Source organism: Haemorhous mexicanus, chromosome 3, assembly GCF_027477595.1.
Source record: "Haemorhous mexicanus isolate bHaeMex1 chromosome 3, bHaeMex1.pri, whole genome shotgun sequence".
Classification (NCBI taxonomy): Eukaryota; Metazoa; Chordata; class Aves; order Passeriformes; family Fringillidae; genus Haemorhous; species Haemorhous mexicanus.
In genome coordinates this window covers 115,438,850-115,575,355 of record NC_082343.1, presented here as the reverse complement: position 1 = coordinate 115,575,355, position 136,506 = coordinate 115,438,850, and the positions used below count along the sequence as shown (strand labels likewise).

Here is a 136,506-nt window from a genome sequence, read left to right as displayed (position 1 = left end):
GCTGGCTGAGGCAGGGTGGGGTGTCCTGGCTGGATGGGACACGGGGGAATTCCTGGAGCTCGGGGAAGGGCGGTGGGAGGCACTGGAGGAGGGCATGGGTCAGGGCTCCAGTGCCAGGCTTCTTGTCCCAAAATTCTCCCTGAATGCAGCAGTGTTCCCTGGATGCCCTTCAGCTGGTGGGAGCACTCATGGGCTCCTCAAGCTCGGAGGAGGAAGAACAGGGCTTTTCCCTGGGCTCCTCAAGCTCAGAGGATGAAGAACGGGGCCTTTCCCTATCTCCTTTCTTCTCACTCTGTCCTCCAGTCATCTCTCAGACCCACTGGGTGGGGAATGGGACCTCCAGCAGTCCCTCTTGGATTGAAATGGGAGTAGGAGGCAGCTCAGCTCTTGTTAATCACCCTGGACAGGAGATTGCCAGATTTTGTCTAATTTCAGATTTCTCTGTACTGGTGACAAAGACAAAACTCTCCATGAAAAGCTGTTCAATGTCAGGACCCATCCAAATATTGATCACGTCCAAACCCTCACCAGGAATGTCCTCACTTCCCCTGTCCTGGGCCTGGGGCAGGATTTGTGGCCTGGGCATGGCTGTGTTGGGATCTGGTGTAATTTCACTGGGAATGCTAATGCTTGAAAGTTGGGGGTCTTCCCTGTCCTAATTTCTTGATCAGTCTAAGTCTAGTGCAGGTCTTTCCATGTTCTTTCCATCATCCAGAGGTGGCCCTGGACATGTACCAGCCCTCAGGCAGTGCACAGGCTCTGGCCTGAGCCTTGGGGACGTTCCCAGAAGGGTGTTAGGATAGCACAAGCTGAAGAGGATGCTCTGGCCAGCACTGGATTCTACTTATTCATTGCAAAAAATATGGAGAAAATCCATGTTTTCCTCATTCCCTCCATACCCACTGCACAACTTCCCCCTCCTCACCAGCCAGACCCAACTCTGCCACTGTCCTCCCTCTGCCAGCATCTCTGATTCCCTGGATGTCAGAGATGGGCAGGATAACCCTGATCTCCAGCTGTGGGGGCTGCCTTGGCTCTGACCTTGAAGGGGCTCACCTGAAGGATGAGGAGAAATCCTGATTGGGCCTGGATCTGCTCCAGATGGACACTGGGGTGACAGGCTGGGTTCAGCCACAGTGACCCTGGATTGATGGTGAGCCTGATCCCACAAAACTGAGCATGCTCTATCCATCCTCTGCCTCTTCTTCCCAGATCCATCCTATCTTTGGCACATTCCCAAGCAGGGAGAGACCCACAGCCTGCCCACAGCCCTCCTTGTTCCCCATCACCCTCCTCGCCCGTTTTCCTATTCCCAGCATTTACCCTGCCGCACGTAGCCCTGGGGGAGCCAGAGGATTGTACACAGAGGGAGAAGTTATTTTTCCTTGACATAAACATCCAAGCCTTTCCTCGGCCCCTTCTCTTGAAACGTGGAGGTAGGACCTGGACTCATAACATCCGGCAGGAGGGGTTGGCCTTATCTGCCAGGAAACACTCAGCTCCGGATACATCCTCCCCTGCTCCCATTGGCAGTGCTGGGCAGGAAACCACTCAGCAGCTTGTCTCATTCCCTCCTCTGGAGAGACAGGAGGGAGGGTCTGATCCTGCCCTCCCCACCGTGGGGTGCAGCAGGGTTTGGAGTCAGGGTGGGGTGGGGTGGGGGAAAAAAAAAGGATGGAGGGGGAAGGTGAGAAAAAAAGGGTGCAAAGGGGGATTTAGAATTTGGGGGAGTTGGCTGTGTTGAGGGTCTCTCTAGGCTCTGTTGCTGGTGAAGGGTGAGCTCAGTCCAGTCACCTCACCCCTTCTCTGCCTCTACTTCCCTCACCTGGTTCTGCTTTGAAAAATCAGGGAAAATTGTTGTCTCCCACCTGATTTCGTAGCAGGATCCACATCCCTCAAATGGGGCAGAGACCCCGTATGCTAAAGGCAGCACAAGCACTTGGTCCTGTTCAAATTCTGGGGAAGAAACAGGTCGTGTCCCAGCACTGGTTGGAAGAAGGGTGGAAGGGAAGGAAGAATTATCTCTGTTTTACAGACAGGGAAACTGAGGCATGGAACATCCACGTGGCTGTTTGCCAGCACAGCCCACCCCTGTCCAGTGGCACTGGGACAAGCAGAGAGGACAGAGGAGTCACCACCTGCTCAAGGGATGCAAGGGAAATTGCCCAGGGCATGACACACAGGGCAGGCAGCTCCTGGCCAGCCCAAATTCCAGCTATCCAGGAAGGTGACCTCATCCCTGCTCCCCGTGCCCAGCACCATGACCTGCACGGCCACAAGGGCCAAGGACTGGCCAAGGCCACTGGACACCAGGGGCAGAGGGCTCACACCCTGCTCTCCTCGTGGCAAGGAGATACCCCTGTCCTGGCCCTAGCTGACACCCAAGGGGAGCCCAGATGTGGTGGAAGGCTGTCTTTATCCCTTCCTGCAGCCCTAGTTTGATTTTCCTGCTGGTTCCCAGGCTGGGGACAGCAGGACACAAACCACGTGACTCCTCAGCATGCACAGAGACAGCCATGGGCTCCTGGATTTGGGAGGGAGAGGGAGGAGAAACATGCTCAGGACTGATGCAGAACAAGTCCTGCTTGGGGTCTAGACCCCCTCCAACATCCATACACGGCTGTGGCCAGCAGTCTTTCATATGGATGCCCACTCTCACTCCTTCCCACCTCTGCCAGCCACTTATTTTCCATCTGCTCCCTGCAGCCATGCCCTGCATCCCAAAAAATTGCCGTGGCTAGAGGAGATTGACCCATGGCACCTCATTTTCCATCCCCCCAGAGGAGGGGTGGTGCTCCTGAATCTCATCTCAGCTGCAGTGTCCTGGAGGTGGGAGCTGGCTGCTCCGGGCGCTGGGCGTGTGCCCGGATCCGGCCGTGGCTCCCAGGGAGCCGCACCTCGCCTTGGCTGCAGCTCCCAACACCCTCGGGGGGCCCCAGCTCCCGGTTGGGGCCTGTAGCTGTTCCTGGCGTGCAGAGAGCACAGGGACAAGCTCCCACCTCTCCTCACGTGGCTCTGGGTTGAGCAAGTGGGGACAGGCTTGGCTGGCGGGGCTCTCCGTTCATCCGGGCATGATGGGCTCCCTGGGGATGGGGTGTGTGGAGAAGCCCCTTTTCCTGGGGAAATCAGACCCTGGGTTTGTTTCCAGCAGCCCTGCATGGGATGAAAGCAAGGAGGGAAAAGGCCCATAGGGTGGTGCAGTTGATCCCATCATTGCTCAGGGCATGGGAATAAGTAGGAGGACCAGTAGGAGCAGCCAATGTCCTGGAGAAAGGGTCCCATAGGATAAGAATGTGACATCCCAAATCAGGCTGGTGGCAATACCCAGAGCTGAATTTCTGGGGGGAGCTGGGACAGCTTGGCCTCCTCCCCAGGGCAGTTTCACTGTTCTCTGCAGTCTCTCAGGCCTGGGGCACCACAGGGATTGCAAGGAGAGATGAAGAAGGGAAAAGCAGCCCCACTCCTGCCCCTGGCATGGCACGGTCCCACGTGAGTCAATGCTGTTGGGCAGAGAGGCCAAACAGGATCCTGGCAATTCCTTCCCTCCAGCTCCAAAATCCTCCTGGAAGAGTCACATTTGGGCTGAGCCACCCCAGTCAGGGAGCCACCCTGAGGCTGGCAGGACACCCAAAGGCATCCATTTCCATCCTAAAAGGGAAGATCAAGGGTGAGTTTGGATGCCTGAGAGATGGAAGAAGGAAGAGGCAGGATGGGAGAGCTGAATGCAGGAGATACAAGTGGGGGATAAAGGAGAACAGGACAGGGTCATGTTGGTGCCTCCCCAAATACTCACACAGCCTCCACCTTCTGGGACCATGGGATTTGTGGATCAGTGATGTCATTTTTGGGAGATAAGGGACAGGATTGGGTTGGGTGACCTCTGAAGACACCTCCCAGCCACCACACAGAGGTGGCATCACAAAGGGCGCTAAGAAATGTGCTCCTCCACTTTTTGGGGCCAAGCAGGAGGACCCAGCCTGGGAGGACATTGCTTTGGGAGATGTTTATCCTGCCTTGGATCTCCAGAGTTCCCTTCCAGCCCTAACAGCTCTGGGATTCTCTGTGCCTGGCTTAACCTCAAGGACAGCAGGGACACAGCCTGATTTAATGTCTGGCAAGAACAAGCTCTGATGCTTTTCCACTACAACATGGATTAAGCTTTTCTCTTTGCTGGCCTGGCCTGAAGACCATCACTCAACATCACCTTCACGTGCCTCCCCAAATTTGACCCCCACATATTCCTGAGGCCTCATTGCCTCGATCTGCACAAGAAAAGAGGACCCTTTTCAAGGTCCCCACACTGTGGAGCACCTTAAAAGGTGAATTACCCAAACTGTGAAAGAAAAGAGAACCTTAAATGCAACTAAAACCCATGCTCCAGGCAGAAAAATTGGCAACATCATCTGTGCTCACCAAGACACCACAGGCAAAGCTTTTGACTTCACTGTAATATGGGAACAGGATTACAAAGATCATGTCTGAGAGATGGCAAAAGTAGGATCAAGGCCAGCACAGTGACCTGAGCCCCGAGACACTCCATGAAAAGTGAGGGTAAGCACTCATCATCCCCTGAGTCTGTTTGTTAGAAAGCAATCCACAATTTGTAAAGATAACCACAGATCTTTGTTTTATTTATAAAAAAATGGAAGTAGAAAAATTTGGCTGAAAATACCAACAACAACGATGACAACAAAAATATAAAAAAATAGCACTTGCACGGGAAATGTTTCTGTTTTGAAAACTGTTGTCAATAGCGACAGCAATTTAAATCATCCAACAATCATCATATAAAAACATATTTATTTAAATTAAATATTTTATGCAAACTCGTATCTACACTCATTCAAAATGCATAGAGTCACACAAAAGAGATGGAATGTATTAGCTTAAAAACCGGCAAACTTTTGGAGTTTTTTTTAAAGTTTTCTTTGCAATTATTATTAATACATTTTGGGGACTGAAACCAGGAAATCATAACCACGTTACTAACTAATCATTACCAAGTGCCATACAGTAAACACTAAGATTAATCATGTCATATAACTGATTTAAAATAAAGCTTCATTTTTATGGAAAGGAAGAGAACTCGAGCAGTACAAACTCCAAGGTGGGGGGGGCAGGAGGAATAATGGAAGGAATAAATCAATGTACAGCTTTATTACAAGCAATAAAACCCCAGAGTTAGGAGAGGCATTGGGCACTGTGGCTCCAAACATGGAGCCTTCCCCTTCAAAGGATGTTTTATAAAAAAAGTGTCTGCTATATCATCACCTCTTGGCCAAAATGTTCATCCCAGGACCTGCTCCCAGGGGTGGATGCCGGCCGGATCCTGCCTTTCCAAGCCCTGGTCTTACCCCACTCCAGAACAGGCTCAGCGCTCTCAGGGCTGGCTACCCCTCTCCTGGCTGGTGTCCCATCCCCTCTGGGGTTTCCCGAGGGATGAAGCCCCCAGTCCATGCTCTGGGGCAGGGGATGGGGCCTTTAATCCCCATTGGAGCAGTCAGGCAGGTCAGGGTGGTGGGGCAGCAATGCCGCCACCAGAGCCCAAACACAGCTCATGGACCTTCACCAAAATCTTCCCTTCTCCCATCCCTGCCTTTCCCCCTTCCAGGGGGAATTCAGACCTGACATTTGCAGGGTTGCTGCTGCACTCCTGACTCCAAAGCAGAGCTGGGAATGCCCCAAAATGAGGGACAGCCTTCCTGCGCTCCCAGGAGCATCCCTGCTTTGGAAGAGGGACTTGGCCAAAGGGCTTTGGTGTCGGGAAGTGCCCCCTGGCCACGGTTGGAGCAGAGCACTCCAGGCTTTGCACGGTGGTGACCCAACAACCCAAATCCTTTACCTACAGCACCAAGGAGACTCCAGGGCCCTGTGGTTCGGGCTCGGTCACCCTGAGGGAGCAACGCCTCGGAACAGTGTCGGGTCCTTCCTGGGCCAGTCCAGGCGGCCCCGGCTGGGCTCCTAAGAGACGCTGTAGTTATTGTAGTAGGTGGCCGTGGCATCAGCCAGGACGGAGATGAGGCTGTTCTCGGAGCTGTGGGAGCTGCCAGACCCCGGGACGTGCCCGCTGGCCAAGGCCCCGCCATGGTGATGGTCACCGTGGCTGGGGTTGTTGAGATACTGGTCAAACTCATTGCGGTCCATCTCCCCCAGCAGCTCTGCTTGGCTCAGCTGGTCCAAGGTGTCGAAGCCGTGGTGGTCGGGCGGTGGGGAGAGCTGGCCCAGATGGGCATGGAGGCTGGGAGGGGGCAGGGAGGGGAAGGCGGGTGTGTAGTAGCTGGGAGGAGGAGGAGGAGGAGGAAGGGAGGGGCAGCTGGAGGCCGGGGGGATCATGCAGGTGGCCGGCTGTGGCATGGGGCTGAGCGGGTGGTGGCTGCACGGCAGGGAGCCGCCCGCGTACTCCGGGGAGAAGGTGGCACCGGCGAGGTGGGGGCGGTGATGCTCCTCGGGGCAGGGCGAGGAGAAGAAACTCTGCTCGGGGTCTATGGCATCCAGAGGGGACATCTCCGGCGGGGTGGGCAGCCCGTAGGGGTAGGTGTCCACGCTGGTGCTGCTGCCGCTGCCTGGAGCTTCCCGGTATGCCCGCACTGCCGGCAGCCCCGGGCGGGGGGCGTACTCACCCGGGCCCTCTTTGTCCCCCCCGGCCCGGCTGCAGGTCCGCTTTTCCGGCACAGAGTTCTGGTCCCCCCGTGTCAGGCTGCCCAGCAGAAAGCCGGGATCCACCCGTTTCCCGATGCGCTTGACCTGCTTCTTCCGACGGGGCCGGTACTTGTAGTTGGGATAATCTTGCATGTGCTTCACCCGCAGCCGCTCGGCTTCCTCCACGTAGGGACGCTTCTGTGACAGGCTCAGTGCCTTCCAGGACTTCCCTGAAACGGAGGATATGCACCCTTAGCAGCCGCAGCCTCCCATGGGTGCCCAGTGTCCCACACATTCCAAAAACCCTGCAGGGGTGGGAGAAGAAGGGGGGAATTGAGGCTGCTGTAGGGTCTCTGACTCCCTTCATCCCAAGTCCCCACAGAAGGTGGGTTTAGGGTTAGTAAATAAATCCAGGCAGATGAACTCTCCCAGCTCCCTGTGGAGCAGGGACAGCCAAGGCCGTGCCTGGCTGAGCAGAGGTCAGGACGTGCTGTCCTTTAAGGTGCCCCAGCCTGTGCTCTGCCAGGGCTTAAAGCAGGGCACAAGGAGACCTGGGCACTGTGACAGCTGCTCTGGATGGTGGAAGGTGTCCCTGCCCACGGCAGGGGGATGGATTAGATGGTCCCTTCCAAACCATTCCATGATTCTGTAATCCTATGACCTCGTGCCTCCTTGTTTGAGATAAAATGTCCCCAAGACACAGCACAGAGAAGCAGCATTGGGCAGGGGGATTTTATCCCACAGTGAGGCTGTCCCAGGCTGCTCCTCAGGGTAAGGGGGAGAAATGAGGATACACATCAAAGCCTTTGATGCCTTCCCATGGCCTGAGACAGCAGAAATAACACTAATAAGCTGAGATGCTGCATGGCAAAGCAGCGAGGAGAAAACCCAAACCACCAAAGAAAACACCACAGAACTGTCCAGGGAAACACAAACTTTGGATAAGAGGTTGGGCAGCAAAGCTGTGTTGCAATTCGGGCAGCTCATTCTCAGGCTGTCTGGGCTGATAATTTTGGTTTGCCCTCTTGGTTTCACATCAAAATGGGGATTGGGAGGAAGGGAGAAATAGTGGATGGGGAGTGGGAAACAAATGTGTGCTCAGAATGGGTTGTGATCCCCCAAAAGTAACAGCAGAAAAACACACACACCCCCCAGCCATGTAATACAAAGTGGGACAGCAAGGACAGGCCAGGAAAATTTGGGGCATCCCTCCTTGCAGAGCAGGGCAGCACCCTCAGGGCTTGCAGCAGAGAGGTGGCAGAGTGCCTGTCCCCTGGTATGCAGGACACCATCAGGCTTTGCACCCTGAGGAGTGGCTGCACACCTGGAGTGTGGGACAGTTCTGGGGTGAGCACCCCGTGGGTGACAGGGTGGGTGCGTGGTGCTGCTCCCGGGGTGCAGAACTCCATCAGGTACTGCAGCCCCAGCGTGCTGCACCCGGGCTGGCTTTGCACCCCAAAACCAGCCAGGTAGGTGTAGGGGTGCCCTCCTGCTCTGTGCCAGACCGGGTCCCCACCTGGGCAGGATTAGCACCCGCAGGGATGGCCAGTGGAGCTGGCATTCCCAGTCCGGGGCGCTGGATCCGGATGGGATTTGCACCCTGGGATAACTGGGTGGGTGCAGGGTTCCCACCCCGGGGCACTGGGTCCCAATGGGATTTGCACCCCAGGAACGGCTGGAGGGTGCCTGGATCCCCACCCCAATGCCCTGAATCCGGACGGCGTTTTCACTCCCGGGACCGCAGGTGGGTGCCTGGGGACCAAGCCCGGCGCGCTGGATCCGAGCAGGGTGTGCATCCCACGCCCGGGTGGGTGCGTGGGTGCCTCCCCCGGCCCACCGGGCAGGATTTGCACCCCCGGGAATGCCCTGCTGGACTCGTGAGTACCGAAACCGGACAAGGTTTGAACCCGCAGGGATCTCCGGCGGGTGCCCCTGGGCACTGAATCCCGACAGGATTTGCACCTGGATTGCCGGGCGGGTGGGTGCCCAGGTTCTCCCCCCGGGGCACCGGATCCAGGCAGGGTTTGCACTCCCGGGGATGCCCGAGTGGGTCCCCGATTTTCTCCCCACGCGTCGCCCCCCAAACCCGCGCCTCCCGCGCTGCTCACCGAGCATCTTGCTGAGCTCCGCGTTGTGCAGGTCGGGGTTCTGCACCGCCAGCCTCTTCCTCTCGTCCTTCGCCCACACCATGAACGCGTTCATGGGCCGGCGGATGCGGCTCTCGGAGCCCTTCTCGCCCTGCGACGCTCGGGGGGGTGGCCCTGGGGACAGCCCCTCGCCCGCGTCCCCCTCCAGCCGCTCCGGCCAGGGGAATGTGCTGAGCAGAGCAGCCATGGCCCCCCGCCCCCCCCGCCCCGCCGCGCTGCCCTCGGGGTCCCCGCGCAGTCCCAGCCTCCTGCCCGGCCTCTCCCGTATTTATGAGCTCCTTGGAAAAAGCCTCCTCCAATGACACCGAAGGGACTCGCTGCTCCTCCTTGTTTGCAAACTCCTCAGCCCCGGCCGGGATGGTGCAGCGAGAAAACTTCTCCCCACCCCTTTGCCCGGCACCCCCCGGGGAAGCAGCACCCCCAACACCCCCCTTTCTCCTTCCCACTCCCCCCTTCCCTCTTTTATTATTATTTTTCCCTTATTTTGCTCTCTGAAAAGGAGTGAGGAGAGAGCCGGAGATGTCCCGCCCCCAAACAGCTCCGCTGCCCTCCTGCACCTCAGAGACCTTCAAACTTTAAAGGCTGAGGGGTAACACAGAGAGAGGAGATAAAGGCACTGAAAACTGGGAAAGAAAAGGAAAATGGCACTGGAAGGAATATCCCACTGGGGTGCAAAAGGCCCCTCCCCAGGCTTTGACAAGCTGCAGGAACCCTCTTTGCCAAGGGAAACCGAGGCACGGATTCCACAGACAGGGACAACTTTTCCCCACTTCTCCTGCTTTAACCACCAGCCCAGGCTGTGCTTTGCCCACCCCATGTGGGTTTTCACCCCAAATTTCCAGGTCCCTTTGAATGGGATGGAAACTGGGACACAATGAACCTGCTGGCGGGCTCTTGTCCAGCCTGGTGGGACTCCTAAGGGAGCTTTTAGGGGAAAACAAGGCAGGGATGGGGCTGGGCACAACTCAAAGAGGTTGAACATCTCCAGTTGGTCCCTGCTGCCCATCCCTGGACACTGGGAGACAAAGGATCTTCTCCTTGCTACTGCTTTTTATGGAGTGCTGGTGCAACCCAAAAAGGCTGGATGGGATGGAAATCCCAAAGCCACACAATGGTGTTCCCCACTAACCCCAGCTGGGTGGGAAAGTCATCCAAGCAGCTTTTCTCTCACTAGGACAAAGGATCTCCAGGAAGGTGATGGCACCGAAAATCCCCAGCTCACTGCCCTTTCCCGGCTCAGCCCTGCAGCCTGCCCTGGGGAATGTATTTGGTGCCTGGATTCCTGGATGATTTTGACCCGCGGACACGGGGCTGCAGGGCTGCAGCAGCTCCGCTTTGACTGACCGTGGGTTTCCTCTCCGTGCTGCCAGAAAAGCAGCGGGACGGGGTGCGGGATGGGCGGGCGTTTGTGGGGCTGGCCGAGGCTGCCCCATCTGACCCCAAGGCAGGGGGGAAAACCCCGGCGCAGATCCCAGGCCGGGGAGTTCGGGCAGGTTTCCCACGTGCCTGGGTGTTCCTATTGACTCTTGTCAGATTAGGAGTGATGGAGAGAGCTCATGTAAATGTGAGCCGGGCAGGATCCGCCTGGGCTTCCTGGTTTCTCCCTTCCCTCTGCACAGGAGCGGGATGGCTCTGGTTTCTTGTGGATTGCAGCGATTTTGGGGTCAGGAAAGCTGGAATCCGCCAGCTTCGCTCGCAGCAGAAGCAGCAACTGCCCTCCCCGAGCTTTTCCCCGGGACTGAACTAAAACCCTGCGGAAGCAACAACATTTTCCAAAGGAACTGATTAAATCTATTAAGCTATTTACAAGTGGGCTCCATCAGAGCTGCGTTATCTGGGAATACAACAGGAAGGCAACTTCTCTTAAATCTAAAAGGCGCAGGAGATTTCCTGGTCTCGGGACAGATTTATAAACCCTTTCCATACACACACACACACACACACACACACACATGGAGGAGCTGCCTTTTATCTGGGGTTTGGAGCTGGGCACGCTCCTGGGGACAGCTTGTTCTGTCCCAGCAGCTCCTGATCTCTCCCAAAGTCCTGTCTCACGCCTTGAAGTGCCGGGATGGGGCAGGGAGGGAGGATGTCAAACTCCCCACCCTGCCCTGCACAGGTCTCCCGGGTGCATTTTGCAGGCTGCAGCTGCTGCAGAGGCTGGCAGCAAGAATTTGGGAAGAAAACCTGGAACACCCTTAATTTTGTTTGGTTCCTTTAGGAAGGGTGGAAGTGCCCTGTAAAAGAGGCTGCCGGGGGTTGCAAGGTTATATTTTGAACAGGATGGTACTTTGGGTATGGTGAATACGTTGCATGGCTCACTGTTACTTTTTAACCCTCAGGATGCTCAGGACCTAGATATCATGAATATAAAAACACCTCTGTGGAGGCCCCAGAGGCCAGGAATTTTTAGTAGTAGCAGCAGAATTTCCCTTCCTGGGAAAAGGAAATTGATGGATGAATTCCAGTTGATGCCTTTTACAGGACTGCTTCCACCTTGCCCTGTGTTTCCACATTTTGCAGGATGGGTGGATAGGTTTGGGAGAGGATAAAACCCTGAGCAAGGACAGGACCTGCACCCACTCCTGTCTCTGCTGCCAAAGCCTGGAAGCTCTCAGAGCACCTCTCTGGGTGTTCCTGATCCTCATTATTCCCTCCACATCTTGGGAGTAACATTTGACCTCCCAAAGGTATCACAGGGGTCAACTCGTGGCTTTTCAGAACCTCCTGAGACCCAATCTAGGGCTCCTGTGTGGTTACAGCACAAAGAAATCCAGCAGAATATTCCTCGTTTGGATTTCCTCCCTTCCCAGGGCCCCCACACAGAATTTTAAGTGCAAACACTGCTACTATTATTAATAACCACTTTTTATTTTTTTCCCCCTTCTCCCCCTCTCCTGCAGCACCTGGCATTCTGATGGCATTAGTAAGGAGGGTTTCATTCTGCACCCTGCCTAAAATGCTGGTCAAACCTGTCCTGTCGGAAGCTCCCACGTTACATAAAGGAGGCTGGGGCCATGTGAAAATGCCAGCTCTTAATTACCACCGGATCGGGGTAATTAGTCTGGAAAAACCTCGGGATTACCTTTTTTTCTGTGTGTGTGTGCTCACCTTCCCCTCTCTGCTGCGAGGCTTCACCTGTATCTGGGGCACAGGAAGCAGCAGAGCTCTCCCAGGGCTTTGGGAACAGGGAAATTACGGCGAAAAGCCGCGAGCTAAAATAGATGGAGCAGACAAAGGGGGGAAGAAAGCTTTGTTCTCCCCCATTTTCATGGATGGGGAACAGTGGCAACAACTCCCATGGGCCAGGCAGAAAATGAGTGGCTGAACTCTATATGGAACGACCACCTCTTTAAAAATATCCCTCTTTTTTGGGGGGAGGGGTGGATCCGACATCTGGAATTTTATCCCTGCAAAGGGAGGGTTTATTTTTACTCCTCCTCTCCATCTCGCACCCCACCAACCTTCAGGGACATTAAAATATGTGAGAAAGTGCAAATCCTAAATTAGCTCAATATTCACATGTTCCTTAATTATTGATGAAACTCTCGGCTCCCAGGGGAAGTTTTTGCAGAGAGAGCTGGGGGTTCCCAGCAGAAGATTCCCTCAGAGCTGTAGTTCCCAACTCTGCCCACCGCCCATCCTCCTTGATTCCAGCAGGTTTTCCCCAGGGATTGCTACCTGGACCATTTATTTTCTAGGTAAAAAATCCCCAGAGCTTTCCCATTATACGAAAAAAAAAAAGCAGAAAAGCTCCCCACCCTACCCCTTGAAATGCTAAATTTTTCATCATTGTGCTGAATAGTTCTGTTCTTACTACTTTAAAAATACAGTTTAAAGGTTACAAAAATATATATTTTAGTGCCTTTAGGTTGAAAGCAACTAGGAAAAGTTTCCCTCTTACACCTTTAAATTTATGAAGATGGATTAAGATAAGAAAAAAATGTATTTACGTGATTCAGAAGCAGATTTTGACTTGCTGAGAAATGAAGCTTCAATTTGTTTTACAATATTCCCACTTCTGCCACCAAAAATTATGTGTTTGTACTGCATTTCCCAGTCCTACATCACTGAAGTTTGCTGATCCAAGACAAAATTGGTTTATCCTTGGGTGGAACAGGTACAGAAACAAAAGCCTTGGTTATTGTCCCAAGTTCTCTGAGCTCAGATCCTCCCTGGGGGCTCCTGCCCAGGAGTGAGAGGGAATTAGGTAAAGGATGGCTTTGGATGCCCACAATCCTCACCCCATATCCAATAGGATACACTATTCCCAGATCTTTTTTTTCCAGCCAGGTGTGATGCCGGGCAGTGTTTCCAACAGATTTTGTGTGGTTTCCCTCTCTTCTTGGAGCTTCCTTCCTTCCCTTGGTGTTGGCAGGTTCGGAGGTTTTTGTGATGTAGCTTCTGTCTCTTGAAGGTGGATGCTGCAACAGCTTCAGTCTCATGTGTTTAAACAGGAGAAAACTGGTTAATTAGGCTGATGAATGCAGCTAATTGTCCTTGCTGAGAGCTGAGGAGCTGGAAGCAGAGCACCAGGGCAGCTGAAAGGAGAACTGCAGCCATGGACACGATGCTGAGCTGTCCCCAGACACTCCACAGAGCCACAGAATGGTTTAGGATGGAAAATCCCTCAGAGATCGAGTCCAACCATTCCCCAGCACTGCCAAGGCCACCTCTGACCCATGAGCCCAAGTGCCACATCCACCATGGCTTTGAAATCCCTGCAGGCATGGGGACTCCTCCATTACCCTGGGAAGCCCCTTCCAATGCCTGACAGCCCTTTCCATGGAGAAATTCCTCCTGATGTCCAACCTGAACCTCTCCAGGCACAACTTGTGGCCATTTCCTCTCATCCTGTCCCTGTTCCCTGGGAGCAGAGCCTGACCCTCCCAGCTGTCCCCTCCTGTCAGGGAGTTGTGCAGAGCCACAAGGGCCCCCCTGAGCCTCCTTTTCTCAGGCTGAGCCCCTTTCCCAGCTCCCTCAGTCCCTCCTGGTGCTCCAGCCCCTTCCCCAGCTCTGCTCCCTTCCCTGGACACACTCCAGCCCCTTCAGTTCACAAAAGTCACAAAGCAGCTGCATCCCAATGGACTCAAATTCACTTAAACACAAGCACAGATGGTTCTGAAATCTTTAATGGTGTCTTGCATTTATGCTTTTAAAAACCCTGGTTGTTACTAAGGGGCACTTGGGGACATGGGTCAGTGGTGGCCTTGGCAGTGCTGAGGGAATGGTTGGACTCGAGGGTCTTAGAGGGCTCTTCCAACCTTAATGATTCCATGATTCTCTAATTCTACCTCTGCTTTACACTGGCTGTGCGTGAAGCATCAGAGCTGGAAGATCTTGGGAGCAAATTCAAGGAATTCTGCCTTTACCACATGTCTGGGCTGTCACTTGAGCTGCTCTGGTGCCATCTCCCATCCTTGTCTGGGAGGGAAAGCTCCATAGTCAGACAAAACTCCAAAAGCCCACAAAGTTCATGCAGATTTGGGTCCAACAGTGGTACCAGGACTATTTTTCCATGGCCTTCCCTTCCCAGGGTAGTTTGGTGCCTGCAGGTGCTTACAAGCACAATTCAACCTCCATTATTGCTGCTCTAACATTGCACTTGCCAATCACATCCTTGGCCATGGATCCTGCAGCAAATTCTGAGCCTCAAAGCCAAGAACAGCCCTATCCCTGCAAAGAATGGAAGAGCTCAGGAGAAACCAGTGTTGGAATGTTCCCAAAGCAAAAAGGAAAATTTCCTTCAGTCACTGCTGACCCGGGGTTACCAAAACTGAAAACATTTTAATATCTGTGCTGCAAGTGCCTCATTCCCCGCTGTAGAGCGACAGCAGAACGGGGATTCTCATTTTCCTTGGTGTCCAGGTAATTTCACTGGGAGCCACCTCATTCTGTGAGGACAATGGATGAATTTGTAACAAAAGGCCTCGGAGTTTGAAAGTCTGATTTTCGTGGAAATGAAACCGAGTCGCTCCTTTGTGCTCACATTCTGCTAATTCCACCATCTGGGCACTGACGTAATTCTTTTTCTTGTGCTTTCTAAAAAAGGCCTTCTTGCCAAACCCAGAGTTGGGTTAGAACAGAACTCAAAACCCACTAGAAGCAAACAAACAAAAAAATATAGATGTAATTTATTACTCTGAGACATGTTTCTCTTGTTGCAATCATCCATTTCACTGGACAGTATCTGGTAAGAAGAGCTTTTCACTGAGTAATGTTGACCACAAACACAGAGCAGAGCAGTTAAATCAATTGTTTCTATCAAATACAAGAAATTTATGATTTATGATTATTTATTTATTATGATTTTCCCCTCCTACAACCACATGCAGAGCTTGGGGCACATTAAAATTCCACATTTCCCAGGATAAAGTACTGTGTATTTATTGCAGAAATTGAGAATCTTCCATTGGTAGCTGATACTTCCATCTGAGCCAGATTTAAGTGTTGGGTATCCAAAATTTAACAGGAGCAACAGCACAAATTTAAAGGTTTATTCCTGGTTTTATTCTTCCTGTAACTGACACTGGAATGTGGCCAAGCACCCACAAGAATCAGCACATGAAAATTCACAGAGGGAACAAACAAACAAGCCCAGCAGTATTTGGAGAAGGAAACCTTACTCCTTGAGTAGCACCTTTTTAAACTGAAATCCCAGAGAGGCTGTAAAGTTGAGTTGGCTTAAGAGTTAAAAAATAATAATTGGGAACAATCAAGCTTTTGGATTCTAATAACAAAAAATCCAACTTGTGGTGAGGAAGAAGTCAGGAGGGATGCTTTGGTTTAACATAAAATATTATGTTGCTGTCTTCTTTCACTGAGAAGATGATTTTTTTCACCTCAAGCATGGAGTTTCCCCCCATTTTGACAATAACTGATGGTATGTGGTGGTATTTAATTTAAGGAAGCCAGGGACAAGCAAATGATGGTGAATAATAATTCTACACCCTGAAAAGGAGATTCAACAAGGGTTAAAACCCCTGGCATGTGAAATCCAGGGAAAGGCATCTTGTTCTCCTACACAAGAAGTGAAACTTCATTTTGCTGCAGTGAATGAGCATGTCCTAAAGGCAGGGGAAAAAAAGGTGCTTTGGAAACAAGAGATCTTAAAAAAAGGAGTTGAGCTGCAACCAAACCATCCATGTGGTCTGGGTGCTGCAGATGGAGCTTCCTCCACTGCACAACAAAGGCAGCTTAAGGAAATTATTTTCCCTATTAACATCTGCATCTTGACAATGTTCCTAAGACCGTGTTAAGCAACTCCACAGAGCTGAGACAATATAAAAATGTACCCATTTTCTTCAGCAGAGCAGCCAATGGGATGTTTTAGATTTACACTGATGAAACCCAGCCAGGCCTGGATGAAATGAGCAGCTCATGGATTTGGATTCTGGATTCTTCCAGGACAACTGGCTGGTGCTCAGGGCTGTGCTGCCAGTTTGCTGTGGCCAAAGAAATATCAGAACAGGACACCAGGAAGGGGAATCCTTCTTCCCATTCCACCACTTCCAAGCTCATCCATCTCTCATGACAGCTCTAAATGACATTAAAATGCCAAAATTCATGCTGAATGTTTCAGATCTCCCACAAAACTGCTCGTGGCAGTGCCCAGTTCCAGCATTCCTTATTTCCAGGCTTACAATGAGAAACAAGCTCAGTTTGGTTATAAATCCAAATTCAAGTTTTCAATATGTGAATGGCAACAGCAAGCTGACTGTGCTTTTAAAATCTATTGGTCTCTCAGTTCCAGGAAAAAACCTTGCTCTATCCAAGGCAGCTTTCTGGATTCCAGAGGTACCAGTGAAGAGATCCTGAGTATTGCCTGGAAATCAAAGATTTAGGTATGGTTAATAAATGATAAGGTAAATACACATTGCCTTTAGCTTTGGTGCAAAGTTACAACTGTTTGACAATGGTTTGGAGGCACAGGGAGGTCTTTTTATTTCACCTTTAAGTGCTGACACTTTTGTGAGCAAACTTTTAATCAGAATAAGCATTTTGGGAAGAAACAACATTCATTTTATATGTAAAAAGAGATAAATGTAAAAATTAGGCACCACTTTGCAAAAACCCTTGAAAAAACACAAACAGCTTTGCAACCCCCCTCCTACTTCCAGAAGCAGAGCTGGGCTCCCCCAAGTGAAAACAATTTTAATAAAAAAGGTAGTACTAGGGTGATTTTTAAATTTTTTCTCCTGGATTGAGAAAAACACAGTCAGGTGAAGCAGCAGAAAGTCATTCCCTGCCTTTCACAGTCTTGATGTGTTGATCCTCTCTTTTGAAAGTGGCCCTGAAGCTCCTGTTGGCCCAGCACCACATTTTCCCTTGGGAGAGCTGGGTTTAGATCCAGCCTGTGTTTAGATCCAGCCTGTCCAAGCTGGAGCTGGAGCAGTGTCCAAGCATAGATTGGTGCTGTGTTTACACAGAGCCTCCTGTAACACAGACTCACCCCTGAGCCTGAAAGGGTTAAATGTTCTTGCAGTGCTTCTTTTTCTTTCTGGGTGCTCCTTCCCCACACTCCCCTGTTTCCTCTTTTTGCTTTTTGTGCTTCTTCTTGTGGCGTTTCTTCTGCCTTTCCTCCTGCTCCTCCAAGCTGAGTTCTTCCCCCTCAGACATTCCCACAAAAATTTCTCCATTGCCTGTATTCTCATCACAACGGATGTTTTCTCCTTCTTTATGTTTCCTCTTTTTTTTCCTTTTGTGACATTCATTTAGTGGATCATCCAGCTCTTTTCCATTCAAGCTCCCTGTCTTAGGCTTTTTCCCTGGTTTCTCACAGCCCTCTGTCCTTTCTGCCTCATCATCTCTCTTCTGCTTCTTCTTTTTCTTTTTGACTTTTGTTTCCAGCTCTTCTGAAAGCTCCACAGCTTCTTCAGCTGCTGGACTGGAATGATCCACCTTTGGATCTGCTTCCTGCTGGGATCCCTTCAGCTTTGCCATGCGCTTGGCAAAATATTCCTGGACAGTGAGAGCACTCTTCACTGTGTTGGAACCATCTCCAGGGCTGGAGAGCCAGTTGTTCCTCTCCTTCTCTTCCTGGGAGTCAGGATCAGCAATATCCTCCTGCAAGGGAACAGAGAGGAGCAGGAGTGAGTCAGGAGTCATGGTTTTAAACATAATGCTGTTTTTTTGCAGACTAATAAGGAAAATACTGAAAGGCAACATGGAGCTTTGAAAATTAACTGTGAAAGCACAGATTTGGGTGGAAGTGAGGCAGCCTTTAATGTGAAAGATGCTGTAGGTTTGTTTAGGGAAAAGAGGTGGAAGGAGGGAAGGCAGCAAGAGAACACAAACCAAGACAATTTTCAGTTGTTTTGAGTTCCTTAGTTTACCTACTCCTACATAACTCCTGTCTACCACTGCCATACTCAGTGCATTACACTGACTTTACAAAGCACATGTCTCTGCAAGACATAAACCAGCATGAAAAATGATCCACTGCAATCCATTAGCCTGTGGCACAAAGGAAATCCCATGCCTGGAATAACTCTTCCGCAAAGAACTTGTAATCCAGGGAGCAATCCAGCATTGAGGCATCTCTCCCATCTTATCTGATCTTTGGAAATGTTTGTTTCAGAGCTGCTCTGCTGTCAGGGTGTCCCAGATGTTGTTATTTAAACAGGCTCCATTTGATCACACACGTTATCAGATGGCACAAACAACATCACAGGTTACATCTTACAAGGTTTCTGCAGATATGAAATAAAGAGCTGCTCATCTCCAGATGCAGATGAAGAGTCTCCTTTCTAGAAAGGAAATATCAAACTAAGAAATACCAAACTAAAAGCAAAGTACAGCTCTGGAGCTGGATGTTATGGATGGCATGAAGAGAATTGACTGAGAAAGCAACAAATGCCACAAGATGGAAATGTATAATTTGTTAAATTATCTGACATTTACAAAAGAAACAAACCAGAAAGGCAGCTGAAATTAAGGCTTGTTCACATACATACCAAAGCACTCAAAACAAAGCCTTTGTGGTATAGCCTTTTGCTTGGCAAAAGTCACAAATGACTCTTGGAAATGTCCCAAATTTTCATAGAATCACAGAATCATCCAGGTTGCAAAAGAGCTCCAAGACCATCGAGTCCAACCTGTGACTTGACCCCACTTTGTCCCCAGCCCAGAGCACAGACTGCCACATCCAGTCACCCCCTAGACACCTCCCAGGGGTGGGGACTCCAAACCTCCCTGGGCAGCCCCTTCCAATGCCTGACCACCCTTTGCATGGAGAAATTCCTCCTGATGTCCAACCTGATCCTCCCCTGGCTCAGCTTGAGGCTGTTCCCTCTCATCCTGTCCCTGTTCCCTGGGAGCAGAGCCTGACCCCTCCAGCTGTCCCCTCCTGTCAAGGAGTTGTGCAGAGCCACAAGGTCCCCCCTGAGCCTCCTTTTCTCCAGGCTGAGACCCTTCCCAGCTCCCTCAGCTCATTAATTGTTTTTTTAAAGCCTTGCACACACCACAGGGAACAGGTACCCCCCTCTGGATAGGAAAAGCTGGGAAGGATGGTGTAGAATCCTCACCAACATCTGCCCTACAACCTCTTCCTGAAGGAAAGGAGATCCACAGGGATTACAGTGAGAGATAACTCCCTGATTTTCCATTCATAAATGCACAGATGGGTAAGAGCATCCACTCTGCCCACACATCCTGAATCCTGGCTGTCCAAATCAGAGCAGCCAGATTTCACAGCCACTTTCACTGCCATGACCTGATACTAGGGGAAGGCCAGCAGAGAGCTGGGAGATAAAACCCCACTTATCTCAACACTTTATAGTTATTGTGTGATGCTGCAGATAAGGGACCTGGCTCTCTTGAGGGCATCATTAAACTTGCTGGCTGAAGCTGGGTTTATTAGGGTTTGTGAGTAAGGTTTTCCAGGTCTGGCTCCTTATGCATCCATAACCTTTACTCCCATGAGCAGGAATGCAAAAATTGGTGTCATTAGTGATGCATTACGAGTGGTGATTTCCTCATCCATCTGCTTTCAAGAGAACTATTCCAGTGGAACGAAAGTAAGGCTGCACTTGAGATTCCAGTGATGTTTGTGTGGGCACTTATCAAAATTAGGGACTTTTCTTGTAGGGATATGTTGTCGTGTTCCTGAAGGGTTATGAAGTAACTGAAACTATTTGACTTCTGGCAAAGAAGCCTGAAAAGGGATGTGGAACACAGGGAAAAACCAGGATGTATCCACACACATCTCCACACAGGTTACATTTGAAAGGGGAGCTGCAGCAGAAGTTTAACAAGGCAGAATTCCCAGGATAAATGGGTTGAGCAATATTTATGTTAAACCTGGTTTTAGTAAGACCTGACCCAACAAGCAGAGAATCCAATGTCATCACAAGATCATTTAGCTTGGAAAAGAGCTCCAACATCATTAAGTCCATCCTGTGTCCATCCTTGTTACCCAGCCCAAGGCATTGAGTGCCACATCCAGTCCTTCCTTGGACACCTCCAAGGACAGGGACTCCAAACCTCCCTGGGCAGTCCCTTCCAATGTTTAACAATTCTTTCCATTAAGAAATTCCTCCTGATGTCCAACCTGAACCTCCCCTGGTGCAACTTGAGGCTCTTTCCTGTCATCAAGTCCCTGTTCCCTGGGAGCAGAGCCCAGCCCCCCCTGGCTGTCCCCTCCTGTCAGGGAGTTGTGCAGAGCCACAAGGGCCCCCCTGAGCCTCCTTTTCTCCAGGCTGAGCCCCTTCCCCAGCTCCCTCAGCCACTCCTGGTGCTCCAGCTCCTTCCCCAGCTCTGCTCCCTTCCTTGGACACACTCCAGCCCCTCCAGGTCTCTCTTGTTGGGAGGGTCCCAGAGCTGTCCCCAGCACTGGAGGTGCCCTGGCAGTGCCAGCACAGAGGGACAATCACTTCCCTGGCCCTGCTGAAGCCCAGGCACACAGGGTCATTTTCCTTCCCCCCACAGCAGGATTTTGACACCCTGGATTGCAAAAGGACAAACAGACTCCCAGGTTTTCAGCCAGAACTGTTTCCCTCCCCACCCCGATGTGTAAAACACACTCAGGCCCAGAACACCCATTACCCCCTGGCCAACCAGGAAAGGATTTTCTCATTGCCTTGGTGACTTCAAGTCTTGACAACTTAATTACAGTAATTGAAGGCAAATATTACATGAACTCTACACATTTCTTTCTTTTCATGAAGTACATTAGGCATAAAAACAAATGTTCCTTTGGTTAAGCAGAGGAGTTCCAAAGGTATGTATGAGTTTAGAAAATAAGAACCTTGCTCAGAAACTCCTTTAATGATAAGAATTTTAATAACCATGGGCCACTGAGCACAGAATTAACAGGGCATGGAGACAGGCAAAGAGGTGCCAACCCTAGAAAACCTCTGAGTTTAGGAAAAGCTTATGTAAAACCATAAATCACCTGGAAGGGCTGTTAAATGCCAAGGTATTCCTGCTTCTGTGGTGTACCTGTCCCAGTAGCCATGGGAACACTGCTGAACTCTAACCAGGGGTTTTCTCTAACCCCTCACAGTTTATGTAATTCCTCCCCTGCTTGACCCAACACAGAGAAAAATTTCAAAGAAAAATAAGGCAGATATCCCTAAAAGTGGATTCTGCTGCTGAAGCTTCTGAAAGACAAAATTTTCACCAGATAAAAGACAGAAAGAAATATTCTTGCTCCAGAGAACTGATGATCAGGTAAAAGGGAAAGAGCAATTGTGCTGGAACTAGAGGGAAACCTGAAGATTGGGCTTTAGAAAAAATGTTTGTCCATGCCATGAGTTCCAAAATTGCCAACAAAATCCTGCTGAGATGAAATTAAAAGGAATTAGGAATAGGGAATTGGTGGGATGGTCCTGAGCAAAACAAAAGCACTGCTTGAAATATGGTGTTAAATGTGGAATGAGTAAGAGGAAACAATAGGAAAATTCAAGGAGAGGCTGGGAAGTGCACAGGAAGAGATGAAGGTCAATTACAGGCAGAAGTTCCCTGTAAATATCATCTGTTTATGTAATTAGTGAAATGTATGGAAAATAATCTAAAGGACATAAAGCACTCCGTGTACCACCGTGTTTTTCTCTGCCTTTTTTGCTTGCTGATTAAATCATTAAAGGAGTACACTAACTTTACAGAGGGAAATCCTGGTTGCCTTGAATCCTGCAGGATCAGGATTGCATCTCCAGGGCATCCCACTCTCAGAGCACCTTTCAGTTATTCAGTGAAGGGACAAAACAGGGGATTATGGTCAATTATCAAAGGAATTCACATCAGTGAAAACAAGAAGAGAAGAAGTCAAAAGTGGGAAGGATTTAGACACATCATGAAATCAAACAGGTTTGAAACCCAACCTGGACTAGTGGAAGGTGTCCATGGCAGAGGCAGAAATGGGATGAGCTTTAAGGTCTATTCCAACCCAAACCATTCTGGGATTATTATAATTAATATTCAAAAATAAGAACTGCACCTGCATGCTAACCTGGGAGGAAAAAGGAGACAGAACCCATGAGCAAAGCAAAGGGTGCTGGCAACATAGAGGAGCAAGAGAAGCAGCCTGGATTAACTCAGAGAAGTTTCCCTCCTCTTCAGAATGCAAGTATTTCCTTTTTCACACTTAAAATCTTAAAACAGGGGAATAAAAGAATCTCTTACACCATCTCTGTCTGCTACATATGAACTACTATTACTCAAGCCCAGTAATTTCACATGACTTTGCCTTGTTGGTACTAATTCACAGATTTTGTGAAATCTGATTCACAAAAACGACACAAAAGGCAAAGTCCAGAAGGGATGAGCAAAAAGGCAGAATAAAGCTAAACTGTTTCAGTAGGCTCTCACTTAAATGACAGAAAGTGGGCTGGATGAAGCACATGGAGCCTGAGTTCCATGGAAAACACAGGATTGCTCTTAGCTTCAAAATGCAGCCACCGCTGTTCTGCCTTTCTTACCAGCTTCCTTGCTGAGAAACTGTAACAATAAGATTAAAATAATCCTGTTCTGTTCCTGATCCTGCTGCTTCAGATCCTCACTGAGAGGTTGGTAGGACCCCCATGCAGTGCACAAAACTTGAGAGGCAAGAGCTGAGGGCATCCCTGTATCTTTCCATCCCAGGAATGGCTGCAGATAATTCCTGAAGAGTCACTCTGGAGCTTTGCAGACATCAACGATGACAGAGTCTTGCTTTAAGGAGCTGACAACTTCAAGTTAAATACAAGCATTAACATTTGGATTGGGATCAAACAGGCGAGAGGGTGAACAAAGACCTGTAGCCTGATGAGTTTAAGCAGGATTAAAATAAATACATGCATAAATAAGGCCACATACCATCAGTTCTGCAGTCAATTCTGGCATCAGAACAGGTACCCAGGAGGCTCTAATGCTTTTAATTTACCTGATTAAAATTGGTTTATTGCAGACAGCATCTTGTGAAGAGGTGATGAGAACAGACTCCCAATACAGAAAGGGCTGATGCAAAGGGAAAACAGGACAATTGCCCTGGTGCTCATGAGGAAAAGGACAAGCAGCAGATGGAAATTATCCACAGGAAAACTTTGCCAGTAGGAGAAATCAGTATCTTTGTGAAGCCTAACAACCACTGGGAGTCTCAACCACTGAAAGAAACTCAGATAACTACCAGGGAAGTGTTAGGGGGAGTTAATTCTTGCTTGGAATGGAAAATGTAAGATCTGGACTCCAGAAGCATCTTTCAGTCCTGTAATGCTTCAAAAACCTGAACAGGGATGCAATTTGACCTCCTGGTGATCACAGAGTTGTTAAGGTTGGAAAAGCCTTCTCAGGCCATTGAGTCCAAAAAATCTCCAGCACTGCCAAGGCCATCACCAACCCATGTCCCCAAGTGCCACATCCACAACGCTTTTAAATCCCTCCTGGGATGATGTTTCCACCACTTCCATGGGCAACCTGTTAAGATAAATGAGGGTCTAGTGAAAGAGATGAGAAGCAGGGATACTCAACCTGGACAAAAGTGGTAAAAATTGAGGTCTTCTGCAACTTCTATTTGTTGTTGGCCATGGTGGTGTAATCACCAGGACATGCCACATATCCATAGGAAGGTTTAATTTTACTACGATTTACCCTGAGTACCAATAGAACAATGAATCAACTAGTGGGAAATGGAATGACAATCCTGGATGTCCAATACCTGCATGACATGACACTTGTTAAAAGGACAAGTTCCAATTACTACAGAGAAGCACTTTCCTGTTTGACTCTGATAAAATAAATTCTATGCCAGAATATATTGAAACATCAGCTATGTCTTGCAGTAGATATTAACTTCTACACTCCACATGAGCCATCAGCTGCCTCTAACCCAGCAAGGACAAGAAGAGAGGTAAGGAAGTGATTAATGGAAAGAGGACAAGGAAAAATGTTTTCCATGGAATTATGAAGATCCATTTTTGCTACGCTTGCAACTACAAAAGAGCAGACTGTTTCTCTAGCAATCAAAAGGCTGAGGAATTTTATTATAGTAAATCTATGCCTAAAATAATCTGGATGACATGTTATTCATAGGATCATTGACCTCTGGAGCAGAACTACTGTGAGTGCTAGACCAGCTCCACTTTTTTTAGTGGAGTCATGAAAACCTCCAAAGACAGAGGTTTTACCATCCTTCAGGATATCCCTATTGTGATTACAGACTCATGGAATGGTTTGGGTGGGGAGGGACCTTAAAGCCCATCCCATTCCATCCCCTTCCATTATCCCAGGCTGCTCCAAGCTCCATCCAGCCTGGCCTTGGATGTGCCACCACATCCTAATGAGGAGGTTTTATCACCACTTAATAGCACCCATTTCACCCCACTGCAGCAATCTACAGGTGCTTGATTTTCATTTACGTTGCACTTGCTGATTCCATTTTTATTTCAGTTTTAAATTCCGTGATGTGTTTCTATTAAAACCACATCCAAATTCTACCAGCCTGTCTCGTCCTTCTATTTTATATTTTTGTCAAAAGCTCATCCTGTACCTTAGCAAGGAGCCAATTTTAGCAATTTTCATTCATTCTTATAATTTACACAACAGACAACCCCCATCTCTCTTGCTGAATACTTCTGGTATGCAAAATGCCATTTGTTTGTGATACAAACAATCCATTTCCATGGGTGTAGGATGAGCTGGAGCCCAGCCTGATCCCATCAGTGAAACAGGAGCTTCACAATAAAGCTGTGACACTCAGCCAGGTTTTGCCTCCAGCCTGCAAACACCGGCAGAACAGGAAACAACAGGGTTGCAAAAGTGCAACGGATTAAATTTTGGCCAGGGACGTGATTGCAAGGATAGTCCTGGGGATTCATTCCAGCTGTCCTGAGCAGATCCTGGTCAGGCCACAGCACCTGTATTTCCAAGGGCAGCTTGGGAATCCTGGCACTGCGTCCCACAGGGCACACACACACTTCCTCCTACTGTTCTTACACTTTTCAGGAAAAAGACACAATTTATTTAAGTTATTGCACAACAAAGGAAGAGAGTAAAATCCAGGAGCTGAGGCTAAGGGGGAATACACACCATGGGATAATTCCCAAGAGGTGCAGAAGGCTGAAAGGACATAAGGAATGAGTTAAAAAAACTCAGCACATGGCAGAGAAAATCCTTTTCATGTCTTGAGAGACACTTAGATATCCCTGTGACATCTCATTCCACTCCAGCTTCTCTGCTGAGGCCAGCACAACCTCTCTTCCTTCACATTTCCCTGCAAATTACATCTGTGCCTAAGACTGGATATAAACAAAACTACTAGGAGAGATTTCCCTTAGGATCTCTCTGTTGGCACGATGCAGAGATCCAAACACAGTGACTTCATCTTCCCAAAAAGCACCTAAATCAATTCTAACTGTTCTGTTCTCACCTTGAATAACAGAGGAAGTACAGTCCAGCAAAACGAGCACAGGACTGGGAAGGTCACGTTTCCCAAGTTCTCTTCCCAGCTGCTGGGAAACCCTGGAGAAGTTATTCCCTCCAGCTCTGGCACAGGTTATCAAAGCACAGAACATGCCTGATCAACTGCATGAAACTCACAGCAGAGTTAAGACTTTCATAAAGTGTTTGTGAGGTGCTTTGAGATCCTTCACAGAGGTATCCCAGATGAACAAGGATGGAAATAAACCTGGAATTCCACTCACGTGCACCTGGGGCTGGGACACTGAACACAGACCTGACCCAGCAGCACTTCTGGGACAGAACTGTGAGGAATCAAACCACCAAGAGTCTCGGATGCTCTGTTTTAAAGGAGTGGGCAGGGGAAAAATCATGGAATGGACCTTGTAGCTCATCCAGTCCCATCCCTTGCCATGGGCAGGGACACCTTCCACTATTCCAGGTTGATCCAAGCCCTGTCCATTCTGGCTGTGAACACTTCCAGGAACCCAGGGGCAGCCACAGCTTCTCTGGACACCCTGTGCCAGGGCCTCCCCACCCTCCCAGGGAACAATTCCTTCTCAATATCCCATCTATCCTGACCCTCTGGCAGTGGGAAGTCATTCCCTGTGTCCTGTCCATCCATCCCTTGTCCCAAGTCCCTCTCCAGTTCTCCTGGAGCCCCTTTAGGCCCTGGAAGGGGCTCTGAGGTCTCTCTGGATCTTTCTCTTCTCCAGGTGAACCCCTCCAGCTCTCCCAGCCTGGCTCCAGAGCAGAGGGGCTCCAGCCCTTGGAGCATCTCTGTGTCCTCCTCTGGACTTGCTCCAGCACCTCCACGTCCTGCTCTTGGCCCCAGGGCTGGAGGCAGCCCTGCAGGTGGGGTCTCACCTGAGCAGGGCAGAGCAGCACAATCCTCCCCTTCCCTGCTGCCCACACTGGGGATCAGCCCAGGATGCAAATCAGTGCAGATTGTTTTGTTAATCCTGAATCCAGACTCTAATAGTCTAAAAAGTCTTCAAGAGTCCAGGACAGTCATCCCTATCCCTGTCCCCAGTACTGTGAGTACTGTGCCATGCTTAGAAGCGATCCAAGCCTTCTCCACATGTCCTGGGCACTTTTTATTATTCCTTTGTAATGTGTGTGGAATGGGCAGCTGCTATTAAGGATTCAGGAGACCAAACCCCTGCTGATTCAGGATTTCTTCCTGTGCTACACAGATACAGAAGAGCCCCAAAAGAAGTAACAAGGGGGCTTGGCCGGCCAGACTGTGAATACAAGCAAAGGTATCAATGAGGGCTCTGAAGATTTGGGATGCTGAGAGAAAGAATGGAATAAAACCATTGGAAGCATCCAAAGGAGAGAAAGGAGTTCTGGTAGTAATTCCAAGAGCAAGCACAGTCACAGCATCACAGCTTTGGCTTCTAGCAGAGGAAACTGCACATGCTTTAAAATCTGAAAACAACACCTGCCTATGTCAAACTCCTCTTCTGGCTCTTTTCTAATAATAAATGTAGAAAAGCAGATCTGTGTACAAATAAACTATTTCCAGGAGCATTCGAAGCAGGTAATTAAAATCAAAGCTTCTCTCCTGTCCCCTTCCCCTCAGAAAATGCTTCTCAAAAGGAAAATCAACATTTGAGCCTCTTCTGTTCCTCTGATGTTAGAGGGTGATTTCTGGGAGAGCTGATCCATGGATCCAAACCAGCTCAGACCTCTGGGCAAGGGGACAGACATTTCCTGGTTTTCAGCACCAGCAGTGGCCCAGGAGCCCAAGAAATACCTTGTGTCACTTTGTTGTCACTTTTTTGTGCCTTCCTCAGGCTTGGTTCCTTTCCTCTAAGCAGGTGCAAAGGGGGACTCAGAGCACAGGGAAGTGAATCAGAACTTCACAATTTGGGGCAGGACAGACCAGAAATACCTTAAATACCAGCAGGGCCCTCCTGTGTAAGCTAAAAGACAGATGCAGAAACACAAACAGCAAGAATGAGAATTAAATTTGAAATACAACAACAGGGCTGTGTATGTACATTTTTTTCCCTTCTCTCCCATCTATAATGGTCTGAAGAAAAGAGTTGGTCTGAGGAATGGGATTTATTTTTTAAGGAAGACCATTCATGCAGTGTGCCTACAGTTCATAAGGATCTTATCCTTGTTTTCAAGGATTCACCACACAGCACAGCCCTGAGACTACAATCCAGTCAGGTACAGCCTCTCTGCAGCATTTTTTTTTTTTTTTGATAAATTCTTGCATTTCTTCTTCATTTCTGCCTTTAGTTTCCGTAAACAACTCTTCTGACAATCAGCTCCTCAGATCAATTCCAACTGGGACTCATCCTCCCCTCCAAAAACCAACACAACTCTTCTTCTCTCAGCTTCAAAATGCTGCTCCAAGTGTTTCCCTACCCATCTTGCCCATGTCCTACCTTACCCTCTCACTATCTGAGATGTGTAACATCCTGCCCTTGTTCTGTCCATCATTTCCTTGCAAGCTCTCTGGGGAAGCAATTAGCCCACTTGTGAGCACTCTACAACATAATTAACAAATAATAACCACTGAGAAATGTAGGCCAAAAAAGCCAAGTTATCACAGCCCCATTTCTGCAGAGACTTGCATTGTTCCGTGCTCGCTTGCAGCTTCCAAGTTCCTGGAGGCACAGATTCTCCTCCAAGGCAGCACAAAAGCAAAGGTGAACCTTGTGTTTTATAGAAGATGTAAAATGTTCTGACTTTATTTGGATTTCCAGGCTTTGCTGCTTTTCCCTGCTCATTAACATGACCAGTTGTGAGTATTTACACAGAGAACACTACAATAAAGCTCAGAATTGGAGGTGAAAGGCTCATAGTTTGGTTCTAAATTAACTCTGGCAACGGGAGCACCGAAGGAAGGAAAGACAGGATGACTGTAACCATGAGCAAGATGCAACATCAACATAATGACATCATTTAGGATGAAAAAACTGCTGGAGGAGACAAGGACAGAACCAATTCTTGGGTTTCCATTCACACACCCCACAACAGCCTGTAGGGAATGGTAACAATTATCAGGGAAAGCCTAAAAACTTGCTTTTATTTCAGCAGCAAATAAAATATTTCCAACTCCTGAGGCTTCCTACTGTAAGACAGCTCTTCCAGGCTCCTGCACACTTCCTAGGAAGTGTTGTGAACCCTGGGTATCCCTTCAATACTGAAAAATAAGGTGCCAAAGCAGTTAGACAAAGGTTTCTAATAAGGCTGAAGCAGAATGGAGCCAAGAAAGCATAAAGGAGGATGAAGAAAGGGAAGAAAAGGATAAATGATCAGTTTGGAGTGGTTATTGGATGGAGAAAGATGGCATTTGAAATGTACAGAGAAGGAATAATGTTGAGGAAAGAGGAGGTGAAAGTATGTGGTTAAATCTCCACATTTTACAGCCTTGAGTAGGTCAACAATGATGACCACACTCTGAAATTCTGATTTTAGATCTACCCACCACTGATCCTATCCTGAAACACCAAACTGAGGTGATTCCCACTGAGAACATGAAAGTGAATAGCACATTTCAGCCACAAAGCAGCTGGAAAACCTGTAATGGAGCAGTTGGCACTAACTAATGGATAATCCCTGGAGCCTGAGAGTGCCAGAATGTCTCACCCAGCCCTGCAGCCTGAGCAAGACAGAGCACGTCTGCCATGACCTGGGACAAAGGATCCTCATGGTCACTTTGTGAAATCTGCCATCCCTGGCACAACTTTGGCTCTGTTAACCTGCAGAACAACTCACCTGGTTTAACCTTAGGTCATTTGAGGAGAGAACAGCTCAGATCAGCACATATAGGATAGAACAGGACTGCTTCAGTGGCAAAGGAAGTCTTAAATGACCAAGAGGAGAGGTCTTGTACTTCAAAACTGATAAAAAGCCACGGCATGGCTGGAACTCAGTGATCTTTAGGGACCCTTCCAACCCAAGCCCTTCTGTGATTCTCTGATCCTATAATGTTGAGCCACTTTGTAGCCTCACAGTGAGGATCTTATCTCAGCTTTTCTGCTCATGGGCAATACAGACCTGATCTCCCAAGCATTAAAGGTAAAAACATTTCATTTATTCTTGTTTTACATCCATATCTGTCCAACCAGCCCTTGGGTTTACAGCGAATTCCTCTCCTGAGAGTAAGGAGCCTCATTTTCCACCTTCAAATCCACCCTTGGACTTCTTTGCCTTTGGGCTGCTTTCCATGGCCGACCTTTGTGTTTCTGCTCTGCTTTTCATGGAATCACAGAATGGTTTGGGTTGTGAGGAAACCTAAAGCTCATCCAGTTCCCCCCCTGCCATGGGCAGGGACACCTTCCACCACCTCAGGCTGCTCCAAGCCCCATCCAATCTGGCCTTGGACACTTCCAGAGATCCAGGGGCAGCCACAGCTTCTCTGGGCACCCTGTGTCAGGGCCCCACCACCCTCACAGGGAAGCATTCCTTCTCAATATCCCATCTATCCCCTCTGGCAGTGGGAAGCCATTCCCTGTGTCCTGCCCCTCCATCCCTTGTCCCAAATCTTTCCCCAGCTCTCCTGGAGCCCCTTTAGGCCCTGGAAGGGGCTCTGAGGTCTCTCTGGATCCTTCTCTTCTCCAGGTGAACACTCCTAGCTCTTCCAGCCTGGCTCCAGAGCAGAGGTGCTTTCCTTTTTTTTTTTTTTATTGTTTTGGTGATGACTGCATCCCTGGTTTTGACCTGGTTGAGTTTTAAAGGCACATTTGTCTTTCATTACACCAAGTATGAGCTTTATGGCACTGCATAAAGATTCTGCAGCAATGCAAAAAAAAAAAAAAAGCCAATGAGAAAATCCCCGTGCCTGCAATTCCAGATAGATTTCCTAGGATTTCATTATTAACACTTTGTGTAATGCCCTGAGGGGAGTGAAGAGCTCTCTGGTTGCCCAGTGAACCACACAAAACACAGAACCTGTGCCCCAAGGGACTTGCAGGTTTAAGCTCTGAGTGGGTACAAAAAAATACAAATAATTGCCAGGTAGGAGACCCCGCAGGCAGCGCTCGCGTTCCAAGGCGGAACGTCTCCTGGCACAGGAGCTCTGGAGAAGGAGTGGGAATGGGATGCTGATCACAGCTCAGCAGCAAACTGCTCCAGGAATAGGCAGCAAAATGAAGACTCAAGAGGAAATGTCAGATTAAAGGCAAGACCAATTTGTTCCCAACGTCTCATTTGCTCCTAATGCTCTGCAGTCTGCAGGTAAGCAAAGGAAAACAGAATTGTGGAATCACAGAGGTTGGAAAAGCTCTCTGAGATCACCGAGTCCAGACATTCCCCAGCACTGCCAAGGCCACCAGTGACCCATGTCCCCAGGTGCCACATCCACACAGCTTTTAAATCCCTGCAGGGATGGGAACTCCAGCACTGCCCTGGGCAGCTGTGTCAGGGCTGGACAACTCTTTCTATTTTTCCTAATATCCAATCTAAACCTCCCCTGGGGCAGCTTGAGGCCATTTCCTCTGGTCCTGTCACTTGTCACCTGGGAGAAGAACCTGACCCCCACCTGGCTGCACCCTCCTGTCAGGGATGTATCAGCCCAACAGGGAGCTGGCTGTCCCCAGCCCCCTCCTGTTCCTCAGCTGTAGGAAGCTGCTCTGCTGAGAGGGAAGTGCTGTTGGTTGGGGTCTCAAATCCATCTTGGAAGGCTCAGGGGAGCTCAGCAAGAAGTCCTAAGTGTCCTGAAGCAGAGAAAAAAACCAGATGCCAGCAAAGAAAGAGAAGAGCAAAGAGCAAATTTATTTGCAAAGAGCAAAGAAATTCTTGCTTGATGCTGAGCATTAAAAGGGTGTAGAGAAAAGGGACATAAAGAATCACAGAATGGTTTGGGTTGGAAGAGACCTTAAAGATCATGGGCAGGGACACCTTTTGCTATCTCAGGTTGCTCCAAGCCCCCTCCAACCTGAGCTAGGACACTTCCAGGGATGGGGAGTGTCCCCTCATCCAGCAGACCTGAGTGGCCCTGTGTTTAGCAGGAACACAGAAGCTTCAAGAGATGTTGTTTACCCCCATTTACACTCTAAAATCCACCTTAAATCTTCTTGCTAATTTTGCTTTGCCTCCTTCCAGGCAATGTTCCACAGCCCTGTTCTTTCCTTGGCTTTGCTCTCTGCTGACCCCTCCTGCTGCCTTCCAGAGCTGGGTGGTCCCTCCACCACCAAGTCATCCCATCTCAAATCCCTGCAGTGACTGAGCAATGTCAGCTCAGGTTCATCCCCTTCACAACCCCACACTTCATGCCCTGAGAAAAGCAGGAGGGTGGAGCCACAGAGTTCTCCAAGAACTCATTCCAAGCACTGGTGAAGGTCATGGCTGCTCTGAGGTGGGAGCTCTGTTTTTCATTTAGAAAAGAATGGTTGAGGTAACTCTAAGCAAAGCAGCTCCACTTCCTGTGGCTTTGGCTATTGTCCTGGACCTGACAAAGCTTCAAACAGGTTCTGATAGAAGCCGTAACTGTGGTTATGGAGTTTTTAACACCTTTTCTCCATGTGGATTCTCTGATATTGAATGACACAGTTGAACCCAGCTGGGAAAACAATTTGTCTTTCCTTTTCATGCAACCATTTATCTTCACAAAGAGTAGGAACTTCATATTTGTGAGGCTGCTGTCTGCCTGTGGATTGTGCCTCAAATCAGTGATAGAGGATGGAATAGAACAAAAAAATCACAGAATCATGGAATCATTAAGGCTGGAAAAGTCAATCCAGCACTGCCACCATGTTCACCCATAAACCACATACTCAAGGGTCACATCCACGTCTTCCAAACGCTTCCAAGGATGGTGAGTGTTCAGAAAAAAAAAAAAAATCATCTATTCTTTAACTGACCTGGAAGCCAGGCTAAAAATGAAGCAGTCTTTTAAGCAGTTGAAATAAAACCAAAATAATTCAGTGTTGATAAATAAAAAGAAATGCACCCAGGTAAAGTAGAACCTAATATGAAATAGTATAAAATTAAGAAGTCAGGATGCATTTCAGCAGTTCATCCAGCCTGTTACTGGATGTTACTGATGTTTCTGCATGTCTAAAATACCATATCTAAAAGAAGCTGGACAATTTAGAAAGCAGTATATCACACAGATAGAGGTTAAAAAGAAATCCCTATAATGCTGATTGGTCCAAAACTCCCCAAAATCAAGTGTGCCAGAACTATTTACCATTGATTCCAACTACCCTTAATCTGATTTCTCAGACATTTTTCACCTCCTTCATGCAAACAGGACTTGTGCTAAAAGGAGGTGTTGATTTAAGGTGGAAGCGAGGCTCAACGAGAAACAGGAAAACAGTAACAACAGTATAAAATGACCACTAAAGATCACTTTAGTGACCACTAGAATAATATTTTGTGCTGAAGCAGAAAAGAAGCAGCCACAGACCCTCTTCCAAAGAGGAAATCGCCTCTGGAAAAGTGGCAACGACATCCAAATGGAAGCAGTGAGAGTAAGGTGTCGATGGCAACCATTAACATGACTATTTTTGCAGCAATCAACACCTCCTGAAGAAAAAAAGCAAGAATCCATGCTAAGTCATAGGTGGTAAGAAGCCAACACAGCACTGAAGAGGAGGAATTGTTCAATTATTATCCTGGGTATGAGCACTGCAAACGCAGGCACTGACATCCGTGTTACAACCTGTTGGGGACTGCGGCATGTTGAAGGGATTAAAAGCTAATGACAGGCCACCATCCCTCTTCAAATCCAGTGCCAGGCCAGGGGCTTCCACTTTCTCAGCTGAAATCTCCGCAGTTGCAACATCAGCCCGTGTTGTTTGTTCCTAATGAAAGAGGTGATTCACTTTCTTTCCAGGAGCTGCGCTGTAAAATGTTGATTAGAGTGTGAACCGCCCCCAAAATTAAATCAGAGTGGGAAAAGAATACAAAGTGAGGTGTAAAAGGAGATGGGAGTCGAGGGGGAAATCAAAGTAGGGAATTCACCAGGAGGTAGAGATTTTATCAAAGCGATTGGTTCATTAGGCAGAAAATTTCACTGTCATTAAGACGGTGCTGCAGTGCTTTTTGTTAGTGAGTTCTTCAGGGCAGACACCTTTGTATTTCTACTTGTAAAACACCAATTAGTACCTCGGGCAGACTACAAACAAATCAACATTAAAACAAAGCAGTGAAACAGAACCATTTGTATCTCCTGCTAAGCCTGCAGTCACCAGGGCAGATTAAACTCCCTGGAGAGAGACCACATTCTTCATTCCCTAATAGTCTTCCCCTTGTTCGCTGCACTTCTGTAGGAGTTAAAAAGCACAAATTTGGATTTATCTCTCTGCTTGGCCTCAGAGGGAGTTCACCATGGGATGTTGCCCTGGGAATTCTTGTTACAAGTTTTGTGTGTGTGTATTCAAGCTGGTTTTCAATTAGCAACGGTGTAATTGTTGCAAAGCCCACCCAGCACAGCCAGGCATCAGTGCTTTCCCAACGTGCAAGTGAAGGTACCAGCTCAACATCCTCTGAAAGGCCACATTTGGGAATTAAAGAACAGCTGGAAGGGTGGAAGGAGCCAGACTTGGTTCAGTCTAGTCCATATGGCTGGAATGGGAAGGGTTCCTGACACTGTCTCTAGAAATTCAGAGGGGGTTTCCTCATTCACTTCCAAGCAGAATTTGAGAGGGAATTTACGTCTGTGGAGGATCCATTTCCTCTGATCCTGGTTCTTGTTCCCTGGGAGACCCCACCGGGCTACAATCTGTTTTCAGGGAGTTGAGCAGAGCCAGAAAGTCCCCCCTGAGCCTCCTTTTCTTCAGGCTGAGCACCTTTCCCAGCTCCCTCAGCTGCTCCTGGTGCTCCAGCCCCTTCATCTTTCAACCTGCCCTACCCACCTTCTCCCCCCTTCCCACACACACTTTCTAAACAATATTAAATGTCTTTTCCAGTTTAACTCCCTAAAATATGTTCAGAGGAAAGGTCAGGCACAGCAACAATCTGCTGGTTCAGGGTCACAGTAATGGTTAAGATGCCAGACTACAGATTCAGAGTCTGAGCCTGCCATGATTCACACTGAGGGCTGGTCAGGTTATACTCGCTGTAAGGAGAAAAATGGTAATTTAGCCTTGATGATTGAGAAAACCTGAAAATCTGCCAGCCTCATCTCTGCCTGGAGTGCCAGTAGCTGTTAAAGCCTTAACCAGGGACACAGGCAGGAATGCATGATTTGGGGTTTACGATTCCTGAAGCAACATGAATGTCAAAGGCTGGGAGAGAACGATGCTCTCACCTCCATGTTCTACTCCCTGTGGTAAAGAAATAATGATTGTAAACAGAAGGAACAGAGATGCATTTTTTAAAGAGCTGGAGAAGCCTTTCCATGTTTAGTCAGGCACACAACAGCCTGTGCAAAGCCTGTGGGGTTGATGTAAAAGAGTACCAGTTACAGTGGGATTTTTGAATACATCTGTCAAGACTCACATGAGCAGAGCTGATCCCTCTCAGAGAAAGGGTGATGGATATCATGAGCTCTTAGATCCTTTCCTAAATTACCTCCTATGTAAAAAAAGCTGGACAGCAGCTTGGAAATGGATTGAGAGATCTCCTGAAGGAGTTAACCATTCAAACAGGTAATCTCTGAATTTTGAAAGAATTTGGCCACCAGAGCTACTTCCCTGCAACAGTTCCGAGGAGCTGCTGCCAACGTTAACATCGGGAGGCAGCTACTGACAGGTTTCATTTTGCCCAGTCTGATGCTGCTATTGACACTCATGCAGACAAGCCAGCACAAACAGGAATAAAAGGCCACCTTCCATAGCAACACTTCTCCAGGAACTAAGGAATTCACTGACAGCCCTGAAATCCCTGGCAGGTGGTGGGATTTGCTTCCCAAATGTCCTGGGGCACGGAAAAGCTGATGGGACTCATGTAACAACGGCTCCTACCATGCTGCTGGGCAGCTCCAGAGATGAGTGACAGCCTCTGCAATATCCAACAGGAATTACTGGGTAATGTGGCCTTTCAGGCAGTGGCCAAGTGATGTGGAAGGTTGGGGATAAATTCCAGGGTCCTTCTGAGAGGACAGAAATTTTTGCAAAACCAACAGCTACTTGAATTTTTCTTCAGGCTCGACAGCAAATGGCAAATTTCTTACACAAGAGTTACTGGATGGGGCTTGGAGCAAGCTGGGATGGTGGAAGATGTCTCTGCCCATGGCAGGGGTTTGGAATTAGATCATCCTTAAGATCCCTTCCAATCTAAACCATCCATAACTCTAATTTCTGCCTCTCCATCTTCTACCCCAGTTCATCACCTAACCAGGCAACTCTGTGCTAGTGCAGAAGGTAAAAGTGATTCAGAGGGAGGAAGCTGAGCTCATTTTGCCAAGTCCAGGGGAAGGGTGAGCTGTGTACAAGAATGCTCCCTCCCAGACTGGGATCTTCACACCCTGTGCTCAGACCAGTTCCCAGTTTTCCTGCCTTGGAGAGAAGGGGATGTGGGTGTAAACTGGGAGCTGAACTCCCAGCTCCAGCTCCTCTGTTTCTCAGAAAACTCAGCATACCTATTTTTGGGTATTGAATCTAAAATTTAGGCCTCTAGTCCACCACTAGTTTGAAGACTGCAGAAAAGCCTTAATCTCAGCAAATTTAACCTGGTTCACAGCACTTTAGGAAAAGCTTTTACAACATTCCCCAGAAGTTGTGCCTTTAAAGCAGAGCCGACAATAATGTGAATCCTGGAGAGCGGAAAGTTGTGGAAGAACAACAATTTAAAGGTTTGAGGATAATTTTGAAAATTCCAAAAGACCTGCAGAGGCAGCTGAGAGCCTGCTATTGATGATAGATCAGCCAACCCCACAGGGTACAATTTGCATCTGATTCACAGGGACTGGAAGAGAACTAGGAAATTGGGATTATAATGGGATTAACACATAACTCCAGGGATCCCATTCATCCTGATGCTGAAGGGTCCTAGAGCTGCTCTGCACTGCCTGAGCTGCATTTGGGAAGTTATTTGAGGTTTTCTGGGACAGGAATACCAGACTGGAAGGAGGAAAGAGATAAAAGTTTACTGGTTTTCCACTCAAAGCCAGCCTTTATCAAAGTTATGTGACTACAAACTGAGATTAAGGACTGTAGTAAACCTCAAATCCCAGCCTAGAGCTGAAAACCTTTGAGATTTAATGCTACTAATTCCTCCAGCCCTCACATTAACTAGAAGTGACTGTTAAAAAAAAAATAAAACAAATCAATCATTCTGGAGGAACTGTTGTGAATCCTGAAACAAAGGGAAAGGATGAGATCATCGCTGTTTCTTCAGCCTTGGTGAGGTCTCCAAGTGAACATATGAAGCAGATGAGACTTGCCTCAGCAAGGCCTGCCAATGTCAGAGCAATAAATAAATGTTCAGAGAATGAGGCTGCACCTTCAGCTGATGTGAGCTGCTGTCAGAGCTGGGAAACTTGCAGAGTCCCAGGATTTCTGGGAAAATGAAGATCTGGTGCTGAGCTCCCCTGAAGAGAGACTCCAGAGCAAAGCCACTCTGGAAAGGGTCAGGCTGCCAGGCAGGCACTTAATTAAAAGAAAAACACTTCCAAAGATTCTTTCCCATTGTGATCCTGTGTGTTGAACTTGGCATTGCCAAGGAGTTCTTGGGCTGTCCTACACCAGGGACACCAAGGCCTGGGAAGCACTGAAGCAGTTTGTCCCAAACTGTTTAGCATCAATATTTGATGTGGGGACTCCTGGTTTTCTTCCTGCATTTCTCTTCCTGGGCTTTGGCCACTGAGGAAGATTTCCACATGGAGCCAGAAGAGCTGGGACTTTCTGTGCCTCTCTTAATGGTGAAAATTAGGAACGAACCCTAACTGTTATTAAGTGTAACAAATGAGCTGCTCTAACCAATTCCTGACTGTGTTTATAGTTTTCCAAGAATTGGTTCCCAACCTGGAGTCACAGCCCAGGCCTTGGCACAGCTCCAGGCACACCGAGGCTCAGGCATTCCTGGTGGAAGGTTCTCTTTGCTCCAATTCCCACTCCCTCTGCCTTAGACCCTTCACTTTTAGGTCACTTTTAGGTCTTTGTTGTCATAAAGACAATACATAAAAGAATGTTCATCTGTAACAACACTGTCCAAATAACCTCTTCTCTGAGGACAATTTTTGTCTGACCTTTGTTCCAAATCTGACAGGAAAATTCTGATTTTATAAAACTCTCTTGGAATACACTTTTTTCTTTCCCTAGTTTTAAACTTAATTCACCTTCTGGTGAAAGTCTAAACAACAATTAGAAGTCAGGCTGAATTTATGCTCTTTGGGGGAAAAAAAATCACCACAAAACACCACAATATCTACAGAGATATCTATTGACCCAGCAGTTATCAGAAATGTGGTGGGGTTTTTTTTATTCTTTCTGGAACTAACCCAGCTTTCTAAACAGCCAGTGACCCACTTTCACCTAGCTGGCCTCTGAAGTTGAGAGAAGATTCCTACCCTGTGGACGCTGGAGGCTCTGTTTGAAGTCCCTGCTGTCAGGAGATGGTCAGTTTACGTCTCCTGTCCTAGGACAGGAAAAGGATGCACTCTCAGCTCCATGTGTTGCAGGGAGATAAGCACAAAGATTTCTGTCCTATGCCCTTATCAGCTTTTCCTGCTACTCTCCAGAACAGACACCACCAAGGCTGGCAGTAAAAATTAAACTTAAGCAAGAGGAGGACAAAAAAAAAAAAAAAAAAAAAAAAGGGAGAAGTATTTCTCATAACTGTAATTCAAAAGATTGAAGTTTTGGGAAAAAAACTGCTAGGATACTTAGGAGTACTGAAAACTACCTAAAATCTTCTGTATTCTCAGTGTAAACTGACCTACTCTGACACACCCAGGATGACTTAGGGTTTAAAAGATATCTCACGGCTTAAATAATCTTTACTACATGAGAATTCTTCCCCTTGCAAATAAACCCAATCAGCTGGCAAAAGGACATTCCCTGCATATGGAAACAATCATGGAATTACAGAATGGTTTGGGTTGGAAGAGACATTAAAGATCAACCTGTTCCACCCCTTGCCATGTGCAGGGACACCTTCCACTAGACCAGGTTGCTCCAAGCCCCATTCTATAAATTAATATTTTTATTTCATGTTTCCTTTGCTCCAAAGCCCATTCTATAAATTAATAGTTTTATTTCATGGCTTCTTTTGCTTTTCATTCTCTCTCTACTGCTCCCTCCTTCTCTTTATGTTCCTTCAGTCCTGCCACCTCATTTTCTTAGTGTGCACAGGACAGGCTAGACAGAGCCTCCAAGGATTTTGGGTTATCTCCCATCTTTCCATCTCCTGCCCACATAGGATTTAATTTATGGGTGCTTCAGCCTCCACCCTCTATAAAACTGGAGTTACTTCTTGTTGAAACATTGTCAGCCATAAGTGAGATGGGCTCAACATCATTTTAGGTGGCACCTTCAAGACTTGAACAAAAAGGTGATAAGTAAATGTTCCAGATGGAAACCAAGTGTCCAGCTCTCCACAAAGCCCCACCTGGATCTACTAATGTAGAAAAAACCAAAAACCATCTAGCAAATACCCACATATAATTCCCAAATGGATGTTTTAGAAACCTCAGGAATTGCTCCTATGCTCCTCCCCAGCCCTCAACACCATTATTTAAATCATGGCTGCACTGTCAATTTATAAATTGAAACAATTTTAGGAAAAACCTTTCATGTAATTGCAGCAGCTGTTAAATCCACATAATAGATATCATGGGGTGCCAAAAAATGGAGGAGAATGTCATAGATGTGACAGGGCAGAAAAAGTCCTTGAGTACTTCAAGATTCCCAAATTCTGGACTTATTTCTGCTACCAGTTTATTCTAGGACAAGGTATTTGGGGAGACATTTGAAAGAACAGTCCAGTTTCATTTTTAGAAGCACACAAGATCCTAAAATATACTAACTTCCCAGGTGACTGAAAGAGTTTACTCTGTGTCTATACAGAAGAACATGAGGAGACCCAAAATGAACAGAGGTCAATGAAGAAATAATCAATTTATTGGCATTTTAGGTGAAGTAGAACTTCCCTCTTAGAAGTTCCTGTTCTTTCTCCTTAAAAGAAGCTTCTAAAGTTTTGCTTTAAAATAATTGTGTTGCTGATACATTTTTACCCTTAAACATGACTTAGTGCCCCCATTAAATGAAAAACACTTTTCTGTACACATGGAACACCAAAACTTATGTTACTCTTAATGTTACTCAGTAAAGAATTCAAAAGGCAAATCATGAGAGCTCAGCATTTCTCCAACTTCATTCTGCCATTTCTCTTTAAGTTCTACCATAATAAAGAAAAATTTCCTCACTTAAACCTCTTGCAATAATACAAAAATAAGGAAATTATGATGAAATGCTCTTTGGGCAAGACAGCAATTATAGTGATGACATCAAAAATGTCATATATTCCTTCAAACTGGAATGAAAGAAGTATTTTAAGACTCTAATCACATGAAAGCAGCATTGAGTTCAGGATTGAGGATAAAACAGCATGTGTGTGTGTGTGTGTTTGTGTGTCTGGGTGTGTTTATCCCTGGATATCAGACAGGACAGGAAAGGAAGAGTTGAAACACTTGTCCAGAAAATGCTCAAAAAGAAAACACAGCCAGGACAAATTTAGCAGCTTTACTTAGCTGGGATATCAAAGGCAGAGCTGACTGGAAAAGCAACCACCTCTCAAGAATGGCAAAATAAACTCAGCAGAGTCTCGGGAGGAAAACCCGGATCAGAGGCTGGATTTTGTTAACTGCTGCTGTTTTGGGTAAGTCAGGTCCTTTCTGACACTGCTGAGATAATCTTGTCGAAGAACAACAAAAATGAAAAGCCAAAATAAAAAAAAAAAAGGACAAAAAGACAGGCAAGACAGCCACCAGCCATTTCAGGGGGAATCTGTTTGGTAAAATGGCTTTGAGGTGTTGTCTGAAGAAACAAAATTGGGAATGAACTTCCTAAAACATTTTTTTAAAATTTTCTTTTGGTCTCCTTTGGAAAAGTGAATTTCAATAGGTTGATTGAATTTCAATAAGTTGTTTGTTGATCAAAGTAAAAGTCTGAAACACATCTGAAACAGATTTTCTGAATAAAAAAAAAAGCATTTCATGCTCAATTCAGAAGAAAGCTTCCCCAGCAGAAACTAGGCTATTTGAATTTTTTTTTTTAAAAGGAAGCTTCCATCAACTAAAATGAGCCAAAAGTGACATGTTTTAATAAATTCTGTCTTGAAGACATGCAGACCTATTACCTGGATATGATATTGAAATCATGGCTTAGAAATGTGATTTTCTATCCAAAGTTCATTAATTTGCCTGTATTACGCAGAAGAGGATTTACCTCAGACTGGGAAAACCATCTGGATCTTACAGGGATTAGAATCAAAATTTGATGTTCAGAAATATTCTGGGGTTAGATGGGAGGAGTGGCATCTGCCCACCTCTGGCAAAAAAAAAAAAAACACAGAGGAGGAAAAAGAGAAAAAAAAAAAAAAAAGAAAATCCTCAACTTTTTAAGTTGCTGCGACTTCACCTGGGGAAGTGTTCCTGGAAGATTTAGTACAAGCAGCAAAGGAAGTGTGTCAACATGATCTGTACCATCCAATGGATAAAACTGGCTTTGGAATTCACCTTCCCAGTGCCAAAGTGAGATTCAGAAATTGAAGTGATGTCAAGCAATTTCCCTTGGCTCCCAGTCATGCCAGAGACAGACACTCTGACGCCGAGGGAGGATGATGGGGAGATAGCAGGTCCCTCTCGTTTTCACAAGAACTCCAGGGAACTGCTCCCATATCTGGTGCAGAATTAATCAAGATAAGTTAATGTGTGATAACATGTATCTGAAGGGGAGAAAGCCTGGACAGCTCCTGCCTCTCCAGGAGTGAATTTAATGGCTCTCCAAGAAACACAAAGCTGTCCTTTTCTGCCCTGATCCACCCCAAAAGCAGAGCTCAGGCTGGAGAGCTGGATAAAAGGACAAAGTATGGCACAGGAATGTGACACAGTAGAGAATACTGAACCTCGTAATACTGACAAATCATTGATGCTTTTACACCCTGGCACAAGAAACTTTCACCTGACCCACAGATATTCCTCCTCCTGCTGCTCTTAAAATACTCCACACTAATAACAAGTAAATGGTTTGTGTATCCACAAAAATGGGTATTTTGAGGTATTTCAGTGAGGTATAAACTCTGTATGATTGCTACATTGCCACTGCAACATGTTTCATATTAAATGAGAACATCAGAAATGATTGGGACACTTAAATTGTGGAGAAGGTGGGAAATTGGAAGAAGGTTTGGGTTGCAACCATGGAAACCAGAGTAGGAAGAGACCACTGAGCAAACACAGAGAGATGCTTTTCTCTCTGTAACCCAAGAGCATCAAGCAAAGTGCTTTGCTTAAACACAAAATCAGTCCCAGAATCCCAGAATGGACTGGGTTGGAAGGGACCTTGAAAACCATTCAGTTCCCCTCTGCCATAGGCAGGGACACCTTCCAGTATCCCCACGTTGCTTCAAGCCCCGTCCAACCTGGCCTGGAACATTTCCAGGGATCCAGCAGCAGCCACAGCTTCTCTGGGCAACCTGTGTCAGGCCCTCCCTACCCTCACAGGGAAGAACTCCTTCCCAATCTCCCATCTATCCCTGTTCTCTGCTAGTAGGAAGCCATTCCCTGTGTCCTGTCCCTCCAGGCCATTGTCCAAGTCTCTCTCCGTCTTTCCTGTAGCCTCCCCTCAGGCACTGGAAGGGGCAATTAGGTGACCCTGCAGCCTTCTGTTCTCCTGACCGAGCCCAATTCTCTCAGCCTTTCCCACAGCAGATCTGCTCCATCCCTCTGAACATCCTGGTGCCTCCTCTGGACTCTTTCCAGCAGCTCCACATCCTTCCTGTGCTGGGCCCCAGGGCTGGAGGCAGCTCTGCAGGTGAGGTCTCACCTGAATGAGGCAGAATCCCTCTGTACCTGTGCACCTTTATCCATCCCAAATGAGAAACTCTGCAAACTCCAGAAGCCTTCTGGCCACACCACCACATGGAATGCACCAGGAGTCACCCACACATGCAATTCCAGCCTGATGGAAGTATCAGCAATCAAAATCTGTGCATGGAGCACTCTGAAGTGCTCACAGGGAATTCCCAGCAAGTGCCATCAATTGGATCTGATTAATAAACCATGCCAGCAAGGCACAAGCTGTGAATTTGTGCTCACAAGCACTTCCAGGCACACAGACAAGCACCAGGCTTGTGTGTATTATACACAAGGACATCACTTATGCTCAGGTAGCCAAAGGCCTCTGAAAATATCTCCTGGTATTTTTACAGGAAACTCTGTCTGGAAAGCTCTCATGCTCCATTTTCCCAGCTGCATTGTTCACAAGGTGACATCCATCAGCAGCATCCCAGATGGATGGCATGAATTAACAGAGCAACTCCAGAGGCTGAGTTCCCAGTCAGGTATTTATATCCCTTCCCTTGTGAGCCAGCTGACTCTACTGATCTAAGAAACTGTAACCCCTCCCAAGTGTCAATACATAAAAAAATGGAATCCAGTAGTGGAAAAGAAATTCCAAATTTGTCTGCTTTGTTTGAAGACATGTCAGATATGCAATAGCCTTCTAAATTGAAGGTGATATGACCAGAATATTTCTCTGAGGTTTAATTTGCTTCTCTAATAAAACAATAACATCCCACTGTGCTGTCATGAATATTACCTGAAATAATGCTTATTCCTTTAATCCAGGAATATGTGGAAGGATGAGAAAAGCATTCCTGTGTATGACAAATGAACAGCAAAGCAGCAGGGCTGACATCAGAAACTGTCTCTGCTTTAGTACTTCAGTTATCTCACCAGACTGGTACTGAAAACACAAAATTTTTCAGCTCCAAATGTGTGAATTTGGGCACAAACTCAACCATTTGAAGCAATATGAAAACAGAAAGAGCTGAGTTCTCAGCCATCTCAACCTGCAAACCTAAAATCAGTAAATATCTACACTGTGGGGCAGCTGCACCCAAATTCCAGATTTTGATTTGCTCTTCAGCATCTAACAAACTGTCCTTTACAAGTACCTGATACCATCCCCAGACCAGAAAGGATGAAGATAAAACTGCAGTAAACAATATAGAAAGAATATTCCCAAATTCCCTGCAAGAATATTCCAAATCCTGTCTTCTAAACAGCATTTGAATTGCATGTAGTAAATAAAGACCAAGGGCACACCCGAAATGAAAAAAAAACCCAAAAAACTCAATAGCTGTTCATGATGTGAGTGCCATTTCCAGAGAAATGAACAGCACATAATTATGTAATTAACAATTATGATTGTCTAAATAATCTCATTGTAGGGTTGGAGCGAGTCGAGTTACACGATCAAGCTCAGATTCAGCATTTCTAGGGGACTTTTTGTTTGGTGTTTTTCTTTTTTTTTTTACACAAATTGGTACTTGAATGAGGTTCAGTATAATATGTGGAGAAGTGACATTACAGAGAGGAGAAAAAATGATGAAATAAACCTTAAACTCCTGACTGTACAAGAAGAGCATTGTATAAAGGCTTCTAGGAGACCCAGCCTGATCCACTCAACCAACTCCAGCACAGGCAGCCTAAAATCTCTCTGGGAGAACTTGCAATTCCAGCCTGAGGGAAGTACAAGCACTGAAAACCTCAGAGGCTTAAATATTCCTTGGATGAGATCCTTATGAAAGGAAAATCCCCCAGAATTTTGATGGATTTTATTAATTGGTGTCCAAGGTCCAGCTTGATGAGGGCCTGAGCAACCTGGGGTAGCAGAAAGTGTTCCTGCCCATGGCAGAGGGGTAGAACTACAGGAGCTTTAAGGTCCCTGCAATCCAAACCATTCCAGGACTCCAGAACTGTATTTATTCAAGTATTTTCAAGACAGCCCAAAGGCATAAACTTTTTAAAGAGACATGTCTTTCAAAAATTTGCCATAAAAACCCAAGAGCAACATCCTCTCCCTTAAACAAATAATTTTCAAATACAGTGCTTATGACATCAGGCAGAAACTGTGAAACAATCCAGAATTTTGAGTTCAACCAAAACTCAAACATACACTTCACTGAAAATTAGTAATTTTCCAATTAGGAGGAAATTTACATCCTAGGCCAGGTTGGATGGGGCTTGGAGCAACCAAGGATACTGGGATATGCCCCTGTCCATGGCAGGGGATGGAACTGGATTAACTTAAGGTCCCTTCCAACCCAAACCTTCCTCTGATTCCATGATTTTATGTCAAATCAATATTGGCTTTTTACATGCAACCATTTCATTGTTTGCTTTACAAATTGCTTCTTTTCATCAAATGCTCCTTGAAGAAATTTCTGAAGGAAATAACATTTCTACTCTTATGGTTTCAGAGTGGAAAAGCCCCAAGTTTTCCTTCAGACAGAGCCCCAGCTATTCCTCCAGGAGCTGACATTAACTCTGCCCCAGCCAGGCAGTGCTGAAATCAATATTGCAGGGCTTGCAAAACAGAAAGTCCCTTCCCACTCAGACGGTTCAAACCTGTCTGCAGCCTGTTGGACTCCTTGGAGCCACTGGATGCTCCAATAGTTTTGGCAATGCAAGTTCCCATTTTCACTGGGGTCAGCCAGAACAAGATCAGACCACATTCCTGGTGGCCAGCAGGTGATCTGTGCTTGTGTAAGCTCAGGCACAAAGGCACAAGTTTATCTCTGTGTCCAAATGCAGCCAGCTCGCTCTGCAGAACCACCTGCAGTGAAAAAAGTAGCTCAAAAAAAGATTACAAAACCCAGCAGCCCACTGAGACAAGGGCTGTAGGCAGCAAGATCCTGGCAATGGAATTCATCCACCCTGGCTGCAGAGCCAAGAAAACCACTTGTACCTCCAAGGAGCTCAATGGTTTATTCACACACCACCAGGTTAAACAGGAGAGTAAGTTATTCCTTCTCATTTAATGAGAAAGGATTAAAAATGTATTAAAATTAAAAAGTGTCCCAATAATGATTTTAGCAAGAATTAGTGGGAGCACCCCAATTTCTTGGAGTTGATCTGCCCTTCAACCAGAGAACAGCTGCCTGGAAGGTATCAACCCTAATAATGTTGTGACTAGAAAGTTAACCAATAACAGAATCCCAGAATGGTTTGGGTTGGAAGGGACTTTAAAAATTATCCAGTTCCAGCCTCATTCCATGGGCAGGGACATCTTCCACTATGCCAGGTTGTTCCAAACCCTGTCCAACCTTGGACACTTCCAGGGATGGGGTAGCCACAGCTGCTCTGGGCAACCTGTGCCAGGGCCTCACCACCCTCTGAGTGACATGATTAGGTTACCTTGAATAAGAGAATAATATTAGAATAAGGTGTAGCAAACCCTTTGAATGTGCCTTTTTGCTTCTGTACTTGAAAGCTGACTGAACAGCTTGGGTCCCTCCCAGCTGCCTATAGGGCAGAGGTACAATATAGAGCAAGGGTCATCAGAAATTAAAATTTTAAAAAGCAAAAAAAAGGAAAAGATACTTTGGTTCTAGTTAAAGCCAGAATGACCATCTTTGTAACCAATTAATTTGGTGAGGCTCTTCTTGGTATAGAAACCACAGCCTCCTGTTACAAGCTCTGAATTAGTCTCTCTATTCCCTCTAATGCTGTTCAGGACAGCCTTGGGCAGCCCCAGGGGATTAATCCAGCATTCCTCACTTTCCCTGGTGGAGGGAACTAGCAAGTGTATTCCAGGGCTATTAAAGAGTTAATTAGGTAGTGCTTTGTGCAGCTTCACTGTTTCAGCAAGTCTCGGGTGACACCTAATTAACAAATCTCTGATGAGCTGTTTCTTAGAGAGCTCAGCACAGTGCTCCGCAAAAATCTCCTTCATCATTCCAGCCACGAAGCCCCAATGTCCTGCTGCCCCTCCACCCCTCAGTGAGGGGATATCTGTGATTCTCCTGGCTGGCTCTAAGCTGTCAATCCTGCCCCCTCTCAATAAAAGTTTATTTACTAAACTTGGGAGCATTTCATACAAAGCAAAAAACCGGCAGCTACATCAAAGCCTCCCTATTATCACTCCCTAGTGAACTGTGAAAATATAAATTCAAAGCTGACAAGCTAGTTAGACTTTTAACTAAAATCTGAGGGCAATTAACTTTAACCATGCCACTCTGCTACTGTACTCCTGGCACCAACTTTGAGAAGTGGCCCAAATTCCTCTGAGGAACAGAAAGACCATTTATCTCCTCTATTTATTCAGGGCAAACCTCCTCCTTCGTGTCAAGCTGGGAATGCAGCATTGCTGACTGTGACTGGCAGTGATAAAGGAGCTGGTATGATTTTCAAATGAGCAGCATGTCCTGCTTCCCCAAATATTGGAGAAAAGTGAATAATATGCCCTCCTAAACAAGAGCCAGGTACTGATTTAGAGCTGCACACTGGGGAAAAGGTGCCTATAAATTCCTGGACACATAAAGCTCCTGCCTTAAAAAGGATTTCTGCTTGTATCTCCTACAGAAAGGTATTTTTATTTGCAGAACTTGGGAAAGGAAAGCAATCAGAAGTGACAGAAAGATCATTTATCTAAGGATAAGTTAGGAAGTGGCATTAATCTACAGAATAATTTCTGCACATGTGATCCCTTCCAGTGTTCCTTGAGGTCCTAGCCATATTCTGGGATCAAATCCTTTTAGAAGCACCAAAAATGTGAACCCCTGGCTGTGGCAGAGCGTTGGAATGAGATTATTTTTAAGGTCCCTTCTAACCCAAACCATTCTGCTCTACGAAAAATATAAGACAGAAACTGTTAAAAGCATATCACCTTGATAAGTACCTATATGGAAATGAAAATAATATAAAGCTTTTATATATTTGCAATATATGATTATAAACCAAGAGCTTTGTACCTAAAGCTCAAAACAAATACTTAATATTTAGTGGAAGCTTTACATCTGGAGTCTCAAATCTTCATATCCAGTGGAGAGAGGTGACCCTCAAATCCACAGCTCACACCTTAAGCAGGTTAAATGGCCCTTCACTGAAGCTTTTCTCTTCCCCTGCTTCTTAGATGTTACATCACTGTATTTAACCTCTCAGCTGGGATTAATCTCCCTCTTCTTTGGGCATTTAGCTTAACTCTGAAACTATTGGAGAATATTGCCTTGAATCAATCAGGATGAGCAAATCTCCACAGCAACAAGGTATCCTGAAGGACAAAACAAGAAGCCAAGTGGGTGCCTCCTGCATGACACCCTGAAGGTGATTTTTTGTCAGGGCCCTTAAGTGGTGTCAAACCCCACAACTCCTCCTTGGGTGCAATCTCATCTTTTCTTTCAAGGACTTCAGACCCAGGGAGACAGAGAATTCTCCTACCAGCCCGACAACCCAGGCTCCAGAAAAATCAGTTACTAACTCGGACAAAAGAGTTTTTCAGCTTTCAGTCCAAAACATTGAACCATAAAAACTTATTGGAAAATTAGTACCAAAAGTGCTTTACAGATGTCATGGCAAATTTCTAATCTTTTGCTGCCTGACATGAACTTGAGATAACTTTTCCTACTTCCCAAGCTTCCTCTGAGAGTGTGAACACTTCCCATCCCTTCAGACACTCTGTAAAGGTGAAGGGCATTTTGTCCTGCTGATACAGGAAAGAAAGGAGTTCAAGACTCAAAATTCTGTGATTGGAAGAGGATCTGCCACAGCCCTGCAAGGCTTTAGGTCTGTGGAGGCACAGGATTTGGGAGCAGAGGGGTCCTACAAAAACCCACAGTGGGTTAAAGCAGAGGGGCAGCATCTCCTCTACCCTGGAAGATTCCCAGAAAGCAAGAGCAAGCCTGGCCTGGGCAGGGAGCCCTTTATTGTTATCAGTGTTTTTGTACAGCCAGTTGCCAGGAGTGACAAAGCTCTGTTTTCCAGGAGCAAGTGCTCAGATCAGAAGCCCCGGGCCGGCGGTGCTGCGGAGCGAGGGCTCAGCGCTGGGCGTCTCTTGGAGACACCCATTTCCCTACGACAACGCCGGAAAAAGGAACGGGCCACGCTCCCTGCCTTTGGACCACATCCATCACAGTTGCTACACACAGCATTCCTTTGCCATTTGGTAACTGACAAACACCAGGCTTATTAAAAAAAGGGAAAAAAAACCTGACCCTGCAGTTGGGGAAAAAACCCTGAACCCGCAGTGCTCCAGGCAGGAAAGCCTGGGCAGAGGGGGGCTGCTGGAATGAGAGGAGGGCAGGGAATCAGCAGCACAAGGGATACATTAAGTCCTGGCTGTCAAAACAAGGGCTGCTGCTCCACTTGACCACTTACACAAACACTCCTGCAGGTGAGATACTGCTGCACTTCTTGCCTGACCTCAGCTTCCCAAGATCCACAAATCTCAGGGGTTACACACCCCCACCCTCAGCTGTGCCCTCAGGGGATGCTCTGGAGCACAGCACCCCTTTCCCACCCAGATTTTATGTAAACAGCCCTGCTTCTGCAGGGATTTCAGGAAAGCTGGAGACAGTCACGCTTCAGGACTCTCTGAAAGTTTAATTAAGTTGCAATGTCTTAAAACCACAATATGGGCGCCGTGGCTGTAAAGTTCCAAAGGTAAATAGGGAAGCACAGAACACTTCCAACAGCTCTGCCAGAAATAAACACTGAGAGAAACCTGGGTGATACACTTTGCACTTCAAAATTCTCAATTATCATCTCAGTATTTCAATGCACTTCATGAAGAACCACACACAACACAAATTAGGCTGATACCACGTGAATAATCCCTGGGTTTAATGGTTGGGAAACTGGGATGCAAACTTGACCCAAGGCTGCACAGCAGGTGGTGAAAGGGAACCAAAGCCTGGCTGTGCTTCATCTGAGCCAGATTCCTGGGATCCACTACAGACAAATCCCATCCTCCAAATCCAGAGGGGCTGGCAGAGAGGAGCTCAAAAGCAGTGATTAATAGGAGGCTCAGCAAGGCAGAAGTTAAAACAGGGACATTGTGCCTTCTCAGTGTGCAAGTTCCAACAAAAAACTTCCTCTTCCAGCCACTTGCTGACGTGTAGGATTACCCAATTTTCTCTCATCACCTCAAAGCTTGGCCCAGTGTTCTCACTGCTCTTAAGATGAAATGTAAATGAATGCTTAAGCTCCCAGCATCATCACAGACACAGATATTAAAAGGCTGAATTTAGGTCACTTTGGCCAAGGTTGGATTGCTCCCCACAGAACATTTACTCTTTTAGTCGGGAGGAGAAATATTTTTAGGGGAAAGCAATTTGAGAATTGGATAACTTGACAGTCATGTGTTTTCTTATATCACTGCCCCAGGCTGGAGCTGAGCAGCACCTGGAGGTTTATATAATTTATATAATTTATATATATGGGTGGTCTTCATGGAACAACTGGAGTTTTGAACTGGTGCTATCATTGCACTGAGTCCTTAGAAAAAGGAGATATTTAGAAAACTTAATAATCCACTGGGCTAAATGTGGTGTTTACAAACTGATAAAGGAGGTGATAATGGGATGAGCTGAGCCAGGCAAGTCAATAAAGATCTGAAGCTCTAAAATAATTTTGGGAATTGTTGGAGGAACAGCTTCTAGTTGGATGTGACAGCAGGGACATGGAGAGTCAGCCCTCCCCAAAATGCACCAGACAGAATTTGGGATGTTGTCTTTGACATATTTCATATCAAATTTCTTAGCGGCTTGATCCATTAGTAGTTGGGAGAGAAATTCCACATCCACTGATACCCAGAGGACTTTACAAATATTTCATGAAACCTGAGAACTTTTCCAGGCACTTGGAGTGTTTGGTACTCTTTCAATATTTTTAAGAGTCTAAGCAGTAGATGAGATTTGGAGAGAACCAACAAAAATCTTCTGCTTATTTACTGAACCGTTCCTCCTTTTCTCCACTAAATATAAACCCCATATTCATATTATGAGACATCAAAGAATAAATATATAAATAAAGGGTTTCCTAAAATAATAAAATTACTTGATTTTTTCCTCATCTAAGATTTTTTACTCCCTTATGACATATAGTGGTTTAATGAATAATAAAAAGGCACCTTCAAGCTTGCACTCGACCACAGCAAGATGTTTGCAGCAATTGCTATTTTTGTAACTGCAAATATTCATTGGAAAATACACAAGCTGACAATTTGAAATTAAAATATATTTTTTAGAAATTTTAAGAAAAAGAAATTGTGTTTTCTGTGAACTAGAAAACATTTCCTAATTAGCATTAGCCTTTGACTACCTTGCACTACAGAAACTTTCTTCTGCTCCCAAGCTCAGATATTTCTTTGTAAAAAATATTGAGAATAAATAATTTTCTTTCAAGTATTGAAACACTGAGTGACATTTAAAATCTTCAATATTCTGGAAAACAGAATTTTAGGGCACGCAATATTTTTGATCTTCCCTTCATTTGTTAAAAAACAGCCTGTACCACACAGGTGACACAGGATCAGTTACCCTGAGCTGGGCTGGATTCTGCTGTCAAAAACACTTCCCAGCACATGGGAAAAGTCAGCTCCTGGTGAAACAGAACAGGTTTCAAATAAATCCCAGTAAGTAAAAAATTAAAAATTGAATGCTGTGGAGGCACACTTCTCAGCCTCTGTCCACTCTACTATCTGTGGTGAAATCATCTTTGATCCTGACTTTTTGTGGGAGCTGAAAGTTTATCCAACATGTGCTGGTTTTTAACTGCAGCAGAGGTAGCTGCAAGGTGGCCACCAAACCACACTGGGAATTCTGGATCCTGAGGGACTCCAGAACTTTTCACCAGGATCACTGAAGCAGAACCTTCTGGAGGTCCATCCCAGGCTACAACCAAAAATTTCTGAGGAATTAATGATCCCAGGCAGCAGCACCTCCTGCTCCAAAGCCAGACCAACCTCCAGCCTCTCCTCCCCACACCCAGTGGGTTTGTAGTGCTGTAACTCCTCAAATCCAAACACCCAAGGGCACAGCCAACTGTCCCCAAGGAGAGAAGGGACAAACTACACACCACAGATGGATCACATCCCTTAATCCAGTAGAGGGAAGACTTCAGACCCTGCTGCATGCGTGGAAATTTTGGAATCTCTTCAGCAGAGTATCCAAACTCTGTCCAACTCAGCAAAACTCTTGAGTTTCCTGTGGCTGATTTTAGTTGTTATCATGGAATGGCTTTGGTGGGAAAGGACCATAAATCATCCAGTTCCACCCCCTGCCATGGGCAGGGACACCTTCCACTATCCCAGGTTGCTCCAGCCTGGCCTTGGACACTTCCAGGAACCCAGGGGCAGCCACAGCTTCTCTGGGCACCCTGTGCCTGGGCCTCAACATCCTCACAGGGAACAATTCCTTCCCAGTATCCCATCTATCCCTGCCCTGTGGCAGTGGGAAGCCATTCCCTGTGTCCTGTCCCTCCATCCCTTGTCCCCAGTCCCTCTCCAGCTCTCCTGGAGCCCCTTTAGGCTCTGGAAGGGGCTCTGAGCTCCCCCTGGATCCTTCTCTTCTCCAGGTGAGCACCCCCAGCTCTCTCAGCCTGGCTCCAGAGCAGAGGGGCTCCAGCCCTGGGATTATCCTTGTGATTTTAACATTCTAACAGGTCCATAAATCCGTGCTTCTCCTCTCACCAAATCAAAGCAGGACAATATTCATCCTTAACTCCAAATCTGAGACCTTTCCCACAGCGTATTCCATGAGGGAGAACAGCAAGTCCTCATCACCAGGATCCTGACAAGGGACACATCTTTCAAAGCTGAAGCCACCTGAGCACAGAAGGCACCACCCTGCATGATCTGTCTTCCCCATCATCCTCTTCCTCTTTCCTTAGCTGAGGGATATGCACAGTTATTAACAGATGGTCAAATTAATGACATTAATCAGCACATTTGTCACATTTGTCCCTCGCTCTATGGCAACACCATAATTGTTCAAAGGAAACATGCTGGGATTGATGTTGGTTGCAGAGGGAGGCTGCAGATGTAGTGAAAAACAGACACTGGATTTCTTAACCTTGTCTTAATCTTGGGAAAACTCAAATAAGCCCAAACTAAACTCAAATAGCCAAATCTGCAAACATGCCAGGGAGCTGGAGAGAGCTCAGAGAGACAAAGAACCAGTTTGGACACTGGTGGGGAACTTTACCACTAAGTCACTCTCCTGCACCAGATATTTCTCCTACCTGGAGAGTTAAAAAAGCAAATTTTCACAGCTGAAGAAAGAACCATCCAGCAGAGAAGCTGAAATACTGGATTGGAAGTGGAAAAGCTTGTTTCTTTAGATTTTAAGCACTTTCTCAGGCTGAATCATTTCCTTTGCTCCAGCTTCTGGTTTGTTTAACCCATCTGAACCAACCAGCAGTTTCATAATGAGTTTGATGAGCCAAAAATCAGAAGACACCCTTGGAGGAAGGTTAGACACCCTTCAATGACACTAAGTCAGCAAAAATCAGATTGCTGTGAACACCCAGTCCTTGCAGGCTGTTTGAATAGATCCAGCTGCCACCACGGAGGTAATAAAATGTACCCTAATCCCTGATTTCTGAGAGAGACCAAGCTGCTGTTTCCCTCTCATTCCCACAGCAGCATTATCCCCACAAGTTGTCAGCCCAAATTCCACTCCTCCAGACACAGGAATAAGTAAATTCCTGCCCCAGGGAAGGCAGGGTAGGGAGGGAGACCAACTCATCACCAAGAACTTGCCCACCTGGCTTAAAAATCAACAGGAAGCCACCTGCTTACTTCACACTTCCATATACAAATCCTGTTATGATAGGATCAAAAAAAGGTACTTTTCCTTGTTTTGAACTGCTGCACTGCATTTTTTTTTCAATTTTTTTTTTTTTATTTTTAAGGAAAGCTCTTTGATCAGACAAATATTTTTAAAAGGAAAAACAAAACAAAGCTGGTCTATAAAGCTCAGGCTCATGGCAAGGGCTGCTTGGGAGGAAGGGATTACAGAGGACAAAAAATAATGTGAGGTTTATTCCCTAGAAGCCAAACCCATATTCTTAGGTACTGGTGTGTAACTTTCTCACATAATACACAGTTAAATAAAGAAAAAAAAAAAAAAAGAGAGAGAGAAAATTGCAAGAAAAAAAGCACAATTAGGATTTGTTTTGAGCACCCAGTTAAGCAGCTATGCCAAACATTGTTTTGTGGTCCCTTACACTGCTTTAACCCTATTTACCCCATGGATAAAAGTGTTTCTAAATCACATTTTTATGCAATTTAATTTAGAGCTGGGTTTTCTCCCTCCCCTTTTAATTTGCTTTTATTTCCCCTCCTTTTTTCTCTAAATCTCAGTGAAGAATCCCACTAGAGAACCACCTTTGCAGGACAAGGTGTTATAAAATATACAGATTATAAGGTCCAGCATAGAAATGCCAAAAGCCAATAGGAAATCAGCTCAGTTAAAGCCTTTTACCAACACAGACCTACCTCTTACACCACAGATTTTTTCCAATTATTTAATCAGATCCATTTATAGATATATTTTTTTGTCCATGCAGGGCCTGAGGACTGGATATGACCAACTCAGCAACCTCAGGATATTTAAATGACAAAAGCAACTGAGCCATCCTGATTTCAGACCCACTCAATCTCAACACAAAGCCATGCCAATGATTTCCTCTTTTTGAGAGGGGAAAGAAATTCTTGAGGGTTTTTTTTTTTCTTCTAAAAAGAAAAAAAACAGACAAAGTGACAAAGTTCTGATTGGCCTTTTCCTCTTACAAACTTCCACAGCCTTAAAGCTTCCACAATGCAAAAAAAAGCAAAGGCAGCAAAAACCCACCTCCAAAAAACACAGCACAGCTTTCACACCAAGTGTAGTTAAAAAATGACTAAGTTTTCTTGATATATGAATTTGTGGGTAAACCATTTATCAATGACCTGTTTACCTGTGCAGCAGAGTCCCTCAAGCAGAGGGCCATGTCATTCCCCTTTGACTGATTAATTAGCCAATCAAGGGATATTTTTCACTCTGAGGCAGGATGGGTTATTCCAGCTAATGCCTGGTCTCTAATGGTAACACATTAAAGCCAACTTGGCTCTTTAAGTCTCTGGAAGTGACCAAAAGGGAAGGAGAGAAGATAAATCAAAAAGAGCTCCCCCCAGTTTTGTTTCTGTTCCTTAACAACCCCCCCAAGGAACAAATGTGGAGGCAAGACTTCTCCAATGAAGAGAGAAAGAAAAAGCACCCTTACTTCCAGACTGGGAGATATCTCCTCCTCTCCCTCTCTCCTGATATCTGGACAGCAATAATTTATCCTCCAGTTGATTAACAAGGTGCTTATAGAATAGGCAACAAAACATCAATACTTTGCTCTTCCTTTTTTTTTTTATCAAAAGCATAACTAGGACAGAATGCTGGGTAAAAGAAATTCTTCCTGGTGTTCCTGAAACACTTTCATATTCATGGAAAAATATTAAATATATGGCCCAAATTAGAACCTTGAGCCTAATTAATTTTCTGATTTGCTATGTAGGATGTTGCAAGTCACCAACTCAAAGCAACAGGGCTTTAGATCAGCTTCCCATGGGTCTGTGCTGCCAGATTTGCCCTACCTGTGCCACCTGGGCAGGGGGTTGGAACTGAATGAGCTCTAAGGCTCCATCCAACCCAAACCATTCTGTGGTGGTTCTGTGATTTAGCCCTTCAGCTGTACTGTCCTGTTGTCCTCCTTGTCACTTTGTGTCACCAGCCTGCCCTGCCTGCTCCTCAAGCACAGGTGAATGCCTTGCACTGCTCAGTGCTGGCAGAATCTGGTTTGGGGTTGTTTTTTTCTCTTCTCTTTGACCCTTTTGGCTGTTAAAAGTCCATGGTGGGGTGCACAGCAGAACTGGAGAGGCCAAAGAAGTTCCTGTAGCACTACAGAAACTACTTTTTTGTAAAAAATCACATGATAATAATCACAGAATGGGTTGGGTGGGAAGGGACCTTAAACCATTTCACCCTTTCATGAGCAGGGACACCTTCCACTCCCAGGCTGCTCCAAGCCCTGTCCAACCTGGCCTTGGACACTTCCAGGGATCCAAGGGCAGCCACAGCTGCTCTGGGCACCCTGTTCCAGGGCCTCACCACCCTCCCAGGGAACAATTTTTCTTCATATCTCATCTGAACCTCCCCTGCCTCATCTCAAGACCTTTCCCCCTTGTCCTACCACTTGGGACTAAAATTCTGAAGCAAGTAAAACGTGCTGGTCAAAGCAGCAGAGGTTTCAAAGATACAAAGACTCCAAAATATTTCATGACTGAACAGGGAAGGCCAAGAGATCCACGTGCACAAGGACAGGGATTCCTGCATGAGCTCATCTCCTTTAGCCACACAGAATCCAAGCACAACATAACCACAGGAATCCACCTTCAGCACTGGAGCCGCTCACAGAACAGCTTCTGGGAGATGTTTTACTTAAACTCATCCATCTCTGCCCATCCCAACAGGTCTAGAAGTGTTAAATTCATCTTTTTTCTTGGCATCACTCACTGAGGAGCTGGGATTTCCCTCAGGAGACTCCTCCAGTGCCCTGCTGACATCACTGTGAGGAAGCCTGCTGAAGAGTAAGTCTGAGTCTTCCTTTTTCTAATTGAAGTTCTCACCCCCAGTCCCATTCCTGGCTTTTGCCTACTCTGATTACTGTCCCTTCCCTTCCTCTGCTCCTCCCTCCCCATGACCCCCAGGTATTTATAGGCAGAGAGGTCATCCTTTTTCTGCCTCTTTTCTGAGATGAACGTATCCAGTTCCTCCACTCTCTCCTTCTAGGACATGCCCTCTAACCCTGTCTCCCATTTTACTAAATCCTTTTGGACTCTCTCCAGGTTTTTGATGTCTTTTTTTTTTCTGTTCTGCTTCTCAATCCCAAATACCTCATGCTAACCGTGGTCTCCAAAGCAGAACAGTGAAAAATCAGTGTTAATTTGTAACTAATTTTCCTCTTCTGCAGGTTTTTCTCCCTTCTCTGGTGTTGCCAAAGAAGGGAGCAGCAAATTAATTTATGTGCTAACCCTGCAACAAATTTGGTCACAGGTTAAAAAAAAAAACCACTAAGATTAAACTTGCAATTTGCCTAAAAGTCACAATTGTGAAAACCCACAAACACCAATATCATTATTGGTATTTTGCAGAGAGAAAGTCGAGGTGCAGGGAATGGAAATCAGCTCACCCACAACTTCAGGGAGCCCATGGCACAGCCAGACTTTAATGGATTTTCAGCTATGTCCCTTAAGATTAGCCAACATGCTTTTCTGATAAGTGCTGGGAAATATAAATCAGTTGAGGAAGTTCTGCAAAATGTGTCAGAAGACAATTTCCTGATTAAAAAAAAAAAAAAAAAAAGTGAAAAAGCACCAGAGGTGGACAGTTCCATTTCTAATGCCTAACAAGGAAGAAATCACTGCAAGCCTGAGACTTTCGGGCTACTTGGATTGGGTGGCTTAAGGGAACTTACGCAGGTTTACATCCAAGTTACACAAACTTGGAGGAAGCAGATTACTCATGGAATGGCCTGAGCCATGCATGTGAGATGGATGCAAAACACTCAGGTTTTTATGCATCTCCAACAGGGTTTGAGCAAATCAGAGCTGCTCCCCCCAGCCCCCAGAGTGAAATCAGTGCCAGAATCATGTTGTTCAGCATCCAAGTTGGGACCGTCTGCAGCTCATTCCCAAATCCTCAGCTTCACTCAGGAGCATTTTCTCCAGTGATAAGGCTCCATCAGGAAACACAGCTGGATGGAGGAAGGAAATTCTGAGAAGCAAAAAAAATAGTGGGGGTTCCAGGAAGTTCAACCAGATAGGAACTAATGGAATTTGTTTTTCTGTCTCCCCAGCTCCCAGTGTTCTTAAGCAAGTGAGAAAATCACAGGGAAAACTGGTGGCAAAAAACAAGTCTGGCAGATCTTAGCCTGCAAAACAGGTCCTCACTGCAGGTCTCCAGAGAGCATCATAATTACAATTCAATATTTTCGATCACTTGCTCTCCCTGGGAAAAACTGCAGACGTTTTCAATTTAGGTCCACTCTGAAGCCCAGCCATTGTTTTCTTCCCCACCTCGTTTTTTTGACTTGTATTTTTTTTTATTTTGTTTTAAACAAAGGTCCCTGTGTAGTTTATTAAGGAGGTTTGAGTTGGACACATGATTTATCAAAAATAATTTTAAAAAAAGGACTGTTATGTTGAACATTCATGAGAATCAAAGGTTGCAATTGCCTCTGATTAGTAACACATATCCCAGAACCATCAAAACAACAGCATTGTAGTTTTATTACTTCTAGAGAAACTCATTTTGACCCTCAGGGGCAATCAGCATTTCCTTCCACATCCTTTGCAATTCCCCTCTTTTGCAATCTTTACAGTCCTCTGGCCAACTCCCTCTTCCTTTGATAAGGTAGATAATCCAAGATTCAACATTCCCCACTTACTGCTGCAGAGCTGGTGTGGAACAAGAGAAAGGATCCATTACCAGACCAATCCCTGGCCACTGAGACAGATAAAAAAGGGAGTCTGAGATCAGCCCCACAGTTCAGAGAGCTCAGATTCAGCTCACACAGAGCATCTCCTGCCAAAGGCTACTTGCACAGTCAAGATCATAGAATGACTGCTAATGACCACACTGGAAAGGAGTGGGCAGGACTGACTGGGACAGTGACACATCTGATTTGTTGAGACCCTGTTCATCACTGCAGCAGTTCAGGGGTGACAGATTTTTGACAAGATTTTCTACAGAAGAGCCAGGATTATCATGCTGGTCCAGAGATCTTCACTGAGCCTTGAGTTCTCCCACTAATTCCCCTGGGAGCATAAGCACAGATGGAATTCCCTCTGTTTTGCTTTTTTCTTCTCTTTTTCTAACCTCTAAAGACAGTTTGATGTGACATCAGCCAAACAGCCAGACCTAGTGCAACAGTGGGGAGGTTTAGATTGGATTGATGAAAAATTTCTTCATGGAAAGTGTTGTCTAGCACTGGAACAGGCTGCTCAGGGAAGTGGAGGAGTCACCATCCCTTCAAATGTTCAAGAAACAGGTGGCTATAGCACCTGAAGACACAGCAAAGTGGTGAACAGGCTTGGAATTGAGGATTGTAAAGGTCTTTTCCAGCCTTAACAATCCCATGATTGTATGATCTCTTCTGCTCCTTAAGTGACCTCTTTTATCCACCCCCTGAAATTTTGTCATGGGCTTAAACTGGAGGCTTTAGGGAAGGCTGATAATCAAAACTCTGGACAAACTCCTGAAGAAATTGCCATAGCTGACCCTGCTCTGTGCAGGTGACTCCTCTGGAGACCTCCAGGTCTCCTCCACTCTCAGCAATTCTGTAATTCTGTGAAAAGCAGTTCCTGCATCTTCCCATGAAGTTGCACCCAAGTTTTTCTGATCCCAGACTGAAACAAATAGAAATAAGGGAAAAAGAGTAAAGCTGAAAATCTCTGTCAAAAGATCCAGAGTGGAATCGTAGCTCTGTTGGGGTCATTCAGTGCACATCAAATGTGTGCTGAATGCTTCTCAAACTCCATCTCTGAGAACAGAGGAGGGAGATGGTACCTCAGAAAGAGCCTCAGAGACTTCAAGGTATAAAATCATGGAATGGGTTGGGTTGGAAGGGACTTTGCAGGTCATCCAGATCCACCCTCTGCCATGGGCAGGGACACCTTCCACTATCCCAGGTTGCTCCAAGCCTCATCCAACCTGGCCTTGGACACTTCCAGGGATCCAGAGGCAGCCACAGCTTCTCTGGGCAACCTTTGCCAGGGCCTCCCCACCCTCACAGGGAACAATTCTTTCCCAAATCCAATCTGTCTTTTGTAAGTTTAAAGTCATTCCCTGTGTCCTGTCCCTCCAGGTCCTTGTAAATGATCTCTATTTTTCTTGTAGCTCCTTTCAGGTACTGGAGGACCACAATTAGGTCATCCCAAAGCTTCTCTTCTCCAGGCTGAACAATCCCAGTTCCCTCAGCCTTTCCTCACAGCAGAGCTGCTCCATCCCACTGATCTTCCTGGTGCCTCCTCTGAACCCACTTCAACAGCTCCAGGGGTTTCTGGGCTGAATCATGTCCAGCTCTCAGCCACCAGCACCCCCAAATCCTTCTCCCAGGGCTGCTCCATCCCTTCATCCCCAGACTGGATTGATCCCAGGGGTTGTCCTGATCCAGATGCAGCACCAGCACTTGGTCTTTTAAAATCCATGAGATTCCTGTGGCCACTGCTCCAGCTTTTCCAGGATCAACAGGGGTACTTCCATGTATCATCTCCATTGCAGCCACAGCTGGGAACCTGCAATCAGATTCATGGATAGGAGCAGCTCTGGCTCCTCTGGAAGTATGGAAGTCCTTATCCTGTCCCAAGGGAAAGCAGCCCAGGGTTGTAGGAGCTGAAATTTGAAGGGAACTGGAGCCTACTGCAACCTGCAGGAAAACCCAGGGCTCTGCTAGGCACCAGGGCCCTTCCTATCTCATCTCCATGTAGGAACAACTCATTTAGAGGAGAATGGCAGCATCTTCCTGCTCCTGCAGGGAGCTCTGTGCCACAGTAGAGCTCAGGGATTTCAAACCAGAAGGCAAACACAGAGAATTCCTGCAAAGCCTCACAGGGCACTTCTCTTTGTGCCACCTTAAGGACCAGGCTCCAGAACTTGATGGAAAGGGATCATAAGAGTTCATGGGTGCAGTGCAATGAAACTGCTCAGAGCTGGAGGGCCTGAGCAATGCACTTCTGTTCTGTGCAAACTCCACAGATCTCTGATCCATGAAGAGAAGGAGAAGGGGGAGCTGGGGGAAGCAATTGTGCTGCCTCTGGCTTCCTCCCCCTGTGGCTGCTCAGCAGCAGCCAGAAGACAACAATGCAGCTCCAAATTCTGTGCCCTCCTGCCTGGATTTGCATGAGGAAATTTGGGTGCTTAGGAGGGAACAGTCTGTGACTTTTCTGCCAGAATGTTGAACCATTTCAGGAAATCTGCACAGCAGCCATCAGCCAACCACTGCATCTGTCAAGGGATTGGCAAAAACATGCACAAACTTAGACACCCTTCATAAAATCCATGTGATTTGCAGTGTTTATCCACAAAAGAGCAAATGATCTGCAGGAAAAATTCCCAGAAGAAGCAACCTTCCAACTCTGAATTTCAAAAGATGTAGAATATAGACAGAAAACAATACCAACTACTTGAGACAACTCATGAATGGGCAAAATCTGCTCCCTCAACCCCAGCAGTGCTGAGCTGCTTTAAATTCCAGTTTGTCCTGCTTCCCATTGATCTGACAGCAAGGGAGCCAAGGAGAAGATCCAGGGTATATTTATGTGATCAGAACCAACAGGGCTCCCTGGGACAAGTTTACCCACAGGATATGAGAGCCCCAACAGCTCTCACAGACAAGTTCCCAAATCCTTATTTCAGCTCCCAGTGACCTGCAGTGAAGTTCCACAACAACTTCCAAGAGCACAAGGAGCAAGGTGTCACACACGGCACCATATTCCAGAAATTTCCACTCCATTTCAAGTCCCATCTTCCTCTTAAAACCAGAGATTTCCAAGAACTTGGAACCAACTGGGCAATTCCTGCAATATATTAATTTGTGCTTTTCCAGATGTTATTTTTTCCAAAGCATTTTTTGGGATATGTTGGTCATGTCACAGTTATTTTATCCACTGATTGAGCTGGTCTGTGTTCTTCAAGTGAAAATGCTAATGAACACGTAAATAAAATAAAAACCTGGTCCAAACCTGGATCTCATTACCCAAAGTCAGGGGAAAGGTCTTCTCATCAAATATTTATCGCTGTTCAGGCCACCTCTGAATCTTTTGCAGCTGCTCAGCCTTTCCCAATTTTTGTGAAAACAAGGGCAGTTTGTGGAGATTTCCCAGTTGCTACTAAATGTCCAATTTTATTTTGGGTATTCATGGATCTTTTACAGAATCATTTAGGTTGGAAAAGACCTCTGAAAGCATCAAGTCCAATTCAGGTCGAGTAAAATTCTTCTTTGTGATGTACATTTCCTACCAAAAAATTAAAATACTGGAGTTCCCTCTCTCCAAAGAAGTTACATCATGATAATCCACAAAAAACAGGGATTAAATTTACTCTTATTTCCTCAGAATTCAAGAACAGCACTTCAAGTAGAAAAAACAAATTGGCAGAAGGCATTTGGACATTTTGTTATAAGGGATAATAAACAAGGAAATAAGAGAAAGGAGAAGATTCTTGTTTACCTGGGTCTTGGCACTCTTCTGCCTTCTCCCAAAAATGCAGGACAGGTCCTGTTCAGTGCGTGACGAGAGATCCTTACCTGGAAGGGGTAAAGAGAGGGAAAAGCCCCAAAACTTTCACATCTGATGATGCATTTTGGTAACAGTGTGACCCACAGACAGAGAGGAATTGCTCTTGGACACAAACAAAACTCAGGAAGTCCAGGTAGGATGGGGCTTGGAGTAACCTGGGATAGCAGAAAGTGTCCCTGTCATGGCAGGAGGGTGGAATTAGATGAACTGTAAGGTCCCTTCAAAGCCAAACCATGCTGTGGTTCTATGCTAAGGCCACTAAATGAAGCCACGCAAGAGGAAATGTGTGTATGCACTGGGATCTTTGGATTCTCATGAGGATTCCCCATTTCTGACAGAATTAAGGAGTTACAGCTCCTCCACACAATGAAAAAAAAAAAAATCCATTTTTACTCAGTGGGGACTTTTCTCTGATTTCTGATGTTGCTCCTGAAAAGCAAAACCTCCACCTCTGCCAAACACTGGGTTATTCCAACTCAAAACCATTTCAAGGGTGAAGCAAAGATTTCCAGGAGGGCCATTATTGCCGTCTGATTGTTGTGTGGTGAGCTGGATATCAGACATGGAGCAAGGAGAGGGAAGCAGGAGAGTGTGATGTGTTGAGAGATATAGGCAAAGGTTTAGCCAGTTCCACAGTGCAGGAGTTGTTGAGTTGTCCACTGACTCTGTCAAAAAATTCTTTTGGAAAAGGTCAGCAAAAGTTAAAGAAACAAAATTAACCCAGATAGGTCAACTTGTTAAGACTCTGCTGGGGTCTCAATCACTTGAAAATCAGTGACCTCAAAATGAATCTTGTAATGGCCAAAAAAAAACCCAAAGAGAAAAAAAATCCCCAAATCTTCTTTTTCCTCGGATCCTTAAGTGTCCCTGGAGGGTAAAAAGACACATCAGCCTAGAGGAGCAAGTGTGCCCCAGCTTCCTGCTGCCTAACTGCACCACCTCAAAATGGCCTTGTCCAAGCAAGCGGGAAGAGACTGGGGTTGTTCTCAGCTTTCTCTTGGCCAAGGCTTGGAATGTGACACCTAAAATCCTCCTGCTCCTGTTTTCAGGCTACACTTCCCTTCCGTGCCTCCTCCTGAACGCATCCCCCATTTTTTCTCTAACAGAAAACCAACTCAGCTGACAGCCCCAACCTCCTGCAGCATCACAGGGGAGCAGCTACTAGAAAAGCAGCTGATTTAGTCTGAGTTTGGGGTGTATTTCCCAGATCCAGGGGTGGCTGTTCCTCCAGCAGAGAGGCTCCAAACCAGCCCCGGGAGCGGAAGCCGCGTTTGGTGCCGTCGCTGTTCCCTTCTCCCGCTTTTGTGTGAGCTTGTCTTGTTTAGTCTGAAAGGAAGCAGGACTGGACTCAACAACAAGGGCCACGACAACACAAGCCTTTCTCAAATAACTTTTCCTCTTTCCCTGAAAAAGGACAATTTCCCTGTGTCAGGCCACAGAGGGTACAAGCAAATGAAGGGCTGCCTTGTGGAAATGTGACCAAACAAATCGGGGATATTGTGAATATGAAAGCCTTGAGCTGTATTTTATATGCTCAAAAGACACTTCTTTTTTTCCTCTATATTTAGTAAAAGGTTAAATCCAAATCAAAATAAATCCTCTTTGCTCAAACAGGCCACAGCCTCTGTACTTGCAAGCCCTGAACCAATTTAATTGTTTAATGTCATAAAGTGGTAGGCTCATGTTAACAGCTTGGACTTCAAGGTCGAATTACTTCACCAAAAATCCCAAACCCTGATATGAAAATCTGGCCTCCATTCAGGCATCAATTAGCTCTGTTTTAGCAGAGGCATTTGCTGTCAGAAAACATTACACAGAGCTTTCAGTTTAATAAATCAGCCATTAGTAGAAACTGATCCTATCCCTATGCCCTGAAATGGGCACACACCGTGTGAAAGGGGAACAGAACAAAAGGGAAAGGACTGCACAACTGTCAAGGGCCAGGACCTGGGCTGACTGAAATAATGTCATCACTCTAAGAAAGAAAGAAATTACTAAACTCTACAAATTCTTGACAGTTTTTCTGGCTGCCCTAATTTATCCCATAAAGTACCTGGTCGGTGTAAGAGGGCTTTCCTCTTCCTTCATGCAGGTTTAATCTGATCCCTGATCTCATCCACATGATCTCTGAGCAGGGGTTACTGGGGATTGCAGGGGTTAGTGCCACACAGATGCCCGAGTCACTCCCATCTCACCTTCACCTTCTGCTCCCATCCCTGCCCACTTGGAATATTTGCTGCTCCTTTATTCAGTTCCTTCACTAGGGAATTGTTTTATTCCCAACATCAGCAGCCTAAGGCCACCCAAAATTGCCAAAAATAAAGAGGAACACCAACATTAGAGCTTTAAGCAAGTAGCTGCAGGGGGTGTTTCTAAAACCAGGTTTTACTTGCCAAATTTAGACTCCACAAGGCAACAGATCACCTTGAGCAGGGTTTGTTCTAATCTTGGCCAGGGCTTATGAAACAACAAAACTCCTCTCACCTTTGGCAAACTTCATATAATGGACACGTTTCTTGGAAGATTTGGATTTTTCTTCTAGGCTGAATGTCTTTTTCTGCTTTTTCACTGAGGACTCTAAAAAAAAAAAAAAACCCAGGCAAAGGGAGTCCAGTTCTGTTAGAGGCACTTAAGCACTAAATTCAAACATCAGTGTAATTAACCTTCTCTCCCAAAATCCAATCAACAACGTATCATAAAGTATTACTGAAGAAAGCACTCTAAGTTTTATCAGAAATATGTCAATGCTTGATTTTTTTTTCCCCCCCATCCCCTTTCTTTCCCATTTCCAATCCAATGTAATTTGAAAAGGCAGATACAGGTACGCCAGATCAAAGGCAAATCCATCTCTGTGGCAAAAGAACAATAATAGTGCTGTTTTTCATAGAGTATCTCCAGCACCACAGTCTGAGAAAGATGCAAGAAATCATAGGAAATAAAATATTGATTGAGCAGAAAGGAAAAGGGTCCCCCCCCCGCCAAACAGGATTTTCATTTCTAACCCTACACAAAATACCTTTATTTGGACATAAGCTGATACATCTGTGTAAGGAAACTGAATGGTGACAAAGCCTTTCTGTCCCTAAGGCCAGCTAGAACAAATTGCCACATCCCTATTATCTCATTTTCCAGGCTTCCAGAAGAGGGACTGCATCTAAACTATCCTCTGGGAATGGTTTCTGGGGCTGGCTCAGTCCCAGAGTCACTCAGCAGTACTTTGGGAGACTGTGAGCAGGTTAAGGCTACGTGAAGGATTAAGCTCACTATTTAACAGCACTGAGATCACATTCCTCTGCTGTAGCAGGTTATTTTGGGGGTACCAACATTCTCTTTGCAGCCACAGAAGCTGTTAATTTACAAAACATTGCCAGAAAGAGAGAACTAACCTGCTGTACAGTTAATTACTGCCTTACTAGTCCTGAAAAGAGGCACCACAGGAGTCTCTGCTCTGTAACTCCACAGAAGGTTACTAGGGTGAGGTGTTTTTTCCCTGCCTGTGGGATGGGTAGGGAAAACAACCCATACCCTGAGGGCCAAGCTGAGTCACATTTTTCTTATGATCCCACCCTGGAAAGCTCTGGTGCCCAAGCTTTTCTGACACTGGAACTCCAGCACTTCCCTGTTTAAAAGGCTGTGCCACCTGATGAATCCCTAAATGAGCTAAAACTGAAATCCCCAGCCTGCAGTAGGAGAGCTGAGGGCCAATAGGGTGAAATCCACTCTCCTACTCCCACACTAATGGGAAGAGAAAGAACCAGCAAATCCAGTTTTTAACAAAAAAAACCTCAATAAAAAGGGTCTGTGGGAAAAGCAAGGATCACAACTAAAATATCCTGACAGCCATGCAGCACTTTGAGCCTGGTTTCCAATCTCCTGGTAGCAAAAGGAGCATTACACAGCAAAAGGTTTCCACAGAGCCTTCCTCCTCCACATTATTCCTACAGGGAAAGGGGCAGCAGCACCGCCTCGTGCCTGCAGGGAGGAATTTCACTACAGAACATGCTGGCACTTGCAGTGGGCAGGGAAATACATCCCTGTGTCTTCACTGCAGGAGTATTAATGTGCTTTTTAAAGCAATTTAGTCAGGGCAATAAAGCCACCAAAGTGGCATTTCTGCAACAAATGTGATCAAGGTGGACGTGCCAAAGCACTGCAGGGTGTTGTTCCCACTTTTTATCCATGGAAAAGAGACAGTCACCATCACTGAGGATCCCAGCAAAAGAGCCAGGAATTATAGAATGGTTTGGGTGGGAAAAGACCATGGAGTCCCAACTCCCTTCCACTATCCCAGGTTGCTCCAAGCTCTGTCCAGCCTGGCCTTTGACACTTCCAGGGATCCACAGCTTCTCTGGGCAACCTGTGCCAGGGCCTCACCACCAGCAGATGAATTTCTTTCTAATATTTAAACTAATCTAAACCTGCCCTCACTCAGTGCCCTGCTAGGAAAAATAAAAAAGGAAAAGACAGCTAAAGCTACAGACACTGAGGGTATCTGAATGTTGGCATCAACCCCCACAGGGCCCTTCCTTTCCAACCTCTAATTGCAATCCAGCTCTGGCAACTGCACCGGTTCTTTAAGAACAATGAAGTTTTTCAGCTGACTTTTAATGCAGTTTGAAACTGGAGGGTGGCCAATAATGTTACATTTGCTCCTGCAGCACAGCTGCAGGCAGAGTCTTTTCCTGGATGAGCTTTGCCAGCTTCAACAATTGCCAAAAAAACAAGTTTCAGAGCGATGCCTTTCCGTAAGTCACCAAATGTGACTCTGACCTGGAATTTCCAAGGTGCACCCAAATTTGTTCTCGGTCATTGAAAAATCGTCCCACCTCCTAAAAGGACCAAAAGAACTGAGTGAAACAGGGAGAAATAAGAGTTCTCAAGGGTCACTTTGCATGAGGTGACCCAGGGAAGAGAGCAGAGCTTAGGGCCAAGGCTTGCTCCCTGAACCTGCCTCTGCTGACTCACCGTGGCCCTGGGCAAGTCATTTTGGCTCTCTGCTCATCTGCAGGTTTCCCACCAGTTACACCTCCCTGATCTTCCCAGGGCTCAAGTTGCAACTTGGGCAGGATTTAGTTCTCCAGGGAGACAGGAACTTGTGGAATTTCCCCACGAAATGCTCTCCTACCTCTCCAGGAGCTGAGTGACAGCACTGAGTCCTGGGTGGCCTCATGATTTCACAAGGACAGCTTGCACAGCAAGTTAAAGAAGGTGTTTTGAGGCATCAGGCTCAAAATTTTAATCCTATTACTCCAGGATTAGAAAACTTCCTTGCTAACTGGTTTTCTTCCTCTTCTTTCTACATTTTCTCTCCTAGAAAACTCAGTGCTCAAAGGTTAAAAAGGAATGAATGAAGAGTTGCTAAATTCACTAATCTGGCAATTCTGCCCAAGCAGCACAAGGACAAGCTGTGTCCAAACAGGAGCCCTTGGTTTAACAATACTCCAGAGAGGTGTTCAGATACAAAACCACAGTTTAAACTGCATTTAACTAAAGGAGAGATGATAAATCACTTGATAAACCAATCCTTTCCCTAAGCTCACACCCACCACAACTTCCTAACTTCATTTTCACAAAGCAAGGTCAGTTTGTAAGAAGCTTTTCAAAAACAGAAGACTTTAAAAATAGCCCTTTTGGGAAAGTTTCCCCACTTGTGTGCTTAACACCAGAGCTACAAAAATCACTTTATGCCACACTCAAAGCAGAGATGTAGAACTCTGAGGCAAAAGCCACAGAGCAGCCCTCCACGGACAAGAAAAGGAGGCATTTAAGAAGCTACTGGAGCATGGAAGCCAAGTGTGACAGTTCATCAGCAAAAGGAAGGCAAAGCATTGCAGTGCCGAGTGATTGTGAGCCTTCAGACAGAATCTGGGTGCTTTATAAAGAAGGAAATGTTCCTCTACGTACAACCCAGGGAAAGTGTCCCAAATATTGTGATCCTGGATGAAATAAACAGGTTAAACATTGATGTTTTCTTTCTCAAGAAAAAGCCTTTCTTTGAGTGCTGAGAGCAAAACTGATCCACTGAGATCCAGAAATCCATGCTCACGGATGGCAACACATCCTTTGGCTCCCAGTGATTTTGGGGAAGGAGTTCTCAACCTTATCCAGAATATTATTTGCATCACAAACTGGGCCTCAGGAACTTTTTTAAGACACAGAATGGAAATTCTGCTGAGCTTCCAGCATCTGACTGAGCCAAGCATGAACCTACCTGTTTCACCCTGTCCATGGCAGTTATTCAGCTCAGCCAGAAGCTGGTTGAAGTCATCCTGATGAGCAATCCAGTTGTCCTGTAAATATCACCCACATGAACACAAGGCAGAAATCTTCAGAACTAACACAAGTTTTACAAAACAGATATTAAGACTCTCAGAAGCAAATGAATTGGATTATATATCCAAGTAAATGAATTGGATTATATATCCAATCCTTGTTGGTGGGAGGGACCCCACAGGTGGTAACAACAACCACAGCTCCTACAGTCACCCCAAAGTGACATGAAATGAAAAGGGTTGTCTTGGAAATCCTAAACAATCCTGTTTGGTACATGCCACCAGCAGCTGTGACTACAGTTTTCACTAATATTCCATTCAAATAATCGTGCTTTTGCTGAAATGGAATCCATTCCCTGCCCTGGGTCCAGTGCTCACCTCGTGATTGACGGTAGCTCCTAATCCCAGCACATCGTTTTTCACCTTAACCCTGATGTGTTCTGGATTTCCTTGCTCCTGAGCCCCGAGACCCTAAGGAGGATTTGAGGGTAAAAAAGTAAGGATTTCACAGCAGCAATTAGAGCTTTTGGACTGTGAGAGAGTTCACAAGGAAATACAGCAAAAAAATAACAACTTCCTGTTAATTTGCCTGCTTGTAGCTGAATTCATTCACAGGCATTACCACACAACACACAAAGTTTTTTAAATTTACTACTTAAGCCTCCAGCAAAGCATTATAAACACTAAAATAGCAACAACATTAAGTAGCTGGGTGATTAATCAGGAAGCCACCTGACATTCCTAAGCAAGCCCAAATTGTTTACAGTTTTCAAACAAGACTCTACATAAGAAGAACGTGCCTCACCCCAAAAATGGCTCTGTCACTGGGAAGGGTAATGGGAATGAGGCAAATCCACACAGAACACACAATCCAAACCAAATTTTTATAGAAGGAGAGCAGGGAGGGGCAGGGGAGAAGCAGACTGGAGCCAGAAGGGCATTCACATCTCCTTCCACCTCATAAGTGGATGAAAATATTGCTGCAAACAACTTTGGGGTTGTTTAATACGCAGCAATATTCAGGTCCAGGGTTATCTTTCTCAACTGTATGGGCAAGGCTAAAAAATTAAAAGGCAAAACTTTGGATTTAAAACTTTGTTCCTGGTATTGACCTGCTTTTTGCCTCACCTGTCACAAATCATCAGACAAAAGTGTTAGAATTAATAAACATTTTTATGGTGCTGCAGTGAAGAGAAGCCCTGCAGACACATCCTGGAATATGGAAGATTTGAAGGGACAAGGCCTATCTGGAAAAGGCTGTAGTTGTTACAAAGAAAGAGTTTATTTGGTCAATGGAGTGGAAAATTTGCCTTGAAACTTCTGCTGACCAATAAGTATGGAAGCAAACAGGACATTTGGCCACACATTCTTCCCTGAGCCAATTCCAGCACAACCACTTACAGGACTGGCATTAAGCAGCCTAATTTCACTGCTCAGATGGGCTTTTGCCCCTTAATTTGATCAAAGGAAAGTTCCATTTGTCCAAGTTTGTAATGGAATGGAGACATTAATCTTTCTTGTACAACTGTTGGCCAGGAAGATCCACTATCTCGAGTGGGAAATGTTGGGAGACAACTGAGGCAACAGTTTAAATCCAAAAACAGGCTTTAAGGCATTCACTAAATTGAGAATGATCCTAATTTTATGCCTTTTAAGGAAAGTCTGGAAGAGGAAATCTAGAAGAATAATTAAAGGTAGTGGGGGTTTTGTGGAGATTCTTGTCACTAAACACCCCGATGTGCAGCCCCAAATCTCAGCTTTGCTGAGGCACCTCTGTAGAATTAAACCTGCAGTTTGCAGGTGTCTGTGATGACCTGGAGGTTTTCATTTGTGCCAGAAACCAGTCCCCTCACCCACAGGTCCTGGTTGGAGCTTGGAAGGGACACAGCTCACTGCATTTTGGGGGTTCAAGGAACAGATCAGAAAAAAATCTTAAAACCAGGTGAAAGACTAAAGCAGGTCCTGGAGTTGCTTTAAAGAGTATCAAAACCAGGGAGAGAATTGAGGGTTTAAAGGCAGCTTAAAAACTTTAACATGATTAAATGTTCCAGCTCCTGCTCTCACTTGGGAATTCAGATTGTCAAAAAATGGAGAGAAACTGGAAAGCAGGAGAGGCACAAACAAGACTTTGTAACAAAGTGTAGAAATCTATCACTGCTCAAATTCCCTGTGCACTTAAGAGAATAAATCAAAACTGTCCCCTGGCAGTTTAAGACCCTTCAGCTACACTGTTCTCCTTCAGATCCTACCTTTCCTTTGGACCAGCCCATCTTTTCCAGCATCTTCTGGCCAAATTTGGAATCATCGTTGCTCCAAGCGCTGTTCCGTGGATCCACGGACCACTTCTGCTTTCTCCGGGCTGCAGCAGGAAAGGAAAATTCAAACAGGCTCTACTGGCATTCCCAGAGAGTTCTTGGTATTGAATCAGTCCAACCAAAGCTCTTCATTGCAAAAAAAAACCATCCAGAACTTATGCCAGACTCAATATATTTTAGGGGTTAATTTTACTAAATGAAAAAACTCAACAACAATAAAAGCCCAGTGAAAATATTAATTATTAATGGGAAGATGCCAAAGGAGGATTGCTGTGGAAGTTGCTGTCCCTCAGGATGCAGTTCAGGGAGGCTTTAAGGATTACCATTTAGGTGTGAATTCCATATTTATTCCAATTTTGTTTTACATCTGGCTTCAGCATGGAGTCTACATAGGAGAAGATTATGATGCTGCTTTCCCAGTGCTGGACAAAATCAATTCTCCAGGCTTCCCTTTAACCAGAACCCAGAAATTTTAATATCTGGCTTCCTAACAAAAGCCAAATGAAAAATCCAATATAAGTGCTCAGAGAAAGGGAATGACAGAACAGAAACCCATGGGATTTCAGCTTTTGGACTTCTCAAAAATGGTTTATGGGGAAACTGAAAAGCTGCCAGAAATTATTGCAGGAGCTAAGTGATCCAAGGAAGAATCAAGGCTCCTTTGTCCTATGTGGATTCCTAAAGAAATTACAGATTCCCAGACCCACATGTTGCTTTTCCCACCAGGAACAGCTTCCTTGAAATCAAGGAAGAGCAGCCAGCCCAGTTAACCAGTCACTTGAAGTGTGCACCTAAGCCCAGGCAGGAAGAGAACCTAAATAAACAAGACAAACAAAGAATGGGAGACAGGAAGATCACAAACTTCATTAAACACCATGGGAAATGCTGGATCAAAAATGACCGGTTAACCCAAGGCCACACAAGGCAGGGAGAAGCCAAATCCAATGAGGTGTTTTCAATGCAATCAGGAAGTCATCGTTCCCTAAAAGACAAGATTTGGGATTTGGGCCAGAGGGACTGAATATTACAGGGATGTTTGACTCATTTTTTGCCCAGTTTTGTTTCGTTTTTAAGGAACTAAGACTGTCAGAATTCAAGGTGGGGGCTTTTTTTATCCCACTTCCGAAACTTTGAAGCTCCAAACAGTCCATAAACAGTTTTTAACTGGGTTAAAGGCCCGAGGGCTGTGAGGGGAATCCAACCTTTGCCTGGTTCACTTCTCTACAGGAAACCACTTATTAACCTCAGGGGCTATGGCTGACCCTGGATCCCTGCAAGTGCCCACGTCCAGGCTGGATGGGTTTGGAGCAGCCTGGGATGGTGGGAAGTGTCCCTGCCCATGGCAGGGGGTGGAATGGGATGGGCTTTAAGGTCCCTTCCACCCCAAACCATCCTGGGGTTCTGTGACTGAATAAATGTCATAGTTTAAATTTACAGATCTTTTTTTTCCTGCTGTTCAGTTGATCTGGATTTATTTTTTGAGGATCCTGGGATTTTGTGATTATTCCCACCAAGAAACCTTGAGAGCACCAACTCCTCCCAGGCCAGCCTGTGGTGGCAAGAAAAGATGGGGAACCAGCACTGTGGTCTGTGATTTTAAACCTCCAAATAAACTGGGATTCCCTGCTGCCCCATGGAGAACCACAGGGCTCAGCCTGAGAAAAGGAGGCTCAGGAGGGACCTTCTGGCTCTGCACAACTCCCTGACAGGAGGGGATAGCCAGGGGGGATCAGGCTCTGCTCCCAGGGAAAAGGGACAGGAGGAGAGGAAATGGCCTCAAGTTATGCCAGGGGAGGTTTACATTGAACATGAGGGAAAAAAATTCTTCTTGAAAAAGGTGATCAGACATTGGAACAGCTCCCCAGGGCAGTGGTGGAGTCCCCATCCTTGGAGGGACTTCAAAGCCCTGTGGATGTGGCACTTGGGGACACGGCTCAGTGGTGGCCCTGGCAGTGCTGGGGAATGCTTGGAGATCTTTTCCAAGCTCGGTGATTCTGGTTCAAGGGTTCCAGCAGATCTTACATTCCCCAGCTGAGCAGCTGCTCTTCTTTTCAATCACAGCTTTAAAAGCGAATTTCTCTGGTTTTTCCTGAATATCTCTCCCTGTGGAGAAGCCCCTGAGATGTTCTGCTCCCAGGAAGTTGTTGGTAACAAAGCACAAGGGCATCAAACACAAGTATTTCTTGAAATTAAGAGACATTTACTTTCCCAGCACTTTTAATCTAAGCATTGCAGCCTTCAAAGCTACACTGTGGGATTAATCCTCATGTTTCTGCCAGGTTAACATACTCTGATTTTTAAATAAGGTGAAAAAACCCCAAACAAACTTGCTTTTATCTTTAGAGAAGTATTTAAGATAGCCAGGAACAGCTCCATGCTATCTACAGAAAACATAAAATCATCTCTCCTTTCCAAAGAAATAACAAAATCATCTCTCCTTTCCAAAGAAATAACAAAATCCACTAATTAGTCAATAATTTATCAGAAACGTAAATTTGTTTACTGATGTCTTTAGAGTGGTAGAGAAAACCAGGTACAAGATTCAGCTCCTAATTTAACACCAATTTTCTGGGCTGCTTCAAAAACAATACCACAGACAGTGATGGAACTCTGGGAGAGCAGCACCATCCAGTGGAGAAAATCCTAATTTCTTTAGGGAATCACAGAGGTTGGAACATACCCATGAGATCACCGGGTCTAAGCATTTCCCAGCACTGCCAAGGCCACCACTGCCCCATGTCCCCAAGTGCCACATCCATAGGGCTTTTAAATACCTCCAGAGATGGGGATTGTCCAGCCCTGGGCAGCTGTGCCAGGGCTGGACAACTCAACTCCTTCACTCAGATATTCTATGATCTGGAAAAGATCCATTACTAATCCCTTTTCCAAGATGAATTCTAAGTCTGGAGTATATTTTTAGTCATAATTTCTGAAAGTTCCCACCCAAACCCCTGCTGTGTGCCCAGAGATGGTCTGGGAGCACAAGAAGGACAAAGCTCTGGAGCCAGGCTGGGAGAGCTGGGGGTGCTCACCTGGAGAAGGGATGGATCCAGAGAGACCTGAGAGTGCCTAAAGGGGCTCCGGAGAGCTGGAGAGGGACTGGAGACAAGGGATGGAGAGACAGGACACAGGGAATGGCTTCCCACTGCCAGAGGGCAGGGATACATGGGATATTGGGAAGGAATTGTTCCCTGTGAGGGTGGGCAGGCCCTGGCACAGGGTGCCCAGAGAAGCTGTGGCTGCCCCTGGATCCCTGGAAGTGTCCAAGGCCAGGGCAGACAGGGCTTGGAGCAGCCTGGGATAGAGGAAGGTGTCCCTGCCCATGGCAGGGGGTGGAACTGGATGAGCTGCAAGGTTCCTTCCACTCCAAATGAGTCCATTATTGGTATGTCCAATTAAAATAATTAACAAATTTTGAAAAAATGACACCAAAGTTTGCACCAAAAATACCTTAAAATTCCATGTGCAAATGCAATTTCTTTCCCTAAAATCAGATCTTTATTTCCCACTGTACACCATATTTGTCATTTGTAATGTCCATATTTCCTGTAGCCCAGCAAAGAAATTCACCAGACCCTGAGCTCTTGTTCAAGGGTGTCCTGTCAGAAATGGGGAGCCCAACTTCTCAATCCCCTCAGAGGCAAAACTGAAGCTCTTTGTTTCCAATACCAGGGAAATTTCAACAAAATTCACTGAATTATGGAATATCCTGAGCTGGAAGGGACCCATAAGGATCATCCTGTCCAACTCCTGGCCCTGCACAGACACCTCAATAATCCCCCTTGTGCATCCCTGAGAGCATTGTCCAAACTCTCCTGGAGCTCTGGCAACCTTGGGAATGCCACCATTCCCTGGGGAGCTGTTCCAGTGCCCCAGCACCCTCTGGGGAAGAACCTTTCCCTGATCTCCACCCTAAACCTGACACAGCCCCAGCCATTCCTGGCTCCTGTCCCTGCCACAGGGAACAGAAATTGGAGCTGTCCCTCAGGAGAAGCTGCAGCCCTGGTGAGCTCTGACTGTGAGAAACGCAGGCTCAGAGATAAAGATGGACACAGAGTTGGATTTAAGGCCTTGGAGAAGGCCTGAAGCTTTAGAATGGAGTACTGAAACAGACACAAAATAAGAATAAAGATTTGTCGTTTAAGGAGAAATATTAAGCAAGCAGAAATAGACCTCATATAAGTGAACAAATATGCTAAGCAAGATAGTAGAAAATTCAAATTTGACAAGAGAACTTGTTATAGAGCTCATAAAAAGTGGAAGATACAGCAGTAAGTTTCTGTAGTTATATGACAGAAATTATAGATAGATATTTATGATGTCTATAATGACAGATACGATATTTATATTTTTCTATGGATAGAAAAAGATGAATTGGGGTAAATCATGTAAAATGCAGTGATTAGCAACTGATTATGAAGATGCTAGTGAACTTTGTGGAAGCAGCTGACTGGATAAGAAATAAGAAATTTGGATAATAAATGCCTTATAAAAGGCATTGTAACTAGACTTACAATGGTTTCTGATGTGATGGCTTTGGATGTAACAACCTCACAGTCTCACCCTTCCATGACTGATTTGGCAATAAATCATATTTTAAACTCTTCAGTCAACCCCATCTTTCTGCAGCCCCAACATCTGACCTTGGTGCCCTCCTGAACAAACCCAGTGCCCTTGGTCACTGCTCATTTGGTCCCTCCAGACCCTTCCCCACCTCCAAACCCTCTTCTGGAGGGTCCCTAAAAGCTGGAGATTGGCACAGGCTGAGCTCAGCCTCAGCTGTGCCCCAGAAATGACCCAAGCCCTGAACCCAGCACCAACACCTGGCCCTGCTGCATCCCCTGGGTGTCCCCAGCACCCACAGCCCCGGGCTGGAGGTGTCTCCCCTCAAACACATGTCCAGTAATGGCCCCGAGCCACTGACAGGATGAGCCGTCCCTAAAGGTGTCCAAGGGACATTCCCGCTGCTCCTGCCCTGGGACACACAGACCCCACAAAGAACCCCCCTGCACCCCCTAATTCTGCCCCAATGCCCCCCTGGAATCCCTTCCCAGCCCTCCCAGCCTCCAGGTCCCACCTTCTCCTTAACCCTGGGACCCTCTGGGTTTCCCTTCCTGCCTTTCCCAGCCCCCAGACCCTCAATTTCTCACCCCCAGGGACCCTTGGACCGCCTCCTCTGCCTCAGCCCAGGCCTCCCAGCCCCCCTTTTCCTCGGCTCTAGGATCCCCCACACTTCCATCCTGCCTTTCCCAGACCCCAATCCCCTCGGTCTCCAACATCGAGGACCTCCTGAGCACCTTTTGCCGCCCCGGCCTGGGTCTGCCAGCTCCCAGACCCCCCCCCCCCTCCCCGTTTTTCCACACTGGGTTCCTCCGAACCCCCATTCCTGCCTTTCCCACCCTCAGCTCCCCGATTTTTCAACATCGAGAGCCCCTGAACCTTTTTCCCGGCCATCCCGGGGTCTCCCCACCCCACGACTCCCCTTCCCCTGACACAGAGCATCCCATTTCCTGGGCGGAGGGACCCCTCATCCCACCTCTCCCAGTCCCTGCACTGCCCTTGCCTTAACTCTGGAACCCCCCGAACCCCTTCATCCGGCCCTGGGACTCCCCCGCACCCATCGGGAGGGGCAGCGCGGCCTGGAGCCCTCAGGCAGGGCTGTGGGGAGGGTGTGAGGCCGCTCCCGGGGCACCGCCTCGTCCCCACTCCCGCAGCATTCCCGCCTCATTCCCGCCTGGATCGGCACTCACGCTCCGCCAGCATCGCCATCTTGGGGGCCTTCCTTCATGCAGGGGACTTTCGTGATCTCCGGCGCATAAAAAGGGCGGCGTGACTAGCGCCTGATTAAAAAAAGTTTTAAACCAGGCGAGCGCGGGAGCCACTAAAGTGAAAATAAAGAAAGGAAAGTAAAGTTTGCAAATTTGCTACAATTCTAATTGTGAAAAATGAGTATTATATGACTGGCTTTTCGCAAATATTAAAATGTATATTATATGTGTTATGTCAGCAAGTTGTGCTGTACGAGTTTTTTTTAAGTAGTGTGTTAAATATATTTTTAGGTTATAACATAATGTTAAAATAGAAACTATGTTAGATATTTTTTAAAGAAAGGACTTGCAGCGAGATAGCAGCCACAGGACACCTGAATCTTTCAGAGAAAGAATTTATTGGTCCCTCATCAGAAGAAACGAACTTCTTCCCGCCTCACTCAGCCATGAAGACGCCGTCAGGGTTAAGAGAAAGAAGCTGACACTGACCAGACAGACTCCTTTGTTTGAATGGAATTTATGCATCATGTATGAGGTGTATGAATATGCAACAGGCTGTTGTTTTTAAGGGTCAATCCTCTGTTAATGTGTGTCCTTTTTCGGGCTTGTGCTGCCCAGAAAAAGGTACCTGGATGTCTGTAACTCTTTATTTCTATTGTCTCATATTGTCCTAATCCAAATTGTCCAAATTTTTATTACTCTAATTATATTGCCATTTTAATAACCATTTCATTACTATTAAACTTTTAAAATTTTAAAAACAAGTGATTGGTGTTTTTCACCAGGGAGATGCTCCAGTCCCTCCACCATCCTTGTTGCTGGGCCTGCTCCAGGAGCTCCGTGTCCCTCCTGCCCTGAGGAGCCCAGAGCTGGACACAGCTCCCCAGATGTGCCTCACAGGGCTGAGCAGGGGGGCAGGATCACTCCCTGACCTGCTGGAAATGCTCTTCCTGGAGCACCCCTGGATCACTTTGGCTTTCTTTGCCCTCTGGGTGCTGCTGGTCAAGGACACCTTCCACCATCCCAGGCTGCTCCAGCCTGGCCTTGGACACTTCCAGGGATCCAGGGACAGCCACAGCTTCTCTGGGCACCTGGCCAGGGCCTCACCACCCTCACAGGGAACAATTTCTTCCCAATATCCCATCTATCCCTGCCTTCTGGCAGTGGGAATCCATTCCCTGTGTCCTGTCCCTCCATCCTTTGTCCCCAGTCCCTCTCCAGCTGTCCTTCAGGTACTGGGAGGCCACGATTAGGACACCCCAAAGTTTCTCTTCTCCAGGCTGAACAAGCCAAATTCCCTCAGCCTTTCCTCACAGAGAGGATCCGGACAGATTTCCCACTGCTCTTTCTCCATCCACACTCCCACCTGGATGGCTGCTGGGTTGCAGCTCCCCAGCTCAGCTTTTCCCACTGCCTTGCCTCTGTGCCTTTGGATTTATGTTACAGTTCCCTGTTTGCTTTGGGAACACTGTGCAAGACAGTTTTTACAAGGTTTTTTGTCGTTTTTTTGTAGACAAAGCAAACAAATACTATATCTGTGTCTGTTCCTCTGTAAGGCCCATTCTGTCTGTCAGCAAGGTTACATTGGTACAGTGGAGCTCGATCCTGGCAAATGTCTAAATTTATAATTAGCTTGGTGATTTATTTTTAATAATTCATATTCAGGTCCTATTAAACTGGCTGCTCTGGCTGTCCCACTTCCTCCTTTAAACAAGGGTATTGAACTGGTCCTTTTATACCTTTCTGAGCCATATCCCACTGCCAGGAATCCTCACAGGGTTTGTTCTCCCCAGACTTTATTGCCAGTTCTCTGCACTTTCAGGTCACATTCATCAGGCTCGACTGATGTGAAAACAGATAAATACTGCCCAGACCTTCACTTTGTGGCAGAGAGATATTTTCCTGTTCAAAAGTTTCACTTAGCACTTTTCTCCAGGAGGAAATCCTTGGAGATCCCAATCAACCATAAAGAGCCTTCTTTCTGTGTTCCTAGAGTCACACAGGATCACAGAATCACGGAATCATTCAGGTTGGAAAAGGCCTCCAAGGTCACTGAGTCCAAGCTGTGACTGATCCCCACCTTGTCCCCAACCCAGAGCACCGAGTGCCACATCCAGTCCTTCCTTGGACACCTCCAGGGATGGGGACTCCAAATCTCCCGGGGCAGCCACTTCCAATGCCTGACCACCCTTTCCATGAAGAAATTCCTCCTGATGTGCAAGCTGAACTGAAATAGGAGTCTCTTTGAGTTAGGTTTTATAAGCTTTTGGAGATTTATTTCACATTTAAGATAGCTTAGCTACTTTAGAAGGCATAAAATCAGTAGGAAGGCTTTTGTGGTAGTGTTGGAAACAAAAAGGTTTTAATAAAAGGCAAAATAACAAACTCTTTATAAAGAAAAACCGATTTAGGTGCAAGAGGCCCTCTTGCCCCTAGTAAAACACCTCAGAAAAGGGATTAGTTTCTTTGTTCTCTTCTTATTTTCTAGTAAATTGCCCAGGCAGGACTTTTTGGCTTTTGTCCAATTAGCTATCCTTAAGTTTGAGGTGAAGTCCCCCAAGTCCTATGAGGTGTCTTTTCACCTCATTGAAGAGAGAAACTTTTAGACTTATTTCCTTTTTAAGGGGACAAAGGATAGTTTTGTCACTCCATCAGCAAGGGACACATTCCTACACTGAACCTCCCCTGGCATAATTTGAGGCCCTGTTCCCTGGGAGCAGAGCCCAACACCCCCGGCTGTCCCCTTCTGTCAGGGAGCTGTGCAGAGACACAAGGTCTCCCCTGAGCCTCCTTTTCTCCAGGCTGAGTGCCTTTCCCAGCTCCCTCAGCCCCTCCTGGTGCTCCAGCCCCTTCCCCAGCTCTGTGTCACCTCATCTGCTTTCCAGTGCTCACAGGTCACTCACCAGCATCCTCACAGAATCACTCAGGTTGGAAAAAACTTCCAAATCCAACCATTGCCAGCACTGCCAAGGCCACCACTGCCCCATGTCACCAAGTGCTACATCCACTTGGCTTTTGAATCTCTCCAGGGATGGGGATTCCAGCAGTGCCCTGGGCAGCCTGTTCCAATGTTTGACCACCCTTTCAGTGAAGAAATTTCCCCTCATATCCAATCTAAACCTCCTCTGGCACAATTTGAGGCCATTTCCTCCTCATCTGAGGGAATTGTAGGAAGTCTCCTCCTCCCCTTCCACCACCCCCCAGGCATTCTCTGTAGTGGCCACACTTTGCAGTCATCTGGATTTGAAATAAAAGAATTTATCCCTCCCTTATCCTTCCACCGGTATTCCCTGATCCAAGTACCCTTCCTGGCAGCAGCAGCAATTTCCATGAATTATACCTCTAAGATCTTTTATACACCAATGAAATTGTACTGTGTCGAGTGTTTGGATGGTGAGTTGTGTGATCCATTTCACACCAGCCAAATTCTGCTCTGGTTTTAGTTTTGGAGAGGTTTAAGTCCTCTGGCTGAGAGCTGAGTGCTGTATTTGATCGCTCCCATAGGGAGCAGCATTCCCCACGTTTGGAACAGCTTTGCTGTGGTATAAAGACATCACTGGAGGTGGCAAATGTGAAGTAATTTCTGTTAAAGGATGCCTTGACGTTGAGATTTTTCTCTTGTTTGGTTTTGAAACTTAATATTCGGCTGCATCAGAGCACTTCTGCCTCCAGAGCTCTCACTCCTGGCTGGCAGAGAATCTCAACTGCAAACACAACGGAGGTCGTACTTGATTTAATTATTATTTAATATTTGCTTAATGGGAAGCTTGAGGTCAAGGTCCAAATTGTCCAACACATCTCTTGCAAATTAGGAGTTTATAAAACAATTAAGTTCACGAATATGCATAGGAGCAGTGAAATTAAGCCGAGAAAAGGTTCCATCCGAGGGCAGTGTGTGTTTCCCAGTTACATTCCTGACTAAAAGCTGATGTCACAGGAAAGAAAAATGTATGAATGCTTGGATATATGTTTTCTGCTATGGGTTATTCCAGCCCTCTGAGAAAATAGCCTAAAATCCTGTTTCCAGTGTTCTTGGAGAGGTTGAGATGTAGCTCTGCTCTGGAAAATAAAAGGATAAAGATGCCTGGTGGGCATTTCATTTGGAGTTCTTCCTTGGAAAGAGCTGTTTCCCGTAAGCCAGCCCCACAGGGATCACCCAGGGCTCGGAGTCTGAGCAGGGAATTTTCCTCCCTGCACGTCCTTACCCATTGCTGTCAGCCCCAGAGTCCCTCCAGGCTTTGGGGGATTCCTTTGGTGCCGGCTCCCAGGCTGGGTTGGGGTCATGGGGGAAGATCCAGCTGGGATGAACAGAGTCAGCAACACGGGAATTGGAACAGCAGGAAAGTGGAGGGGGGGTTGGAAGCACTTCTGAGCCTGATACTCACCTTGCCAACCCTTTTCCATCTGGAGGAGACCCCTGGGAGGAGAGAATTACATTTCCCAGCTAAGAAGCAGCTCTGTGCCCTGCAGAAAGGCCCCATTCCAATGCCCCATTGTTACTATGATATTTTCTGAAAAATCCCTTTGCCAGGATTTTTTCTCATGGGAAGTTGGGAAGCTTCAGCTTCTCCATGTTTTACTGTTTTGGAATGTGATTTGGAGAATTGTTTATTCAGCATGCGAATTGTTTTAACTTAATGACCAATCAAAGCTAGCTGTGCTGGACTCTCTGAGGAGTCACAGGTTTTTATTATTCATTCTTTTCCAGCCTTCTGATGTATCCTTTTCTCTATTTCTTTAGTATAGTTTTAGTATAGCATTCTTAATATAATATATATCATAAAATAATAAATCAGGCTTCTGAAGAATATGGAGTCAGATTCCTCATCACTTTCCTCGTCCTGGGGACCTCCAAACACCACACCCCCATAAACCAGGGAGATGTAAGGAGGGAGAGGCGGCCAGGAAAAGAAAAGTGGGGGAAAAAGGAGGAGGAAAGCAAGGAAAGAAATAGGATGTGAGTCCCGGCTGTGCAACAAGTCGTTTGTGAGGCAAATCAGCCTCTGTTGTGTGATAAATGGCCTGAGGCCTTGCTGGAAATGCTTATTGAGGGAGTCCTGGGAGAGGTATGATGGAAGCACTAGGGACAAGGACTGCCTGGAGACCTTAAAACGACAAGACAGCTTTGACTTCGGACACTGATTCGAGGGAGCACACGGATTAGAGGTGAGCTCTGGTGGGAGAAGTCGCCCATCAAGCGCCAGGCAGGGAGCAGGAGATTAACAAGGTGTGACCCACGGAGCCAAGGATGTCACAACGAGTGCCCGCAGCCGGGAGACGAGGGGTTCAAAGAACAGCTACTGGGGCACTGAGGAGCGCGAACAGGCTCAGGGAGAGGGGGTGCTGTTCCTGGAAGTGCTGCCAGCACAGAGCTCGGCAGTGCTGGGCAGTGGCTGGCTGGGAACGCTGGAGGGAGCATGGTGAAAGAGTCAGCAGAGAGGAATTCTGATGATTTTCCTTCTATTCCATGAGTGCAGTGTGTTTATATTCTTATTATTGCTCTTGTTGTTTCATCAGCCTGGGCTTTTTGGGATCATGAAAACATGGGATGGTTTGGGTTGGAAGGGATCTTAAAGCTCATCATATTCCTCCTCCTGCCATGGGCAGAGACACCTTCCACTATTCCAGGTTGCTCCAACCTGGCCTTGGTCTCACCTTGATGTAGGTGAGGAGGTGAAAAGCCCATAAGAAGCATTGACAGGAGACTGAAGGCTTTGCAGGTTTCTTGTTTTCAGTTTTTCCAGTGAAATCTGGAGTGAATTTAATGACGAGGGTTTGGGAGTAGGAAGAAAATTGATGTATCCACTTGGAGGTTTGTAGCTCAGGGAAAGGTCAGCCTGGAAATTTTGAGAACTGTCATGTAACAGCCTTTGAATCAGTAATGATCATACTGGGAGGAAGGGTGGTGGAGTTCAGGGAATCGTGGAGGAGCCACTTTGCCTCCAGTCCCTGGGAAAACCCTGCAGAAGTTCTTCCATAAATGGTTCAATATTTGTGCACTGGAGGACAGCAGAGTGATGAAAAAACACCTGAATAATCCACTGGGGACCATCCTCCACAAACCAACCTAATTTTTGTCTCTGACCATGACACTGGTTTTGGTGACTAAGGGTCAAAAGGGAGCAAAACTTTTCATCTGGGCACCAGCTGAGTTGGGAAAGTGAGAATTACCAAGAGACACCAACACTGGGGGGATATAAAAAAGGAGAAGTAGTAAAGCTTGAAAATAACGAGTGAAATGAGAACCTTTAGTAAAAAACTGGTTCAAAAGAACCAATTCCCTTCTGGACCCATTACCTGTGGTGGAAGAGGATAATTGTTCCCAGTCCTGGAGATGGAAAAGCCTCACAGCTGTAACAGCGTGCCCATATCTGGCCACTGCACTTCAGGAAATCAGGGATGAGCCAGGTATGGAGCAGACAGGAGAGGAAGGGACACAAACAGATGATTGGAAAAGATGGTCTGAGGAAGAATTTGGATGAACTGGGCTTCTTTGGTCCAGAAATGAAAAGCACACAGGAGTTGCAGCAGTGCAGGCTGCTAGGGTTGGATTGGTTTCCTTGTGCACTGCCACCTGGAAAAGCAGAACCCAACATAATTGAGCATAATTCTCTGTTGGAGAACAGACAGGGTACAGAACACCTGGGAATGGCTAAGGGGTGCTGGGAGTGTCTTTTTTGATGGTCACATTTGTCATGGATGGACTGTTCCACCTGAGCACAGAATGGGGAAGGGAGATAGGTGGCTGCCCAAAGCCTCCTCCAGCTCCTGCAGTTCTCCAGATTTTACCACTTTATGAGTTAATTCAGGAAGCCCTCTGAGAAGGCATCTTCCTTCAGGCCTGATGCAATGTCTTAACCACAAAACCAACACTGTGGTAACTGCTCCTCTGTAAAGTGAAGCTCACTCTGCAAAATAAAGTATCCCATTTAATCCCATGAAGCACTCACTTGCTTTGCTCTGAGATGGGAAAGGAAGGGAAAAAAAAAAAGGATTTCCTGCAGATGCTGGTTCAGATTTCAAAATTAATCCCTTTCCACCACCATTGTGTTCTTTTTCTGAGAAGCAACTGGGCAGCAAATGTCATTTGCACAAGACATTTGTTGCCAGGGGTTTGAGTGTTATTTACCACACACGTGAGATAAGAAGAAAATGGCACTTTTGTAGATACAGGAATCATGGTCATGAAGCACAAAAAGAAATATTGAGCAGCATAAAAGCAACACCAATGGCTCACTTCAACAGGACCCACAAAAAATATCAGGAAGAAACTGGTAAAATTAAACAAACCATGCCTGCCCCAGATTTTTTTTTTTTTTTTATTTGCAAACAGTTGCAAGGAAAGTTCATTGCTTTCCACAAGGAGGAGGAAATGCCAGGACCAGCAGAGCGTGTTTGATATATTATTCATAAGGAATTATGTGCTGAAGACTTGTCAGGATCCAGCAGCAGCAAACAGAGGTCAGCAGTGAAGAAAGCAAATCGACCTGCAAGGGGTTTTAAATGGTTTTAATGCAGCCAATTTCCAGCCCATTTTATTCATTAGCCCTGGTTGTCTTGTGGCAGGATGGAGGCTCCTTCTGAAGGTTTCAGAACCAGCACTGCTCACAGGCCCAGCAGGGCTCAGCTTTGTAAACACAGCAAATTAGATTTGGGGCTTTTGAACAGAAATAAAGAGGGAAACCCACAAGGACATTGCTCACTTTTCAAAGTGGAGCTGCACTTTCAAGGCTGACCCAGTACTGTCATTTTTGGGCTGTGTGAGCAACCACTGGAAAATAAAAGAGCACTAAAAATAGCCAAGATGGGCTCATTAGCTCTTTAATTACACGTTGGTTTTCTTTTCTCTCATCTGCACTTTGTCCTGTGAGCTCCCCATTGACTGGGGAATGCAGGTCTGGGGACATCCCTGTCATTCACTGCCAGCCCATGTCCCTGTCCTTACCTTTCCCACACACACTGGAAGAAGAGGATTCCCTCATGAAGCCCTTGGAAGCATCACAAGCATCAAGGAATGATGCTGAGAGAGTTGGAACTGTTCATAATGGGGAAGAGAAACCTTCAGAGAGACCTCAAAGCTCCTTCCAGTGACTAAAGGGACTCCAAAAAGCTGGAGAGGGGCTTGGGACAAAGGATGGAGGAACAGAACACAAGGAATGGCTTCCCATTGCCAGAGGGCAGGGATAGATGGGACGTTGGGAAGGAATTCTCCCCTGTAAAGCAGGAGCTGAGCTGGAGCTTTCCTTTGCTCACCCATCGGGGAGTCAACGAGGCAGGGAATTTATTGTGTCATACTTATCCCACAGACACTTCCAAATCCACAGCTAAAGGAAGCAGCAGCACTACCAGTGCTTGTAAATACCATTGTTTGTTTAAGGTTCTCTGGAGCTCTTGGGAAAGTGCTCAGCTTGGGGAGAAAATCTCCACTTTACTGCAGGTCCTGGCTTGTTCTAGGGAGAGAGAGGTTCACAAACAGGTAAGAGGCACATGTACACATGGCCAGAGGCTTTGTAAGGCCAGAGGATTGGTAAGCTGAAGGCAGAGAATTGGAAAAATCAATTTACTCTATTGAGGGGTACCCCTAACAAACCTTGCAGCAGTGTCCCCTTTACTGGTGGCACTCAGGAAGTGGCTGCTGCCACAGGGCAGGACAGAGCCACCCACACCAGTCCTGCTGAATCCTATCCAACCCCTTCTTCACCTCCACTTGGGAATGCTCAACTCCCACCCACAGAACCTCCCCAGTGTCCTTTTATCCAACCAGGAGAAAGCTGCTCCTGCTGTTTCACCCCCCACATCTTTTCAACCCATTTCTTTGTCCTGACTCCTTTGTTTTCTAGTCCCAGCATGCAGTTTGGGTGTGGCCATGCTGACCCTTCCATGAGCTTTCCTACAGAACCAAAGACTTGGAAAGCTTCCAGAAAATTCCCACTGAATATCTGGTCTGGGTGGAGGCAGCTGCTACCTACCTTGTGCTGTAACATGGCAGGAGTTCTCTCCTCAGGCAGGTGAGGGACAGCACAAAAACCAGCCAGGCTGTGGACTGAGCTGCAGTTGTCCTCTCCAGAAGTTGTTTGTTAGCAGCAAACCAGGGAAAATTATGAGGGAAAGTGCTAAAATGGAAGCTGGCAGATTGATTGAAAGGAACAGGGAGCCTGTTTTGTCAGAAGGTTGTCCTGGGATGGGTGTTAGCAGGAGAGAAGTAATTGCTGTGTGAAGTAATTTCTTCACTGGTTTTTTCCCCACTCATAAATAGGTGAAAGATGTTTTTTCCAGGATTGCTGCTCTGCTCTGGTCCTGGTGCTGGTTGAAATCCCTTGGAATTCTTCCCTTGGCATTTATTTCTGCCTCCCTTCCCTGCCTTAAGGAGTTCCTGGCTATTTCTGTCTTCCCTCAGGTTCCTTCTCAGCTTCTCCCACTGTCCCAGGACCTCTTCAGCTTCATCCCTATGTCCTACTCCTCTTCTCTCCCTTTTCCTCCATGTCCCAGCCTCAAAGACCCCATTGCAAAAGCATTTGGATATGTTTCTGGCCCAGAGTTGCCATTTTATGTGGAAAAGTGCAGGAATCTCACCACTCCTGACACATCTGGGGAGTTGAGGGCATAGAGGGGTAAGAATTTTTAATTTCAGGGTTCATCCCTCAGCCTCTCCTGGTGCTCCAGATTCTTCCTCAGCTCCATTCCCTTCCCTGGACATGCTCCAACCCCTCAGTGTTTTCCTTGTCACAAGGGTCCCACAGCTGCCCCCCACGCTGGAGGTGCCCCAGCAGTGCCAGCACAGGGGACAGGGGACAGGCACTGCCCTGGTTCTGTTGCCACTCCAGAGCTGGGACAGCCCAGGTGCCACTGGCCTCTTGCCCACCTGGGCACACCTGACTCATGTCAGCAGCACCCCCAGGGCCTTTTCAAGCTTTCCAACCACTCTGCCCCAGTCTGTGGAGCTGCAGGGGTTTGTGACATTCCCAGAGAGGGAAATTCAAGTGAGAATAAAGGACACTGTGTGCAGTGAGTGCCCACACTCACCTGGTTTTCTTCCAGATGCCTCTCCATAACCCATGAACTCTCTTTGATGGCTGTCAGATGTGACATTGAGGCTGCACAGCCTCCCACCCCTTTCTCCTTCCTTTCCCGTTCAATGTCTCCCAGCCCTGCCTTCCAGCCAAGCTTTGGTGTGTCCTGAAATCCAGGTCCTGCCCAGAGCATCTGGGAAACACAAAGATGTTTGGTTTGAGCTCTTGTTGTGTATGAAACGCCTTCTTTCCTCCTTTGTATTTTTTGGTATGCGATGGAATACTGGACCTTCCCAGCTATGGGGTCCTGCCTGCCACAAACTGGGAGAGTTGTGGTACAAAAAGTTCTTTTAGAGAGTTTTTGAAGATGAGCTGACAACTTTTGGGGAAAATTTCCAAGATTTTGGGACAACACTGTACCAGAAGTCCTCTTTCCCAATCACCTCCCATTTTACAATGGAACTACTACCAAATTGGCAAATTTGAGGAGAAAATTTCCTGGAGTCTATACCAGGCATTCATTCTGTTTTGAAATACAGGGGTGGAGCAATTTTGGGTCCATATTTCCACTGCCACAAAAACCCCCACCAGAGGGAAGAGAACAGCAGTTTCTTGAGGGGAACAGCTTTGTACTTCATTCATGGAGAATATGATCTGCTTTTCCTGAAAATACCCAAAAACTGCCACTAGAAATCAGCACCCAGTGGGGCTCTGCAATGAATGTCCCCCTCCCTTGTTGCTGTGTGCTTTGGTCCTCACTACTTGTATTTATAGCAAAAAATTAAGCAAATGCTGGTTTCCAAGCACACTCCTGAGCAGTATTGGAGCAGGTCACCTGGAAATGTCCCAAATAATCCTTGGACTTGCCTCAGGAGTTAGAACAGACCATTCCCAATAGGTGGTTTGGATGTGACTCCTTCCCTCCTCTGGATTTTGGAGGCATGGACCTGGCCAGAGGTGCCTCAGATCCCAGGATGGAATCAGCACTTCCCTCGTGGTCACAGAAGGATTTGCTCTTCCCACGATACCAACCTCCAGCACCTCACCAGCAGGTTCCTGTCCTCACACGCAGCATGTCCTGGGTGCCCATGGACAAGAGTTGGCAGGGAATGGCAGACCCAGGTGTGAGGGAGGACAGCTTGCACAGACTGCTTAATCCGTGGGTTTTCTCTATGGAGTGATGGATTGAGGGGTCAATTGTCATCAAATGTGTGTTTGGGTTCAGGAGTGGGCTGGGAGAGAGACCCAACAGGAGGCACAAACTGAGGCTGGAAAACTGGAGCAAAAAATCAAGGAATGGTTTGCTTTGGAAGGAACTATAAAAATTATCTTGTTCCACCCTCCTGCCATGGGCAGGGACACCTTCCACTATCCCAGGTTGCTCCAAGCCCTGTCCAGCTTGGCCTTGGACACTTCCACGGATCCAGGGGCAGCCACAACTTCTCTGGGCACCCTGTGCCAGGGCCTCACCACCCTCACAGGGAGCAATTCCTTCCCAATATCTCATCTAACCTAAATCTCTCATCTTTTAGTTTACAACCATTCCTGTTTGTCCAATCACTATCTGTCTTGGTAATAAGTTGTTCTTCATCTTTTCTACAAGCTCCCTTTTATTACCACAGTGGAGTTGCCCTGGATCCTTTTTTTTTCCAGGTGAACACCCCCAGCTCTCCCAGCCTGGCCCCAGAGCAGAGGGGCTCCAGCCCTTGGAGCATCTCCGTGGCCTCCTCTGGACTCTCCCCAGCAGCTCCACGTCTTTCTGCTGCTGGCCCCAGGGCTGGAGGCAGCTCTGCAGGTGGGGTCTCACCTGGGCGGGGCAGAGGGGCAGAATCCCCCCTCCCCTGCTGCCCCAGGACTTGGGGGGTTTCAGGGATGGTTCATGTTCAGCTCCCACCCACCAGCACCCCCAAACCCTTCTGCCAGGGCTGCCCTCAGTGAGTTCCTCTCCCAGTGTATGCTGATGTCTGGGATTGCCCTGACAAAGGACAAAGCAGAGAAGCCAAAGCACAGCTCTTGGAGGGAAGCACTAGAGATGTGTCCCCCTGTGTGGGTGAGGGGTTTATGCACCTCCCTGGGCAGGGGCTGGAGGAGCAGCTGAGGAAAAAGGAGGTGAATGAAGAAAATCAGGAATAGGCACTGAATTGGGTGGAGGAGAGAGTCAATCCTTAGGGATTGAGTGAGTGGGGATGAGGAGGGCCAGGACAGGAGTCAGACACTCAGTCCCTGTGGGAGTGGCTCAGTTGGGGTCAGTGCAGGGACCACACCACTGCCAGAGGATGGAAATGGGACACATGGGGTCATGGTGGTGCCATTCCCTGTCTGGGGACTCCACAGGGTGTCACATCACCCAGAGCCAGCAGCAGGCAATTGGATTGCCAGCTCCATGTGGGAAGCCTGGACTGTTCTTATGCCCAGGTCCTCTGCTCTCTCAGGAGACCTCATCCCATGGCCTGACCCAGTGCCTGTTTGGTTCTCCTGGAGCATTCTGCTCAAGACACACTCATGCTGTGGTCTGAAAAACCCTCAGGATTGCCAGGATCTAAAATATTTCTTTTGGTTTCATAATCTCTCTGTTCAATGTAGAGTGGAAAGGAAAGAATAAGAAGACACAGCACACTGCAAACATGTTATTAAAATGAACTGTTTATATTATCTCGGTTGAGTCAATACATTATAATGTATTAAAATGGAAAGGTACAAAATTGAAATAAATACTTTCTGATTCATGTATAAATCTTTTGTCAAGATGACATTTTGTTTCTTTTTTTTTCTTTTTTTTTTCATCAGTACATGTTTCAATAAAACATTTAAAATGACAAAATATCATTTAAAATATGGTTCATGGAAGAGAAGGTTGAAATCAAACAACTTTTGGCTTGTTTTGGCATGAGATCTTGACACAATCTGGGTTCCCCAAAACCACGTAAATGGTGGTAAAATATAAATGCTCAAACTTATTTAAAAAAATAAACAGGCTTTACAAAACCCTCTGATCCTTGACTTAGCCACTTTTCTGTATAGTCTGCACTTACGATATATACATTCATTATTGTCCAAGGGAAGACAGCCACTGACGTTCACTTAAAGAGCTTGGTGGAGAGGCTTAACAAACATTTTGCAGCTGACAACAATTAAACACTGGTAAAGAAACTCCTGACAGTGCAAAGAAGGAAAACAGCTCAGAAACAAAAGCCTACAAATGGGACAAGGAAGAGGCAAGTGCACAAGCCCAGATCTGATGCAAAGCTCCAGGCCAGGTCTAACAAAACAGCTTCTTCTCCAAAGGGGAATGCAGGCTTGGAGATCAGCCCTGATGACTTTTGGGCTCCACTGCAGATCCCAGGGGTGTTCATGATCCCAGGAAAATCCCCCCTTGGCACACAGGAACCTTCTGCAGACTCCTTCCTTGCTGGTGGTGAAGCAAAAGCTGAGCTCAGTGGAATATCCTGGAGTAAGCCTGGCCTGGGAGAGGGGCTGATGTCGAGATGAGAAATCACAGAGCGAGAGGGGCAGAGTGGGAAGTGTGAGTGTGGGCTTGGGACCTTGGAGGAGAGGCAGTGGGGAATTCCCTCCTGGGCAGCAAGTTTTATCAGGATCGTGGAGCAGTCTTGGAGGTGTGCTTTAATCTCAAGTGTGCTTTTTGTCTTTGTCACTGCAGCCAGGAGCTGTCATGGTCCCTCTAACCTCTACCATGTGCTTATCATTCTGGGCAATGGGCAAGGTCCTGCTGGGGGCTGGGTGTGGGAGAATGGGCTTCCCTGATGGATAATGGTGACTTCTTCCCAATTTCAGCATGCCAGGAACTCTTCAAGTTTCCCTCAAAAGGGGAAAAGAAACATGGTTATGTTAGAATGGAATTAAAGAGAATCTTCCTGCCAACCTCTGGATTAACCTTTTCAAGGCTTGGGTTGTTTTGCTGCCAGCCAGTGGAACCACACAAAGCGGAGGGTGGATTTTCTTTGTTTGCTTGGTTTGAAGGCAGTAGAAGATTTTGCCACCTCAGAAAGGAGGGACAGCACCATCCTGGCTGGGTTGAAAGGCAGGCAGGACTTGAGAAGGTGCTGCCTGTGCTGTTCTTGGTGCTCCACAGTGTGATGGGGATTAGATCCTCTTGGAAACCTGTCTGTTCCCATCCTGTGAGGAAGGATCTTGTGGCACCAACTGTTTGCAGTGCTCTGGATGTTGCTGCAAGCTGCCATATCAAAGGGAATCCCGTTGTAAAAAGAACCCTGTAAAGATGTGATAGATGGTCAAGATTTGGGAAAGAAAATTGTTTTTTCTCCCTCCACAAAAAAGCCAGTGTGTCACAGTTAAAACTTCTTGGGAAACGCCAACTTCAGGCCTTTTCCTGCTGGAAAATGTCACATCCATTGGGAAACAAATGTCGTGATTTGAAGCTCTTGGAGGTCTTCTTTGACATTTTTCTTCAGTTTGTTTACTTTTCATTTCAGAAAAGCTTTTGTTTCAAAATGCAGGATAATTTATATATTAAATTCAAAAAAAAGAGGATGCAAACAGGGAAAGATCAAAACAATCTCCATGATAGCCAAACTGTTTTTGTTGGCATATGCATTGTTTTGCATGTTTTTGTTTCATGTTTGCTGTTAGCCTTGAGGCTTCCATGTGGGTTGGAAAAATAAATTCACAGAAATTCTTAAGGGATGGAACAGTTCTTTCCTGTACAACTCCCCTGTGCAGAAGACTTGATTCACCTTGTCTAAAGCTCTCCCCTTCTCTAGTTTTGAATTTGTGACTTGGTTTTCAAAGGCAAACAAAGCAGAAGTTCTCCAAGTACTGTTTTCCCCAAATCAAATTCACATGGTGCACAAGAAGGGTCTTTTGTGGGCTCCTTTTCCCCCCCTGAGAGGGCATTTTGCTCTTTTTCCTTTTATTTTTTACCATTTTGTTCCCTAATCCAATTTTCTTACGGCTTTCAAAAGTCCACCTCAGTGGAGCTCTTGAAGGGACAAGCAGAAATTCCTGCACTTGAACAGAATGTTTTTCACCCTGCTAACCATTCATTCTGATTGAGATTAAACTTGGGATAAAATGGCATTTCTTTGGCTGACTATGGGGTAGGCTAAGATGGTAACAAAGTTTTCCTCTCCAGTACCAATTGCTGGGATTCATGTCCTAAATCTTGTCTACTGGAGCCCGAATCCATTGACTGAAGTGTGTACAGTCAAGGAGAGGCTGGCTGAGGGTGCCAAACTCCTGAAATTATTTTAAAATTACTTTTCCCTGCACCTCCTTTCAAACAGCAACCAGCAAACATTTCCTGAGCTGCTCCTGCAGTGCTGTAGGACAGCCTGGACTAGAAAGCACTGGCATCATTTATATAGACAAAATGTGCACTTGCACCATTCTTCAGCGAGTTTTGCAATCCAAAGGCTGGGTTTGTGGTGGAAAAGATGATTAGGTGGTTGGTAGTGGCTTGGGAGTGTGGGACAAAACCCCTTTGTCTGTGGTTTTGCTGGAAATTTCATGTATTTCAGGAATAAGAGCAGGAATTCCTGTATCTGATCTCCTCCACATCTCACAGCCAGCCTTGCCTGTGGGATGTCGATACAAATGCCCCAAATTTTGGCATCAGATGAAAGGAATGAATAGAACTCCTGGTGTTTGCCAACACAGATGTGTCAAGCCAGAGTTTGGGAATGCTGATGAGCTGATCCATGAATGGTGGGTGTTCCTACCCACCTCCCAGACAAGGGTCTCACAGCAGCCCTGTGAGGTAGATACTGAACCTTGGCTGGGCAAATGGAGTCACACAGAGAAGAAGGAGGGAGAAAGTGTGAGGAAAAACTACAGCAAGGATCCAGGAATCCTGGATACCAGCCTGCTGCTCCAGGGAGAAGAAGAGACGTATCTGTCTGCTGGAAGGTGGAAGGGACATCAAAGGAGTTCTTGGGACAATGTTCATTTTCCTGTTTAAAGTCCAGTTTTGGGCTTGTTAAAGGTCTGAAAAGTACACTGGGCATAAAACCAGTGAAAGACAATCCACAAGATTTGGGAAGTGAGGTATGGAGCAGGGACATGGAGAAAAGCACTTCCAAAAGGCTGCTCCAAAGGGACATCTGTGGGGTCTTCACAAGCACACCCTCAAGAAAGCTTTTGTACTGTGATGGAGAGAGCAAAGGGATTTGCTTTCACAGATTCCAGTGGCTGCCAGTGGAAGATCCTCATCTCACAAGAAAGAAAGAGGGGGAAGGAAAGAAAGGCAAAGAAAGAGGTTGAGAGAGCAAGACTGGGGAAGATATTTTTTCAAAAAGAAAGACAAAGAAAAATAAAAGAAAGAAGAAAAGAGAAATAGAAAAAAATTAGAGATAAAGGAGAGAAAGAGAAAGACAGAGGAAGAGAATGACTGAAAAGAAAGTTGGAGAAAGTAAAAGAAAAAGAGAAAGAGAGAAAAGAAAGAGAGAGAGAGAGAGAGAGAAAGAAAGAAAGAAAGAAAGAAAGAAAGAGAAAGAAAGAAAGAAAGAGAAAGGAAAGGATTAAAATAAAGAAAATGAAGAAAAAATAAAGAGAAAGAAAAAGAAAGACAAAACAGTGTTTTCCCTATTTGCAATCTACAAAGGGGGTCTTTTCCCTTCCAAAATTCTGCAAAGTGCTGTGAGGCAGAGAAAAAACAGGGAGACTGTCCCATGCAGAAGGTTTTGGGAGATAGCACCTGGCACAAGGTTTGCTACAATAAGTTGGTTATTCTTTATTGCGTTGGAAATAAAACAGTCATGGAAAGTCCTGCATAAATCCACAGCCATTGCCTGCAAAATCCCCACCTCACCTTGACTTTGCTGAATATTTTCAGGGGTTTGGGCTTGAGGGTTTTTGTTGGGGTTTTTTTGTTTGAGGTTTTTATTTGTTTGTTTGTTTGTTTCTATACAGAGAGATTCTTCTGATGTGTTTCTAGTGAGGGTAAGCAAAGCACCGTGTCCAGCTTGTAATCCAGGTCAATATTTTTCAAGAGGATTTTTATTTTATCCCAAAACAGGTTCCTGTTGAGCAAACCAAAGCTTGGTGGACAGCTGGAAGAAAAACAGCTGGTGGAAAGCTGTGCCATGAGACATTTCTGTGGGATTCTGGTAATTTATGTCGAGTCTATGGTTAATTAATCAAATGGAAACATTTTCATGCTGGCCTTGGGACAGGGAAGGAGGATAGACCGTTGGAGACTGGCTCTGCAGGAGGCTGCTCTAAAAGCCAACTCCTCTTGATATCTGTGGGACCACAAAGAGGCAGATGGGCCAAGGGCAAGGGGACACTGCAGCTCCATAAATCTAGATGGCATCTCTCAAGGAATAAACTTTTTCCCAGCAGGGCATAGCTCCTTCTCCCAGATGTGCTGGAGATACAGAAGGCCAGCTCTGCAGAAAGAAAACTGATGGGAAAAGCTCTTATAAGGGATTGAGTGCTGATGTTCTCCATCTGAGAATGCTCCACAACCCTGAGGGGTCTGGAGCAGCTGAGCTCACAGCCTTTGAAAGGAAAGCTTGATTCCAGCACCAGCTTTTCTATATAAAGACCTTGGACTTGGGATCAACTGAAATCCTTTTGGGGAGAAAGATCCACTGAGCACCACGCCTTGAAACATCAACTAGGAGATCTCCTCCTTTCTCCAGAGAGCTAGTGCTGAGGCATTTCCACTGTTTGACTGCAGTAACTCTGGACCTGGAACAAAGGAAGAACAAAGCTTACCAAGCTGGGGAGATGAGCACCACGAGCAGCTTTTCAGAGATGCAGCCAATCCTGCAACAAATCACAGGATTTGCAGTCAGCAGCAAGGCCAAAAGCCAGCATCCATCGAGCTGTAGGATTTGGCCACAGGACAGTGCCTATATCTGCATGCCAAGCAAGGATTCCTGCCAGTGCCTAGTGTCAGGCTGTTTATTTCTGTCCAGATTAAAACCAGTTAGAACATCAAGCAGCAAAATCAGAGTGCAGCTGTCGTTTAAAAGATGTGGTGGAGATCAGGGAAGACTGGAAGTTAATTGGTCAATGACTAGAAGGAAGGTAAGCAAAGAGAGAGGTATGGAGTTGTTCTATTTCTGGAGCTGAGAAGGAAAGATTTGTTCCCTATCCTCCTGTGTGAAAAGAATATTTAAAAAGCCTTCAGGAAGGAAAAAGCTGATGAAAGCAAACTGGAAAAGTTTAGGTTACTTAGACCGCTTGTGGTGTGAGGACAGAAAAGAAGAGGGGGACTGCCCAGAAAAGGAAATTTAAATGAGTCAATCTGTCCTCTTGGGTCTCACCATGGGTTTAGCTGGGATTTGTGCATGTTATACCTTTGCCAAGTCCCCCCAAGGGTGTGATCCACACCTCTTGCACCAAACTGTTGCATAGAGTGGCCGTGAGCTGGTGGGGTCACCCCAGAGGTGGCTGCAGGTCGCTAACAGTGCTCTGCCATTTTACAGGCTGCACGAGTAAGATCGTGTTATGCTGGAAAAGCCCTTGGAGAACCTCTGGGATGAAGGACTTGAAGAAGTTGGATAGCTCTATATATTCAAGTCTAGCTCTGTCTTGTTTTTGGGAAAGGCCACCAGAGGTTTTCAGGCATTGAGAGGCAAGAACACGGGTGTCGGCATTGCCCAGCACAGGGAGGGCAGTCTCATGAACCATTAATGGTCAATAGCAAATTTTGTTGTTTCCTGCTGGAGGCTTGGAAATGTCCCCATTCTGGTGGTTCAGCAGTAGCAAAGCTTGGAGAGAACTGGGAAGAGGTGTGGTGGGGGCAGGAGATGTGAAAACGAACCATGACCTTTGCCCACATGGTCGCCTCTTGGACGTTTGGTCCTAACTGTCACAATGTCCATCAGCTCTGCAGGATGCAGAGCCAGCTCCTCTGGAACATGGAATTTGTGCTTCTGGAAGGGAACATGGAGCTTACTGCGAGTGCTGAAAGCTTGTTGTGTTTCTCATGGTGGCAAGGGCTGGTTGTCCACGCTCCGCTGCTGCCGGTACCCTGTGATTTCAGCAGTGTGGACGGCTGCCACAAAAGCCAAATTCATCCATTGGAGAGCTGGGAGAAAGCCCAGGGAATGCCTGCTGTGATCCTGATAAAACACGTGCTGCCGAGAGGAAAAACCCAGCCTTTGTTGGTTAAGGATGGACCAAATCCTGCCCTCAAACCCCTCCATGGTCAGAGACCGCTGGGCCTGGCGCTGGTGTCCCACTGGAGCCACGCCCTCGGATCCTCCTGGTCCCAGTGGCAACTGCAGCCCGGCCTGGAGCATCTCCCCGCCGTCAGATCCCAAGGGAAAGTCAAACCTGGACTTCACAGCAAATCAAATGGAACGCAACTGAACCACGAGCGTGATGTGAAAGATCGTTTTGGCCGGACGGAACGCAGTTTCCACAACCTGGTTTTAAGGAACAGTATCACACAGAAATAGATACACTATGCTAGGTCTGGAGGAAAGAAAAGAAACTAATATGCTAAATAAACTAAGACATACAGTATAGGGGATATTCTGATCAACAAACCAATCACCATTAGAATCAAAAAGTAAACCAGCCTTTCACTTAGGACCCTAACAACATTTCTCAATGCACTAAGTACATTTTAAACCATGCAAGTTTACACAAACATCTTAACTAGGTTTTTTTTTTTTTTTTACTTTTTAAAACACCAACATTATGCATTTCTTTGTTAATTATATTGGTTAAAGTTGCAGCCGTTCACTGCCAAATATCAGATACATCATATACATATTTTTATACAGAATCTGGACAACACAACATTACACAGCCTAAATAGAGAAAAAAAGATTATTTGTTCCTTTGTTTGTTTGTTTTTTTCAGTTTTGTAAAAAATATGAAATGGTGATAGGAAGGAGGGAGAAGGCGTGGGAAATCTTCTACCAAATTAAAGGATTGTATCAAAATAATTCCCAAATCACAGTACAACAAGGAAAAAAATGGTTCGAACTCAGCTCCACATTTAAGATTCTCTTAGCTAAGAAACAAGACTTTACACACAGAATGTATCAGTATTTAAAAATAGAAAGAATTGCAACACCATGCTGTGATTCCAAATACATCGTAGTTCGAAAAAATGTTCAAAAGGGGAAGGTTTAAAAAAAAAAAAATTAAAAAAAATCAATCAATAAATTCAGTGATTGCAAAGTTATCTGGTTGGTTTGGATTTCCTACCTACTCGCGATGCATTGCCGTGGGATGGAGCTGGACAGCCACGGCAGCCGGAGCAACGCCAGGATAAAGGAATGACTCGGGAATCGCTCGCTGGGTTCTGTTGGGGCAGCTGGAACTCGGAACGGGATCTGAAACCATCCCAATGGTTTGGGGTCTTTGCTTTTCCTTCTACTGGGCTCTGAACAAGAGCGGGGCGGGGACCCACGTGGCTCCCCCACGGCCATACCCTGCCCATCCACACGGAGCAATGCATGTGTTGGGTTAGACGGAAAGGAAACGGAGCCTGGAAATCAACCGTGGAGGATGCTGTGGTTGACATGGCAAGTATACAAAAATGCTAAAATTTCAGATATAATCAAAGATACAAAATCAGTTCTGACAAGAGGTTTTTTTTTTTTGTAGGTTTTTTTTTTTTTTTAATAGCAACCATTACAGTGCAAGGTTTTAAAAGTTATTATTACAGTAAAAGGTGTGTATCTGGTTTTACAGTAACTGTAGCACTGATTTTTTGTTATGTATAGTAGGTCCCTGATGTAAAGTGTATGCACCAGTTTGAGAGAAAACCCCGCACAATAACGGCTCTTTAGCTTTAAATACATTTTTCTTTTTTTTAAACAGATACAAAATAACACATCAAGTTCACAATTTCACAAGCACGGACTTTTGCCTTAAGAAAAAGCATGAAAACTTGGTTGAAACCCCGACATTTAAAGAAATGTAAAAACCATTCAATGAGGGACGCGAGTGTGTGTTTGAGTCACGGCTTTCTGCCACCCCAGCTCCTGGATGAGTCTGTGCTGTCCAAACTGCTGCTTCTTGCTCACCCACCAGCTTTTTTTTGGCCAGGCAAAATGGTGTTCAGCTTCCCACAGCTGGGATCTGAGTTTGTGCATTTAACATTATCAACAATCTATTTTTTGGGTGGATGAGTTCTCAAAAAGAAGGATCATCCACAGAGGGTCTGTGACTCGAGACCCCAGGTTTATTTGTAAGGGGCTCTTTTTTGGAATGATCAAGATGAGGTGCAAATGACTGCAGCCCTGCAATAATCCTTGGAAACTGGTTGGAAAAGACCCCCTACAATCATCAAGTCCAACCATCAACCCAGCACCATGTTCACCATTAAACCGTGTCCTCAAGTGCCACATCCACTCCGGTCTCACTGCACCCAGCTTTGACTTTTCTGAGTTAAAGAAGCTTTAGAATCATAGAATGACAGAATATCCTGAGTTCAGAGAGACCCACAAGGATCATCAAAGTCCAGCTCCTGGCTCTGCACAAGACAGTTCCAAGAATCCCACCCTGTGCCTGAAGCATCATGGTAACTCGCTAATTTAGTCAAACACATGGATTTTACTTCACAACCAACCTGACTTGTCTGAAAGCAAGAAAGCAGTAATCAGAAAACAGCCAGGAAAATCAGATGCTGCAGTTTAAAACCCAGTTCCGAGAAGAGGGATCCAGCTGACTTCATAACCACCAAAAACACAGGCTTCCAACAGAAATGTTCCTGTCCCTCATCAGTGTTTCATTAATTTATTTATTGCATGATTTTACAATTTCTACCTTCTCAAGTTGTCTTTACTCAGGGAAATAATATGTTTTTCATCTGAGTTCCAGTTATTGAAAGACCCAGAAAAGTGGTGTGGAATTCCGCTCCAAAGTGCACATCTCCTTCCACTGATGGTGGAGGAAGCAGATGTAAAGAACTCAGACCAGACTCTTTAAGGGAGAGAAAGTTAAGTGGGATTAATCCTCTTTTGACTTCTCTCCCCACTCCAAATGGGTGGTTAAGTAAATATGCAATACTCAGGTGGGAAAGGCTGCAGAACTTCTTAAAAGGAATGTCTTATACAAAAAACCAGCAAACATATTTTGAAAATTGCATCTACAATCCTTAACAAAATGCAGTCCCAGCAGAGGCTGGAGGAGGTTTGATGAACATTGGGAGCTCAAAGGAGATAAGGACAAGTGTTTTATCAAAGTCTTTCCATCTCTGCCTCCCTTCTGATTTTATTCTGGACATTTGAGGGACTTTTAGTAGCAGCAGGAGTCCAACACAAGAGTGAGATGCCCTTGGTTGTGTCAGTCACTGTGTTTTAGTTCTGTCTGACACTACATCCTCCCAGCAGATTTCTGCAGTCAGCTCCACCACTGCCTCTCAGACCCTCCTTGCCAATTCTGGCCATGTAGGAATCCCTCCTTTCCCACAGCACACCTGCACCTTGTCCTGAGGAGCTTTTTCCCATGGCAAACCTGCAGCTGGGTTTCCCAATTTTTAAACACTACCTGCTTTTTGAGGAGAGCCTGGCTCTGCTGGTGGGATCTACCCAGCACTGGGGGAGCTCACAGCAGTACAGCTCATGGAAAAGTAAAAAGCTTGACAAAATCCCTGGTCAGGAAGAATTCATCTCTTTAAATAGGAAAGTTCTCATCACAGTGCTCCTCTACCCTAGTCTTTAATTAACAAGATACTCCTCTGGAAGCTTGATAGGCTGGTGGAAGAGCAATCCAAGCATGGAGGCCTGGGGTAAGCCAAGAATCCAAGCACGGAGGCCTGTGGTGTTGTGTGGTGCCCCACAGCAGGCAGGATTTCTTTATGATCATTTGTCTAAAGCAAAAACTCCCTTTAACAGACTAATTCAACAAAAAAAAACCCTGCAACCTTTTCAAAGGAAAAGCACTGCTCCTCCCAAACTCTGAGCAACAAGGCAGTGAAGCACAAGCCTAACTACAAAAGGCTGAAAAGTCAGGAATTCCATGAAAACTTCATGGCCTGCCCAGAAAATACGTGGACAGTTGAAGCACAAGCTTTCAAGCTGGAAAGGAAGTGGTGGAAATCAGATAAGCCAAGTTGCTTCTATCAAACTATGTCAAGGTTTGGGATCTGAAACTGTGAGGCTTTTTGAGAGGGGTAGGCTTTGATTATTCCAGGAAACAATGAAGATCTCTACATTTTACAGTGATTTTGCCCCTTGGTGTTAATGTCTGAACTTTTCTGATGAATTGCAGATGGGAGGAGGACAGCAGGAATGCTGCCTCATTCCCACACAAAGGAATTTGCTGCATGAGTAGTGAAAATGGCCTGTGATCTCTACATTGTGTTAGAGGATCACCCCTGTCTCCTTCTGTAGTCAGTGGAAGGAAATTGGTATTTCCAGAGCTTGATTGATCTCTCCTGCTTTAGATATCTCTGCTGGGGGGGGTGAGTGTTCTTCTCCAAGGATCAAAGATGAAGTTGAGCAGCGCTAGTTTGAGTTTGGAGAGTTAACTTTTACTTATCTAAGTCAGATAAAGTGAATTTTACCAGCAATATTCAGTCTTAAAGGTTTGTGGAGGTTTGGATTTTTTAAAGTACACATTTCAATGCTGGCTTATTCCATCCTGAATTTATTCATCCACATTGGAGCAACAGAGCTGCTCTTCCCAGTGTTGTCAACGCAGTTCCTCTCATCCCACTGTGCCTGTAATTGTTTCTTGGGTCTCCCATCTGCAGCCCTGGCCAGTGCCTTTGGGAACTGAATGCCTCTTGTTCTTTGAGTCATGCAACAATTGCTGGAGCATCATCCCACAGAGTCCAGTTTCCAGAGAGATGCTCACAAAGGAATCAGAAGGATCTGTGCTTTTTGGAACACTGGGAATGTCTCAACACTTGGCCCATTGACATTAATCCTCTAAAATCTCTTTGGAAGGTGAAAACAAATCATGCCACTTGTTCTGCCAGAGAAAAGATGTCAGCTTTGTGCAAGAGATGTGGGTACACAGAAGGATTCCTTCTTCAAAAACAAGGTAGCAGACATGGAAGTTCAAGCCTCTGAATTGTTTTTACATGTTGCAATAACAATCTAGAAGAGAAGCTGCAGGACCTTGTAGAGTCCCTTTGGGGGCGGGGCTTGACAAGCTGATCTTGTTCAAATTTAACTGAATTCCCAAAATGAGCAAAATTGACTGTGGCCATATCTGGACAGAAGACCAAGACTGAAAGCAGCTTGAGATTTTCAGCAAGTGAGAGTTCTCTACTGAAACTCTGAGCTAGGGAAGAAGATGAAAATGAGGTTTGTGAAGAAAATGAGATTGTTTGGAAGTGCTGCTGTATAATTACAGTGTTAAGTGGCCATTAAGGTTCCAACGAGATCTTTTACAGGAATCAAACTTTTAAATAGTATCAACTTGAGCCACAGTGTTAAAAGTGAGAGGTTCTTTTCCTCCCATAAGGATTGGAAGAAACAGGGGATCACCTTGACAGGTGAGCAGTCTGCAGGGCACACTTTAAAAATTGATTTGATCTTGGGACACCGGGAGCCTCATTATCTGAACAAACAGAGATCGATGCCTGTGTTTGAGTTGGCATCTCGGACTCCTTCTAAAGTCAAGACAGATGCAGACATTTCTAGGTCATGATTCACCTGACAAAGTGCAGGCAGCTGCTTTACAATGACAGGAATTGCATCCAAGGAAGGCACATTCCTTCCTAAATGTGGCATCCATTCATTAATCTACACAAGTGGGACAACCACGCTGCAAATGTCTAAAATTGGGTGAGTCAAATTTCACCTTCCTTGCAAAGTTATTCATTTTCACTATTTTTTTTTTTTTTTTTTTTTTTTTGCCTCCCAAAGCAGCCAGGATGTCATGGAACAAACACAAATCTCAAGGACCAATCCTATTTCTAGGGGCACAGTCAGAAACCTTAAAACTTGAGAGATTCGTACTGCAGCTTTGTGAGAGACCGTTTCTGGATAAAGAGCAAGGAGAAGAAATAAAATTGCCCTGGAAGAATGACAGGGAATTATTATCTTGCCTCACACACCCATCTAAGGTGTACAGGGGTGACAAATTGTCATGGGAATGTAGATGAAAGAGACCTTAATAAAGAACAGAAAACAAACCGTGTGCTATAACTTCTGTTGTTGCTGCTAAGAGAAATTTTCAAAAGACAAAAACAGCTGGGTATTCTCACAGGTTTCTACAATGATCCCAAAATCCTTAAATGATAACCAGGTCTGGACGCACCTGGGGAAGGACATCTGGCTGCTAAAGCCTACAGGTTTTATCTTCTGGAATTCCTCAAGTAGCTAAATCATTATAAATGTAGCCATGGGATGTGAAAACAACCAGGTTTCAATCAATGTTTAAATATTTCCAGACTATACCAAATGAGAAATGAGCACAGAATGGTTTCTTTAAATACCTGGTATAGTTTTTAATACCAGATTGATTCCAACTCTTTTAGCTTCATGCACACCAGGTTCTTCTTTTCCTGAGAAAGGAACTGAGCTGCTCAAATAAAGGGTTACAGGTGATCTCTGCTGTTTGAATTACCAAAATTTGGCTGATGTGGATGGAGGTTGCTCTTGTCATAAGAAGATGCAAATACATTTGTTTTTTCTGATAAAATGTGACATTTCTATAGAAAAACCCCAATATTGCAAAAGCATCTGATGCACTGAACGCAGGAGCTGATGGTGCCAGCATAGAAGTGATCCAGAGAGTTGTGCAGCCAAATCTGATTTACCAAATCTGTGGACTTTTAACCCAGTCTGAAGTTGCAAACACCTCCCCAGGCATCACTTGATGCAAATTCTTTCAGTGCTCTAGGCTGAGTTTTAAGAAAGCCCAAGGCAGAGTTCTTAGAGTGAGCATCACAGCTGGGGAATCAGATCCCCCATCAGATTTGGGGAAGAAAATGAAGAATTATATTTTTAGTCAGTTTTGGACTGTGGGAAAGTCAGAAAAAATAGCCAGAAAAACTCCCCCTAGCCTGAAAAATAAGGAATTATTGCCGGAAAATGCAGCCAGCTCTGAAGGTTCTGAATTCTGCAGAAATATCTCACTTATTGAAGGGAAATGGACATAAGCACAGCACTATTAAAACTCAGGCAGCACTGTGGAGTCATTATTTTTTAAAAAAGCAAATATAATAAGGCCATATGCTGTCCTTGAGGCTCTGCTGGCAACATAACAAAGGGAAGGCATGGACCAAAAAAATTCTGGGCTCTTCTTGGAACTTTCTTATCCCCTCAGCTCCCACGGAAAGCAGGGATGGTATTTTGGGACTTAATAAGAAACCTTTGGCACCTTGCTAAGTTGAAGCCTCTTGCTTTGGTGTGGGATAAGAGCAGGGTGCAAGTCAGAAGGATGAAGAGTTTGTTAACAATAGAATGACAACACTTGGATAAAATAAATTTTTAGACATTTCTGAGCACTTTCCAGTCACGTTTTGGGATCTGGCATAGTCTGAGGTGATACAAGAGGCATGGTTTGAAGGGGGAGGTATTTTAATAATAAAATATATATTTCTTGTAAAAGATACGACCTCTCCCCCAAACCTTGTCTCTCTCTTATTAAGCAGGAACTTGTGTTCAGGTTCAGTCTGATATCACCTCCTCTTGACTTTTGCACTGTTGCTTTCCATGACCTTGAACCAAAAGCTGATAAGGTTTGTGGTGACTTTATCCATTATAAATAAAAAAACCACTGTGACAGTGGTTCTTTCTCCCTGTGACAGCGTCCCTGAGCCTCCACAAAAGGGTGCCCACAACCAAAGTTGTCTCCGGACCTGCTGCCAAATCCTCACATGGGGGAATCTTTGTGTCAATATTCACTGACTGCAGCCAAAACTGGGCCAAGAACTGAAAAATTTTGACAACTGAGTGCCAGATCCTGCTCTGTGTAATTCATTAGTGTGAGTGCAGACAAGGAATGCAACAGGAATGGGAGAATAATCTGGGTGTCTTATTAAGTTTAGAGTTTTTGCCACTTCAAAGCACATCCAAATGTTACTCAGCCCCTCATCCTGCATCACAGGGATGGTGAAGAAAAGACCCCAAGCAATTCCACCAGGGAAGGAGTTTGGTTGCTCATCTTGAAGACTGAACTTGGCTGGGCAGTGAAACTCTCATCTGGTGCTCAGGAAGAGCTGTACCAAATTCCCTGCCAAGTGATGTCATCGGGGCTGAGCTAATGATCCAAAGAGGGACTGGCACCAGGAGCTGAGTGTCCTCACAGCCAATGCCATTAACACCTCACAAAAGTAACTCAGGGTGCATTTTCAAGACTGGAGCCAGCCTCGGAGATGGGGCAGGCCCCCTGAGGAGGAGGAAGATCATCCTTTGTGCTTCTACCAGCCTTACACCTCCTCCTGGCATACCTAGTCCAGGCCAGGCAGGACTGTGCATTGATGGTGTGACTGCTTTGGTGAGTGCAAGCTCTTTCTCCTCAGGCTCAAGATGATCCATCACTTGTTTGAACAATTATCTTTTCCTGACAGGAGAATAAACATAATTCACAGTTGCCCCATCAGGCATTTTGTCCTCGGCCTCCGTTGCTGAGTCCATATTTCAGAGGAAAATTTCAGTGGGCTGAAATTGCAGCACTTTTTCCATATATTTTAAGCTCTGATATTTTTTGTAGGATCTTCTGATGGTGCACTGATCTGTCCTTCCTCATGAGAGCCTGGGCGTGTCCTGATGTCCAACCCTCAAACCATGGCTTCACCCTCATGCCTTGGACAAAACTTTGTTTCTTGACTTGAGCTGAGGAGTGAGTGAGCCAAATCTGACTTTGTGCAGGGTCTTCTGCCTCCAAACCTCAGAAGTAACAGAGAGAAAATAGAACTGAGTCCTGCAGCCTCTCTCACAGCTCTGCTGCCTAAAGGGTATCAGGAAACACCTTGATCCAAATCAAATGAATCTTGGTTTCTGTAAAAGCTCCACAGTCAGAACCTGCTCAACATTTTACCCAAACCTTCTCTTTAGTAAATGAGACAGCAGAAGACATTCCCAGTGCTGTTATATCCACTTGCTATATCCCATCTGTCATGCAGCAGACAACACAGAGGCAATTCCTGCTCAAACAGCACACCCTGCTCACTGATGGGGGCTCTGCTCTAGGCCAGGATAAAAGCTGGGTCAGCTCCATGGAAGATTTCCCACATTTAGCAAGGTGGAATAAGAGGAAAATTTTGCTCAGGCAGCTAAGGGATCTTTATAGAAATGAACAGTCCTGAAACATGGAAAGGAGCAGACAGCCCAGCAGTGGGCATGAAGCTCCTCCACAGAGATGGAAGATACACAGGAAGATTCTCAAAAAAGCAAACCTGATGCTCCAGAAGGACCTAAAACCTCAGAATTTGCATTCGGAGATCATTGCAATAAGACCACAGTAACAAACCAACCTGCTGGGACAAGGAAATGCTTCCGTGACCAAAATCAAAGGCATGCCATTAGCACCAGTGGAAATAATTGTGGAAATAAGGGAAGAAAACCTGAGCTCCCTTCAAAGAGATGAAGAAGAAGGAATGCTGAACAGTTCCCCAGTTCATCAAACCACCACCAGCCCTCTGAACATCGGAGGACATTGTTAATGCTGCTTCAGACACGAAATTCATCCAGCACCTGCAGCTCTGGAGGGCAGAGAGGATCCACCAGGAACCTCGTTAACATTAATTAATGTGACCCAATCAGATCCACCAGCGATTCCACGACCTGGTCCTTCCCAGAGCACATTTCACTGCAGATGAGAGGAAAGCCAGGCTGTCTCTTCCATTTGCTGGACAGACTCTTTGCCACTCAATTAAAAGGGGACATTTTTCACTTCACAGAAGGGATTGCAGGCAATAACCACAAAGTACAAAATCCAACCCTATTTCTGAAGGAAATAAAGAACAAATAAGGCCAGGAATTCCATGTGATTTCTGAGCAGAAATGAAACAGCTGCATCTCTCCCTTCTGCCTAATGCAAGATGATTAATGAACAGATTGAAAGGATTGAGTATTTTATGTCAAAATTTGGGGATTATAATAGGCAAAGATTGAACTACCATAATGGACCCTCAATCAAATTATAGCAGTTTAACAGTAAATTGTGCTTTTTGGTATATCAAGCTCTTCTCAGACTTCAGAAAGTCTCATTATCTCAAAATAAACCTTTCAAAAAGCTCAGTAGAATGACAAAATGCCCAAATTCAAACACACACATTGGAAGCATACTTTTCATATAGATATTTTTCTCATTGTTAGAGGAATTCTTTTTCCAATTCAACTCCAACCTGTAATTCCATCTGCTATACAACTTCATGAACACATCTGTATTTCATTCCAGATAGACAAAATACTACACCATAAAAATAGAAATAGGTGGGAACAGGCAACAAAAATAATCAAACCAAACCAAAGAACAAGCCAGATTTGTACAGACACCAGACCAGAATGAGGAAAAAAAATGCTGTTTGTACTGAACAATTGTGCCAGTTTAGAGAGAAGACTATGCAGAAGGGGTCTCATGAAACCCAGTCTAAATCTGTGCTTTGCAGTCCTGTCTTGTGCTTTAAGTGAAACCCAACAGCATTTTCTCCACAGAGATTTATTCATCTTTGGGTTTCATTTCCCGCTTCTTTCTTTATTTCTTTTTCTTTTCTAAATTTTTTAATTTTTAAAAATATTTTTATTTCCTAATGGAACAGCTGGATTTATATTCAGTAATAATTCTTCTCCTTGCTCTTAAAAAAAATATGTCACATTCCATTTGTGTCCAATTGTTTCTGGTCACTAATTTTTTGTTTGCTTTGACAAAGCAGTGGGGGAAAATGTTACATTCCCCACAGTCTGGTGGAAAGGAAATGGAGAGGACTCCCCTCATTTTACTCCCAGTAAAGTAAGTTACCTGTAAATATTTCCTAACCAAGCTAAGAATCCCGGTATGTGGGGCTTGGTGCTTTTTATTATTTTCTAATTCCAGCCTACAGGAGTGGTGGGGGCATTGAAAGGGATTGCTCTGGACAGGCGTGGGCTTTGTGTCCTCACATTTCTGGCAGGAGGATCAAGCTGTGAGGCTCCTAGAAAGGCTTTCCTGGGAATGAACAATTGAGAGGTCCTGTCCACCTCAACAGCCCTCTCTAATGCTCCTCCCCACACTGCAGGACTTAGCCAGAATTTCAGTGCCAGATGTTGGCCATTGTGGTGTTCCTGGCTCCAGGGTCCAAGGACATTTTCCGCCAAATAAGCATAGGGCAAAGTCTTCCTCACTTTGCCAGGAGTTCACACATTCCTTGGGCTTCTCTTGGGCTCCCTTCTGCTTCTATTACTGAAACATGAGGAACTGTGTGGCTCAGAATGATGCACGTGACCAAAATACAAGGGTTTTTCACTTGCCAGGATATTTGTGCTCTGACCATGGAAATTTGGTTTTAGCTCATCAAGATGAGCCTCAAATCCTCCATTCCAGCCATAGCAGAGGAGGTGCATCCCATGTGCCTTAGCCAAGTGGTGATTTGTCCTGGGGAACTCTTTGTCTCTCTCCACTCCCACAGAAAGGACCTGGGTTAGTGACTCTGGGTCAGTGGCTGCCATGAGATGGACAAGTCTTTAATGAATGTGGTCCCATGGCTCAGGAAAGTGCCACATTCCAATTATTTCATATAACGGACCCCCTCTTCACCCAAATGGAAAGAGATGAACATATTTTTCCTCCATCAGCCCTAAAAGCCCCTCTTTGGCTGCTCCCTCTCTGCCTCCTGCCAAATTCAGTCTTGAGATCAGACAAACCAAAATTGAAAGATCAGGACTGCAAATAATTTTCTTTCAATTTTGCTGTTTGATTCCAGTTACAAACAGTCTGTATTTGGGGAAAAGAAAAAAAGTAAATTCATGTTTGGTAATTCTGGTGTCTATCTCACATCTCAAAAACATTACTTCAATGGAAAAGGAACAGAAAAAATAACCATTCACTCATGAACACAATATCGATTCCAGTGTACAGGAAAATAGGATCCAGACAGGATTTTACAACTAAGAAGGAAACATTACAATTAAGATTATGACATTTTATGAATATTCGTGTTATAGCTTTGAGCTTTATTGCAAAGCAAAAAATATATATTTGTATATATATATATATATATATTTTTATCTACATATCACCTCTGACATTGTATACAACACTAAATCACAAGAAATCAAAGAAATCATAGTGAGGTAGATACAAAACAAAGGGATGGTGAAGAATCCAGCTGCTAAATTTGGCTTAACGCAACTGTCATTAACATCTGTATATCCACCACAGCAGTGAGCTTTGATTCACAGCTTGATCAATGGATCCTACTAACATTGATATTGATATTAGAGCCCATTTAGGAATGATGCTATTTGGGGAATGGGGAGGAAAATAAATCAGAAGTGTTTTCTACAAACCAGTCATCTCCGAGGGAAAATTTTCCATTGATTTTTCATGACTTTTAATGTTGATAAAACAGCTCTGAGAAATAGCCTGTGATCTAGGGGTACTGGTAGTGCCTGAGGGCAAAGAGGGAGGACTCTCCAGCAGGGGAATCTACTGGGGTTGAACATAAGCAAAAGCAAAATAAACCATTCTCCCTCCCTTTCAGGTGGCTGAGAGGAAACAGCACACCCGGGAATGCTGGAGGCTGCATCCACAAAAGTGTGCTCGGGAATATCGACTTGGACTTGTTGATGATGGCCAACCAAACAAGACTTCAGCAGAAGAGCAGCCTCTGGGTGGATGCTGCTGCTCTTTTCAGGCAGCAGCAGGTACGTGGCAAGAAAATTGATACCACTGAAGTGACCGGCACTGGTTGGACCGGTGCTGGCACCTGGTGGGGTCTGGCTGCTTGCTCTGCATTCCCACTAGGAGACTTGTTAAGGCACCTGGATGACTGGGGCTCTATGGGTAATTCTCAGCACAATATCCCAGAATGGATTTGGGACAGCCTTGGGCTTTTAAATTTAGTCTGTCAACGCAGGGCAACATGTACACGATGCTTCCTTCCATGAGTGGAAGGACAGATATGAGAAGCTGTGGGTTTAATGTTAGCCAGGGGGAACCAGGCTGGATCCAGGAAAAGATTTCCAATGTGTTTCCAGCACAGGGATGGTTGGTAAAAGTTCTTTTAGGCCATTGGACCACCTTCCTCCCTGGGGTGGAATGTGCAGCAAAGGATGGCTATGGCACCCTCATGTCATTCAGGAGCCATGAATTATCAATGGTGTAAGGAGCTCTCAGTGCTCTATGTCCAACACAGACAAAAGCAAGTTGGATTTTCTGGACTAGGAAGCCACTTTGCTGCTGCTCAAACATCTCCAAATCTTCTTGCAAAGGGAGGAAGTAACACCCTGGAAGAAGCACGATTCCCCAGCTCTCCTGCAAACAGTGGCAATGCGAGCTTGATTCTTCTATCATTTTCAATGTCATGGCTGGATCAAAGAAAATGAGGAGAATTGACCAGAACAAATTGCGAATGAGCAGGAGGAGAAGCCAATGTGACTGCTAGTTACCAGCTCTCTGTGTGAATTGAACAAGTCACTGTCAGAGAATGACTTTATCCTTTAGGAAAACACCCAGAAGGTTATTGCTCGTGCATTCATTTCCGAGAGATTTTTTGGGAATCCCTACAGCGACTAGAAGACAGTCACAGAAAGTGTGTAGCACTTAAGAAAATCAAATTCCCCCATTTCTTTAATTCCCCCATACCTTTAGTCCTGTCAGGGGTATGCCTGATGTGGATGTGCCTCTTTGACCACTTTGGCAGGGGCTGCAGAGCCAAATTCCTGACTCCAGAGCTGTGTCGAAGGAGATAATTTTGAATGCTCATTAGCAGAGTACAAAATTCTCATGAGAAGCCGTGGTGGGGAGTGTCTTGGAAGCATGGTAAATCCTGTCCAGTTTGGGTGGGATTCAGCTCACCTAAACATAACCAAATAAAGGCCACACGACAGATCTGAAATCATCTGGGATGAATCCCTACCTGGCAGTCTCCCTTGAGTATGGAATGGTAACTCATGGAATACCCAGATCTTCTGGCTAAATTAGGGGATTGGATCCCCTTCACATAAAGCCAAGGAACTTTGGACAAACCTCCTTACCTGAGGGAATCTGTGAAAAAATGCACCCTAGTCTTAAGCTCTGGAAGCCCAAAGTGGCTTTATACTTGTCCACAAAGTGAATTTCTCCCGTTATTTTCCAAAGACACTGATAAAGATTTGGGCTTTCATGTCATCAGAAAAGCTATTTGGAACAGAAGCATGGGTGTGCTTTTATTGATACTCTAAAGGGTGCCTTGCTTTGCTTTCAAGAGGCTGGGTGACACAGAAAGGAAAAAAGTATTGCCAAGCATCTTCCATACATTTCCCTAACAGATTTTCTTGGTGAGTCATGGAACAAGCAGCTTTTGCAAGTTACTTCCTTTAAGAACTGGAGTGTTCCTAAGTATGAACTTAAAAGATATTAGCTGCAGGATTACAGATTTAGTCAAACTTGCCTTCTGGGTTCCTCTGCTCACTGAGTTTAGCCATTAGGAAAGTATCCTAAATTTTTTCCTTAAAACTTTAGAAGAAACTGGGGCAGAGGATGACTCCACTTGGCCTCTCAGCACTGCATTTTCAGGAATGGAAATTCTAACTTAAAGTGAGCTGGGGCTTGGGGGGAACTACTCTCTTTGAAAAATACTGATTGATCATGAAATTAATCATTAATAATCATTAACACAGACTGCAGGTGCTGGCATCCAGCTTTTCCACTACGGTTGTTTTCAGGTAAATGTGGCTATAACTTGAGCAGGAAGACTCACATCAAGTTCTTGGTGAGGATCCAAATGCAAGAAGATTGGCTAGAAGAAGCACCCTTGATACCACAGAATGATGTGGACCCTAGTGTTCCCACTGATACATGGAAGAGATGCCACAAATCCATTCCCTTCATCCTCTCCACTTTTACCAGCTTCAGAAAGGGCCCTTTCTGTATGCACAGCTGTTCCTTAGCCATGTGGAAGAACTTCACTAAGTTAGGTGTCCAATGAGTCAGAAACGGGATTTTGTCTGTCCCACCCCAAGAAATTCAAGGTCACAGAATCACTGAACCACAGAATATCTCAAGCTGGAAAGCATCCATGAAGATCCAGACCATGGGGTCTGTGTGCAGGGTATGGGATAAGAGCGAGTTGACAGCAGCAATCCAGGATTTTGCCCTCAGCCAAGCTGTGGCTGAGGAGAATCTGATAAAGGGATTTGAAGAGTGTCACCACAGTGGGCCAGGGCTCCCAAGGACAGGGAAGCCTTGAGTGGAAGGAAGGAGAAGCACAGCCAGAAGATAAAGATGAGGTGATGAGAGAAGCAGATGAGGGAAGATGAGGGAGCTTCGTGAACAGAAGAGAGCTGGAGGACAAGGGGCAGGTTGGTGAAGAACTCACTGTAAACTGGCCCGAATCGCCTCCCGCCGGCACGGAGAGGGACCCCGCGGGGCGTGCCGAGGAGGACCATGAGTGCAAAGTGCTTAAAGGCTTGGTCAGCATTGGCAACCCCTGTGTGACAGGCACAGAGAGGTGGGAGCGACGTGCTCGAAGCCGCAGGGGAGCCGGTGGTGGGCGTGGGGGGACAGGGCAGCCGCCTCTGGGGGCCGCGTGGTTTCCTGAGCTCATCACTTTACAACCCTCTTTCCTCACCAACGCTCTCTCCGTGGCGGACTTGGGCGGGGAAAGAGAAGTTATCAAGACTCAATCCACCCCTCCACCCAGGAATATTCACTGTGGCTAACGGGTCGATTTTCTACCTTTCACCTAAGGACGGGGGGAATTTTACCCAGTAGAGCCAGGCTATTTATTACAGCTTAAAGAACTACAAAACCTCTATTGGGATGGTGTAGATGGGTATGATCCTGGGTTTGGATGTGTGTCTCTATTATACACACCCTCACGTGGACATAGGCTATTATATATTTCTATAATATATAATATAGTATATAATACACACACACGCACGCACACGCACATGAGATACTCAAACACCTGAACTCCTCTTAAGTCATGGAATCAAAAGGCTCTTCTTTGAGGGGGACACTCACTACATTTTCTATATAGACAACTTTGTACATACAAGTCGTAAAGTGCGTTAAAAAGCGCGTAAAATTTTCTATGTAGAAAACTATGTACATATAGCACACACATGTACTAAAACACTTGGAGTTAAGCCAAATTTCACCTTCATCTTCACATCCCCAATACCTACAATACAAAACCAGAATTCAAAAGAAAAACCAAAACGAACAAAAGACATAAGGAACCAAACAAAGAAAAAATTTCTCAAACCCAAGAGAGAGAAATGAATCAAGAAACAAAACCAAACCTAAAAAACAGTCAACAGAAGCCTGGCACATGTAGAAAACATTGATTCACTTAGAGAACATAAAGAGGGTCATGTCCGAACCTCCTTTTTCTTAAAAACAAAACCAAACCCCTTTTGTTTGTCTGTTTGTTAGCTCTTATTGTTTGAGAAAAGTCACAGTAGCACTCTCACCTTGAACCAGAGTTTGGAACTTTTTGTGTTTCTTTGTACAAAAGAAAAAACGGTTTAGGTTATGGAAAATAGTTGGGAAATTTGAGGTTGGAGAGAGGAGATAGAGAGAGAAACTGGAAGATTGCATAGTTGTGAACAGTGGCTTCTCATCAAGGTGAAAAAGTGCATCATCTGATAAAATAGCATTTGATTATTATTCTTTTTTGTTCGGTTCCATACTTTTTTTTTCCTCAGTCAACTGTACATGTCACACATGAAAAGGTATTTACAGCACACACACATGCTAACATTAAACGTCTGACACTGAAACAGCCATTCTTTAAAGGTTCCATCAGAGTTTGTTCCATGCAAATTTGTATTCTTTTTAAATACATTTTTTGCTACATCCTAAGACCACAGACTTGTCTAAGCCCATCTCATGTAATTGTGATCATTAGCAACACAAGAAGGGGAAAAGCACCAAAATGGCTCGGTTTGATCACCAAACCTCTGCTTTGACTTCTTTCTCTTTTAATTTTCATTCCTTCATCACTGCTGGTTGTTTGCTTTTTAAATTTTTTTTCTCTTTGTTGTTGTCATTTGTTTACATTAATTTTCCAGAGATGGGAAAAAACAATTGACTTTTGCTTTTTAAAGTTTTCTTGAGGTAAGAATTATGCTCAGAACCTGGGGCAGGCAGCAAAGCTTTCAAAAGCATTTGAGAGATGAGGTGTGAGGCCAAACACTGCCACCAACATTGTAAACTAACAATGAAACAAAACAAAACAAATAAAGCTGAGATGAATATTCCAGGTTTCTGTCCCAGCTAAACCTCCCATGCTCTTTCAGCCCTCTGTCCTTTTTCAAAAAAATCACAAACAGAATGGAAAGGAAATAAAAGCAACTTGGCACATTCCCTCTTCCACCAGCCAAATGAAAAAAGACAGGTGTTGTACATTAAAAAAGATACTTCAAAAGCTTTTCATGCTTGCTGCCTGTCTCAAGTGCATTTCAATATATGTCTGATCATTTGCATTTATATAGGAAAGTCATATTTGTTACACTTTATACAGGATCACTTCATTTTTGTCCTTTTTAAAACTTTTCTTTTTTTTTTTTTGTCTTTTGGATAATGAGTTGGTTATAACAATCTAAAGTAAGGCTGCACAGGAAGAATACTGTGTGGTTTATTTTTTTTTAATCTCTAAGAACCAAGGTATATAAAATGAGGTTTGATTCTAGCACCTTTTACAGTCTTATTGGTGTTGTTCCCTTTAGGAAAAAAATACCTTCATTCCACATCTGTTTTATCATCTCTCTCTAGTTTCAGCCATACTTCAAAGGTAACAATAAGGGGGTGATTGACCCAAAACCAGCAGTCCTTTAACAAAAAAAACCAAACCTCTCCCCCCTGAAGTCAGGCAGAACTGGTCTTGTGAGCAAAGCCATTGCCAGCTTCCCTCCTGCCTGCCAGCGAGTGCTGGGGCAGCAGTTTGCTCTGAGCAGCACGGAAAACCGAGCATCCAAAGAGGAAAAAAACCACACCAAGTTGCTGGGGCAGCTGAGATGGAGAGGCTGGACATCAGATGGTTTTGCTTGGGGTGGAGGCAATAACACTGCTTGCCACAAGGTGCAGAGGATGCTGCCCTGGGATGCTGCCCCACCGACCCCATCGTCCTCCTTCCACGGCAAGGGGAGAGCTCCCCGTCCCGCGTGAAGAGGAAGATGTGGCTTGGCGGCATCCGTGGGGAGATTTGGAGAAATTTTCAGAAATTTCTAGGATGTGAAACAGCATCTTTCATTGAGAGTGTTTCTGGGAGTTGGGAGGGGAGAAGGAAGCTGGAAAAAAAAAAAAAACAAACCATGGGAAAGAGAAGCTCCTTGCCAAGGTTGTAATGTTTTACAGGACGTTTGTTGGTTTCACTCAAGCAGTGTTAATCCTGCAGAGGAATGGTCCATTCCCCTGACAGCGGCATCAGAACCTCAATTATATATATATAATTATAACTATAGCAATCTATCTATCTATCTATCTATCTATCTATCTATCTATCTATCTATTTTTATATATATAAGTATACATTAAAGTCTGTTACTGCACTGGCACCTAATACAGAGGAAAAGTACTGGCGTTGCTGCTGGATGCAAGTGGTTGCCTTGACTGAAGTCCTGTGAAGGGTGAGCACCACAAGGAAAGGCACCACGAGGTTTTGAGAGTTGAAATATTGCTGCCCTAACATAGCCATCATCAACAAAAATAAAGAGCTTGGTGGAGTTCATGAGGGCAGGTGGGGCCAGGCTGAATTCTGGCCTTGCTGATGACAGAAAAAACAGTTTTCCCAGAAAAAAATACTGGGGTTTACACAGGGTGGCTGATGGTGAAATCGAGACCAGAGTTTGGCCTTTTAAGGGGCACATTGATTTTGCGAGCTCTTATGTAGCACCTTGGACACTTTTTATCAGCCTTCCCAAATTAAAGGGCCTCTTTGTGCTGTGTTCAACACGCCTGCACCAATGGAAGAAAAGCAGGATGGAACTCTGAGCGCTCAGGGAATAATCTAACACAAAGAGGGCACAGCCTGCCTTGGGCTGCCTACTGGGATGGGCTGGATGCCTTCAGCTTGCACCAAACCAGGGAAGATGAAGGCGCTCAGCAAGTCTGATCTCATCCCTCTGCATAGCCCTGCCCTGAATATCTCAATCCATCACACCCCGGGAGCCCAGAGAATAAATTGTCCTGGACATAGGCAACAATTTTGATGGGTTGGCAGAAGTCCTGCCAGGCTGAGGCAGAGATGAAACCTGCACCTGTCTGGTTTTCCAAGGTCTTAGCCTGTTCTTCTCATTCCCTCCTTACTCAATCAACATTTCTGCTGTGCTAAACTTTTGTGTTGGCCTTTGCTCTATTTCTTCTGCTCATAAAGTCACACTCAAGCACATTGCCCTCCAAGACGTAGAAAACAGAGGAAGAGCTGGGAATAAACCAGAGCACATCCTCAGAGCCCTCCTGCAAAATGAGAAGTTGCTGCAGACACTGCCCATCCCCAGCGGGCTCCCTGTGCATAAGGTCATTGCTCGGTGGTCGAAAAAGAAAAAGAAGAGACTCGCAGGCACTCTATGCCAAGTTAAGAGCACAGGTTTTGCATCGTGTTGACACCTGTCAGCCCATCCCATCTGAAAATCCCGAGCTCTCCCGACAGCTGCTGACAAGCAGCCTGCCCCCGCTCTCAGCGGCATCGCGCCGAGTCAAGGACAGCCCCGACGAGCTTGGCGGAAATTCGCTCGCTGGACAGAGAGGAGGGGCAGGACTGTCCCCAGGACTGTCCCTGGCCACTTCTGGCTAGCTCGGAGCAGGGTTGGTGGCAACCCTGTGTGACCCAAGCACTGTGTGTGTGGCTTGCTGGCAGAAGCCAAGAATGGTGTTGGGAGACCACTGTGGGGGACTAATGGAGTTGCCTGTGGCAGGCCTTGAAGGGGTTTTCCTTGTTCATTCAGGTCAACTTTTGGGCATCTGATTTGGATCCCAGTCTTTCTAGAATCCCAGGAAGGCTGGCTCAGGTGCAGAAATGACGTAGGAAGAAGCCAACCTCTCCCAGATGAACTGAAAATACTTGATCCTAACTTGGATGGATGGGTATCTTCACCTGCAAACCATGCTGGGTTGGAATGGCACTGGAAGGACAACTTCAGATGAAGGACCTGGGTTCAGAATGGGCTGAGTTTGGTTTCTAAGGCAAATTCAAGGCATGGGCATGACCAAGTTTCAAGCTTAGTTAACAAAACATGTACTTTTTACTAGGAAAGCTTAGGCCATTATTCCTGACTGATGCACCTGATTGAGAGGGTTTGGGGTGAGGAGAATTCTTCTTTGGAATTTTTTTTCAGCCAGGCAGAATTTAGGGTGGGAGAATAAGACACAGGGATGCCTGTGGCATGAACTCTTGGGAATCCACCTGTGGACCCCATGTGCTCTCTCCACCTCTGCTGTCAACAATCCCATGGCCCAACAGGACTGTGCTAAATCCTTGGTTTCTCAGCTGACTTCCCTGGATGCTTTCCATGGGGAGAGAGGGCCATTCCAGAGGATGGAGAAAAACACCTCCCAAAATCTTTTTGTGATGTTTCAGAACAATCTGCCTGTTTGTGTCTGCTGAGCCAAACGGGGACAAAAGGAAGGTGATATGATGGATTTGTCCTGCTCTGCTGACCACCACTGTGGTCCCACAACACTTTTGATGTTAAGGTCTGGAAGCACATCACCAACATTGTCTGAATTATCCTCCCATCAGCCTTGTGAGGGAACTTTTATGCCTTCCAGTTTACAGGTGAAACATGGAGCAAAAAACCCCCAAAATCCCTAGGTTAACCCTGTAAACCCTAACAACTTATTTTTGCCATTTTGTAGGGGTTGCGGAATTTGTTCTCCTTGAATAAGGTTTATTTGAGGAATCAAGTGCAGGAGTGTTTTCCAGGTTTTGAATGTTAATGGGTTCCAGTAGTGATTAGTTGAATTTCAATGTTTATGGGAAAAGTGGCACTTCTGCAATAGAAGTATTTAAATTGTGCTATTCTCTGTGGCTGTGCCAATTTTCCAGTACTATCAAAATTCACTAATCAAAAACTCTCCTAGGATGACAGCTCATTTGAGAGGTTTCTGTAGACTTTTAGGATTCCTTTCAATCAGAAGAGCTTTGCAAGATGTAAGATTGACAAAGATCTTTAAATTCACCTTGCAACACCTGGGGTAAACGTGGTGGAGATCCAGGGATGGAGGTGGCATCAGACTGACATTCCCATATCACATGCCCTGGAAAATGGGCCAAGGGCACCAGGGAACATCTTACACCTGCCAGCAGACACAACCCCAAAATCCTCTTGGCTTTCCCAACCAACAGCCCATGGCAGAGATGGAGAGAGAACATGGATCTTCAGGCACCATGATTTTCAAAATAAATCCAAAAATATTCACACCACAGGAAGGGCATTTCCATGCAATCAGAAAGTCATTCAAAGCCTCCAGAATATAGAGCCTTCCTGTGATAAACCTGGTTTTAGGGCAACAGCTCCACCGTGGAGCATGCTGTCAGACTCCCAAAGAGAGACTCCTTGTTCCTATTAGCCTGGAACAAGGAACACACAGAAAACCAGGCAAGAATGTCACCCCACCTGTTATCTCATACTCTTTTCATAATGGGTAGCCACATCAGATTTAGTGGAATGGTCCAAACTTGGCCCAGTGACAGGAGTCACCAAAACGAGATGTGAAATAGTCCTTCCCTGAGTAAACAAAACACTTTTAAAATTAATTCCCATTCCTCATTGGGACAAAAGGCTGGAATGGTAAAAGTTTGCAGAGCAGAAACAGTAGCCAGAACCATTGTTTTTTTCTGATAGGAAAATATTTTCCATGGAAACCCCCCCAAGTTTTAGATCCATTTTGGGAAGGGACATATTTTGTAGCTAATTGAAAACTTAGATATTCAAGGTAAGATGTCTTCCCTCTCACTCTCCCTACAAAGAAAAGATGGGAGACAAAGGGATTTGGCTGTGATACCTATTTAGATCCTCCTTCAGAAAACACACATCACAGCACTCCTCCAAATGACTGCAATTATGTCCAATTCAAGGCTTGTTTAATTGCTGAGTTGTTCTGGGAAGTCTATGGATAAGTGCAAACCAGTCCACTTTCCCTACTACTTATCCATCATGAATTTGTATGTTGATACCGAGACTCCAATAATTATTGAAAAAAGACCCAGGTTATAGGGGTATGGTTTAAAATTGAAATAATTTGAGGGGGTTGCTTGGGGAGCACTTTGTAGTTTCTCCGACAGTGCCAGCTCACAGAATCACAGAATATCCTGAGCTGGAAGAGACCCACAAGGATTATGGAAGTCCAACTCCTGGCCCTGCATGGGACAACCCCAAGAATCACCCAGCTGAAGTCAAGAGGTTTCATCTTCAGGCTGCTGAAATTCCTGTGGGCGTGTGTCCCTGTGTGCACTCGCGTGCCCTCAGAAACTGAAACCAACCCCTCAAGAGAACAGATTGCAGGTGTAATCAGCTGGCATTTGTCCTGGATTTTCCCTAGTTAGGAAGGAACTGTTTGGTTTTAGAGTGGAAGAAGGAGAGGAAAGGCGGGGGCGGCATGCAGGTGGCGTTCAGCTGGGGCTGAGGGGAGGAGGTTCTGGCACTGGCAGCAAGTTTTATTGGTAAATACAGCTAGAATGGAAAATATGAGCTGCTTGTCCTTGTGACTGATGAATGGGAATGACATCTGGAGGCAAAACAATAATCATTGCCTTTGAGTGGCATTTGGCATTTGAATTTTAAGGGCTTGAAATCAGATTTGGAGGGTTTGCTCCCTGCAAAGGAGGGCCCTGTTTGCTGTGTGTGTTGACAGGGCTGTTCTCATTTCAGTGCTGATACTGGTGAAAGGAGAAACCATCTCTTCCTCAGCTAAAGCCAGGGACTACAAAGCCCCCATAGAGATCAGGGGTAGGCTGACTCAGATGGCTCCTCTTGGAAAGATACTCCTGCTTTTGCCCAAGTTTTGCCTGGCTTTTGACAAACTCTACAAGCTCAAGCATGAAATCTATTGTCACAGTTGAAGGAAAAGACCAATAGGGCCCTGTTTGGGCTCCCCATACCAGCAGAAATTAGTGTTTCTAGCATAGATAGTGTAAGGAGGCATCTGGCCATCAGTGGAGCTTTACTGATTTATCCTGATGCTGTATTTGGCCCTCATGTGTTTGTCAAATTTGGCTTCCAGATTTCTTAAGAGGTGGAAGATAGGTGGGACAGCATTTCCTCAGGACCTTAAGCTTCTGATCGTCTTTTAATAAAAAAAAAAAAAAGAAAAAAAAACACCCTACAAGGAATATTTATTTCAACCCTGCTTGCAAATCCCAAATTGCTAGCACCTCTCACCAGGAATGACCTTCCTCATCTCGAAAAAGCCCTTTGGAATTCACAATGTGTTCATATATATTAAAACATATATACTGCTGCAGTAACACGGCATGTATGCTCACCTATATTTCCATGGGACTGGGGATATAGACTCAGACATACATGTTGATTATCCCTTTAATCCTGAAAATTCATAGGCACCCACTTCACTTCAGGCTTAATATATAGTAGGATGAATTCTCTCTCTTCCTGCTGTTTTACTCTCACTGCCAAAGTGGGTCATACCAAAACAACAGGGTGCAAGCACAGCCAGGTAGTTTCCCTGTTAAACAGAGCAATTTCAGGAGAATTAAAGGGTGGTTTATCAATAATGTGAACTTCTTGTCTTTTTTTAAAATATATGTATATATATTATTATAATGCCCTCAATACCTTATAGGCTATATCCTATTTAATTCCACAAGGTGGGCGACATCGAGCTTTGAAAGCAGTCTGCACCTACATCTTTTTGCTCTACCAGATACAAGAGACTTTAATTGCTTTCAAAACCACACTTGCCCTCTCTCAGCCCTCTCAGTCCATCCCTGTTCAAGACACAGATGTGTGGTGCTTTTTAGGACAAAGAGGGAATATTTGTTTGTTGGCCAGCATTTGGTTGGGTCAAACAAAGCAGTTAGCATAGCACCGAAGGAGTTTCATTGCTGTTTTTTTTTCCCAACGTCAATCTTTTTTTTCTTTTTTTTTTTTTTTTTGGAACAGAAGAAGTAAAAAGAACCCAGATGCACTAAGCTGAGTGCTTAAAACAGGGCAAAGAAACAGCTGGGGAGAAGGACGGGGAAGAAGCAGACCCAAAGCCAGTGCGGATGAGCGATGGCCCATCTGCAGGAGTGGGGCTTCTAAATTTGCTCTGCCCCAAAGGGAAGATGTGCAGCTGCCTGGAAATTCAGGTGGAAGAGCCTGGCCCCTGTAGCCAGAGGATTTTGAACTCCCTCCCCATGGTGGATACAGGGAAGGGACAGGGAAGGTACGAGGCAGACCAAGACCAAGCCAGAGCTTCCTTCTTGCTTCGTGCAAGGCAAGTCTTGGGCTAGAGAAGACAATGGCCACCTGAAACACTTCCCAGTGATCCCAAACAGACCAGATTCCACAGTCCTTACTCAGGACAGAAAAGGAGACCCAACAACAAAATCCAGGAGTTTTGCCTGAGTAAGGAGTGTGTGAGCAGACTTCACAAAACTTCTCCAAAAAAGGGAGCAGGGAGTCCTGCCTGGCATTGCATTCCCACATGAGACATCATACAATGGTCAGGACACTTAGACAATAAAAAGACAAAAAAAACCTAAACCCCAGGCTTTCTATCACATGTTTTTTCCTTCTGAATCATCTGACCAGTGGTGACACTTGGAGCCATGAACTGGATCCCTTTCCTCATTCTAAAGGAAGTTATCCTGGCTTTCACCCACATGGCTTGGGGCTTAGCCAGGGACGAATCCACCTTGATGGACATGGAACCAACAGCCAAAACTCCCACAGGTAGCAAGGGAAGTTTTGCCTGCAGGAGGACGGTGAAGGCAGCCCGGTCTGGTCTCTCTAGGTGTGGCACAGGATTTTTCTCCAGGAAGGCAGGGACTTTCGGGAAGAGTTGCACGGGAGCAGCGTTGGGTCTATTTTATCCTTTCACATCCCACCTTCACCCTTTGCGTAAGGAAACAGTTCAAAAACCAAAAAAAAAAACAAAACACAAAAGCAAAGCTACTGTACAACCAAGTAAACTGCAATTATTGTGCTGTCTTAGGCAGTCAAGGAACTTAAAAGGCAAAAACAGAAAGAAGAAAAAGATATTTTTTCACATGTTTATCAGTTGAGACACTAGTTTTCCCATGCCTACAAGAGTCCTCAGCAATACCAGCCTCCCAAATAAGGTCCAGGCTATTCCAAAACAGCGTGAGCAAATTTTTCACTGTATTCAGATGGAAGCTGATGACTGAAAGATTAGTGCACATTTAACCGTGGCTGATGAGAGCAACTTTTAAAGAAATTCAAGTATTCATCAGTAATCTGTTCGGTTCAGAAATACTTTTGTCATCTTTAGTTTCAAGTTTTCAGAAACAGCAAGGAAAAGGGAAAGGTCACCTGTTGTGTAAGAAAATAATATTGCAAATAGTGCTGTTACATTTGACCAGGAAAGCAAGGCTGTTCAGTTGGCGCACAACAATTTTCTCCGTTCCTTGCTTTTGGGGAGAGAAAAGACTTCAAATCACTTTCTCAAGACATGCACCAGCAGGTTTTCCTTCTGCATGTTGTAACCCACCCATTCACTGCTCATCCCCACAACAGCACAAACCCAGCAAGAATGAAATTTTCACGACGCGCTTCCAGCACCTCTCACACGCGTTAACTTAAGCCTCACAACACCCCTGTGAGGTAGGTAAATATTATTATACCCATGTACAGATGGGTAAACTGTAGGCACAGAAAGGTTAAATCACTTGCCCAAGGTTACACAGCAACTTCGTGGCAGAGCTGGGGTCGAAACCCAGGAGTACTGTCACCCAAAAATCTGCAATGACTTTTAGACCGTGGCCACTTTCTACGCTCTCTGTAAGAGACCATCTCACAAACACAGCATTGCACAAATCCAATTAACTCCACGGATTACAAAGTGCCTGGCTTTCAAACAGTTGCCTTGCTGCATGTGTCCCAAAGGAATGGGGAGGGCACAGGAAGGTTTCTACTCTCAAATATTTTTTTTTTTCCATTTGTAGGGCTTGGTTTCGGTTTGGTTTGGTTTTTAGGTTTTTAATATAGGATAGGAAAAGGTATCCACATTGTTTTATCAACAACATCACTTTCCAGTTGGGTTCTGTGCATGTCTGAATATACATTTAGGTCCAGATGGTTTATGCAGATTTATTTTAATAGTCACCAGTTGCCTCCCTCCTCATCAGCAAAGAGCCAATGGAACATATGCAGCGATCCGTCATCTCATTTTCCCATTTTTCTCATTATCCCACTGTCTGAGCTTCAAGTAAAGAACAAGGGTTGAACACAGGCAATACCCAGCACAGCAGGAAAGCTCCTCCCTTTCTTCACATCACACCTCAACAGGAAAGAGTCACCACACCGTTATTCCCAAGTTCAAACACAACAGAACAATGAAGCGATTCTGAACGTGCTCATGGAGAATTAAGTGGATTGCAACAATCTCTAGCGGTACCCAAAGGTCTGGAAATGCATTCTGCACACAGTGAAAGGTTTGCCCACGTCTATTTGGGATAGCCTCAAATCTCCTCGTTCAAACCAGGCTGAGATTCTCTGCACCAGAATACACCTGAGCTCCAAGGAAAAATAAAACCAGCAGTCATAACCTGGGAAAGCACCATTCCCAAAGCCCCCAGGGCTTGAGACAACTGCCAAAAGAACAGCATGCAAGCTCCAGCAAGCAAAGGGTCCACAACAGAGTTCACATCATCCCTACCGTCCTACATCAGCCACCTCAGCTTCTGTGGGGATTGGCATAGACCTTATTTTGTCATGGGTATTTGGGTTTTTGTTTTCTGGTGGGTTTTCTTTTGCAGGACCACATTTGATCTGAGCAGAACCCAGAGAAAAGCAAACCCAGTAAAAGAAGGAAAAATCTTAGGAAAGCCTGTCTCCACAAATTTCCACTGACTCCGGCAGCTTCCAAATTGTCTCCTGCCCAAGCTGCCCAGCAAGCAGGCACTAAAAGGTTTTGCAAATGCACAGTAGTAAGTTTTCCTTTTCAAAGCACCTCTGAGCTTCAATGAAATCATGCTGGACTAACCTCAGACCACATTTTCTTCAGGAGGTTTAGTCATGCTGCAGGTGTGCAGGTGACAGGTGTGACATGCAGGGCCAGGGGTGGGATAAATTGTGAAGTGAATCTTGTATGTACAAAAATACATCTAGAGAGCACGGGGTGATTGCACTCTGAAAGTCAATAGTGACGCTCCTCACATGAGCCAGGTTTTAGCAGACAATTCACTAAAGCTTGGAATTAATTTTGCCATTTCATTCAGTCAGCTTAAAATAAAAATACATGCAAATGACCTCTGGCTTTTGGCAGGTGCACAAAAGGACAGGGTGAAGCAGAGAAATAGCTCCAATCCCAAACACTGAAAATATATATAGTTACACTTGAAATGGGTGTCTCACTTGCACTTTGGACTGGTAAATATTCACCATTGGCTCCTCTTCTACAGTTCAGGTTGGATTAGCTGCAGATGAAAAATGCCTCATGTAGGTGGCAAAGCATGACAAGGGCATGGGCAGGAAACCTTGTAATTCCTGTGTTTCCACTGTTGATTTGCTCTGGTCTGAATGATTCCTGTCTCTGAATTAGCTGCCTATGGATGTGTAACACTATCACAGTAAACATGCCATCCATCTGACATGGATGGAGGGATGGATGGGTTGACATCCGAGCCATAAAAGTGATGCAGTTCGCAAAACATCCTCGGCAAAAGGAACAAAGTGAAATGAAAAATAACTTGTCCACTGAATCAGGCAGAAAACAGAAAAATGCCAGATTCGAGCTGATGTACTCCACCACCTGCTGCATCCTGGTCTGTGACATGGAGTTACATCTTTGTCAGGAAATTAAAAACTTCCAGGATCCATTCTGGCCATGAGGTCAACTGAGTAGTGCTGGCCCCATCCTGATTCCGAAAATCTTCCACCCCTGATATGGAGCAGCTGCATCCAAACTGCCGACTGGAGACAGTCTCTGGCCAGTGCCAAAGCCTGGGCAAGCTGTGCCTGAGCCCAGGACTCCTTGGAGTGGATCAAAACCATGCCAGGGAAGGTTTGAGCAATAACAGTCAGGATGGTGGAGCCCTCGTGCCTTGGCATTGCCCTGGCATGGCACAGTTGGCTGGTTTAGATGATCCCAGGGTGAATCCAGCACCACAAATATGCCAGGGAACTTGCCCACCGATCTTGTGAATAGATACAGGCTCAACCCTCTCCATGGCAGTTTGAAAAGCTCCTCAGGCAGTATCTTCTGGCCAGAAGGTGGGATATGGTATAAAAAAGGTACCGGGAAAAAGCTGAGGAGTTAAAACCAAAGTGAAACCAAAACAAGTTGCTGATCCTGCAAAAGTGCACACCAAAAAATCAAAGGGCAAAAAGATAAAACAGGAGGAGAGGACGAGACTCTTAGCACTGGGATTAGTACCAATAAAGGGCTGGGGTAGTTTTCCACCCTGAGCTTTTGGCTTGGCAAAAGGCGCTGTTTGGCAACAAGATCACAGGTAATCCCAAAAGGAAATGGTCACCACCCCAAACTGTCCACCAGGAACATATTGGGAGTAGTGGCAGAGCACGTGCTTTATGTTAAGGCTGTAATGAAGTCCTGGAAAAAGAAATAGTTCTTCAGGGACGACACAGGCTCTCCCTGGAAATCCTTTGCTAAATGAAGATGCTGATGCATATAATTCAAAGAAAGGAGAAGCAGAGACAGAAAGTTTATGCAAGTAGTGAAACAGTCTTAACTCGCAGGGGAGGCACCTGCCTCTGTTGTTATCCACACTATGAGCCACGAAGGAGGAGGACTTTGGAACAGGGATGTGTCAAGCCCTTGGTTAAGCTGGTTTGGTTGTGAGAAGTTAGCACTGCATTGAGAAGTAAGGACACTTCCAGAGTGTTTTGCCCCTCCACTCCTGGCACGGGGTGGAGGCGACGGCTGTTGGTGTGGTGGTGTGGAGTAAGATCCCGTTCCTGAGGGAAGGCAGGCTGGAGTTGCTCATGAGAGGCAACACTGAAGGGTCTCCTCCTCCTGGCACCTGGTGACTGTGCCTTGGCTCGTTGTCACTGTCCTGGTGGGAAGGGTCTGGCTGTTCAATGGGGTCAGTGATCAGCACCACATTTCCAGACCTCAAGGTTGATGAGTTTGGGGAGCAGGACCTTCTTAGGGTGCTTTTGAAAACGAGAATGCCACCTCCTGGGAAAATGGTCCCCTAGGAACAGCAGGGCTGTTTGCCATCCATTCCTTTCTCATGCTTTTGCCACGGAAATGCAGATGTGAGGAGGAGAGCTCTTCATGCAAGGACCAAGGGGACCCTTTACATGGGGAATTAGATCAAGATAAGTCTACGCTAACATTAAAGGCAAGTCAAAAGAAAGTTCTGGAAGGAGAAATGCAGGCCTGTAGCTGGAGGATGGGCACCGCTGTGTTTTAAGGACTCAGCAGGTGGGGACAGCGAGTTCACTTCACAAATTACCTCTTTTTATGGAGAGAGCACACTGATCAGGGGAGAAAAGGGTGAAATGTTAGTAGAACACTTGAGAAGGAACTGGCTGTGGGGCACAGACAGCGGAGAAGGGAAATGAAAGCTTTTCACAAATATTTATTAGTTCATATACATATATATATATATGTGTGTGTGTATATATATATATATGTATGTATATAGGTATGTATGTATTTATGTGCACAGCAAACAAGGGACTGGGGTGTTAGACAGGGGATGACAAGACCAAATCCCTCCCTTCGCATGAAAATGTGACCATCACATTGGTTGTAATCAGAGCCCAGAAACATCTGCCTGAAATGGAGTTTGACTGGGAATTACAGTACCACTGACAATTTGGCTTTGTATAAACTTTGCCGTGTGTCTATAGTTTGGCGTGAAGGAGTCCTGCCCTCCTTGAAGGGGACAGACACCAGCTGAAAGTTTCCTTTACAAAACAAAATTAAACAACTGAAGAAACCCCAACGTTTTCTCAGAACACTGCAAAGGATCACTGATTGAAAAAAATGTTTCTCTTCAGGTATATTCAGGCGAAGAAAGCATTCAGCTTCTTTAAACTGTTATATAAAATTGGTACTAGTTTCTTTAAATACTATCATAATTAAAAAAACCAACTGATTCCTGAAATTAAAAAAAAATAATAATCATAATTAAAAAATATCCCTCCATGCTGATCTTCTCTTCAGAATAGGCCAGCATGGGAGTTTTGCACCCTAGACAGTTACAGTATTTCTGGAATAAAAAATTGCAATTACACACAGAAAATACTACAGCATTCACTTAAAAATATCTCATTTTGTTGTTGTTGTTTTTCCCCTCCCAAGTAGAGGGATGGTGGGATTGAAAAGATGCCCTGAAACGGGAATATTCCTTTAAAGGAGCAATACTCTCAAAACAGAAAAAAGGGTGTCCGATAGACGCAAACCCGGTGATTTAACTCAAAAAAACCCAAAAAAACCCCAAGATATTCCAGCACAGAAACAGAATCCGAGAGAGATGAGAATGTTCAGACATCGAGCGGGTTATTTGGAAATGTCAAGACAACCCCACAGCTTTGCCAACATCGGAGGTGGCAGCATCTCCTGGCGGTGGAAGGCTAAGCTAAACCATGGCGCTCTCGCTACGCTCTTGGGTTTCCTCTGGTTGTTGTTTCTCGCCATGTACTTACAGCAGAGGGTGACACGAGACAGTTTTTATCAGCAGTTCCCCACACGTAACCGAGTCGAAGAATTTTCTCAGCTAAATCACAACAACAACATCAACAGAAATAACAAAGCACCAAATTCATCTCGAGACGTGAGTCAGTTTTACAGGTTATTACCGTTTGAAGAAGTTTTGTTGGTTGTTTTGTTGTTGTTTGTTTTTTGTGTTTTTTTGTGTTTTTTTTTTTAATCCCGACTTTTCATGTTTTGTTTTCCTTAAAAACAAAACAGAAACAAAACAGAAAATCAAAACCCAAAAATCCCCAAAATGGAACAAAGGATGCTTTACAATCACTTTAAGGCTCGCACTGAATGAGACATGACAGGTCTTACACGAGATTACAAATAATACATGTATGCCTTTCACAGCCTTAAAATGATACAGTAGGTCAAATTATTTTGCCAGTCACTGATCAAGTATTGTGCCTTTAAATTGACTCGCTTTTTGCTACCATGCTGAGTTTTATTATTACTGAAATAATTATTAGATATGTGGAAATGTACTTTCAGATCATGTTTTTGGTTTATAATTTTGATAATTTCACATTTTCCAGCAATCAAGGTGGCAGGCCTTATTCTGGGCTCAGACTGTTGGTATTTGCTCCACTGGAGACAGTGGGGCTTTAGCACGAGCAGTTGTTGGGAACAAGATCAGATCCTGTATTTTCACACTGTTCTGGTACAATCCCACCTTTGTACAGGGTCCATTTCCAGGAGGAAAACAGTCCCAGGGTGGGGTCACCTTTATAACACGACTCGGTCAAGGCTTGGCCCAATGGTGTTATAAATTCCTTGCCAAATTATCTTACAGACCTGATTTTGTATTTCAGCTGTTGGAAAAATCAAACTCCGTTGGGGTTGTCTTGGCTTTGCTTTCTTATCTTTTCTTTCTTATCTTTAGACATTTGGAGGGTTTTTCTGCTGAATCCAATATGAGCAACAGGACTTTTTTTTTTTTTTTCATACATTTCTCTCTTTTTGTTGTTGTTTTTTTTTTTTTTTTTTTAATTTTAAGGTTTGCATTTCAGTTGGATAGTTGGTTTTTCTTTTGTTTCTTTCCTGGCATATAATCATCAAAGAGTTTTGCATGAGAAAGGTGACAGTACTTAATGAAACTCAGCACCTAAGGGCATAAGGCAGTTGTAGGTTTGTTTGTTTGTTTTTTTTTTATTTTTCAATCAGCACCAATCCCATAAATAATGTTCTACACTTGGTGTACGGTATAAAACTGATGTGGAGATGCCTCCTTCTCCACCTGTGAATCCTAGGTGTGGAAGTTGAAATACTGTTTCTTGTGTGTAAAAAACAAAAGAAAAGTTTTTCTTTTTGTTTTTACTTACAAAACATAGAGAATATCTTTTTTTTTTTTATACATACAGCAACCAGAAAGAAAGCTTATCTGAAGGTTTGTGTTTGTTTCATGATCTGTGTTTACCGTAAACAAAAATAAGGTCCCCTCTTTTACTTTTGCTTTAAGGAGCTTTAAAGTGAAGATTCATATTGTAGCAACTCATATAAGAGAGGTCCATCTCTATACCTAATACCTACAGCTGTGGGGGTGACATATTGGAGGATGTTGATAGTTCTTCTTAACCTCCTGTCTACAAAATGAGCATCCCAGGCAGGATATCTTTTTCTTGGGATGTCAATCTTAATGAGAGGCCCCTCGGGGGGGTAGGGTCGCCCAGATGGAGTAGATGGTACCATTGCTCTCACCTGGAAAACGGGCAAGCAAGTGTCAGCTGTGAGTTCCTCCTGTTGCTCCGTGACCGCTCTGGTGGGCGTAGCCTGGGCCCCCCAGTACCCAGGGGTTTGGGGCGCCATGGGCTCAACATCGGGGGGCAAAGGAATGCCCCAGAGCAGCTCGGCGCAACAGGAGCTGGCAAAGATCTTAGCTCTTGGCCCCATGGGATGCAGCACACCATAATATAACAGCATCAAAGCTATCCCAGCAGCAAAGCTAAGAAAGACACAACACAGTGCTGGCACGGCATAGGAGTCAGTGGTGTCAGGATCTCTGTAAAAATACCAAAGGAGTGTCAAGGCAGCGTTCTCCGTCAGGACCACCGTGTAATACGCAAACATTCGGTATCGAGTCCGCCCTTCCTTGACATTAAACCAGCAGAAAATGTACACAATCCCTACCACCATGTTGAAGAGGATCTCCTCCCACTTAGACATGCAGAAATCTGTCCCACCATGGATGATCCAGAAAGCCATGGCACACCAATGGACCACTACAAAGATCCCAAAGTAGAGCTGGAAGATGGAAGCAAAGAGAGCAAAAGAAATAACTCGGGATGAGATGGTGAAGAGGCGCCAGAAGAGATGGATGAGGGCCCCTCTGTAGCTCATACTCTTCTTGTCGTCCCTAGAGTCCCGAAGAAGCTTGTGATAGGAGGCTAGCACCCAAGCCAGGGACATCAGGGAGGCCACAGAGGACACACCTGCCGGAAGACACACAGATCCACTGAGTTAGACAGGAGCTTTGGTGGAAAACATCATCTGCTCACTAAATTATTGCATCTGGGGCAGGCTCTGGAGCCTGAAGGTTCAACTCACGTCAGGTTGTCCTTACAGTCTGGAGGAGAGAAATACAGAGATATCAGTGTGGGAATTGGAAACGGTGCCGCATTCAGGAGTTCTCTGACTCCTTGTCCTTATCCTCCTGAGCCACAGGATTGGCCACCCCACCCTGGCAGTTCCAGTAGGGAACAGCCTCTGTGCTCATCCTGACTGGATCCAAATTTGAGAGTTTGAAATCCAGATCCCATCTAAATGCTGAAGCCCAAGTGTGAAAGCTACTTTCTTGGAGAGCAGAATCTCTCTTGGAATGCACCACGGCAAGAGCAGGACACCTGTGTTCCCTGCAACTGCTTGGATTCTTTTCTATTCTAAAATACTTTTTTTAAAGTAACGTGCCCATTGATTCTGCCTTACTCGGGAATTCCCATTTGCATTTGTCTTTTGGAAAACCAAGTTTTTTTGTCCCATGCAGATAAACATGCAAATCCAGGGAGCATCAAGACTCATTAATACCCTTGAAAGAGTCCCAAAACAAAGAATCTGATCTCTCCAGCAAATCCCTGACTTGTTTCTGGGATGGACCCAAGACTTCTACTGAAGGTAGCTCTTCTCCAGTCTTATCTCGTGGCTGGAGCACAAATCCAAGTCACAGTCATGTCAGGGAGGGCACAGCCTGCACTGGGGTCACCTTCAGCTCCCAACACATCCTGCTGCACCCTGAATGGGGCAGAGCAGCCCATGATATTCCAATGGGACCTGGTCTTATTCTCCACCCCAACCAACACTTGAGCAATTTATTTCCTCCAGAAGATAAAATAGTGGCCTCACTACACTTGAGAGGCTTTTAAAAATATAATTCCATTGATTATCGCAAGGGTAGATTGAATAACTCGTGGAGCAATGCATCACAATAAAAATTAATTGAGAGATTCCTGGGAAAAGTAAGAGCTGCTGGCATCTTATTCCTTTGCCCACACTGCTGCTCACTGGATCACTGTTCTGCAGGTGAGGAAACAGATGATGGACCAAAATCCATATTTTGGAAGCTTAGTAATTTGGTAGGAATGGTTGGATTGGGCCTTAGCCAAAGATTTATCTGGGAACATCACCTTTCAAGTCCAAAGGAAAAACTGCTAATGGATCCAAGCAAAACAGTAAGAAATGCCCCTCCATCTCTGATGTATAACTGGGTGATAGGTCCAGATCTTACTTGGCTTTTACTTCTTAAAGAAAATGCAAGGAACATCTTGCTGTAGCTGCTCAGAGTTAAAAAGGTAAAATTCCTGAAAAACCTACATTTCTTCATCTCCTGTTTCCTTTTCTCTCTGCTCACAGGGGCTTGGTTTCCATGGGAATGCAAATAAGGTCCAATGACTCCTCAGACCTCACTTTGCAGAATTTCTCTTGGTTTTGAGGAGCTCACCCCACCATGTAGCAGGGTTAGATTTCACTCCTTCCAACCCATCCATGTCTGGAGGAGAGATGATGGAGAAGAATGCCAGGAAGTAGGGCAAACTCCAACTCTGCCCTCATTGGATTCTCACAGCCTGCAAAGTCCACCAAAAGTACACCTGTTCATCAGCTCTCAGGTTTCTCTCTGAATCCCTTGTTTTTGGGCTCAAATGTGCATTCAGACTTCAGACTGGACTTTAAAAAACAACAAACAGCAAAGCAGTGAGAGCAGTGGCTTTATCCAAGAGGGAAGCTTTAAGCCACCAGCTTTATGAAAATCACTATTTCCCCCAAGTTCTAAATCCTCACTAAGAAACACTTGCACAAAGGACATGGGGATTCCAACCACAGACTCACAGAATGGCTGGAGTTGGAAGGAAGCCCTGGAGATCATCCAATCACTCTGCCAAGGTAGGATCACCTGGAGCAGGTGGCACAGGAACACATCCAGGTGGGCTTGGAATGCCTCCAGAGAGGGAACTCCATGCTCTCACTGGGCAGCTGTTCAGTGCTCTGCCACCCTCAGGGTAAAGAAGTTCTTTCTCATGTTGAGGTGGAACTTCTTGTGGGTTATTTTATGGCCGCTGCTCCTCATCCTGTTACTGGGCACCTCTGAAAGAGTCTGGCACCATCCTCTGACACCCCTTGGAGGTATTTATATGGATCATTGAGATCCCCTCTCTGTCTTCTCCAGACTGAACAGGCCCGGCTCCCTCAATCTCTCCCCATAATGGATGAAAACTCCTAAATATGAGCAGCCTCATACTCAAGCAGATGTAGATTAGATCCATTTTTAACCTACAAGATGAGTTACATTATTGGTAGACTTTATTAACAGTTTTGGAAGGATGAGTCATGCCACAAAGTTTTGTTATGTGTATAAGTACTGCTTGTTGCACTACCTCTTGGTTATTCAGTTTAAAAACTTTCCATGATTAGCAGGGAAAAAATATGTCATTTATTGCCTTATTTTAGTGCTGTTTTACTAGAAACTTGTACAGCATTAGCTGTACCTGTTGAGAGAAACTCAAGCAGCACCAACCCACAGGAGACAGATGTGTCAGCCTGGATTAAAAATGTTTCTATTGGGCTCATTTATTCTAGAAAAGAGAGAGGAACAAAATACACCCGAAACAATCCCCCAGTTTGCACATAAAGGCTTTACCTAATGTTTTCAGGGCAGAACCCTCCACTAATCACAGCCTTTGCTGTAAATTGCTCAGAGTGCGTGTGTTGAGTCACTCGCACAGCACCCGGGCTGCTGACTGTCATCTGAACGTCTCCTCCAGCCAGCAGAGAGAGGCAGACACCCCCAGAAAGTGATTCAGCCTGTCCTGACATCCGTGTGTGGGACAGGGAGGGGTTGACTCATGCTCCCAAGGTGTCTGACTCCATCCCTTGCCAGGGGACGTGCAAGCTCCAGCAGTCAGTCGGGATGAGCCCCCCCATACAGAACAGCTCATTGTCTCTTCATCTGCACCAAGATCTGAGGGAGGCAATGAAGGATCTTTGGGCATTTTGACATATTCTTGCTGTTGTTTAAAAGTTCACAAGCCTCATGTTGAATGTGAATTTTGGCACCCTGGTGATGAGCAGGATCTGGACCTGGGTGTGAAGGGGGAGATCTGTAGGTGGATGTCAGCAGGAACTACGGAGTAATGTAAAGACTTTTACATCACTCTTACTTACTGCTACAGAAACTATTCTCTGGATCTTCCACACACACCTAAATGACACAGCACTTTTCTCATCTTGACCACAAGTTTCCCATTCCCAACTTTCCCTGTGACTTCTAGCCCGTGACATTTTCACACAATTTGCAATTCTCACAGACTGTGGGATAAACTGTCACTGTTTTTTCTCTCAGCTTCTCCAGACCTTATTTCTAAGCAACTTTAGAGATCTCTTCAATTATAACTAAAACAAGCAGTCCTGAAAAGCTGTATCACATGAGCAGTAATTTTTTATTTTGATTCTGACTCTTGCACGTGGTAACTGATGCACCTTCGTGGAGCACGAGTAGGTTTCAACTCCTTCCAATGTTTGTTTATCACAGGGATGAGGTTGGGTAAACACTGAAGTCATTTTGAAAAAAGCCCACTCCCACTCTTCCCACTCTGTTCCCAGCCTTGGGAGTGGAACATCCCCACCACACACAACCACATCTCTGCAGCCATTCTCGAGCCAGGAGCAAATCAGCTCCTGTGGGGCTGGAAACCTCTGGGATCTGTATCCCACCTGCCCACAACGAGTCAGACTGGCACAGACTGGGGTTCTCTTCAAACCTCTCTGCCCTAGGAAGCCATGAGTGACACACAGGCCAAAGTCAGCACCATCAAGGAGTCAAGTCCCTGTGTCTTGAACGACACAGCACAAGAAACAATCCCCAGATTCCTTTAGGGACAAACCCTGAAGTCCTGGCAGTGAGACATCTGCTCACCTACATTCAGCATGAGGAGGCAGAGCTCTATAATGTCCCATTTGACAGATGAAGCATCAAGATTTGAAGGATTTACCCAAGATCTCATGTAAAATCCAAGCTAAACCAGGGAATAGTTCTCCTTCACATCACAGTGAGCTTGACAAGACATTTCAGACAGGATTCAACTCCTGCTGTAGAGACTCACCCCAGGGTGTCCTTGGTTAAATGATGTCTCTTTGCTCAAAGGAGGATCAAAGCTGAGTGCAGCCATCACAGGTGGGAATCCAGCAAGGTTTGAGGTGCTTCAGGGTATTCCAGACCACCATGTGGAGCTGGCAGATGTGACAAACTTGCATGCAGAGGGCAAGAACATTTCTGAACTGGGAGCTGGGGTGAAGGAAGGCACTCAGGGCATTTGAAATGATACCAGCTTAGACTCGAAAAAATTCTGCCCTTCTCAGGGGAACTTATGATCCCTCTTCAATGATAAACACATGTGCAACAGGAAATGACACAGAGAGATGAGAAAGCAGTGGGAAATAAGGCAGGTGTATAAAAGTTAAATTTCTGAGAATGCCAGGCCAAAGAACAGATTCTCTGAGAAAGGGAAACAAGAGCTGTTGCTTTGGATCATGAAAACCTGAGTGGACTTGAGAGAGTGATCTGATACCAGAGGAGAGGAGCCTGAACCACTCTGAGTTCATGGGAAACTGCAGAAGCTCACAGGACACCCTGAGTTTCATCCTGGTTTGGTTTTCCTCCTCTGGTTCCTGCCCATAGTCCAGAAAAAGAAAAGGTCATCTCAGATTTGTAAAAAGGCTCTTTGGGAAAAAAAACCCCATCCACATGAAAGAATCAAAGCAATAACTCCCCTGAAATTTCCATTTCTGCTTTTAAAGCCTGGGAACAAAAACAGTGCAGGGAAAGCCATCCCTATCTGTCTGGCCTATTCCTGCTATGCAGGGTTTTACAACCACTCTAGTGGGAAAAAAATCACACACACACACAAATTAATATTTAAGATGAACAATACACCCATTCTGGGCTTACTCAGTGCTGTCCAGCTGAGGAGAGAGGATTTTCACTAGGGGTAGGTACAGTTTTCACCACAAATCCAGCTGCAGGTCGTTGGCCACCCATAATTTGGATGCAGTTGCTGTAGCACATTCCCTGAGTATTTCCTGTGGTGCCTGCCCCTTTAACGTTGAAAATGATGCCTGAATAGTGCTCTATTTCTTTTTTGACATTAATTCTCCTTAAGACTCCACTAAAACAGAATGGGAAGATACCAACATTTCTCCCGGGTGAGCGGGATGGCAAATATTGAGCATGACACGAAACCTTCCCTCAGCCCCTGTGCAGAGGCAGCTCTTGCTTAATGCCAAGTGCCACGTTTCAGTTCATCCCCATCCCTCCCTGGCTGCTCAGGCCCCTGTGCTGTGAACCCTGTTATCCTGTTTTCCCCTTTGGGTGGCACGTTCCTCCCTGAAGCTCCGTAGGAGACGAGGAACAGGCTTTCATTTTGATGCACACAGAGTGAAAATGCATTTATACACAAAAGAGATCAAGGCAGATCCTGCTTTTGTAACAACAGGGCCTGAAAGTCACTCTCCCTCATTTTCTAATCTGATTTAATTTGTTTGTGTCAGAGTAAAAGAGGTCAGAATCAGACCCCAGGTCTGGTTTTCATTGTTTCCTGATGGGTTTTGATGTTTGATCTTTCTTAATTCTTTCCCATCAGAGGAGGGAATTACTTGTGTCCTTCCCCCTTTATTTTCCCTCTTTATTTGTCTCTTTAAACATGGAAAAATATGGAACATTGCTAGTATATAAGTAATAAAGGTCTGCACAGACCATTTTGCCTTTCATTTTCCTCACTGCATTTCAGGACTCTTCCTTAAACAGTTCCTCCAGTGTGCCACCAGTCCAGTATGGCAGATGGGAACTATTCCACCAACTGTGAACATGATGCAAAAGTCTGACCCAGGAATGGCCTCTTCCCATTGATGTGACACTTCTGTTCTCTACTAAGAGCTGGAATTACCAGGGATGAAAATCCAGATCTTGGCACTGGGGAGACTGGGAAGAGATATCACACCATTGTCCTGCCCTTTGCTGTTTTCTCATGGAAAATATTTTGGTTTCATCTGATAAGGGTGAGTTTCACATCCTCAGCACCTGCTCCCTTGCTAGGGAGATCCTCTGGAACCTTCCTCCAAGGGGTATCCCATCCCCATTCTCCAGGATCCAGCTCACCTGGACACAGCATCACCATTCCATGAGAAACAGAAAACTGCTGATGACTGGGAAAGACAGGAAACAAAGATAACTCCTTTCAGGGACAGATTTCCAAGTAGGTCTGGATAACAAGAAAGTCTTCTACCACCAAATCCCACTGGAATCCCACACAAGGCTTGTGCTGAGTTTCTGTACAGGATAGTCCATGTTCAAGCAGGCACAAGGAGAGCTCTTGCACATTAGACCAGAGGCACATCCACCTTCCCAAACCTTTCTCTGTGAGAGAATCCATGCCAAGGCAACTCCACTAAAGCTCACTCACATGGAGAGTTGCCCTCCTGCCCCTTGACAGTTTAAGTCTGGCTCATGTTCTGAAATTCTGCTTCCTGAACCCTTTTCCTTTTGCTCAATTAGGATGTCCTTGGTGACCTCAGAAAAGCTGAATCCCTCCTTAATTCCTCCCCCAGCTCAATCCTCAGCACTGCCTTGAGGAAGCATCCACAGGGTCACCAGGGATTGTGTTTCCAAAGGCCTTGCTTTCCAGCTCTTTCATCCTGCTGCCTCTCAGCTGTCCCCAGTGTCCCTTTTCCCTGCTGCAGGAGGAGGTGACCAGCCACACTCATCTGATCTGTGCTCTCATTATTTCAGCTGCTTCTGTCATGTCTCCTCCTATTCGCGTCCTCTGTGAACTCGGGCACTCCAAACCAGCTCCAACCCTGCAGCCATCGAGTCTTGGATCTCCTCCTGGTTGCAAGCCAGAGACTGATCCTGCTGTGGGAGGCAGGAGCACCCCAGGCCAGGCAGAGATGGGATAATCCACCCTCTCTTTGGGCTTGTCCTCAAATAACCTCAGTGAAGTGTCAGTCTCCTGCTCAAAATGTTGGCCCACCACATCAGGATTGGCAAAGCTTCCCCACTGTTCTAAAACCCTCTGTATGAAGATGCCCTGCCCACCACGTGCCTCAGTGTTTATTTCACCCCAGGATTGCTGTCTGAGACATGGGATGAGCTGTCTGGAAATGCCTCTGTCTCTCCATTGACTCTTCCTGGTGAATCATGGAATGCTTTGAGAGGGAAGGGTCCTTAAAGCTCATCTCATTCCAACCCCCTGCCATGGATAGAGACACCTTTCACTCTCACAAGTGGCCCTGAACACTTCCAGGGATGGGGTTCAAACTGAAATAACCAAAGAAGAACAAGATAAATAGTAAGTAACAGAGGTTTGGCATCCACCAGCTCCCCACAAGAGCTCATAGGAGAACACTGAGTCTCAGAGAGGTGAAGAGAGGAGAAAGGAGGATTGCTAAGACCTGTTTCTGGCTCCAGGACGAGCAGAATAGCCCACAGTGGCTCCTGCAGAGCAGAAGCTGACAGACCCCAAATGATATGGGCATATTCAGGTATATTCTGGGTATATTCACAACACAGTGAATTTATACCACTGAAGACCAAGCAGGCAAAACAAGCCCCCAACACCCCCCTGATGTGAGAAGGGTGTCATGGTCAGCCAGAGGACATCCCAGAACAGCCACACAGAGTTACCAACATCCTCAAGGGGTAGGAGAAAGACAACATCCCTCTGTAACATCACTGAGAAGAAGGCTGGTCTCCAACAGACCTGTGTGTACACAGCCCCCATCAGCATGAAAATTCACTTTTTGCTTTCCATGACAGCCTTGCCCCTTTCACAGGATGCTGACTGCAAGTGTCTCAGGTTTTACCTGTTTGTGTAGGGAAGGAAGCTGCTGACACCTGTTCCAGAGCTGGAACATTTCTGGCAGCAACTGGGGGAAATCTCAGTCCCTGGATAAGCAGAGGTCCACAAAAAAGCCTCAACTCACTTGGCT

The 136,506-nt window shown here is 45.7% G+C and overlaps 3 protein-coding genes across 3 annotated transcripts in view; all 3 read right to left on the bottom strand.

The window, feature by feature from the left end:
- Window positions 1-4,600: 4,600 nt before the first annotated feature.
- Window positions 4,601-9,005, bottom strand: SOX7 (SRY-box transcription factor 7). The gene is made up of 2 exons (XM_059843112.1): window positions 8,748-9,005; window positions 4,601-6,869 (listed from the first exon to the last, which is right to left on the bottom strand). Exons 1-2 carry the CDS (start codon window positions 8,971-8,973, stop codon window positions 5,962-5,964), a joined length of 1,134 nt encoding a protein of 377 aa, XP_059699095.1. The 5' UTR covers window positions 8,974-9,005; the 3' UTR covers window positions 4,601-5,961.
- A 5,899-nt stretch (window positions 9,006-14,904) lies between these two features.
- PINX1 (PIN2 (TERF1) interacting telomerase inhibitor 1) lies at window positions 14,905-76,237 on the bottom strand. The gene is made up of 7 exons (XM_059843111.1): window positions 76,178-76,237; window positions 70,362-70,471; window positions 68,491-68,583; window positions 68,052-68,130; window positions 64,325-64,417; window positions 61,772-61,848; window positions 14,905-17,852 (listed from the first exon to the last, which is right to left on the bottom strand). Exons 1-7 carry the CDS (start codon window positions 76,194-76,196, stop codon window positions 17,256-17,258), a joined length of 1,068 nt encoding a protein of 355 aa, XP_059699094.1. The 5' UTR covers window positions 76,197-76,237; the 3' UTR covers window positions 14,905-17,255.
- Window positions 76,238-127,493: 51,256 nt separating this feature from the next.
- Window positions 127,494-136,506, bottom strand: part of LOC132325605 (XK-related protein 6) — a 20,003-nt gene continuing 10,990 nt past the window's right edge. The window contains exon 2 of the mRNA XM_059843110.1: window positions 127,494-128,468. Coding sequence (XP_059699093.1) covers window positions 127,504-128,468 — 965 coding nt within the window. The 3' untranslated portion in view covers window positions 127,494-127,503. The remainder of the gene's footprint in view (window positions 128,469-136,506) is intronic.

Bases quoted from the DNA above. Each gene is read 5' to 3' on its own strand.
- PINX1 (XM_059843111.1), bottom strand. The intron at 68,131-68,490 runs GTGAGCACTGGA...TGATATTTACAG, and splicing joins GAGCTACCGTCAATCACGAG to GACAACTGGATTGCTCATCA. The intron at 64,418-68,051 runs GTAGGTTCATGC...TTTTTTTTTTAG, and splicing joins CCATGGACAGGGTGAAACAG to AGTCCTCAGTGAAAAAGCAG.
- SOX7 (XM_059843112.1), bottom strand. From the start codon at position 8,973: ATGGCTGCTCTGCTCAGCACATTCCCCTGGCCGGAGCGGCTGGAGGGG. The intron at 6,870-8,747 runs GTGAGCAGCGCG...CCTCCGTTTCAG, and splicing joins GGAGCTCAGCAAGATGCTCG to GGAAGTCCTGGAAGGCACTG.